This window comes from Oncorhynchus mykiss, chromosome 7 (genome assembly GCF_013265735.2).
Source record: "Oncorhynchus mykiss isolate Arlee chromosome 7, USDA_OmykA_1.1, whole genome shotgun sequence".
Taxonomy (NCBI): Eukaryota; Metazoa; Chordata; class Actinopteri; order Salmoniformes; family Salmonidae; genus Oncorhynchus; species Oncorhynchus mykiss.
In genome coordinates, this window is record NC_048571.1 from 88,053,002 (window position 1) to 88,169,028 (window position 116,027).

The 116,027-nt window shown below is 41.1% G+C and overlaps 2 protein-coding genes and 1 long non-coding RNA gene across 4 annotated transcripts; 2 read left to right on the forward strand and 1 right to left on the reverse strand.

Moving 5' to 3' along the window:
* The first annotated feature begins 1,109 nt into the window (after positions 1–1,109).
* On the forward strand, positions 1,110–5,817 carry il10 (interleukin 10). Its single transcript, NM_001245099.1, has 5 exons — positions 1,110–1,280; positions 2,721–2,780; positions 3,749–3,913; positions 5,422–5,484; positions 5,722–5,817. The coding sequence occupies exons 1-5, from the start codon at positions 1,110–1,112 to the stop codon at positions 5,815–5,817; spliced, it is 555 nt and encodes a 184-aa protein (NP_001232028.1).
* Positions 5,818–29,816: 23,999 nt separating this feature from the next.
* LOC110528685 (MAP kinase-activated protein kinase 2) lies at positions 29,817–68,629 on the reverse strand. 2 transcript variants are annotated; one of them, XM_036984331.1, is made up of 10 exons: positions 67,680–68,629; positions 43,705–43,844; positions 41,171–41,235; positions 41,025–41,104; positions 40,763–40,889; positions 40,391–40,466; positions 37,308–37,432; positions 36,311–36,396; positions 31,915–31,992; positions 29,817–31,580 (listed from the first exon to the last, which is right to left on the reverse strand). In XM_036984331.1, exons 1-10 carry the CDS (start codon positions 67,923–67,925, stop codon positions 31,419–31,421), a joined length of 1,185 nt encoding a protein of 394 aa, XP_036840226.1. In that variant the 5' UTR covers positions 67,926–68,629; the 3' UTR covers positions 29,817–31,418. The 2 variants fall into 2 exon arrangements, with proteins under 2 accessions (XP_036840226.1, XP_036840225.1); XM_036984330.1 differs by having other exon boundaries at positions 31,915–31,995; positions 67,680–68,626.
* On the forward strand, positions 67,868–74,497 carry LOC110528686. Its single transcript, XR_005052690.1, has 3 exons — positions 67,868–67,998; positions 73,692–74,062; positions 74,141–74,497. It is a non-coding gene; the product is annotated as an uncharacterized LOC110528686 (long non-coding RNA).
* The last annotated feature ends 41,530 nt before the right edge of the window (positions 74,498–116,027 follow it).

The following is a 116,027-nucleotide window of genomic DNA, read 5'->3' on the forward strand; positions in this document are numbered from 1 at the left end:
TTCTTGACACAAACCGGTGCGCCTGGCACCTACTACCATACCCCGTTCAAAGGCACTTAAATCTTTTGTCTTGCCCATTCACCCTCTGAATGACACATATACACAATCCATGTCTCAATTGTCTTAAAAATCCTTCTTTAACCAGGTCTCCTCCTCTTCATCTACACTGATTGAAGTGGATTTAACCAGGTCCCCTCCCCTTCATCTACACTGATTGAAGTGGATTTAACAAGTGACATCAATAAGGGATCATAGCTTTCACCTGGATTCTCCTGGTCAGTCTATGTCATGGAAAGAGCAGGTGTTCCTAATGTTTTGTCCACTCAGTGTAGATACATCCTTGAGAGTAACACTAGGAAAGCAGAACGCTGTCATGACTGGCAGAAAGACGTACAAAGCAAATTTAACAGAAATAATGACATGCATCTTTTCTGATTCATGTAGAATTATCTATTTATATCTACATATTTAATTACCTATACCAGGAATTCCATCTCTCTATTTCTGTCCAAGGTCTTCAAGACATGAGTGAGTGAATATGAAATGAGGAGGAAGGGAGGAGTGAGTTGTCTCTCATTACACACACAGAACTTTCCCTAACGCAATAAACATGTAAATGACTGAATATGTTGCATCATGAAACATCAAGTGTGAGGAGTTAACCCTCGTGCTGCCAGGAACTCCCTCCCCCTAACCCCCATCACATGACCAACTGTTCGCATCACAGAGGAAATAGGTGAGGTGTTTCTCAGGGTATAAATGATGAGGGGTTTAGGCCAGAGTACACATGCTCTCCTGTCTGCTCCTCAAGAGGACCACCAGAGGACAACCAGAACCAGCACACTCCAGTACCAGGAGACACCAGAACCAGAAATAGACTGCAGCACCAGTTGAGTGTGGAACCAATAGACTGCAGCCCCAGTTGAGTGTGGAACCAATAGACTGCAGCACCAGTTGAGTGTGGAACCAATAGACTGCAGCCCCAGTTGAGTGTGGAACCAATAGACTGCAGCACCAGTTGAGTGTGGAACCAATAGACTGCAGCACCAGTTGAGTGTGGAACCAATAGACTGCAGCACCAGTTGAGTGTGGAACCAATAGACTCCAGGATGTCTCCCTGCTCTCTCCTCCTGTCCCTGCTGTTGGCTGCAGCGCTGCAGTGTGAGCATGCCCAGTGCAGACGTGTACCGTGCTCCGACCGCTGCTGCTCCTTCGTAGAGGGCTTCCCCGTCAGACTGAAGGAGCTCCGCACCGCCTTCTCCACCATCAGAGACTACTACGTAAGTACTCTCTCTCTGTACACTATACTACATATATAAGTACTACATATATACTATACTACCACCCTCATATATATGTGAAAATACTACCCTCATATATATGTGAATATACTATACTACTACCCTTATATATATGTGAATATACTACATTACTATGTAAGTCAAGGGCATAACTTTGTGTTGGATATTGGGGGTCACTTGGTTCCAGTGTCAACTCTCTTTAGGGGGGTCCGGGGGCATGCCCCCCATGATAGAAAAATCTCTCTCTCTCTCTCTATATATATATATATATATATATATATATATATATATATATATATATATAGTGGTACAGAGAGGGCTCAGCTCTTTAGTCTCAATTCACTAAAATGCACCAAATACCCATTGAGGCATGTTGTTTGGTAAGCAGCGTGTCCTGGTGGAAATGACGGACAGACAACATGGTTCAATCTGCTTTGTCATCCTTTTTGAGCGCAGCCATGTCTTCAATCTCCATGACAACCAAATGAAATCGGAATGCAGGCAACGACATTTGTTACAGTCAGGCTTCAGGTCAAAGCCAAGACGAGGAGCTGAACTGGTAGTTCCAATCTGTGCGTGATGTAAATTGCCGTGTAATGTGCTTTACCAGACAGCCTGCCTTCTAAACTCTGATGACCTGTTGATCCTCTCCCTGTGCCTCAACATGGACAGTGCTCTGCCTCTCTCTCTCTACTGACTGTCTCTGACCCCTGCCATGACAACCAAATGAAATCAGAATGCAAGCAACATCTGTTTTGTTATAGCACTAGGTAGTGATGGGACGACTGATGATGGGACGACTGATACCTGGTGCTCAGATGCGGTTTTCAAACACTACGGATCCGTCACAATGTAACGCTAGTTTCAAAGTAACATAATCCATTGATCAATGATGTCCGAAGCTTCGTTTGATCACGTGGTTGCAAAAATCCCATTGATTTTGCTGTGTGTTCCAGTGCTTACTGTGATTCCAAGTTCCTTTCAAAACACCGACTTGATACCGTACTTACAATGTAGTTATGATTTGTTCATGGAATGTCACCTGAACAGTAGCTCAACGGGTAGAGAGAAGATCTTGGGGACCAGAACACTCACTGACGACAATGAATTGGGTCAAATCCCAGCAAGATATATTACCTTGAAGAAAAAATTGTGACATCACACTTTCTGCGCATTGTTGTTCAAACCATTTGTTTAGTAAAGTAGAAGCTTCTGTCCAAAATAATGGAGTTATAGTTTCAGTTTTTGAGAGACTTGATGAATATTGTAGAAAGAAACGTAGATATATTAGCCTTCAGTAAGCATTTCACTGTACCATTTACATCCACTATATCCTGTGCACGTGATGAACAAACTTTGATTTGATACAAAACAAGCATCAGGAAACAGAGTCTAAACTGGGCTGTTTGTTTTCTGCAGGAGGCTAATGACGAGCTGGAGACATCCCTGCTGGACGAAGGGATTCTACACCACTTGAAGGTGAGTTCACATTATTCTGTCTATTCTAACAGCAGGATAGAGTTTCCCCCTGATGTAAGAGTTAGAAGTGACATGAATATTAAGAAACTACCCTGATGGCTATACTAGTTAAATTGATGGCTATACTAGTTAAATTGATGGCTATACTAGTTATATTGATGGCTATACTAGTTATATTGATGGCTATACTAGTTATACTGATGGCTATACTAGTTATATTGATGGCTATACTAGTTATATTGATGGCTATACTAGTTATATTGATGGCTATAGTAGTTATATTGATGGCTATACTAGTTATATTGATGGCTATACTAGTTATATTGATGGCTATACTAGTTATATTGATGGCTATACTAGTTATATTGATGGCTATACTAGTTATACTGATGGCTATACTAGTTATACTGATGGCTATACTAGTTATATTGATGGCTATAGTAGTTATACTGATGGCTATACTAGTTATATTGATGGCTATAGTAGTTATATTGATGGCTATACTAGTTATACTGATGGCTATACTAGTTATACTGATGGCTATACTAGTTATATTGATGGCTATACTAGTTATACTGATGGCTATACTAGTTATATTGATGGCTATACTAGTTATATTGATGGCTATACTAGTTATATTGATGGCTATACTAGTTATACTGTAGTAGTTACATGCCAAATAGTCTTGATTTTATTAACAGAGATTTTTGAAATCAACTTCCAATGTCCTCCAAGAGTTGCTGGATTTTTTCCTCAGTATAATTTCCTTATCTCTAGTTACGGTTAGTTATAATTTCCTTATCTCTAGTTACGGTTAGTCATCATTTCCTTATCTCTAGTTACGGTTAGTTATAATTTCCTTATCTCTAGTTACGGTTAGTTATAATTTCCTTATCTCTAGTTACGGTTAGTTAGTTACTGTTCCTGTCTCTGTCAGTGTGATATTAATGATGTTGTTTCCTCATCAGAGCCCCGTGGGGTGTCACGCTATGGACAGCATCCTGAAGTTCTATCTCGACACGGTGCTGCCCACCGCCATGAACAACAGAACACAGAACAACAACGACTTTAAATCTCCCATCGACTCCATCGGAAACATCTTCCACGAGCTGAAGAAAGAGATCGTCCAATGCGTAAGTAGACTGGCTCGATGCGTAGCCTGGCCCTATATAGTCTGGCCCTATATAGTCTGGTCCTATATAGTCTGGCCCTATATAGCCTGGCCCTATATAGTCTGGTCCTATATAGTCTGGTCCTATATAGTCTGGTCCTATATAGTCTGGTCCTATATAGTCTGGCCCTATATAGCCTGGCCCTATATAGTCTGGCCCTATATAGTCTGGTCCTATATAGCCTGGCCCTATATAGTCTGGTCCTATATAGTCCTATATAGTCTGGTCCTATTTAGTCTGGCCCTATATAGTCTGGCCATATATAGTCTGGTCCTATATAGTCCAGTCCTCTTTAGTCCTATATAGTCTGGTCCTATATTGTCCTATATAGTCTGGTCCTATATTGTCCTATATAGTCTGGTCCTATATAGTCCTATATAGTCTGGTCCTATATAGTCCTATATAGTCTGGTCCTATATAGTCCTATATAGTCTGGTCCTATTTAGTCTGGTCCTATTTAGTCTGGTCCTATTTAGTCCTATATAGTCTGGTCCTATTTAGTCTGGTCCTATTTAGTCTGGTCCTATTTAGTCTGATCCTATTTAGTCCTATATAGTCTGGTCCTATATAGTCCTATATAGTCTGGTCCTATATAGTCCTATATAGTCTGGTCCTATATAGTCCTATATAGTCTGGTCCTATTTAGTCTGGTCCTATATAGTCTGGTCCTATTTAGTCTGGTCCTATTTAGTCTGGTCCTATATAGTCTGGTCCTATATAGTCCTATATAGTCTGGTCCTATATAGTCCTATATAGTCTGGTCCTATATAGTCCTATATAGTCTGGTCCTATATAGTCCTATATAGTCTGGTCCTATTTAGTCTGGTCCTATACAGTCTGGTCCTATTTAGTCTGGTCCTATACAGTCTGGTCCTATTTAGTCTGGTCCTATATAGTCCTATATAGTCTGGTCCTATATAGTCCTATATAGTCTGGTCCTATTTAGTCTGGTCCTATACAGTCTGGTCCTATTTAGTCTGGTCCTATATCCTGTGAAAGTGTTCTGAGTGTATGATGTGAAAGTGTCTTGATGTGGTTTGGTTAAGGTCACAGGGATATTGTTGAGATGATATTTCCATGGTTGTGTTTCATGTCATTAAAGCTTTGTCAGGTTGTATGACATAGTAGCATATATAAACCTCGTCAGAAACCTCGGATTTAGGAGCCGGCCGGCGGTCTAACCCCAAAACACACAACACTGACACGGCTACTTCTTAACTTACACAGCATCCAACAAACCTAATGTTCCCACGCTAGAGAGAGAGAGAGAGAGAGAGAGAGAGAGAGAGAGAGAGAGAGCGAGAGAGAGAGAGAGAGAGAGAGCGAGAGAGAGAGAGAGAGAGAGAGAGAGAGAGAGAATGTGTGTTTTGTGTTCCCAGTGTACTTTTGCAGTAGCCAGCACTCTGCGACCAATACTTCTGCATGGTGCAACAGTATACTACTATAACAATCCTAATCTCTCTCTACAGAGGAACTACTTCTCCTGTAAGAAACCGTTTGACATCAACGAGTTCATCTCCTCGTATGAGAAGGTAAGTCTTCTTCAGCCTCAACCTCTCAGTGTGTGTGTGTGTGTGTGTGTGTGTGTGTGTGTGTGTGTGTGTGTGTGTGTGTGTGTGTGTGTGTGTGTGTGTGTGTGTGTGTGTGTGTGTGTGTGTGTGTGTGTGTGTGTGTGTGTGTGTGTGTGTGTGTGCGTGCGTGCATGCGTGCGTGCGTGTGTGTGCGTGTGTGGTTCCTCTAACCTGAGTGTATGTTTTCTGTGTGTCTAGATGCAGGATAAAGGCCTGTATAAGGCAATGGGAGAGCTGGACCTACTCTTCAACTACATCGAGGAGTACCTGGTCTCTAAGAGACGCAAACACTGACCCCTGACCAATCAGAATTTGCCAGAGTTATGTGGCTAACCCTAACCTCTAATAACCTCCAAAGCCCAAACATCTGGGACTGTCTTTTTGTGGAAGACCATGAGACTAAAGTGTATGGGTCCTGAGGACCTTCTCTCTCTACGTTACTAAGCTAGTCTTTATTCCTACTCTTCAGTTCTGAAAGAACACCTTCTGAGGACCTTCTCTCTCTACGTTACTAGGCTAGTCTTTAGTCCTACTCTTCAGTTCTGAAAGAACACCTTCTGAGGACCTTCTCTCTCTACGTTACTAGGCTAGTCTTTAGTCCTACTCTTCAGTTCTGAAAGAAGACCTTGAAGAATAACTTCTGAGGACTTCATCAATATAATATATGGCATTTTGCCTTTTATCCAAAGTGACTGAGAGTACTGCTTTCATACATGTTTGTATGGGTGGTAGCCTCAGTGGGAAGCGAACCCTTGTTCCTGACCTTGGCTGAGCTTGCAAGCGCCACGCTCTACCAACTAAGCCACACAATGACTTTTTCTTTAAAGTCCCTGAACCACATTTAGTCTCAGGTTAATCAAAACGTTTATTACTGAGTCATATTGACTGAAACATACTGCTGTAAAGTATTGCATCAAATTTGTTGCATTTTTTGTAATTTTTTTTTTTTAGGATTGACTTTCTGCACCTCCTTCCTTCCCTATTGTGTAGTCATGATGTTAATCTAGCCACCATGTGGAGTAAGGAATCATGTGTTACTGTACATGTGTAGAAAACCAGTGAGAAGGGAAATCTAGGCTACACATTTACCAGTGTGACAGAGGAATGTACATTCATTCACCTTTGACATGTTTTAATATGTGATCATTGACTGATCTGTAATAATGAGTGTATTTACACATGACCATATTGAAACATTTAGTTATAGCACACAGTATATTTACTACCAATATCAGTATAGATTTAAATTAAAACCGTCCGTGAATCTCAGTGGAATACTGCACCACAATGTTTATTAGTGTGGCTTGTGAAAAAGTGTGGCTCCATTCAAATTATTTCTGACAATATTATTTCGGACCACTACTCCTCCTAGTGGTCGTTTAATTTGGAAACGCCATTCAAGCTTTAAAATGTGGTGGTGACTGGTTTGGAATAGTGTGCTTGCATACAACTTTTTTTAAAACTATTTATACTTTTTTTAAAACTATTTATACTTTTTTAAACTATTGAACTTATTAAACTTCATCCACTTTCATGGGATTTCCTCGAAATTCCAAAGCTTCCTTTGTTGAAAACACCCAACATTCTATTCACAATAAACAAGGTAACTTTTAACACAAATCAGCTACTTCGACCACTTTCCAACAACGTTGAAATAACTTAGAGGGCTACCAAGAGAAAAGCACAGAGTGTGCAAAGCTGTCATCAAGGCAAAGGATGGCTACTTTGAAGAATTTCAAATGTAAAATATATTTGTATTTATTTAACACTTTTTTGGTTACTACATGATTCCATATGTGTTATTTCATAGTTTTGATGTCTTCACTATTATTCTACAATGTAGAAAATAGTACAAATAAAGAAAAACCCTTGAATGAGTAGGTGTGTCCAAACTTTTGACTGGTACTGTTGGTGTGCCTAAATATTTGTGAGGTTGAGTGTATTTTTGTTTAAACTTCATTTAACCAGGTTAGTCTAGTTGAGATAAAAAAAATCTACTTTTCCATATCTCTTTTTCAAGAGATTTTATTTAACCAACTGTTTTTTTTTTAGCTACAATGTTTTTGTATTTATTTATGATTTTTTAAAAACTTTCTCTGCCCTGCAGTTTTAAAATAAAATGTTCTACTTTGGAACCGTTTTTTTTTTTAACCTCAGTTCTTCTTTTAAACTTTAAAATGTTTAAAAGCCTTTTAAGTGTAGATTATCAGTTTCACATTCTGTTGTAATGCTGCAGCGACGACACAATAAAGACCTCTTCTGAATCTGATGTCCCATCCTGTGGTTCTTCTTCTTCTCTTGAAATAGCAGAACAGAACATTTTAATGAGATGTCTTTGGGTGTTGGGATTCCCAAAGGCATACAGTACAAACTCACCACCCTCCAACCCCTCTTTTTACGCTACTGCTACTCTCTGTTCATCATATATGCATAGTCACTTTAACCATATCTACATGTACATACTACCTCAATCAGCCTGACTAACCGGTGTCTGTATGTAGCCTCGATACTTTTACAGCCTCTCTACTGTATATAGCCTGTCTTTTTACTGTTGTTTTATTTCTTTACTTACCTATTGTTCAACTAACACCTTTTTTTTGCACTATTGGTTAGAGCCTGTAAGTAAGCATTTCACTGTTGTATTCAGCGAACGTGACAAATAAACTTTTGATTTGAACTCTGAAACACGTATGATTCTTTAGAAATCTGCTAAATAACATTAAAATGTAAAGATCATTTCAGTCAGTACAGGTTATTTCACTACTTCAGATACACATTTTTTTCTAACACTTACTGACTTGAGGCTTGACACCATGTACTAACCCTAACCATAAGAGCAGATGCGAAGCTGTCCACACTCTAACCTCAAACATGACCCACATAGAAGACTTACCAGCAGGCAGCACACCTTTACCGGAACGACAACCATTCTGGCCTCACCTTGTTTGAATATACAAAATGAGACAATTGAAAGGAAAACGTGTTGAAACGAAACCTTAGTCTGCATATTTCGTCTGACTGATACGCTTCTACCTGTGGTTTTCATTCGAGGGTGATGCTGATGCATTTCTGCAGGGAGAGAGAGAGAGAGAGAGACACGTGTGTGTGTGTGTGTGTGTGTGTGTGTGTGTGTGTGTGTATTCTTGTAGAACACTGAAACTAGTCAGAGATATGTTAAGAGGAAATAGCTGTGCCACTGTGTGACGCTAATCTTTGAACGTGCATCAAGGCAGCAGTGAAACAGACAGTCAGAATGGAACTTAAACCACCAAGTACTCACGCTCTGCTTAAACCACCAAGCAATTCGTGAACGCTATCTAGCTGAGAGCATCACCTGAAGATTAGAAGGCGTTGACTCATCTAGGGTGCAGGGATAGGGTTAGATTAGAAGGTGATGACTCATCTAGTGTACAGGGTTATCTAAGATAGACAAACAGGTGCATTATGAGTGTCTGATTAGGATGTCGTGACCTGTGACAACTCAGAAATGGATTCTGCTTGCATCTCATTTAAATCTCCAACGAGAGTCATTCACAGGGTACAGGGTTAAAAGGTGTTGACTAATACAGGGTACAGGGTTAAAAGGTATTGACTAATCCAGGGTACAGGGTTAAAGGTGTTGACTAATACAGGGTACAGGGTTAAAAGGTATTGACTAATCCAGGGTACAGGGTTAAAAGGTGTTGACTAATCCAGGGTACAGGGTACAGGGTTAAAAGGTGTTGACTAATCCAGGGTACAGGGTACAGGGTTAAAAGGTGTTGACTAATCCAGGGTACAGGGTTAAAAGGTGTTGACTAATCCAGGGTACAGGGTTAAAAGGTTATGACTAATCCAGGGTACAGGGTTAAAAGGTGTTGACTAATCCAGGGTACAGGGTTAAAAGGTGTTGACTAATCCAGGGTACAGGGTTAAAAGATGTTGACTAATCCAGGGTACAGGGTACAGGGTTCAGGGTTACAAGGTGTTGACTAATAGAGGGTACAGGGTACAGGGTTAAAAGGTGACGACTAATCCAGGGTACAGGGTTTAAAGGTATTGACTAATCCAGGGTACAGGGTACAGCGTGAGGGTGAGGGTTTAAAGGTGATAACTAATCCAGGGTACAGGGTTAAAAGGTGATGACTAATCCAGGGTACAGGGTACAGGGTTAAAAGATGATGACCAATCCAGGGTACAGGGTTAAAAGGTGTTGACTAATCCAGGGTACAGGGTACAGGGTTAAAAGGTGTTGACTAATCCAGGGTACAGGGTTAAAAGGTGTTGACTAATCCAGGGTACAGGGTTAAAAGGTGTTGACTAATCCAGGGTACAGGGTTAAAAGGTGTTGACTAATCCAGGGTACAGGGTTAAAAGGTATTGACTAATCCAGGGTACAGGGTTAAAAGGTGTTGACTAATCCAGGGTACAGGGTTAAAAGGTGATGACTAATCCAGGGTACAGGGTTAAAAGGTGTTGACTAATACAGGGTACAGGATACAGGGTTAAAAGGTGTTGACTAATCCAGGGTTAAAAGGTGTTGACTAATCCAGGGTACATGGTTAAAAGGTGTTGACTAATCCAGGGTACAGGGTTAAAAGGTGACGACTAATCCAGGACACAGGGTACAGGGTACAGACCTCTGAGACTATCACAGTGCAGGTGCATTTATACGGAGACTTGATTACACACAGGTGGATTGTATTTATCATCATTAGTCATTTAGGTCAACATTGGATCATTCAGAGATCCTCACTGAACTTCTGGAGAGAGTTTGCTGCACTGAAAGTAAAGGGGCTGAATAATTTTGCACGCCCAATTTTTCAGTTTTTGATTTGTTAAAAAAGTTTGAAATATCCAATAAATGTCGTTCCACTTCATGATTGTGTCCCACTTGTTGTTGATTCTTCACAAAAAAATACAGTTTTATATCTTTATGTTTGAAGCCTGAAATGTGGCAAAAGGTCGCAAAGTTCAAGGGGGCCGAATACTTTCGCAAGGCACTGTAAATAATGCACTATGGATCCTGGTCTAAAGTAGTGTACTATATAGGGAACCCTGGTCTAAAGTAGTGTACTATATAGGGAACCCTGGTCTAAAGTAGTGCACTATATAGGGAACCCTGGTCTAAAGTAGTGTACTATATAGGGAACCCTGGTCTAAAGTAGTGTACTATATAGGGAGCCCTGGTCTAAAGTAGTGCACTATATAGGGAACCCTGGTCTAAAGTAGTGTACTATATAGGGAACCCTGGTCTAAAGTAATGCACTATATAGGGTGTCATTTGGGACATTGCCTGTAAATGACCTTTTCCAAAACGTGGTCCTCACACTACACAGCTGTTTCAAATAATCAACTAATCATCGAGCTTTGATCATTTGAATCAGCTGTGTAGTCTGTGTGTGTGTGTGGGGGGGGGGGGGGTGGGGTATGGTCTTATTTCACTTCATATCGAACTTTACCTTTACCTACAGTATGTCTGTCTGTCTGTCTGTCTGTCTGTCTGTCTGTCTGTCTGTCTGTCTGTCTGTGTCATGTCAATAGGGACATATGACTGTCTGTCTGTCTGTGTCATGTCAATAGGGACATATGACTGACTGTCTGTCTGTCTGTGTCATGTCAATAGGGACATATGACTGTCTGTCCGTCTGTCTGTGTCATGTCAATATGGACATATGACTGACTGTCCGTCTGTCTGTGTCATGTCAATAGGGACATATGACTGTCTGTCTGTCTGTCTGTGTCATGTCAATAGGGACATATGACTGTCTGTCCGTCTGTCTGTGTCATGTCAATAGGGACATATGACTGACTGTCCGTCTGTCTGTGTCATGTCAATAGGGACATATGACTGTCTGTCTGTCTGTCTGTCTGTCTGTCTGTGTCATGTCAATAGGGACATATGACTGTCTGTCCGTCTGTCTGTGTCATGTCAATAGGGACATATGACTGACTGTCTGTCTGTCTGTGTCATGTCAATAGGGACATATGACTGTCTGTCTGTCTGTCTGGGTCATGTCAATAGGGACATATGACTGTCTGTCCGTCTGTCTGGGTCATGTCAATAGGGACATATGACTGTCTGTCCGTCTGTCTGGGTCATGTCAATAGGGACATATGACTGACTGTCTGTCTGTGTCATGTCAATAGGGACATATGACTGACTGTCTGTCTGTGTCATGTCAATAGGGACATATGACTGTCTGTCTGTCTGTGTCATGTCAATAGGGACATATGACTGTCTGTCTGTCTGTCTGGGTCATGTCAATAGGGACATATGACTGACTGTCTGTCTGTCTGTGTCATGTCAATAGGGACATATGACTGTCTGTCCGTCTGTCTGTGTCATGTCAATAGGGACATATGACTGACTGTCCGTCTGTCTGTGTCATGTCAATAGGGACATATGACTGTCTGTCTGTCTGTCTGTCCGTCTGTCTGTGTCATGTCAATAGGGACATATGACTGACTTAGGGTCTGGTCGGGGAAATTATGCAGATATTAAATATAAAGCCAACACACCAAACCCAGGTTAGCGTTTTAACCATTGGGATGCCAATTCAACCTTATTGTTCCTTTCCGGAATTCTATGTTTTAAAAATGCAGATTGTACACAGGAGGCGGTAATACATTAATAATATTAAAGACAAATTACAGGATATTAAACATAACAAATCAAATACAGTACAAATAGAATTGCATATTTTTTTATTCTAAAAATAATAATTAAAACAAATTTGCAGGACATAGAATATCACACAATATGGTAATATAATAATATAATAATATATAATATATATATATATATATATAATGACATAATACACAATTTGATGATGTAGTACACAAAAAACGGGGAAACCGTGTTTGGCTTGTGAGCACTACTTTCAAAAGGCTGGAAGAGCCCCGTGGTGGTGGTGGTGTGGTTATGGTATGGGACAGGCATAAGTTACGGACAAACAAACACAATCGCATTTTATCGATGGCGATTTTAATGCATAGAGATACCGTGACGAGATCCCGAAGCCCATGTTTTTTGAAAGGTATCTGAGACCAACAGAATCTGTATTCCCAGTCATGTTAAAATACATAGATTAGGGACTTAATGAATTTATTTCCTTATATGTAAATTGTAACTCAGTAAAAAAAATCTATGAAATTGTTGCACGTTACAGTTATATTGTCGTTCAGTTTATAAAAGCTCTGGAGAGTCCCTTTAATGTGAAGGTTAAAATAACGAAGACATAGTCGGTATGTTTTCTTGAAGAGTCAACAGAGGCGAGAGAAAAGGTGCCAACCTAGGTGCCAACCTAAAAGATGTCGCTGTAGGCTTTCAGTTTCCATGTTTATGTTTTTTTTTAACATCACTTGACGTCAACAGGGGCGACACTAAAAACCATGGAAAGTGTTGCTACTGCAAAGAGTACTTTCAATGTGTTTTGTTTCAGAATCCGTTTTGAGAAACAAACCACAGGTTGTTCCACTGATATACACCGTACTCTGTTTTCTAGGAATTCAGTTGACGAGGTCCACAATGTGTGTATCAGCTACAGCTGAAGTGTGAACAGTGAACTTCGTGTTTAAAAAAAACCAAACACTCAAATTTGATGATAAACATAAAACGGCGTGATCAGTGTGTTTCTCTGTGTGTGTGTGTGTGTGTGTGTGTTTCTCTGTGTGTGTGTGTGTTTCTCTATGTGTGTGTGTGTTTCTCTATGTGTGTTTCTCTATGTGTGTATGTGTTTCTCTATGTGTGTGTGTGTGTGTGTGTGTGTGTTTCTCTATGTGTGTGTGTGTGTGTGTGTGTTTCTCTATGTGTGTGTTTCTCTATGTGTGTGTGTGTTTCTCTATGTGTGTGTGTGTGTTTCTCTGTGTGTTTCTCTGTGTGTTTCTATGTGTGTGTGTGTGTGTGTTTCTCTGTGTGTGTTTCTCTCTATGTGTGTGTTTCTCAACTTCAACAACTTCAATTAGAACTGACATGTGAAGCGAGAGGTGTCGAAGCCTTTGAGCCCAACAAATGGCAGGCAACCCCACACCCTCCTGCTGTTCAGTCCATCCACTGGCATTGTCTACAAGAAATCTGCCTCCAGAAATAAAGCTTCTCCCAAGTGGGTGTGACACCTACTCCCACTGCCTGCTGCTCTGCTGCTTGGATTCCCCCTGGCGATCTGTTCACCGTCTGCCCTGGTTGTCTTCCTACCTCTCGCCGGCTTTGTATTGATGTTACCCGATGAAATTGCTGTACAATATGATCTTGTTGCCATCTGATGCACATTCAGATGTCATAAATCAGCACTGCAGAGTTAGTTACTTTAACTAGCAGTTCTCTTTCTGTGGGTCTAACCCCAAGAAGTTCTGGAAAACGGTTAAAGACCTGGAGAATAAACCCTCCTCCTCCCAGCTGCCCATGTCCCTTGATGTTGATGATGTGGTTGTTAATGACAAGAAGCACATGGCTGAGCTCTTTAGTCACCACTTCATTAAGTCAGGATTCCTATTTGACTCAGCCATGCCTCCTTGCCCGTCCAACATTTCCTTATCTCCCACCCCTTCTAATGCGACTATCCCTGATCCTCCTCCCACTTTTCCCCCTGTCCCGCTACAAAGTTTCTCCCTGCAGGGAGTCACTGAGTCCGAGGTGCTAAAGGAGCTCCTTAAACTTGACCCCAAAAAAACATCTGTGTCAGATGGTTTAGACCCTTTCTTCTTTAAGGTTGCTGCCTCATCGCCAAGCCTATCTCCAACCTTTTTAATTTGTTTCTCCTTCCTGGGGAGGTTCCCATTGCTTGGAAGGCAGCCACGGTTCGTCCATTACTTAAAGGGGGAGATCAAGCTGATCATAACTGTTATAGGCCTATTTCTATTTTGCCCTGTTTATCAAAAGTGTTGGAAAAACTCAGCAATAATCAACTGACTGGCTTTCTTGATGTCTATAGTATTCTCTCTGGTATGTAATCTGGTTTCCGCTCAGGTAATGGATGTGCCACTGCAACCTTAAAGGTCCTCAATGATGTCACCATTACCCTTGATTCTAAGCAATGTTGTGCTGCTATTTTTATTGACTTGGCCAAAGCATTTGATACGGTAGACAGTTCCATTCTTGTGGGCCGGCTAAGGAGTATTGATGTCTGTGATGGGCCATTGGCCTGGTTTGCTAACTACCTTTCTCAAAGAGTGCAGTGTATGAAGTCAGAACATCTGCTGTCTCAGCCACTGCCTGTTACATGGGAGTACCCCAAGGCTCAATCCTAGGCCCCACACTCTTCTCAATTTACATCAACAACATAGCTCAGGCAGTAGAAAGCTCTCTCATCCATTTATATGTAGATGATACAGTCAGCTGGCCCCTCCCCGGATTTTGTGTTAAACGCTCTACAACAAAGCTTTCTTAGTGTCCAACAAGCTTTCTCTGCCCTTAACTTTGCTGTGAAAACCTCCAAAACAAAGGTCATGTGGTTTGGTAAGAATAATGCCCCTTTCCCCACAGGTGTGATTACTACCTCTGAGGGTTTAGAGCTTGAGGTAGTCACCTCATACGAGTACTTGCTGATGCTTATTTATAAAACCCTCTTTGGTCTCACTCCACCCTATCTGAGATATCTACTGCAGCCCTCATCCTCCACATACAACACCCGTTCTGCCAGTCACAATCTGTTAAAGGTCCCCAAAGCACACACATCTCTGGGTCATTCGTCTTTTCAGTTCGCTGCAGCTAGCGACTGGAATGTGCTGAAACAAACACTCAAACTGGACAGATTTATCTCCATCTCTTCATTCAAAGACTCAATCATGGACACTCTTACTGACAGTTGCGGCTGCTTTATGTGATGTATTGTTGTCTCTACCTTCTTGCCCTTTGTGCCGTTGTCTCTGCCCAATAATGTTAGTACCATGTTTTGTGCTGCTACCATGTTGTTGTCATGCTGTGTTTCTACCATGCTGTGTTGTCATGTGTTGCTGCCATGTTGTGCTGCTTATGTTGTGCTGCTGCCATGTTGTGTTGCTACCATGTTGGTCTCTCTTTATGTAGTGTTGTCTTCGGTCTCTCTTTATTTCGGTCCCTGCAGGAGGCCTTTTGCCTTTTGGTAGGTCGTCATTGTAAATAAGAATTTGTTCTTAACTGACTTGCCTAATAAAAAGTAGTGGATTTGGCTATTTCAGGCACACCCGTTGCTGACAGGTGTATAAAATCGAGCCACAGCCATGCAATCTCTGTAGATAAACATTGGCAGTAGAATGGGCCTTACTGAAGAGCTCAGTGACTTAACGTGGCACCGTCATAGGATGCCACCATTCCAACAAGTCAGTTCGTCAAATTTCTGCCCTGCTAGAGCTGCCCCAGTTAACTGTCAAGTGCTGTTATTGTTTAGTGGAAACGTCTAGGAGCTCGAAGTGGTAGGCCACACAAACTCACAGAATGGGACCGCCGAGTGCTGAAGCGCGTAAAAATGGTCTGTCCTCGGTTGCGACACTCACTACTGAGTTCCAAACTGTATCTGGAAGTAACGTCAACACAATAACTGTTCGTTGGGAGCTTCATGAAATGGGTTTCCATGGACGAGCAGCCACACACAAGCCTAAGATCACCATGTGCAATGCCAAGCGTCGGCTAGAGTGGTGTAAAACTCGCCGCCATTGGACTCTGGAACAGTGGAAACGTGTTCTCTGGAGTGATGAATCACGCTTCACCATCTGGCAGTCTGATGGACGAATCTGGTGATGCCAGGAGACCGCTACCTGCACAAATGCATAGTGCCAACTGTAAAGTTTGGTGGAGGAGGAATAATGGTCTGGGGCTGTTTTTCATGGTTTAGGATACGCCCCTTAGTTCCAGTGGAGGGGAATCTTAATGCTACAGCATACAATGGCTTTCTAGACGATTCTGTGCTTCCAAATTTGGGGCAAAAGTTTGGGGAAGGCTCTTTCCTGTTTCAGCATGACAATGCCTCCGTGCACAAAGCAAGGTCCAGACAGAAATGGTTTGTTGACATCGGTGTGGAAGAACTTGACTGGCCTGCACAGAGCCCTGACCTCATGGAAAACCTTGAATTGGAATGCCTAAACGCCCAACATCAGGGCCCGACCTCATTAATGCTCTTGTGGCTGGATGGTTCCAAGTCCCCGCAACAATGTTCCAACATCTAGTGGAAAGCCTTCCCAGAAGAGTGGGGGCAGTTATAGCAGCAATGTTCCAACATCTAGTGGAAAGCCTTCCCAGAAGAGTGGAGGCTGTTATAGCAGCGATGTTCCAACATCTAGTGGAAAGCCTTCCCAGAAGAGTGGAGGCTGTTATAGCAGCAATGTTCCAACATCTAGTGGAAAGCCTTCCCAGAAGAGTGGAGGCTGTTATAGCAGAAAAGGGGGGGGGGCCCAACTCCATATTAATGTCCATGACTTTGGAATGAGATGTTCAATGAGCAGGGGTCCACATACTTTTGGTCATGTAGTGTATCTTTCATACTGGATCCAGAGACATACACATGGTATACAAGCATCCCTTTAAGGTTTGGATTGGGTGAGGGGAACCAAGATCTGTACCTAGTGGTAACACACCTGTAATACAGTGGAAACTGAAATGGTTCACCCACACAGAAGGTGTACAACCTCAGAAGGCTGAGGAAATTTGGCTTGTCGCCAAAAACACTTTTACAGATGCACAATCGAGAGCATCCTGTCGGGCTGTATCACCGCCTGGTAGGGCAACTTCTCCGCCCACAACCGTAAGGCTCTCCAGAGGGTAGTGAGGTCTGCACAACGCATCACCGGGGGCAAACTACCTGCCCTCCAGGACACCTACACCACCTGATGTCACAGGAAGGACATAAAGATCATCAAGGACAACAACCACCCGAGCCACTGCCTGTTCACCCCGCTATCGTCCAGAAGGCGAGGTCAGTACAGGTGCATCAAAGCAGGGACCGAGAGACTGAAAAACAGCTTCTATCTCAAGGCCATCAGACTGTTAAACAGCCACCACTAACATTGAGTGGCTGCTGCCAACACACTGACTCAACTCCAGCCACTTTAATAATGGGTATTGATTGGAATTGATGTCAAATATATCACTAGCCACTTTAAACTATGCTACTTAATATAATGGTAACATACATTTACACACCCTACATTACTCATCTCATATGTATATACTGTATTCTATACCATCTACTGCGTCTTGCCTATGCCGTTCGGCCATCACTCTTCCATATATTTATAAGTACATATTCTCATTCACCCCTTTAGATTTGTGTGTATTAGGTAGTTGTTGTGGAATGCACGTTCGGAACTAAAATCACAAGCCGTTCGCTACACTCGCATTAACATCTGCTAACCATGTGTATGTGACAAATAACATCTGCTAACCATGTGTATGTGACCAATAACATCTGCTAACCATGTGTATGTGACCAATAAAATGTGATTTGATTTGATCTTTACCCCAGAGTTAACACACCTGTAATAAGTGGAAACTTTACCCCAGAGCTAACACACCTGTAATAAGTGGAAACTTTACCCCAGAGCTAACACACCTGTAATACAGTGGAAACTTAACCCCAGAGTTAACACACCTGTAATAAGTGGAAACTTTACCCCAGAGCTAACACACCTGTAATAAGTGGAAACTTTACCCCAGAGCTAACACACCTGTAATAAGTGGAAACTTTACCCCAGAGCTAACACACCTGTAATAAGTGGAAACTTTACCCCAGAGCTAACACACCTGTAATACAGTGGAAACTTTACCAGAGCTAACACACCTGTAATACAGTGGAAACTTTACCCCAGAGCTAACACACCTGTAATAAGTGGAAACTTTACCCCAGAGCTAACACACCTGTAATAAGTGGAAACTTTACCCCAGAGCTAACACACCTGTAATAAGTGGAAACTTTACCCCAGAGCTAACACACCTGTAATACAGTGGAAACTTTACCTCAGAGCTAACACACCTGTAATAAGTGGAAACTTTACCCCAGAGCTAACACACCTGTAATACAGTGGAAGACAACAGAGAACGAGAGAAATGACATCACATCTTACAGTAACAAACATACTTTAACACCTAGACAGTAAGCAACACCCTAGACGGTAAGCAACACCCTAGTCAGTAAGCAACACCCTAGACAGTAAGCAACACCCTATACGGTAAGCAACACCCTAGACGGTAAGCAACACCCTAGAAGGTAAGTAACACCCTAGACATTAAGCAACACCCTAGACAGTAAGCAACACCCTAGACAGTAAGCAACACCCTAGTCAGTAAGCAACACCCTAGACAGTAAGCAACACCATAGTCAGTAAGCAATACCCTAGTCAGTAAGCAACACCCTAGACAGTAAGCAAAACCCTAGTCAGTAAGCAACACCCTAGACAGTAAGCAACACCCTAGTCAGTAAGCAACACCCTAGACAGTAAGCAACACCCTAGACAGTAAGCAACACCCTAGTCAGTAAGCAACACCCTAGACAGTAAGCAATACCCTCGTCAGTAAGCAATACCCTCGTCAGTAAGCAACAACCTAGTCAGTAAGCAACACCCTAGTCAGTAAGCAACACCCTAGAACGTAAGCAACACCCTAGACAGTAAGCAACACCCTAGTCAGTAAGCAACACCCTAGACAGTAAGCAACACCCTAGTCAGTAAGCAACACCCTAGACAGTAAGCAACACCCTAGATGGTAAGCAACACCATAGTCAGTAAGCAACACCCTAGACAGTAAGCAACACCCTAGACAGTAAGCAACACCCTAGACAGTAAGCAACACCCTAGTCAGTAAGCAACACCCTAGACAGTAAGCAACACCATAGTCAGTAAGCAATACCCTAGTCAGTAAGCAACACCCTAGACAGTAAGCAAAACCCTAGTCAGTAAGCAACACCCTAGACAGTAAGCAACACCCTAGTCAGTAAGCAACACCCTAGACAGTAAGCAACACCCTAGACAGTAAGCAACACCCTAGTCAGTAAGCAACACCCTAGACAGTAAGCAATACCCTCGTCAGTAAGCAATACCCTCGTCAGTAAGCAACAACCTAGTCAGTAAGCAACACCCTAGTCAGTAAGCAACACCCTAGAACGTAAGCAACACCCTAGACAGTAAGCAACACCCTAGTCAGTAAGCAACACCCTAGACAGTAAGCAACACCCTAGTCAGTAAGCAACACCCTAGACAGTAAGCAACACCCTAGATGGTAAGCAACACCATAGTCAGTAAGCAACACCCTAGACAGTAAGCAACACCCTAGTCAGTAAGCAACACCCTAGTCAGTAAGCAACACCATAGTCAGTAAGCAATACCCTCGTCAGTAAGCAACACCCTAGTCAGTAAGCAACACCCTAGTCAGTAAGCAACACCCTAGTCAGTAAGCAACACCCTAGACCTTAAGCAACACCCTAGACAGTAAGCAACACCCTAGTCAGTAAGCAACACCCTAGACAGTAAGCAACACCCTAGTCAGTAAGCAACACCCTAGACAGTAAGCAACACCCTTAATGGTAAGCAACACCCTAGTCAGTAAGCAACATCCTAGACAGTAAGCAACACCCTAGTCAGTAAGCAACACCCTAGACAGTAAGCAACACCATAGTCAGTAAGCAGCACCCTAGACAGTAAGCAACACCCTAGATGGTAAGGAACACCCTAGATGGTAAGCAACACCCTAGTCAGTAAGCAACACCCTAGTCAGTAAGCAACACCATAGTCAGTAAGCAACACCCTAGTCAGTAAGCAACACCATAGTCAGTAAGCAATACCCTAGTCAGTAAGCAACACCCTAGACAGTAAGCAACACCCAAGACAGTAAGCAACACCCTAGTCAGTAAGCAACACCCTAGACCGTAAGCAACACCCTAGACAGTAAGCAACACCCTAGTCAGTAAGCAACACCCTAGACAGTAAGCAACACCCTAGTCAGTAAGCAACACCCTAGACAGTAAGCAACACCCTAGTCAGTAAGCAACACCCTAGACAGTAAGCAACACCCTAGATGGTAAGCAACACCATAGTCAGTAAGCAACACCCTAGACAGTAAGCAACACCCTAGTCAGTAAGCAACACCCTAGTCAGTAAGCAACACCATAGTCAGTAAGCAATACCCTCGTCAGTAAGCAACACCCTAGTCAGTAAGCAACACCCTAGTCAGTAAGCAACACCCTAGTCAGTAAGCAACACCCTAGACCTTAAGCAACACCCTAGACAGTAAGCAACACCCTAGTCAGTAAGCAACACCCTAGACAGTAAGCAACACCCTAGTCAGTAAGCAACACCCTAGACAGTAAGCAACACCCTTAATGGTAAGCAACACCCTAGTCAGTAAGCAACATCCTAGACAGTAAGCAACACCCTAGTCAGTAAGCAACACCCTAGACAGTAAGCAACACCATAGTCAGTAAGCAGCACCCTAGACAGTAAGCAACACCCTAGATGGTAAGGAACACCCTAGATGGTAAGCAACACCCTAGTCAGTAAGCAGCACCCTAGATGGTAAGGAACACCCTAGATGGTAAGCAACACCCTAGTCAGTAAGCAACACCCTAGTCAGTAAGCAACACCATAGTCAGTAAGCAACACCCTAGTCAGTAAGCAACACCATAGTCAGTAAGCAATACCCTAGTCAGTAAGCAACACCCTAGACAGTAAGCAACACCCAAGACAGTAAGCAACACCCTAGTCAGTAAGCAACACCCTAGACCGTAAGCAACACCCTAGACAGTAAGCAACACCCTAGACAGTAAGCAACACCCTAGTCAGTAAGCAACACCCTAGACAGTAAGCAACACCCTAGTCAGTAAGCAACACCCTAGACAGTAAGCAACACCCTAGTCAGTAAGCAACACCCTAGACAGTAAGCAACACCCTAGATGGTAAGCAACACCATAGTCAGTAAGCAACACCCTAGACAGTAAGCAACACCCTAGTCAGTAAGCAACACCCTAGTCAGTAAGCAACACCATAGTCAGTAAGCAATACCCTCGTCAGTAAGCAACACCCTAGTCAGTAAGCAACACCCTAGTCAGTAAGCAACACCCTAGTCAGTAAGCAACACCCTAGACCTTAAGCAACACCCTAGACAGTAAGCAACACCCTAGTCAGTAAGCAACACCCTAGACAGTAAGCAACACCCTAGTCAGTAAGCAACACCCTAGACAGTAAGCAACACCCTTAATGGTAAGCAACACCCTAGTCAGTAAGCAACATCCTAGACAGTAAGCAACACCCTAGTCAGTAAGCAACACCCTAGACAGTAAGCAACACCATAGTCAGTAAGCAGCACCCTAGACAGTAAGCAACACCCTAGATGGTAAGGAACACCCTAGATGGTAAGCAACACCCTAGTCAGTAAGCAGCACCCTAGTCAGTAAGCAACACCATAGTCAGTAAGCAATACCCTAGTCAGTAAGCAACACCCTAGACAGTAAGCAACACCCAAGACAGTAAGCAACACCCTAGTCAGTAAGCAACACCCTAGACCGTAAGCAACACCCTAGACAGTAAGCAACACCCTAGACAGTAAGCAACACCCTAGTCAGTAAGCAACACCCTAGACAGTAAGCAACACCCAGACAGTAAGCAACACCCTAGATGGTAAGCAACGCCCTAGTCAGTAAGCAACACCCTAGATGGTAAGCAACACCCTAGTCAGTAAGCAACACCCTGGAGAGTAAGCAACACCCTGGACAGTAAGCAACACCCTAGACCGTAAGCAACACCCTAGACAGTAAGCAACACCCTAGACAGTAAGCAACAACCTAGTCAGTAAGCAACACACTGTGAGGTGAAGATCGGGAGGATTTTCTCTCAGTGGCTGTCAGAGAGAGAGAGACAGAAATACCCTCAGTAACATTGGTTAGGGTCAGGGGGAAGGGTCAGGGGTCAGGACGGGATCTTTGTTTCTCACTGTCTGGTTCTAGGTTCTACTATACCCACACCTCCAACATGCTACATTATACACATGCTACATTAGATGTGCAGTATGTCAATGTGCTAAACACACAGAGGTGATTAGCTAGCTGTCGCCACATCAAAGCTAGATGACACGCTCCCACCCCACCTACACTCTCAGGTTGGGCGTGTGTGAGAACGCCCCCAAAACATTTGCCCCATTCCATTACAATCTTTTCAGCTGCAGTGACTAGGAACAGGGTTCGGGCCTGCGTTTCATTGTCTGGTTCAAGGGCTCTCCTCTGACCCCATTCTCACACCTCCAACATGGTTCACACACACACACACACACACACACACACACACACACACACACACACACACACACACACACACACACACACACACACACACACACACACACACACACACACACACACACACACACACACACACACACACACGCCCGTTAGACATTGGATAAAACAGAGCACCGTGTGTATTCAGCGCATTGGGCGGCAGGGTAGCCTAGTGGTTAGAGTGTTAGACTAGTAACCGAAAGGTTGCAAGTTCATATCCCCGAGCTGACAAGATTTGTCGTTCTGCCCCTGGACAGGCAGTTAACCCACTGTTCCTGGGCCGTCATTGAAAATAAGAATTTGTTCTTAACTGACTTGCCTAGTTAAATAAAGGTAAAATTAGTAAAGTATTCAGGCCTCCTGAGTTTATCCCCATTTTGCCTTCTTCATAAAATGTATTAAATATTTTCATCAATTTACACACAATTATGACAAAGCGAAATAAGTTAAGAAATGTTTGCAAATGTATTTAAAATAAAAAACAGAAATACCTTATTTACATACGTATTCAGACCCTTTGCAATGAGACTCAACATTTAGCTCAGGTGCATCCTGTTTCCATTGATCATACTTGAGATGTTTCTACAGCTTGATTGGACTCCACCTGTGGTCAATTAAATTGATTGGACATTATTTGGAAAGACGCACAGCTGTCTGTATAAGGTCCCACAGTTCACAGTGCATGTCAGAGCAAAAACCAAGCCAATGAGGTTGAAGGAATTGTCCGTTGAGCTCCGAGAAGGGATTGTGTTGAGGCACAGATCTGGGGAAAGGTACCCCAAAAATATCTGCAGCATTGAAGGTCCCCAAGAACACAGTGGCCTCCATCATTCTTAAATGGAAGAAGTTTGGAACCAACAAGACTCTTCCTAGAGCTGGCCTGAGCAATCAGGGGAGAAGGGTCTTGGACAGGGGAGTGACCAAGAACCCGATGATGACCAGAGTTCCTCTGTGGAGATGGGAGAACCTTCCAGAAGGACAACCATCTCTACAGAACTCCACCAATCAGGCCTTTATGGTAGTGGCGAGAGGGAAGCCACTCCTCAGTAAAAGGCACATGACAGTCCGCTTGGAGTTTGCCAAAAGCCACCTAAAGACTCTCAGACCATGACAAACAAGATTATCTGGTCTGATGAAACCAAGATTGAACTCTTTGGCCTGAATGCCAAGCGTCACATCTGGAAGAAACCTGGCACCATCCCTACGGTGAAGCATGGTGGTGGCAGCATCATGCTGTCGGGATGTTTTTCAGCTGCAGGGACTGGGAGAATAGTCAGGATCGAGGGAAAGATGAACAGAGCAAAGTAGAGAGATCCTTGATGAAAACCTGCTCCAGAGCACTCAGGACCGCAGACTGTGGCAAAAGTTCACCTTCCAACAGGACAACGACCCTAAGTACACAGCCAAGACAACACAGGAGTGGCTTCGGGACAAGTCTCAATTGTCCTTGAGGTGCCCAGCCAGAGTCCGGATTTGAACCCGATCGAACATCTCTGTAGAGCAAAGGGTCTGAATATTTATGTAAATGTGTTATTTAAATTCTATTTCAGTATTTTATTTTAGCAAAAATTCTTAAAACCTGTTTTTGCTTTGTCATTATGGGGTGTTGTGTGTAGATTGATGAAGGGCAAAAAACTATTATCCATTTTAGAATAAGGCTGTAACGTAACAAAATTTGGAAAAAGTCAAGGGGTCTGAATACTTTCCAAAGGCACTGTATATATGAAATATAAATGTGATGAAATGTTGTACACCTTTAGTACTTATAGTTAACTGATTTTATATATTCTGTTGTTATTAGTGTACCATAGTTCATGGCTCTCCCTCTTGCACATTCATTGTACTGTGACGTGTGTTAGTGTTAGGATTAAGGCGAGATTAAGGCAGGAGGTTGGGCCCTGGGTGGGAGGAGTCCTAACTAGACGCGGTACGGTATAGTGTTTTGATCACACACACACAGACCATATTATGTCTTTTCATTGCCAGTTATCTATGATTTAAGTTGATCAGATCATAATTTTGTTTGTTAAAAAAAGGAAAATAAATCCTGTTTTGTTGCATCATATCAGATTTTTGTGAAATATGTTTTGTCATTTGGGAACTTTGAATGTGGACTGTAAGCATCCAAAACAACCCTTTAAATGGTAAGGAAGGAAATATCTCTCTCACACACACACTCCCTGTCCTGAGGGGCTGTACACATGAATAACATATCATATATCCCACAAGGCACTCTATTCACTATTTAGTACACTACTACCCATAGGGCCCTGGTCAAAAGTAGTGCACTACATAGGGATTAGGGTGCCATTTGGGACAGGTAAAGAAACATAATCATCTCTCCCGTGAGACAACCGTAAACACAGTAAACAAACAAGGTGTTGGCTTGACAAAGTAATTTCAAACTACAACCCGTAACAACCAACCAGAGGAGTTCCCTCTCCCCCAGTGTGACCAAACAGAGGAGTTTCCTGTCCCCCAGTGTGACCAACCAACCAGAGGAGTTTCCTGTCCCCCAGTGTGACCAACCAACCAACCAGAGGAGTTTCCTGTCCTCCAGTGTGACCAACCAACCAACCAACCAGATGAGTTTCCTGTCCCCCAGTGTGACCAACCAACCAACCAGAGGAGTTTCCTGTCCTCCAGTGTGACCAACCAACCAACCAGAGGAGTTTCCTGTCCCCCAGTGTGACCAACCAACCAACCAGAGGAGTTTCCAGTCCCCCAGTGTGAACAACCAACCAGAGGAGTTTCCAGTCCCCCAGTGTGACCAACCAACCAGAGGAGTTTCCTGTCCTCCAGTGTGACCAACCAACCAGAGGAGTTTCCTGTCCTCCAGTGTGACCAACCAACCAGAGGAGTTTCCTGTCCTCCAGTGTGACCAACCAACCAACCAGAGGAGTTTCCTGTCCCCCAGTGTGACCAACCAACCAACCAACCAGAGGGGTTTCCTGTCCTCCAGTGTGACCAACCAACCAGAGGAGTTTCCTGTCCCCCAGTGTGACGAACCAACCAACCAGAGGAGTTTCCTGTCCCCCAGTGTGACCAACCAACCAACCAGAGGAGTTTCCTGTCCTCCAGTGTGACCAACCAACCAACCAACCAGAGGAGTTTCCAGTCCCCCAGTGTGACCAACCAACCAGAGGAGTTTCCTGTCCCCCAGTGTGACCAACCAACCAGAGGAGTTTCCTGTCCTCCAGTGTGACCAACCAACCAACCAGAGGAGTTTCCTGTCCCCCAGTGTGACCAACCAACCAACCAGAGGAGATTCCTGTCCCCCAGTGTGACCAACCAACCAGAGGAGTTTCCTGTCCCCCATTGTGACCAACCAGAGGAGTTTCCTGTCCCCCAGTGTGACCAACCAACCAACCAGAGGAGATTCCTGTCCCCCAGTGTGACCAACCAACCAACCAGAGGAGTTTCCAGTCCCCCAGTGTGACCAACCAACCAGAGGAGTTTCCTGTCCTCCAGTGTGACCAACCAACCAGAGGAATTTCTTGTCCTCCAGTGTGACCAACCAACCAACCAGAGGAGTTTCCTGTCCTCCAGTGTGACCAACCAACCAGAGGGGTTTCCTGTCCTCCAGTGTGACCAACCAGAGGAGTTTCCTGTCCCCCAGTGTGAGTAACCAGAGGAGTTTCCTGTCCCCCAGTGTGACCAACCAGAGGAGTTTCCTGTCCCCTAGTGTGACCAACCAGAGGAGTTTCCTGTCCTCCAGTGTGACCAACCAGAGGAGTTTCCTGTCCCCCATTGTGACCAACCAAAGGAGTTTCCTGTCCCCCAGTGTGACCAACCAGAGGAGGATCGGTCTTCTTCAGTCATCTCGTTCCTGTGTTTGATGTAAAAATCCACTTGTCACCTAAATTTCACTGGATTGTCTGTTTTCATTTTACTCCTGCGACTCTTTCATACTCTTGCTTGTGCCTGTCGTTTTTCCCCCCCCGTTAACGTTACGACAGCAGAACTGTTTGTAATGACCTGTCTAACACCTCCGCTGCATCTATAAGAACGTTAAAGCTTTGTCCGGGATTCAACGCCTCGACGTTTACATCACAAGGAAGATAACTTTATTTTGATGGATGTTATTTTTTTGGGGTGGAATTGAAAAAAAAAAAAAAAAGTTATAATTTAATACAATTGAAATGTTTACAAATTAAAAGCTCTGAAATGAAAGCAACTTCCTGAAAATAAACACTGATTATATTTATGTTATGTCTGATCTCACAATGTAAAGTATTTTTAGATAGGTGTAATCTAGAACCTGTTGATTTTTAAACCTAGGGTGTCCTGCTATCGAACTGTGCAACAGAATGTGACAACAGTAATTAATGAGGTCTAGACACCGCAGGTGAGTGCAGGTAGGCCGAGACAAAGCACGTTTTTTTTTGTGGTTGCAGCCTTGTCCCAATAATTTATGTTAATGTATTCATATATGCAAATACACCCAGTGTATTTATGCAAATGCGGTACTTAGAAATGTTATTTATTTTCACACAAAATATAGAAAGATACCTGATACCATTAGAACATGTAAATATGAGAGCATTAAAATACACTGCTCAAAAAAATAACATCCTAGATCTGAATGAATACAATATTCTTATTAAATACTTTTTTCTTCTTTACATAGTTGAATGTGCTGACAACAAAATCACACACAAATTATCAATGGAAATCAAATTTATCAACCCATGGAGGTCTGGATTTGGAGTCACACTCAAGATTAAAGTGGAAAACCACAATAAAGGCTGATCCAACTTTGATGTAAATGTCCTTAAAACAAGTCAAAATGAGGCTCAGTAGTGTGTGTGTGGCCTCCACGTGCCTGTATGACCTCCCTACAACGCCTGGGCATGCTCCTGATGAGGTGGCGGATGGTCTCCTGAGGGATCTCCTCCCAGACCTGGACTAAAGCATCCGCCAACTCCTGGACAGTCTGTGGTGCAACGCCACGGTGGATGGAGCGAGACATGATGTCCCAGATGTGCTCAATTGGATTCAGGTCTGGGGAACGGGCGGGCCAGTCCATAGCATCAATGCCTTCCTCTTGCAGGAACTGCTGACACACTCAAGCCACATGAGGTCTAGCATTGTCTTGCATTAGGAGGAACCCAGGGCCAACCGCACCAGCATATGGTCTCACAAGGGGTCTGAGGATCTCATCTCGGTACCTAATGGCAGTCAGGCTACCTCTGGCGAGCACATGGAGGGCTGTGAGGCCCCCCAAAGAAATGCCACCCCACACCATGACTGACCCACCGCCAAACCGGTCATGCTGGAGAATGTTGCAGGCAGTAGAACGTTCTCCACGGCGTCTCCAGACTCTGTCACGTTTGTCATGTGCTCAGTGTGAACCTGCTTTCATCTGTGAAGAGCACAGGGCGCCAGTGGCGAATTTGCCAATCTTGGTGTTCTCTGGCAAATGCCAAACGTCCTGCACGGTGTTGGGCTGTAAGCACAACCCCCACCTGTGGACGTCGGGCCCTCATACCACCCTCATGGAGTCTGTTTCTGACCGTTTGAGCAGACACATGCACATTTTTGGCCTGCTGGAGGTAATTTTGCAGGGCTCTGGCAGTGCTCCTCCTTGCACAAAGGTGGAGGTAGCGGTCCTGCTGCTGGGTTGTTGCCCTCCTACGGCCTCCTCCACGTCTCCTGATGTACTGGCCTGTCTCCTGGTAGCGCCTTCATGCTCTGGATACTACGCTGACACACAGCAAACCTTCTTGCCACATCTCGCATTGATGTGCCATCCTGGATGAGCTGCACTACCTGAGCCACTTGTGTGGGTTGTAGACTCCGTCTCATGCTACCACTAGAGTGAAAGCACCGCCAGCATTCAAAGTGACCAAAACATCAGCCAGGAAGCATAGGAACTGAGAAGTGGTCTGTGGTCACCACCTGCCGAACCACTCCTTTATTGGGGGTGTCTTGCTAATTGCCTATAATTTCCACCTGCATGTGAAATGTATTGTCAATCACTGCTTCCTAAGTGGACAGTTTGATTTCACAGAAGTGTGATTGACTTGGAGTGACATTGTGTTGTTTAAGTGTTTAAGAGCAGTGTATATTTAAAACCCAAATTCCCATCAAAATACCAGAACCATTATTCGTCTGCACCCAGCAACATGTTTTATGTGCTATAATTCAGTTAATACCTGATGGATTTTTTTTACTCAAAATATTTGAGTATCTTCATCTATTGTTCAAATTGTTGCATTTATTATATATAAAAAAAATAAAAAAAAATTGTTCTTAAATTTTCATTTAAATTCAGGTCAATGATGCCATAATTCATTCAGATCTAGGATGTGTTATTATTTTTTTGAGCAGTGTATTTGAATGCTCACAGGTGTCACTCTACACTCCATGACCAAAAGTATGTGGACACCTGCTCATCAAATATATTCCCCAAACATTTTATAACTCGGTGTATAACTCGCTCTGTGAACTTGTGTGGCCTACCACTTCCCGAATGAGCCGTTGTTGCTCCTAGACGTTTCCACTTGACAATAACAGCACTTACAGTTGACCCGGGGCAGCTCTAACAGGACAGAAATTTGGCAAACTGACTTGTTGGCAATGTGGCATCCTACGACGGTGCCACGTTGAAAGTCACTGAGCTCGTAGGGGTGGAGTCAGGGAGACCAGGCCAGGAAGACCAGAATGTCACCACACCACTCAGTGAGATATAGGGAGGCTTGCTGTTTCTGTGTCCCAAATTCCCAATAAAAAGTTCCCAAATAATTTGTACCCTTTTTCTCCCCAATTTCATTGTTTCCAATTGGTAGTTACAGTCTTGTCTCATCACTGCAACTCCCGTATGGACTTTGGAGAGGTGAAGCTTGAGAGCCGTGCTCTCGCCGAAACCCTGCCAAGCCACACTGCTTCTTAACACAAACCCTCCCCTAACCCGGACGACGCTGGGCCAATTGTGCGACACCTCATAGATCTAACGGTCACAGCCGGCTGTCACACAGCCTGGGATCGAACCCGGGTCTGTAATGACGCAGCTAGCAGGACTACTTGTGACCCACAGTGAGAGGATGCAGGAACACACACACACGAGACACAAAGTGACAATAAGATTCTGCAACACTATATTTATACACAAAATCAAAGCAGTATCAAAATGATGTAGAAGGTAGTTTTGGGGTGAAGCCCTCTGCATAGCATTCACACAGTACAAAGTCTGAGCAGAAAGGGATTCTGAACATTGTAACAGCCAGGATAAGAACAGGCTGAGATGGCCTCTGGCTGCATTCCATTATGAAACATGGCTGCCTTGTCTCTGCCCTTAAACACTTGTACCCTGGGCGTATCAGCTCTCCACAAGTACATAGGGGGTAGAGGGAAGTGGTTAAGGACTTTGGATGAAAGCCAGAGAGCTGGGTGGAGGCCAAGTGAACTGTACTCAACTATTCATCTTGTACTGTGGGAAAGTGGTTCATGAATGGGGCGTGACTTCATATGTCTCTGAATGGGACGTAACCAGGAAGTGACTTCATATGTCTCTGAATGGGACGTGGCAGGGGGGTGCTACACAGGTCTCTGAATGAGACGTGGCCGGGGGACGACGACACACTTCATAGGTCTCTGAATGGGACGTGTCCGGGGGGGGTGACTTCATAGGTCTCTGAATGGGACGTGTCCGGGGGACACACACACTTCATAGGTCTCTGAATGAGACGTGGCCGGGGGGGGGGGTGACTTCATAGGTCTCTGAATGAGACGTGGCCGGGGGGGGGGTGACTTCATAGGTCTCTGAATGAGACATGGCCGGGGGGGGGGGTGACTTCATAGGTCTCTGAATGGGACGTGTCCGGGGGGGGTGACTTCATAGGTCTCTGAATGGGACGTGTCCGGGGTGGGGGTGACTTCATAGGTCTCTGAATGAGACGTGTCCGGGGTGGGGGTGACTTCATAGGTCTCTGAATGAGCCGTGGCCGGACGACACACTTCATAGGTCTCTGAATGGGACGTGGCCGGGGGGGGGGGGTGACTTCATAGGTCTCTGAATGGGACATGTCCGAGGGGGGGGGGGGGTGACTTCATAGGTCTCTGAATGGGACGTGGCCGGGGGTGGGGGGGGTGACTTCATAGGTCTCTGAATGGGATGTGGCCGGGGGGTGACTTCATAGGTCTCTGAATGGGATGTGGCCGGGGGGTGACTTCATAGGTCTCTGAATGGGACGTGTCCGGGGGGGGGGGGGTGACTTCATAGGTCTCTGAATGGGACGTGGCCGGGGGGGGGTGACTTCATAGGTCTCTGAATGGGACGTGTCCGGGCCGTGACGTCCCAGACCTCAATGTGTAAGTGTGTGTTTACATTCCCACAAGCCATTTCAATAACACACATGGTTTGTTAATCTATCACTAACGGATACAGGGAAGTCTGTTTGGATTTAGTCAAAACCATGGACTCAGACCCTCTTCTCATAATCTCTTGGTTGGTTTAAAAGGTGAACATAGCAGAGTGGTTGATTAGGTAAAAACATTGATTAATCAAAATAAATGCTTTTTAAAAACATTAAAACTGGTCATGAAAAATAAACTTCTATGCTTTAAGAAAATCCATGCACTCCCCAGAGAGTCGATAACCCTTATTGCTTCTGTTTACCAACACGTGTATGAGTGGGTGTATCCCTGTGTGTATATATATATATATATATATATGTCTCATAGGGCAGGTCTCTGTGTGTCTGGGACCGTGTGATTGGCTGAGGGCTGTATTTTCTTCCTCCTCTTCACCAGAAGGGGATTGGAGGACTCCTCAATGGTCTTGATTTTGACTTGCTCATAGTCCACTCTCATGGTCGCTAAGGCGCTATTCATCTCCTCCTGAGAGACACACAGACAGGAAGTTCATCAGACAACGTTCTGTAACAACATCCCACTGACGTCTAGGTAGGAAGACATATTTAATTAAACATTTTCTTTACCAAGACACCGGCGGCCCCAAAAAGAGCATCCCACTGGGCTTGGCTTGGAAGCCTCTCACTGGGCTACATAGGGACTAGTGTGCACTACATAGGGACTAGTGTGCACTACATAGGGACTAGTGTGCACTACATAGGGACTAGTGTGCACTACATAGGGACTAGTGTGCACTACATAGGGACTAGTGTGCACTACATAGGGGAAAGTGTTCCATTTAGGATGCATTCAGTCTCACCCTGAGGTCCTCCCAAGCATCTCTCTCCTCGATCAGAACTCGCCTGGTGTGGAGAGGAATCTGGGGAACCTCCATCGACTGCTACAGAGAAAGAGACACACACACACTAGGGATGAGACACACACACACACACACACACACACTAGGGATGAGACACACACACACACGGGATGAGACACACACACACACACACACACTAGGGATGAGACACACACACACACACTAGGGATGAGACACACACACACACACACACACACACACACTAGGGATGAGACACACACACGATGAGACACACACACACACACACACAGGATGAGACACACACACACACACAGGATGAGACACACACACACACACAGGATGAGACACACACACACACAGGATGAGACACACACACACACACAGGATGAGACACACACACACACACACACACACACACACACTAGGGATGAGACACACACATACGCGATGTGACACACACTCACACACAAGCGATGTGACACACACGCTAGGGATGTGACAAATGGAAAATGTTAATTGTTTTCCGTTAAATTAATAACATATATGTACACACACACTAGGGATGTACCAGTCAAAAGATTGGACACACCTACTCATTCAAGGGTTTTTCTTTATTTGAGCTATTTTCTACATTGTAGAATAATAGTGAAGACATCAAAACTATGAAATAACACATACGGAATCATGTAGTAACCAAAAAAGTGTTAAACAAATATTCATTTATTTTATATATGAGATTCTTTAAAGTAGCCACCATTTGCCTTGACAGCTTTGCACACTCTTGGCATTCTCTCAACCTGCTTCACCTGGAATGCTTTTCCAACAGTCTTGAACGAGTTCCCACATATGCTGAGCACTTGTTGGCTACTTTCCTTCACTCGGAGGTTCAACTCATCCCAAAACATCTCAATTGGGTTGAGGTCGGGTGATTGTGGAGGCCAGGTCATCTGATGCAGCACTCCATCACTCTCCTTCTTGGTCAAATAGCCCTTAGACAGTCTGGAGGTGTGTTGGGTCATTGTCCTGTTGAAAAACAAATGATAGTCCCACTAAGCGCAAACCAGATGTGATGGTGTATCACTGCAGAATGCAAAAAAATGTCTCTCAAATTTGGACTCACTTTCCACCGGTCTAATGTCCATTGCTTGTGTTTCTTGGCCCAAGAAAGTCTCTTCTTCTTATTGGTGCACTTTAGTAGTGGTTTCTTTGCAGAAATTCGACCACGAAGGCAAGATTCATGCAGTCTCAACTGAACAGTTGATGTTGAGATGTGTCTGTTACTTGAACACTGAAGCATTTATTTGGGCTGCAATTTCAGAGGCTGGTAACTGTAATGAACTTATCCTCTGCAGCAGAGGTAGCTCTGGGTCATCCTTTCCTGTGGTGGTCCTCATGAGAGACAGCTTCATCATAGTACTTGATAGTTTTTGCGACTACACTTGAAGAAACTTTCAAAGTTCTTGAAATTTTCCGTATTGACTGACCTTCATGTCTTAAAGTGATGATTGACTGACCTTCATGTCTTAAAGTGATGATTGACTGACCTTCATGTCTTAAAGTGATGATGGACTGACCTTCATGTCTTAAAGTGATGATGGACTGACCTTCATGTCTTAAAGTGATGATTGACTGACCTTCATGTCTTAAAGTGATGATGGACTGACCTTCATGTCTTAAAGTAATGATGGACTGACCTTCATGTCTTAAAGTAATGATGGACTGACCTTCATGTCTTAAAGTGATGATTGACTGACCTTCATGTCTTAAAGTAATGATGGACTGACCTTCATGTCTTAAAGTAATGATGGACTGACCTTCATGTCTTAAAGTAATGATGGACTGACCTTCATGTCTTAAAGTAATGATGGACTGACCTTCATGTCTTAAAGTAATGATGGACTGACCTTCATGTCTTAAAGTAATGATGGACTGACCTTCATGTCTTAAAGTAATGATGGACTGACCTTCATGTCTTAAAGTAATGATGGACTGACCTTCATGTCTTAAAGTAATGATGGACTGACCTTCATGTCTTAAAGTAGTTTCTCTTTGTAATTTTTTTGGAGAGGTATTTTTCTTTTAACTAGACAGTCTGGAGACGCCGTGGAGAACGTTCTGCTGCCTGCAACATCCTCCAGCATGACCGGTTTGGCGGTGGGTCAGTCATGGTGTGGGGTGGCATTTCTTTGGGGGGCCGCACAGCCCTCCAAGTGCTCGCCAGAGGTAGCTTGACTGCCATTAGGTACCGAGATGAGATCCTCAGACCCCTTGTAAGACCATATGCTGGTGCGGTTGGCCCTGGGTTCCTCCTGGGTTCCTCCTAATGCAAGGCAATGCTAGACCTCATGTGGCTGGAGAGTGTCAGCAGTTCCTGCAAGAGGAAGGCATTGATGCTATGGACTGGCCCGTCCGTTCCCCAGACTTGAATCCAATTGAGCACATCTGGGACCTCATGTCTCGCTCCATCCATTTATATATATATATATATATTTAAATATATATATTTAAATATATCTATATATATATATATATTTAAATATATAGATATTTAAATATCTATATTTAAATATCTATATTTAAATATCTATATTTATATTTATATATCTATATTTAAATATCTATATTTATATTTATATATCTATATATTTATATTTATATTTATATATCTATATATTTATATTTATATATATATTTATATTTATATATATATATATATATATATATATATATATATATATATATATATATATATATATATATATATATATATATATATATATACACACACACACACACAGTGCCTTGCGAAAGTATTCGGCCCCCTTGAACTTTGCGACCTTTTGCCACATTTCAGGCTTCAAACATAGAGATATAAAACTGTATTTTTTTGTGAAGAATCAACAACAAGTGGGACACAATCATGAAGTGGAACGACATTTATTGGATATTTCAAACTTTTTTAACAAATCAAAAACTGAAAAATTTGGCGTGCAAAATTATTCAGCCCCCTTAAGTTAATCCTTTGTAGCGCCACCTTTTGCTGCGATTACAGCTGTAAGTCGCTTGGGGTATGTCTCTATCAGTTTTGCACATCGAGAGACTGAATTTTTTTCCCATTCCTCCTTGCAAAACAGCTCGAGCTCAGTGAGGTTGGATGGAGAGCATTTGTGAACAGCAGTTTTCAGTTTGTTCCACAGATTCTCGATTGGATTCAGGTCTGGACTTTGACTTGGCCATTCTAACACCTGGATATGTTAATTTTGGAACCATTCCATTGTAGATTTTGCTTTATGTTTTGGATCATTGTCTTGTTGGAAGACAAATCTCCGTCCCAGTCTCAGGTCTTTTGCAGACTCCATCAGGTTTTCTTCCAGAATGGTCCTGTATTTGGCTCCATCCATCTTCCCATCAATTTTAACAATCTTCCCTGTCCCTGCTGAAGAAAAGCAGGCCCAAATCATGATGCTGCCACCACCATGTTTGACAGTGGGAATGGTGTGTTCAGCTGTGTTGGTTTTACGCCAAACATAACGTTTTCCATTGAAACCAAAATTGAACTTTTTGGCAACATCTGACCAGAGCACCTTCTTCCACATGTTTGGTGTGTCTCCCAGGTGGCTTGTGGCAAACTTTAACCGACACTTTTTGTGGATATCTTTAAGAAATGGCTTTCTTCTTGCCACTCTTCCATAAAGGCCAGATTTGTGCAATATACTGGATATATATATATATATATATACTATATGCAATATAGTTGTCCTATGGACAGAGTCTCCCACCTCAGCTGTAGATCTCTGCAGTTCATCCAGAGTGATCATGGGCCTCTTGGCTGCATCTCTGATCAGTCTTCTCCTTGTATGAGCTGAAAGTTTAGAGGGACGGCCAGGTCTTGGTAGATTTGCAGTGGTCTGATACTCCTTCCATTTCAATATTATCGCTTGCACAGTGCTCCTTGGGATGTTTAAAGCTTGGGAAATCTTTTTGTATCCAAATCCGGCTTTAAACTTCTTCACAACAGTATCTCGGACCTGCCTGGTGTGTTCCTTGTTCTTCATGATGCTCTCTCTATTATATATATATAATAATATATATAATATATATATATATAATATATACACACATACACATATATATATAAATGTATATTATATATGTATGTGTGTGTGTGTGTGTGTGTGTGTATATATATGACATTTGTAATGTCTTTATTATTTTGAAACTTCTGTGAGAGTAATGTTTACTGTTCATTTTTATTGTTTATTTCACTTTTGTATATTATCAACCTCACTTGCTTTGGTAATGTTAACACATGTTCCCCATGCCAATAAAGCCCCTTGAATTGAATTGACAGGGGAGAGGAGAGAGAGAAACTCACGTTGATCCATGGATTGTTCATGAACTCGGTGATGGTCAACCTCTGCGTGGGCTCGGTCTTCAACAGGGTTCTGATGAGCTGCTTGGCTACACACACACACACACACTAGAATTAAGTAACTATTAAGGTACATTTTTATTGTGGAAATCCAGGATGGCGAAGTACACTCTATATGTGAATTTCCACGTACTGGAGCGCCAAGTGTGGACCAAAATATTCCTGAACAGCTTCTACCCCCAAGCCACCAGACTGCTGAACAGCTTCTACCCCCAAGCCATCAGAAAGCTGAACAGCTTCTACCCCCCAAGCCACCAGAACGCTGAACAGCTTCTACCCCCAAGCCATCAGAAAGCTGAACAGCTTCTATCCCCCAAGCCATCAGAAAGCTGAACAGCTTCTACCCCCAAGCCATCAGAAAGCTGAACAGCTTCTACCCCCCAAGCCACCAGAAAGCTGAACAGCTTCTACCCCCAAGCCATCAGAAAGCTGAACAGCTTCTACCCCCAAGCCATCAGACTGCTAAACAGCTTCTACCAGCAGGCCATCAGACTGCTAAACAGCTTCTACCAGCAGGCCATCAGACTGCTAAAAAGCTTCTACCAGCAGGCCATCAGACTGCTAAACAGCTTCTACCAGCAGGCCATCAGACTGCTAAACAGCTTCTACCCCCAAGCCATCAGACTGGTGAACAGCTTCTACCCCCCAAAGCCATCAGACTGCTAAACAGCTTCTACCCCCCAAGCCATCAGACTGCTGAACAGCTTCTACACCCAGCCATCAGACTGCTGAACAGCTTCTACACCAAGCCATCAGACTGCTGAACAGCTTCTACACCCAGCCATCAGACTGCTGAACAGCTTCTACACCCAGCCATCAGACTGCTGAACAGCTTCTACACCCAGCCATCAGACTGCTGAACAGCTTCTACACCCAGCCATCAGACTGCTGAACAATTATTTATTATACAAGCCCACTATACAAGCCAAGCCACACTTACCCTCCTCTGATACATCGGACCACTCTGGGTTAGGAAACTCATACTGTCCCATCCTGATTCTCTTCTTCATCCCAGGAGAGATGGCCAGACCATGGTTAGAGTAGAACGGTGGATAACCACATAACCTGGGGGGGGGGGGACAGGGGACAGGGGACAGAAGAGAGAGATGGACAGACCCTTAGAGTAGAACCAAGGTTAGAAGGAAGGAGAGATGAGACTAGAATCATTCAATATTCAGTTTAGAAACACACAACCCGTTTAGGAAACACAACCCGCTGAGAAACACATAGGACAGGTAGGAGTGTAAAGGGTTAACCCTATAATAATGATACAGATATAGAGGTAGGAGTGTAAAGGGTTAAAACCCTATAATAATGATACAGATAGAGAGGTAGGAGTGTAAAGGGTTAAAACCCTATAATAATGATACAGATAGAGGTAGGAGTGTAAAGGGTTAAAACCCTATAATAATGATACAGATAGAGGTAGGAGTGTAAAGGGTTAAAACCCTATAATAATGATACAGATATAGAGGTAGGAGTGTAAAGGGTTAACCCTATAATAATGATACAGATATAGAGGTAGGAGTGTAAAGGGTTAAAACCCTATAATAATGATACAGATAGAGAGGTAGGAGTGTAAAGGGTTAAAACCCTATAATAATGATACAGATAGAGGTAGGAGTGTAAAGGGTTAAAACCCTATAATAATGATACAGATAGAGGTAGGAGTGTAAAGGGTTAAAACCCTATAATAATGATACAGATAGAGGTAGGAGTGTAAAGGGTTAACCCTATAATAATGATACAGATAGAGGTAGGAGTGTAAAGGGTTAACCCTATAATAATGATACAGATAGAGGTAGGAGTGTAAAAGGTTAAAACCCTATAATAATGATACAGATAGAGGTAGGAGTGTAAAGGGTTAACCCTATAATAATGATACAGATAGAGGTAGGAGTGTAAAGGGTTAACCCTATAATAATGATACAGATAGAGGTAGGAGTGTAAAGGGTTAAAACCCTATAATAATGATACAGATAGAGGTAGGAGTGTAAAGGGTTAAAACCCTATAATAATGATACAGATAGAGGTAGGAGTGTAAAGGGTTAAAACCCTATAATAATGATACAGATAGAGGTAGGAGTGTAAAGGGTTAAAACCCTATAATAATGATACAGATATAGAGGTAGGAGTGTAAAGGGTTAAAACCCTATAATAATGATACAGATAGAGGTAGGAGTGTAAAGGGTTAAAACCCTATAATAATGATACAGATATAGAGGTAGGAGTGTAAAGGGTTAAAACCCTATAATAATGATACAGATAGAGGTAGGAGTGTAAAGGGTTAAAACCCTATAATAATGATACAGATATAGAGGTAGGAGTGTAAAGGGTTAAAACCCTATAATAATGATACAGATATAGAGGTAGGAGTGTAAAGGGTTAAAACCCTATAATAATGATACAGATATAGAGGTAGGAGTGTAAAGGGTTAACCCTATAATAATGATACAGATAGAGGTAGGAGTGTAAAGGGTTAAAACCCTATAATAATGATACAGATATAGAGGTAGGAGTGTAAAGGGTTAAAACCCTATAATAATGATACAGATATAGAGGTAGGAGTGTAAAGGGTTAACCCTATAATAATGATACAGATAGAGGTAGGAGTGTAAAGGGTTGAAACCCTATAATAATGATACAGATATAGAGGTAGGAGTGTAAAGGGTTAAAACCCTATAATAATGATACAGATATAGAGGTAGGAGTGTAAAGGGTTAACCCTATAATAATGATAAATAAAAAAATTACTTGTGCATATGTATTCACCCCCTTTGCTATGAAGACCCTAAATAAGATCTGGTGCAAAAAATTACCTTCAGAAGTCACATAATTAGTTAAATAAAGTACACCTGTGTGCAATCTAAGAGTCACATGATCTCAGTATATATACACCTGTTCTGAAAGGCCCCAGAGTCTGCAACACCACTCAGCAAGCGGCACCATGAAGACCAAGGAGCTCTCCAAACAGGTCAGAGACAAAGTTGTTGAGAAGTACAGATCAGGGTTGGGTTAGAAAAAAATATCAGAAACTTTGAACATCCCACGGAGCGCCATTAAATCCATCCACCAGTCGTACTCTCCACAGAGCTGGGCTTTACGGAAGAGTGCCCAGAAAAAAAGCCATTGCTTAAAGAAAAAAAAAGAAGCAAACACGTTTGGTGTTTGCCAAGAAGCATGTTGGAGACTCCCCAAACATATGGAAGAAAGTACTCTGGTCAGATGAAACCAAAATTGAGCTTTTTGGCCATCAAGGAAAACGCTATGTCTGGCGCAAACCCAACACCTCTCATCACCCCGAGAACACCATCCCCCCAATGAAGCATGGTGGTGGCATATGTTTTTCATTGGCAGGGTCTGGGAAACTGGTCAGAATTGAAGGAGTGATGGATGGAGCTAATTACAGGGAAATTCTTGAGGGAAACCTGTTTCAGTCTTCCAGAGATTTGAGACTGGGACGGAGGTTCACCTTCCAGCAGGACAATGACCCTAAGCATACTGCTAAAGCAACACTCTAGTGGTTTAAGGGGAAGCATTTAAATGTCTTGGAATGGCCTAGTCAAAGCCCAGACCTCAATCCAATTGAGAATCTGTGGTATGACTTAAAGATCGCTGTACACAAGCGGAATCCATCCAACTTGAAGGAGCAGTTTTGCCTTGAAGAATGGGCAAATATCCCAGTGGCTAGATGTGCCAAACTTTAGAGACATACCCCAAGAGACTTTCAGCTGTAATGTGCTGCAGAAGGTGGCAGTGCAAATTATTGACTTTGGGGGGGGGTTAATAGTTATGCACGCTCAAGTTTTCAGTTTTTCACAATAAAACATATTTTGCATCTTCAAAGTGGTAGGCATGTTGTGTAAATGAAATTATACAACCCCCCCCCCCCCCCCCCAAAAACAAAATATATATATATATATATATTTTAATTCCAGGTTATAAGGCAACAAAATAAGAAAAATGCCAAGGGGGGTGGATACCACTGTATGGGGGTAGGAGTGTAAAGTTAACAGGACTTACAGGATGTACATGATGACACCTAGCGACCACATGTCACATGACTTATCATACTTCTCTGGTCCCAACACCTCTGGAGCTGAGAGAGAGAGAGAGAGAGAGCGAGATACATATCACCAATATTGATCTTCCCCTCACTATTAGTAATACAACTATCTATATTGTTAAAACACTGGACGCAGCTGATCATACAAACACTTTGCAATGTTCACTGTTAATTTCTGTTTTTTTTTGTTGTTCTGTTTATTTCATTTGTAAACATAAAGCCCTTTGAAGAGACAGAGAAAATTCAAGACCGTAAACTATCCTAATGGTACATTCTGTATAGTTCACGCAAGATGAGTGTGAGGTGCGTGGGTCTGTGCGTGTCCTTACCAACGTAGTATGGTGTGTAGCAGGGGGTGACCAGTGAGTTGTGTGTGGTGGTCTCTTTAGCAAAACCAAAGTCTGTCAGTTTCAGCAGAGCATTAGGCCTCTTAGATAAATACAGTAGGTTCTCTGGCTGCAGAAGGGACGAGAGAACGAGCGAGTCAGTCACTATGGTTATATAATCATATTATAGAGTCAGCGATATAAGAAGGGGAAGCTTACAAGTCAGCGGTAAGGGGTTAGAGGTCGAGGGGCAGGGGTTAGGTACCTTGACATCTCTGTGAGCGATGTTGATGGCATGAAGGAACTGAATGGCCTCTCCTATACTCTTCATGATATCAGAGGCCTCTGAAATACACACACAAAGTTAGCAAACAGATAAAGTTTTTGCCTCTGTGTCTGTGTGTGTTCTACCTCTCTCTGTGAAGGCCTGGTCTCCTCTGTCCTGGATACGACTGAACAGCTCTCCCCCATCCATGCTGTAACACACACACACACACACACACACACACACAGTTAGGGCCGAATTATAGTAAATCTAATCTGGATTCTCACGATGAGGTAGACCACACACACCACTCTGCATGCTACAGGCGGAAGGGTCTGAAACAAAACCAAGTGTTTGTCAGAACGTGTCATCTCTGGCAGCTTTCCAGTAAACTAACCCCAACACCCCCCTCCCATCTTTCTGGGGTTAGTTTACTGGAAAGCTGCCAGAGAGGGCAAGGGGTCTCAGTCATTCAGAAAGGGAAACAGAAGAAAAAACAAAGACCTTAGAAGAGATGAAAAAAAGAGAAACAGAGAGAGAGAGAGAGAGAGAGAAAAAAACCCTGACAGACAGACAGAGAGACCATCTTAATTATCTGCACCAGTCATGTGAACAGGCTCAACCAACCAACAGCCTCAAAACACAATTAAGAAAAACGCATTGGAAATGTTGCCTTTTCTTCTAACATCAAACGCTGTGACAGTCATGAAAAGCTATTGAAAACTGCTGCTACTGCTGTAAATGCTGTGACCACAAAAAACACCATCCCCAAGTGACAGCGATTACCACACCATGAGAATGTGCACCCCGGTGTGTGTGTGTGTGTGTGTGTGTGTGTGTGTGTGTGTGTGTGTGTGTGTGTGTGTGTGTGTGTGTGTGAGAGAGAGAAGAAGTTCAGTGGTTTGATATCTCTCACGCCTCGTTAGTGGAAATAGAACAGTAAGTCAACGGAACTAACCTGGTTTAGGAGAAACGAATCAGCTTCATTTAACTCAACATGCTACTCTGCCGGCTCAGACGGCATCCCAAGCCGTGTCCTCAGAGCACGCGCAGACCAGCCGGCTGGTGTGTTTACGGACATATTAAAGTCGAAGTTGACCCCAAACTTCTGAACGGTCGTGTTTGTCTCGTGTCTGAGCCGTTGAATTGGCGACTTCACTTTTAGACAAAACATCCTGATTATTATAAATATGAAAATATTTTAAAAAATGAATGATTTGTTTGTGTTTCTGTTCCAAAGTAATGCGGGCAACAACATGAAACTGGTTGTAACCCGTGTATTTAAAGCGATGCCACATACACATTGAAGGAGTAGAGAAATAATGTTTTCAGACCTTTTATGCATTTTTATGGGCTAATAGCAGTATGGGCTAATAGCAGTATGGGCTAATAGCAGTATGGGCTAATAGCAGTATGGGCTAATAGCAGTATGGGCTAATAGCAGTATGGGCTAATAGCAGTATGGGCTAATAGCAGTATGGGCTAGTAGCAGTATGGGCTAGTAGCAGTATGGGCTAGTAGCAGTATGGGCTAGTAGCAGTATGGGCTAATAGCAGTATGGGCTAATAGCAGTATGGGCTAATAGCAGTATGGGCTAATAGCAGTAAGGGCTAGTAGCAGTATGGGCTAGTAGCAGTATGGGCTAGTAGCAGTATGGGCTAGTAGCAGTATGGGCTAATAGCAGTATGGGCTAATAGCAGTAAGGGCTAATAGCAGTAAGGGCTAATAGCAGTATGGGCTAATAGCAGTAAGGGCTAATAGCAGTATGGGCTAATAGCAGTATGGGCTAGTAGCAGTATGGGCTAGTAGCAGTATGGGCTAGTAGCAGTATGGGCTAGTAGCAGTATGGGCTAGTAGCAGTATGGGCTAATAGCAGTATGGGCTAATAGCAGTATGGGCTAATAGCAGTATGGGATAATAGCAGTAAGGGATAATAGCAGTATGGGCTAATAGCAGTAAGGATAATAGCAGTATGGGCTAATAGCAGTATGGGCTAATAGCAGTAAGGGCTAATAGCAGTAAGGGATAATAGCAGTATGGGCTAGTAGCAGTATGGGCTAGTAGCAGTATGGGCTAATAGCAGTAAGGGCTAATAACAGTATGGGCTAATAGCAGTAAGGCCAAATACACCTTTTCATCAAATAATTATTTTTTCTATACAGGACCAGTCAAAAGTTTGGACACACCTACTCTTTCAAGGGGTTTTCTTTATTTGTACTATTTTCTACATTGTAGAAACATAGTGAAGACATCAAAACGATGAAATAACATATGGAATCATGTAGAGTGTACAAAGCTGTCATCAAGGCAAAGGGTGGCTGCTTTGAATGATCTAAAATCGATGTATATTGTTTAACACTTTTTTGGTTACTACATGATTCCATATACGCCATTTCATAGGTTTTGATGACTTCACTATTATTCTACAATGCTCCCTCCTATGGCTCTCTCACAACGTCACAGCATAATAGAGAAAATAAAAACATGTTTGAGAAAACATTTAAATTGGGAATATATTTCGTAGAACAGACATGATTCTGTCTGTATTAGGCTACGTCATGTGTTAGGCTACGTCCAAAGCATATAACCACTGCCTCCCGAATTTCTAGCACAATCCTCTTTTTTTTTTGTCCCAAGTGTGTGTATTTTTTAAATGTGGGCAGTGTCGTGTAGCACCCACCATTCCATGACTATGAGCAGACACTTCCTGCCCTGGTAGAGGTTTTCAAAGACGTCCACGATGCGTACGATGGTGGAACAGGGCGACGCCCTACAGTGAAGATCCACCTCCCTCCGAGCCTTCGCACAGTCCTGCAGCATCTACACACACACACACACGAACACACACGAACACACACACACACGTTAAAGAAGTTTGTGAAAGCCAGAAAGGCTCAAAAGGAGCCCACCTCCTGTTTCTGTAGTGAAGCAGCTTGATGTACCAGTACACCCCCTAGTTTATAGCAGGGTCACATTATCAACAGTACTCTCATTTTATCACAGTTAACCCAAACCTCTAGGATACATCCACATTGCCCTTATAACCAAGGTCTCTAGTAATGTAGTGGCAGAGAGAAAGGAATATCTGTGTTCGTGGTGCGGTGTAGTGGCGCCCTCTATGGGTGGCAGTCAGTAATTACAGCTAGGTTAACAGAGTCGTTCCACATCAAAAAACACCAGAAACCATCTCAGATTGTTCTGAAATTGTGTCTGTAGTTAGAAACAGATAAGATTTACATTCCTGAAACATCATTTAAAAAATATTATTTGATCTCAGAGAAATTATTCTAATTAACTAAACTCAAAATTGTCCATTATGTCCAGCTCAGGATAACCAAAACATTTCTTTATTAAAAGACCATCAGAAAGAACGTATTCAGTCAACATATATATATATATATATATATATATATTTTAAGAATATCATGGAACATAATTGAACATTTTAGTTACTCCATGCTTGTCTCAGAGCAGTGCGAAACGGTGCTGAAATAGTTGACCACAGCAGGTAGGCTATATTATATCACGATATTTAAGATAATTTAGTTTTCAAAAAAACGAAAGTGAGCGATTGTAATCTGAATAAAGGCCAAAATATTTACTGTAGTTTTTAGAGGGAGAGAAACCATAAGTCTAACTTGCCTATTTTTTTTTAGACAAGGACATCCCGGCCAGCCGAACCCTCCCTATGGGACTCCCAATGTGATACAGCCTGGATTCGAACCAGGGACTGTAGAGATGCCTCTCGTTAATAACAATAACACTTTTTTTACACTTCCATGTTATTAAAAGGTTCCAATTGATAAAGTTTTTTTATAATTTTTTTACATCAATTAGTATATTTGAATTTAACCACAATATTTATTTATTTGTTTTACTCCATGTGTAACTCTGTGTTGTTGTATGTGTCGAACTGCTTTGCTTTATCTTGGCCAGGTCGCAATTGTAAATGAGAACTTGTTCTCAACTTGCCTACCTGGTTAAATAAAGGTAAAATAAAATAAATAAAATAAAAATGTGTTGTATTATTTGTTCTGTCTTTAATAATAATAATAAATCGTTTTGTTAAAAAAATACATATATATATATTTTGGAGATTATTTTGTTTTCAAATAAGGGCTATTCTTGAACGTGGGGTGAGACATTGTTACTAATTTGTAAATTAAGTTGGTTTGTTATTTAGAGTCGCGGCCGGCACGGGTATTGAACCAGCATCAGGGCAGTTTGCACTGCGATGCAGTGTCTTAGACCGCTGCGCCACTCGGGTGCTGTACAATGTGACCGGTCGGGAGTAGGCTACAGTACAGTAAGAGCAAAATAATCCTAACATTTCCACACCCTAATTGTAGTCTACGTTTCTCTTAGAATATACACCTTAGTGTAACAACAGTATTAGTAAGTAATACTGAAGTTGTGCACAATTATCAGTTTCTATTTAGGTTTATGTCGCCCATTCATTGTCAGTTAGAGACACAGTAGCGCCTTGGGATCCAAAAGCATAATCAGTGCTCTAACTCCCCCTTGTGGTGGTCTGGAGCAATGAACCAGTGACGCAGGGTGCAGTACTAAACCACAAATTACCTCTAAGTCCCGCAGCATAATCTCAAAACCTTTAGTTGAGCAACCGCAGTGCATTCGGAAAGTATTCAGACCCCTTGACTTTTTCCACCTTTTGTTAGGTTACAGCTAGGGCTGTGGCGGTCACGAAATTTCGTCAGATGGTGATTGTGATGCATATAACTGTCAGTCTCACGGTAATTGACCGTTAATTAACATAACACATTTTACATCTCCTGGCTTCCACACGCAGACTACAAGCTACTGATGCAGACCTTTGGAACATCTACACTTAAAAAAAGTCTAATAAATCCATATAGTCTACACCATCACAATACATCCATGTAATATAGTCTACACCATCACAATAAATCCATGTAATATAGTCTACCTACACCATCACAATAAATCCATGTAATATAGCCTACACCATCACAATAAATCCATGTAATATAGTCTACCTACACCATCACAATAAATCCATGTAATATAGTCTACCTACACCATCACAATAAATCCATGTAATATAGTCTACCTACACCATCACAATAAATCCATGTAATATAGTCTACACCATCACAATAAATCCATGTAATATAGTCTACACCATCACAATAAATCCATGTAATATAGTCTACCTACACCATCACAATAAATCCATGTAATTTAGTCTACACCATCACAATAAATCCATTATTTATTTTAGACAGGTCTAAAGAAACATGATATGAAGAAAATATGAAAATATGATAATATGATATGAAGAAAATTTAGTTTATTTCAGAAGAACAGATTAACATACTCTGAGTTGTCCTCATGTTAGGTCCTGATGTGGCTATGCCAAATGGCTGTGGGCTACACTAGTTCATTTAGCACACTAGATTTGCTTAGAATTCCGTGGCATTATTTTATAGTATGAAGAATACAATTGAAAAAAGCTGAATAAAATAGAAAGTTGTTCTACAAACGTTGGGCTATACGTTTAAACATTTATTTTTTAGGCTGCATGATGCGACTAATGATGATTTTGAAAGACGTTGCTTTAAAAAAGGCTCTGCTTAGTTTGTTTGCGCACTTCATCAACCTCGGGTTCACAATTTGACACGTGATACAGCCTCGAATTTCACGGCGGCATCACCACCTCTCTGTGGCCGTAATGCGCGGTAAAAAAAAAAAGAAATCCATGCCTTTTGTGGCCAGTGGCCGTTGTGCGCTTCTCCCGGAGTGCTGTGCGCTTCTCCCGGAGTGCTGTGTGCTCCATCACCTGATCTCACAAGTGAAGACAGACACATCGGAGACGCAACTGCTGAATTATCCAATTCCGAGGAGCATATTGAAAGAACTGTCCACGTTTACTTTTCGTCAGCCAACAAGATGAGTAGGTCTAATGAACAGAAAAAAGCACTAGCCTATGTCAATCTACTATCCCCCATAGTACAAAATTCATCCTATTCTATTCTGTGCGAGAAATAAATATTCCAAACCGTCTGGGACAGTTGTGGGATGGGCTAGATCCCAAATTAATACAAAAACATTTTTTTACGCAATGTGGCAGACGCAACAGATCAGAACGTTAAGCTTAAAATGTTGATAAACTATTAGTAATGATAGTAAAGCACATGGTAGCGTGAATGTTCCATTAGCGGAAAACACCATTATCAAAAGTGATCGCAAATGTGATTGTGCAGGTCATGCTTTTATAATAAAAGTGCATTTTTTTTAATGGTGAAAATGAACTTCCCCCACACTTGAAACTCACACTCTGCTTATGTATCCCAGTTAGGCTCTTGTAAAATGGATTAATGTGCTTAATTCAAATGAACCTTTATTGGTCGCATGTTTAGCAGATGTTATTGTGGGTGTAGTGAAATACTTGTGTATTCCAACTAGAGGTCGGCCAATTAATTAGGGCCGATTTCAAGTTCTCATAACAAATCGGAAATCGGTATTTTTGGACACCGATTTTACACCTTTATTTAATCTTTATTTAGCCAGGCAAGTCAGTTAAGAACACATTCTTATTTACAATGACGGCCTAGGAACGGTGGGTTAACTGCCTCGTTCAGGGGCAGAACGATAGATTTTCATCTTGTCAGCTCGGGGGATCCAATCTTGCAACCTTACAGTTAACTAGTCCAACGCAATAAAGACCGTTGCACTCCACGAGGAGACTCCCTGCCTGTTACGCGAATGCAGCAAGCCAAGGTAAGTTGCTAGCTAGCATTAAACGTATCTTATAAAAAACAATCAATCATAATCACTAGTTAACGACACATGGTTGATGATATTACTAGATATTATCTAGCGTGTCCTGCGTTGCGTATAATCTGACTGAGCATACAAGCATACAAGTATCTCAGTATCTGACTGAGCGGTGGTAGGCAGAAGCAGAACATTCATTCAAACAGCACTGTCGTTCGTTTTGCCAGCAGCTCTTCGTTGTGCGTCAAGCATTGCGCGGTTTATGACTTCAAGTCTATCAACTCCCGAGATTAGGCTGGTGTAACCAAAGTGAAATGGCTGGCAAGTTAGCGCGCGCTAATAGCGTTTCAAACGTCACTCACTCTGAGCCTTGGGGTGGTTGTTTCCCTTGCTCTGCATGGGTAATGCTGCTTCGAGGGTGGCTGTTGTCGTTGTGTTCTTGGTTCGAGCCCAGGGAGGAGCGTGACGGAAGCTATACTGTTACACTGGCAATACTAAAGTGCCTATAAGGGGTGGCAGGGTAGCCTAGTGGTTAGAGCGTTGGACTAGTAACCGAAAGGTTGCAAGTTCGAATCCCCGAGCTGTTGTTCTGCCCTTGAACAAGGCAGTTAACCCACTGTTCCTAGGCCGTCATTGAAAATAAGAATTTGTTCTTCACTTGCCTGGTTAAATAAAATAAAAAAATAAGAACATCCAATAGTCAAAGGTATATGAAATACAAATGGTATAGAGGGAAATATTCCTATAATAACTACAACCTAAAACACCTGGGAATATTGAAGACTCGTGTTAAAAGGAACCACCAGCTTTCATTTGTTCTCACGTTCTGAACAAGGAACTGAAACGTTAGCTTTTTCACATGGCACATAGTGCACTTTTACTTTATTCTCCAACACTTTGTTTTTGCATTATTTAAACCAAATTGAACATGTTTAATTATTTACTTGAGGCTAAATTGATTTTATTGATGTATTATATTAAGTGAAAATAAGTGTTAATTCAGTATTATTATTACAAATAACATTTTTAATTTTTTTAGTAATTATTACTATTTTTTAAATTGGCCGATTAAATCGGTATTGGCTTTTTTGGTCCTCCAAAAATCGCTATCGGCGTTAAAATCATAATCAGTCGACCTCTAATTCAAACAGTGCAGTAATATCTTTCAGGTTATGTTGATATAGGATTTTACTGTGGATATAGATACTTTTGTACCCGTTTCCTCCAGAATCTTCACAAGGTCCTTTGCTGTTGTTCCGGCATTGATTTGCACTTTTTGCACCAAAGTACATTCATCTCTAGGAGATGCTCTCCTTCCTGAGCGGTATGACAGCTGCGTGGTCCCATGGTGGTTATACTGGCGTACTATTGTTTGTACAGATAAACGTGGTACCTTCAGGTGTTTGGAAATTGCTCCCAAGGATGAACCAGACTTGGAGGTCTACAATTTATTTTCTGGGGTGAGGTCTTGGATGATTTTTGATTTTCCCATGATGTCAAGCAAAGAGGCACCGAGTTTGAAGGTAGGCCTTGAACTACATCCACAGGTACACCTACAATTGACTCAAATGATGTCAATTAGCCTTTCAGAAGCTTCTAAAGCCAAGACATCATTTTCTGGAATTTTCCAAGCTGTTTAAAAGGCACAGTCATCTTAGTGAATGTAAATGTCTGACCCACTGGAATTGTGATACACTGAATTATAAATTAAATAATCTGCCTGTAAACAATTGTTGGAAAAATGAAATAAATAAATACTACATGACCAAAAGTATGTGGACACCAGCTCATCGAACACCTCATTCCAAAAGCATGGTCATTAATATGGAGTTGGTCCCCCCTTTGATGCTATAACAGCCTCCACTCTACTGGGAAGGCTTTCCACTAGATGTAGGAACATTGCCGCGGGGACTTGCTTCCATTCAGCCACAAGAGCATTAGTGCGGTCGGGCACCGATGTTGGGCGATTAGACCTGGCTCGCAGACGGTGTTCCAATTCATCCCAAAGGTGTTCGATGGGGTCGAGGTCAGGGCTCTGTGCAGGCCAGTCAAGTTCTTTCACACCGATCTCGACAAACAATTTCTGTATGGACCTCGATTTGTGCATGGGGGAATTGTCATGCTGAAACAGGAAAGGGCCTTCCCCAAACTGTTGCCACAAAGTTGGAAGCACAGAATCGTCTAGAATATCATTGTATGCTGTAGCGTTAAGATTTCCCTTCACTGGAACTAAGGGGCCCGAACCATGAAAAACAGCCCCAGACCTTCCACCAAACTTTACAGTTGGCACTATGCATTTGTGCAGGTAGCGTTCTCCTGGCATCACCAGATTCGTCCATCAGACTGCCAGATGGTGAAGCGTGATTCATCACTCCAGTGAACGGGTATCACTGCTCCAGAGTCCCATGGCGGTGTGTTTTACACCACTCCAGCAGACGCTTGGCATTGCGCATGGTGATCTTAGGCTTGTGTGCGGCTGCTCGGCCATGGAAACCCATTTCATGAATCTCCCGACGAACAGTTCTTGTGCTGACGTCGCTTCCAGAGGCAGTTGAACTCGTTAGTGAGTTTTGCAACCGAGGACAGGGGATATTGACGTTCTATGCGTATCAGCACTTGGCGGTCCCGTTCTGTGAGCTTGTGCGGCCTACCAATTCGCGGTTGAGCCATTGTTGCTCCTTTGAAGGGGTGTCCACATACTTTTGTGTATATATAATTTTCAACAAAAATCCAAAGATCTGTAGCTCTGTGTCCTACAGCTCTGCACACACACACACACAATCAGTCATCATCATGGCTCAGTTAAACTGTAGTGTGTGTGTGTGTGTGTGTGTGTGTGTGTGTGTGTGTGTGTGTGTGTGTGTGTGTGTGTTAGTGCCACATTTTTTCCTAAATCAACCCATTCAATGTCGGGAAAAAACAGACGTGTTTAGCTTAGATTGTTGACAACATGTAAACTATATTTAGTGTCCAAAATGTTTGAAAACATAAACACAGCCATTTTTGTCGCTCAAATATCATTGTTACATTGTTAACATGACGACAGTCAAAACACCTCACAACAAGACATGGTAACAATAACAAGACACAACGAACTGAAGCCAGCCACCTACCAGTCCCCACAAGGCAGCTTCGTGTCATTGTTGCTAGCTATCTGACCGTTCAGAATCACAACAATGCACACCTTCCAGCCATAGGTCCACCCACTTGGGAGCCAGGCCCAGCCAATCAGAATGAGTTTTTCCCCACAAAAAGGCTTAATTACAGACAGAAATACTTCAAAGTTCCATCAGCTGTCCAGGTGGCTGAGCCGGTAGGTGAAGAAGCCGGATGTGGAGGTCCTGAGCTAGCGTGGTTACATGTGGTCTGCGGTTGTGAGGTTGGTTGGACATACTGCGATATTCTCCCAAAAAAACATTGAAGACGTCTTATGATAGAGAAATGAACAGAGATAACACTGCTCTGTCTAGGATGCTCCAATCAGGACGCGGAGGTCTGGAGTACCACGATGAGGATGATCCAATCAGGACCCAGAGGTCTGGAGTACCACGATGAGGATGATCCAATCAGGACCCAGAGGTCTGGAGTACCACGATGAGGATGATCCAATCAGGACCCAGAGGTCTGGAGTACCACGATGAGGATGATCCAATCAGGACCCAGAGGTCTGGAGTACCACGATGAGGATGATCCAATCAGGACCCAGAGGTCTGGAGTACCACGATGAGGATGATCCAATCAGGACCCAGAGGTCTGGAGTACCACAATGAGGATGATCCAATCAGGACCCAGAGGTCTGGAGTACCACGATGAGGATGATCCAATCAGGACCCAGAGGTCTGGAGTACCACGATGAGGATGATCCAATCAGGACCAGATAGAGTCAACAGACTCAAGACGATCTGATACAGGGCTCTCCTGGAGTTACCATCTAGTGCACCTGATTCTAATCACTAGCTGGTTGATAAGCTACAGGAGGGTAAACTCTCCAGGAGATCTGAACCTCCAGCTAGTCCCCCCCCCCCCACCATTTTCTCCTGTAACCTCTCTCCCTATACTGTAGCAGTCTTTGACGATTGGACTGAGATGGATGTGAACACAAGACGGCTTGCAGCTACCACATTTAATTAACAAACGTGTGATACATTCACCATTACCTCATCGTTTCAATTAAGTGGAATATTCTTTGTTTGTTCAAAAGTCTCGTTCAGGTGGGTTAATATGGAATAGTAATGCTGACTGTATTACAATCATATTGTCACGGTTGTTATTGTTATGTTTTTATTTTTTAATTGTCATATATTCTGTAACTGGTCTCATCAGGTGCTGCTTGCATTTTCAATAGCTCACATCAGTCAACAGACATTTTAGTGCAGAACAACGTTGCCCGGACACATATGTTTTATTTGTAGTGAGACGAAAGAGACATATGGTCAAAGAGTAGCTGACGATACTTGAATACTTGAATACTTGAGTAGCTGACGATACTTGAATACTGACGATCAAGGTAAGAACAGACATAGCGTTCTACTACCTTTTGATGACTCTGTCGCAGTATTATGAGCATTGGTTTGAGTAGCTAACTAGCTAGTTACGGTGGCTAACTAGCTAGTTAAAAACAAAATATTGTTTATTTTTTACCTAAAAATCAACAACATCTTTCTCGAATATTCAAATGAAAGGAAGTGGTCATAACTAAATCGTTCTCTGAGATTTGAGTGTCACTGTTGACTGTGGCGCTATCTGGCTACCATTTAGGGAATGGGGTTCTCAGAGGAGGTCCCATTTAGGGAATGGGGTTCTCAGAGGAGGTCCCATTTAGGGAATGGGGTTCTCAGAGGAGGTCCCATTTAGGGAATGGGGTTCTCAGAGGAGGTCCCATTTAGGGAATGGGGTTCTCAGAGGAGATCCCATTTAGGGAATGGGGTTCTCAGAGGAGATCCCGTTTAGGGAATGGGGTTCTCAGAGGAGATCCCGTTTAGGGAATGGGGATCTCAAAGGAGATCCCGTTTAAGAAATGGGGTTCTCAGAGGAGGTCCCATTTAGGGAATGGGGTTCTCAGAGGAGGTCCCATTTAGGGAATGGGGTTCTCAGAGGAGGTCCCATTTAGGGAATGGGGTTCTCAGAGGAGGTCCCATTTAGGGAATGGGGTTGTCAGAGGAGATCCCGTTTAGGGAATGGGGTACTCAGAGGAGATCCCATTTAGGGAATGGGGTACTCAGAGGAGGTCCCATTTAGGGAATGGGGTTCTCAGAGGAGGTCCCAAATGACCTTCAGGAATTTGGAGTATTGACCACGGAGGTAAAACAAGAACTGGAGACTGCGTCCAAGATGTCCGACCGTTGTTTTCAAGGTATTCTACTCACATTTGCGTACCTCGATTCATGGACCGTCTTTGTCGGGCTTGCATCTGGTTTAAACGGACCAAAATCACATGCGCTCAGGGAGCAGCGACGACGTCATCATGTTATCCAAAAACATGACAGACATTGGATGAATGTAAAATGTTAATATCTTTGGCTGTGAGAGATGTAAAATTATTATTATTATAATCTTTTTTATATTATTTTTATTATTATTTTTAAAAATCGGCCTCAGCGACCGGCTTGATTTGGTTCTATGTAGCAACATCTGTACGTGTTTTTTTTTTTTTTTTAAACGTAGAGACTCAGATCTAGAAAAATCTAGATCTAGAAAAATGGTATTTCATACACTACAGTTGAGGAATAATGGGAAAGTAATTATGTTTTTAAAGTTGATAAACTTGTAACCCCACTTTTGAGAAAATGGCCCTTGAATGTACTTTGTCTACACCCATTTGTTCACACCCTCTTAAGCCTTAGCCTCACCCATTTCTTTAAGGATTCACATGTGAGGCCATGTACTAAACAGAGTGGGTAAGGTAGCATAGTAAACAATCAAAGACTAATAGTGGTGAAAGTAGAAGCAAAAATACACTATCTAGTTCTTGGCCTATATCCTAATCTGACTTTGGTGCAGGTCATGTTGATCTTTACATTACCATCTCTGGTAAACACACACTGTCTCACATGCTTAGCATACAGAAGGTGCAAACGGTAGGGTGAAATGGTTACTTGCATAGTAGCAATATCAAACATTTAAAAAATAATATTTTATAATTATTAGATGATTCTTAACCAGACGCACTTGTCTAAATTGATGGGTTGTGTGAAAGAAACGCTATATCCACATCTAGTTAAGTGGATGGGCCACTATTGTCTAGATGTGTACACCTGTTCATGAAATAATCACCCCCAGTCACATCTAGCTAAGTGGATGGGTCACTATTGTCTAGACGTGTTCAAGAACTACAATATATGGCTGTAATCACCCCCAGACTCACCTGGCTAACTTGATGGGTCACGTAGCTAGCTAGCTAGCTGAACAATGAGCCTGATGCTGCTTTCAAGACAACTGGGAATTTGGAAAAATACGAGGTCAAATCATGACGTCAGTGATCTTCCGGTCGGAAGAGTTCTCGAGTTGGAGTTTCGAGTTGGATGAGCTGGAGTTGCCAGTTGTCTTGAACGTACTGAAGTCAAAGATTACCGAGTTCCCAATTCAGAGTTCTCAGTTATTTTGAACGCAGAAATGATCCCAACCCATACTACTAGCAATACAAACTGATTGTCATAGCTTGCCACCATGCATGAAACTGCAGGTAGCTAAAGCTAACCAACTACAGTAGGTTCAATGTTAGCTAGCTAGCTAACATTAGGCTACAACTAATAATGCAAATGTATTTCTGAGATACACGGATCATACACGTAATTTTAGCTAGTGAGCCAGCAGGCTAAAGTTAGCTAGCTAGCTAACTAACAGTACCCTTTAACTTGCAATGAAAATGACATTGACAAAATTTGAAACTTATAATATCTGAAAATGTATTTTACCCATATACATGGATGAACGCTTCTCCCTCTCTGTAACGGATGCTGTGACCTTAGTTTCAAGATTTAATCCGGAGACAGGTGTTTTAAACAGCCTTCTGTGCTCTCTTTCAACTCCCTCCCCATATTTGCAATCAAACGTCAGAATTTTTGCCCCAAAAGCATATTTTACATTCAAATGCCAAATGTTCCTGAAATGAGTCACAATTATTTGAATAATTCAATGGATGTTTTTTGCACAATGGTGATGACTAAAGTGTCTTATTAGGAATTTTAAAATCTGACATCTCTATGTGGCAGTCTATGGTAATTGTCTTTCTGGGCCGAGCATCAGTTAAACTGAAGTACCAAAACAAAACTGTAGGAGCAGTCAAAACTGTGTTTCTAGACCGAAACCCCGCCCCCTTGGTATTGACGGAGAAAAGGTGGGGACTCACTTAAACATGTACTGGCCAATCAAAACCTAATATAGACGCAGCCATTGTCACGTTTACAATACACCCTCCTGTCCTCCGACTGTTTGAACAACTTAGCCTGTTAACTTTGTTCAAATCAGAGGTTTGTTCTCAACGTGCCTACCTGGTTAAATAAAGGTGTTCTCAACGTGCCTACCTGGTTAAATAAAGGTGTTCTCAACGTGCCTACCTGGTTAAATAAAGGTGTTCTCAACGTGCCTACCTGGTTAAATAAAGGTGTTCTCAACGTGCCTACCTGGTTAAATAAAGGTGTTCTCAACGTGCCTACCTGGTTAAATAAAGGTGAAATAAAAAGGTCACCATGCTTTTCAGAGTTAAGATCACGAGGTTTGTACAGTAGTAGGCTATAGACCCAATACATTATCGCTGCATATTGGCTATACTCAGTAGGCTATAGACCCAATACATTATCTCTGCATATTGGCTATACTCAGTAGGCTATAGACCCAATACATTATCCCTGCATATTGGCTATACTCAGTAGGCTATAGACCCAATACATTATCTCTGCATATTGGCTATACTCAGTAGGCTATAGACCCAATACATTATCCCTGCATATTGGCTATGCTCAGTAGGCTATAGACCCAGTACATTATCCCTGCATATTGGCTATACTCAGTAGGCTATAGACCCAATACATTATCTCTGCATATTGGCTATGCTCAGTAGGCTATAGACCCAATACATTATCACTGCATATTGGCTATACTCAGTAGGCTATAGACCCAATACATGATCTCTGCATATTGGCTATGCTCAGTAGGCTATAGACCCAATACATTATCCCTGCATATTGGCTATACTCAGTAGGCTATAGACCCAGTACATGATCTCTGCATATTGGCTATGCTCAGTAGGCTATAGACCCAATACATTATCACTGCATATTGGCTATACTCAGTAGGCTATAGATCCAATACATTATCTCTGCATATTGGCTATACTCAGTAGGCTATAGACCCAATACATTATCCCTGCATATTGGCTATGCTCAGTAGGCTATAGACCTGCATATTGGCTATGCTCAGTAGGCTATAGACCCAGTACATTATCCCTGCATATTGGCTATACTCAGTAGGCTATAGACCCAATACATTATCCCTGCATATTGGCTATACTCAGTAGGCTATAGACCCAATACATTATCACTGCATTTTGGCTATTCTCAGTAGGCTATAGACCCAATACATTATCACTGCATATTGGCTATAGACCCAATACATGATCTCTGCATATTGGCTATGCTCAGTAGGCTATAGATCCAATACATTATCACTGCATATTGGCTATACTCAGTAGGCTATAGATCCAATACATTATCTCTGCATATTGGCTATACTCAGTAGGCTATAGACCCAATACATTATCCCTGCATATTGGCTATGCTCAGTAGGCTATAGACCTGCATATTGGCTATGCTCAGTAGGCTATAGACCCAATACATTATCCCTGCATATTGGCTATACTCAGTAGGCTATAGACCCAGTACATTATCCCTGCATATTGGCTATACTCAGTAGGCTATAGACCCAATACATTATCCCTGCATATTGGCTATACTCAGTAGGCTATAGACCCAGTACATTATCCCTGCATATTGGCTATACTCAGTAGGCTATAGACCCAATACATTACTCCTGCATATTGGCAATGCTCAGGTAAATTATCACACTGGTAATATATAATTTGTCGTTTTACTTGTGAGGCACATCCGAGTGACTGATGGCCTGCATCTGATGGTCAGTCTGAGGGGAGGGAGAGAGCTGTGGTGAGGCTCCCTCCCTCCAAGGACACCGAATCAATCACCTATTGCCGGCAGCACAAAACAGACAATAGGAACGCAAGGCCTAATCTTAAAAAAAAAAAAAATTACAGACATGTTTGGTGATCGACTCGGAATGCCTTGGACATCAGCCAGTCAATGGCGATTGGCCGGTTGGTGACCACTGGTTTAGAGGTTCAAATCAAGGGCCCTACCTGGATAAGAGGATTATTTCTCAGAAAGAATTGCCAATTCCTGATATTCATATTTCTATGGTCCTTGCACACAACCATCCCTACCTAGGCCTGTACAACTTCCATTGCTCTTTCACACTGAGGATTGGTGATTATTATTGATTTTTTTTCTTCAAATAGCTTGTGAGTTACTATAGTTTTAATATATTATCATTCACAATGAATGTTAAAAAAACCCACAAAAAAACAACACTTTCCTACATTTCCGAGCAGCAGGTCGAGGTTTCTCAGGTACGCGCTTCTCCCTCAACGTTATCAGGACAGAGAAACCAGACGCATGCTCACATGGAACACACAGAACACATGGAACACACGGAACACATGGAACACATGGAACACACGGAACACATGGAACACACCAAAAACAAAAAGACCATGAAGAAACTGACAAATCACGTACATGATGGTTATGAAATACACACAAAAAACTTCTCACTAGTGTAGCAGGTTGTGAACTGCTGTAAACAACGCTTTCCACTGAGAATGACAACGGTAAATGACTGTAATGAATATATACATTAACCGAAATGAATATAACCAAACCACTGGGATTAATGGTACATTTACTACTGGGGACATATGTCAATGGGAAATTGCTTAAAATAAAAAATAAAAATAAATAAAAATAAAATAAAAATGAAGGGCAAACAATTCAGTCAACGAAAACGAATGCGCACGAATTGGCGGGAGACAGCGGAGCCATTTTGGAGAGAGACTTCACCACATACCCCTCCCATTCTTCTTGTCTCAACATTTTAAATTATACTCGAGTCATCTTATCTTCACACATATTTGAGATGTTTTACAGTCACAGCCGCAACTCAATAATCAGCCTATTGCCAATCGTGCTGTTTAAATTACGGGCTTCCTAAATAGGCCTATGAGCATGTGATATGAAACAATCTAAAGCCATTTTAAAAGCTAATGATCCTCGATTCCTCTGTGACTAAGTTATGCTTTCTGGTAAAGTATTTAGAATGATTTCAACGTATTTCTGTACAGACCGGTGTAATTATATAACTTCGGCAAATGTATTTCCATTTACTTCCCTATTGGATCCACCACTATGTCATTTCTCTTCCTGTTTGGCCCTGTCCGGGGGTGTCCTCGGATGGGGCCAGTGTCTCCTGACCCCTCCTGTCTCAGCCTCCAGTATTTATGCTGCAGTAGTTTATGTGTCGGGGGGCTAGGGTCAGTTTGTTATATCTGGAGTACTTCTCCTGTCCTATTCGGTGTCCTGTGTGAATTTAAGTGTGCTCTCTCTAATTCTATCTTTCTCTCTCTCGGAGGACCTGAGCCCTAGGACCTTGCCTCAGGACTACCTGACATGATGACTCCTTGCTGTCCCCAGTCCACCTGGCCGTGCCGCTGCTCCAGTTTCGACCATGCTGGTCATTTATGAACATTTGAACATCTTGGCCATGTTCTGTTATAATCTCCACCCGGCACAGCCAGAAGAGGACTGGCCACCCCACATAGCCTGGTTCCTCTCTAGGTTTCTTCCTAGGTTTTGGCCTTTCTAGGGAGTTTTTCCTAGCCACCGTGCTTCTACACCTGCATTGGAACAGTAGTGGAGAGGGTAGCAAGTTTTAAGTTCCACAGACAAACTGAATTGGTCCACTCACACAGACAGCATCGTGAAGAAGGCGCAGCAGCGCCTCTTCAACCTCAGGAGGCTGAAGAAATTCGGCTTGTCACCAAAAGCACTCACAAACTTCTACAGATGCACAATCGAGAGCATCCTGGCGGGCTGTATCACCGCCTGGTATGGCAACTGCACCGCCCTCAACCGTAAGGCTCTCCAGAGGGTAGTGAGGTCTGCACAACGCATCACCGGGGGCAAACTACCTGCCCTCCAGGACACCTACACCACCCGATGTCACAGGAAGGCCATAAAGATCATCAAGGACATCAACCACCCGAGCCACTGCCTGTTCACCCCGCTATCATCCAGAAGGCGAGGTCAGTACAGGTGCATCAAAGCTGGGACCGAGAGACTGAAAAACAGCTTCTATCTCAAGGCCATCAGACTGTTAAACAGCCACCACTAACATTGAGTGGCTGCTGCCAACACACTGACACTGACTCAACTCCAGCCACTTTAATAATGGGAATTGATGGGAAATGATGTAAATATATCACTAGCCACTTTAAACAATGCTACCTTATATAAATGTTACTTACCCTACATTATTCATCTCATATGCATACGTATATACTGTACTCTATATCATCGATGGTATCCTTATGTAATACATGTATCACTAGCCACTTTATACTATACTATGCCACTTTGTTTACATACTCATCTCATTTGTACATACTGTACCCGATACCATCTACTGTATCTTGCCTATGCTGCTCTGTACCATCACTCATTCATATATCCTTATGTACATATTCTTTATCCCCTTACACTGTGTACAAGACAGTAGTTTTGGAATTGTTAGTTAGATTACTTGTTATTACTGCATTGTCGGAACTAGAAGCACAAGCATTTCGCTACACTCGCATTAACATCTGCTAACCATGTGTATGTGACAAATAAAATTTGATTTGATTTGATTTGATTTGCATTGCTTGCTGTTTGGGGTTTTAGGCTGGTTTTCTGTACAGCACTTTGAGATATCAGCTGATGAACGAAGGGCTATATAAATACATTTGATTTGATTCTATTGGATCCACCACATATAATTTCATTTCAGTAAAATATGGAACCGCTATCAGGTGCTCTGTCTAGAATGGTGTTCTCCCAGGTGCTCTGTCTAGAATGGTGTTCTCCCAGGTGCTCTGTCTAGAATGGTGTTCTCCCAGGTGATCTGTCTAGAATGGTGTTCTCCCCAGGTGCTCTGTCTAGAATGGTGTTCTCCCCAGGTGCTCTGTCTAGAATGGTGTTCTCCCAGGTGCTCTGTCTAGAATGGTGTTCTCCCCAGGTGCTCTGTCTAGAATGGTGTTCTCCCAGGTGTTCTGTCTAGAATGGTGTTCTCCCCAGGTGCTCTGTCTAGAATGGTGTTTTCCCGCAAATTGCATTTTGGCAAATGTTTGAAAATGCCGTTTTATTAGTCGTTTCATTAATAAATGCATGACCATAATCTACATGTGACTTCTGTCCTGAGCACAGTGTGTGGACACCCTCATGGGTTATGGACCCACAACACATAGGAGTTGGGTCAATTTAAATCTTACAGGTCACGTTGTTCGACACCACATTTCCCAAACAGAAACCCTGCCCCCCGTGCGCGCACACACACACACACACACACACACACACACACACACACGAGGAAGTGAGAGCAGAGTGTTTAGTAAAGAGGGGTGGAGGTGTCAGAGAAACACTTCCTCCCTCTCGTATTCCCCCCTCAAAAGAAAATAGACCAACACTCATTAGAAGATGGTGGCTGACCACCGAACATCGGCCACCATTTCCTGTTCCGGGTTATTCAACACGTTGTAGCTGTCTGCTGTAATATGCTACCTGAAGCATCTCTAATGTAGAGAGGTTGGTTCTCAGTCCAGGCCTTTGATTTCTCCTCTGTCCATGCCGTATCACATAAACACCTATCCCTCTCTTTCCTTTCTCAGTCTCAGTCTCTCTCTCTCTCCGATGGATACTAATCTGCAGTGTAATATCCTGGTGTGTAGCTGATATCTGTGTCACTGCTTTGACAGATATCCCATCAGGTATCAGGAGAGCTTACCGGGCAGAGGAGTGTTACCAGCACCCCTCCAGGCAGTCTCTGACACTCTCTGGCATAAGAGCTGTAGTCCCCATCCATCAACACACATATTCGGTCTACCGAAACTTCTGTACTTTTTAGATACTAGTATATGTTCGTTTCGGTACTTCTGATATATGTCAAACCTGTTTATATCAGACCCCTTATCATAGTGCACTCTGCCTGCTCCACTAACTAACTGCTATCCTGGGAGTCTGGGCTGAATCATGTTAGCTCCACTAACTCACTAATAGTCTGGGAGTATGGACTGCATTATGTTAGCTCCACTAACTCACTAATAGTCTGGGAGTATGGACTGCATTATGTTAGCTCCACTAACTCACTGCTAGCCTGGGAGTCTGGGCTGCATCATGTTAGCTCCACTAATGTCTAGAGTGGTGTTCTCCCCGGGTGCTCTGTCTAGAATGGTGCTCTGTCTAGAATGGTGTTCTCCCAGGTGCTCTGTCTAGAATGGTGTTCTCCCAGGTGCTCTGTCTAGAATGGTGTTCTCCCAGGTGATCTGTCTAGAATGGTGTTCTCCCCAGGTGATCTGTCTAGAATGGTGTTCTCCCCAGGTGCTCTGTCTAGAATGGTGTTCTCCCAGGTGATATGTCTAGAATGGTGTTCTCCCAGGTGCTCTGTCTAGAATGGTGTTCTCCCCAGGTGCTCTGTCTAGAATGGTGTTCTCCCAGGTGTTCTGTCTAGAATGGTGTTCTCCCCAGGTGCTCTGTCTAGAATGGTGTTCTCCCAGGTGTTCTGTCTAGAATGGTGTTCTCCCCAGGTGCTCTGTCTAGAATGGTGTTTTCCCGCAAATTGCATTTTGGCAAATGTTTGAAAATGCAGTTTTATTAGTCGTTTCATTAATAAATGCATGACCATAATCTACATGTGACTTCTGTCCTGAGCACAGTGTGTGGACACCCTCATGGGTTATGGACCCACAACACATAGGAGTTGGGTCAATTTAAATCTTACAGGTCACGTTGTTCGACACCACATTTCCCAAACAGAAACCCTGCCCCCCGTGCGCGCACACACACACACACACACACACACACACACACACACACACACACACGAGGAAGTGAGAGCAGAGTGTTTAGTAAAGAGGGGTGGAGGTGTCAGAGAAACACTTCCTCCCTCTCGTATTCCCCCCTCAAAAGAAAATAGACCAACACTCATTAGAAGATGGTGGCTGACCACCGAACATCGGCCACCATTTCCTGTTCCGGGTTATTCAACACGTTGTAGCTGTCTGCTGTAATATGCTACCTGAAGCATCTCTAATGTAGAGAGGTTGGTTCTCAGTCCAGGCCTTTGATTTCTCCTCTGTCCATGCCCTATCACATAAACACCTATCCCTCTCTTTCCTTTCTCAGTCTCAGTCTCTCTCTCTCTCCGATGGATACTAATCTGCAGTGTAATATCCTGGTGTGTAGCTGATATGTGTCACTGCTTTGACAGATATCCCATCAGGTATCAGGAGAGCTTACCGGGCAGAGGAGTGTTACCAGCACCCCTCCAGGCAGTCTCTGACACTCTCTGGCATAAGAGCTGTAGTCCCCATCCATCAACACACATATTCGGTCTACCGAAACTTCTGTACTTTTTAGATACTAGTATATGTTCGTTTCGGTACTTCTGATATATGTCAAACCTGTTTATATCAGACCCCTTATCATAGTGCACTCTGCCTGCTCCACTAACTAACTGCTATCCTGGGAGTCTGGGCTGAATCATGTTAGCTCCACTAACTCACTAATAGTCTGGGAGTATGGACTGCATTATGTTAGCTCCACTAACTCACGAATAGCCTGGGAGTCTGGGCTGTATTATGTTAGCTCCACTAACTCACTGCTAGCCTGGGAGTCTGGGCTGCATCATGTTAGCTCCACTAATGTCTAGAGTGGTGTTCTCCCCGGGTGCTCTGTCTAGAATGGTGCTCTGTCTAGAATGGTGTTCTCCCAGGTGCTCTGTCTAGAATGGTGTTCTCCCAGGTGCTCTGTCTAGAATGGTGTTCTCCCAGGTGATCTGTCTAGAATGGTGTTCTCCCCAGGTGCTCTGTCTAGAATGGTGTTCTCCCCAGGTGCTCTGTCTAGAATGGTGTTCTCCCCAGGTGCTCTGTCTAGAATGGTGTTCTCCCCAGGTGCTCTGTCTAGAATGGTGTTCTCCCAGGTGCTCTGTCTAGAATGGTGTTCTCCCAGGTGCTCTGTCTAGAATGGTGTTCTCCCCAGGTGCTCTGTCTAGAATGGTGTTCTCCCAGGTGTTCTGTCTAGAATGGTGTTCTCCCCAGGTGCTCTGTCTAGAATGGTGTTTTCCCGCAAATTGCATTTTGGCAAATGTTTGAAAATGCCGTTTTATTAGTCGTTTCATTAATAAATGCATGACCATAATCTACATGTGACTTCTGTCCTGAGCACAGTGTGTGGACACCCTCATGGGTTATGGACCCACAACACATAGGAGTTGGGTCAATTTAAATCTTACAGGTCACGTTGTTCGACACCACATTTCCCAAACAGAAACCCTGCCCCCCGTGCGCGCACACACACACACACACACACACACACACACACACACACACACACACACACACACACACACACACACACACACGAGGAAGTGAGAGCAGAGTGTTTAGTAAAGAGGGGTGGAGGTGTCAGAGAAACACTTCCTCCCTCTCGTATTCCCCCCTCAAAAGAAAATAGACCAACACTCATTAGAAGATGGTGGCTGACCACCGAACATCGGCCACCATTTCCTGTTCCGGGTTATTCAACACGTTGTAGCTGTCTGCTGTAATATGCTACCTGAAGCATCTCTAATGTAGAGAGGTTGGTTCTCAGTCCAGGCCTTTGATTTCTCCTCTGTCCATGCCGTATCACATAAACACCTATCCCTCTCTTTCCTTTCTCAGTCTCAGTCTCTCTCTCTCTCCGATGGATACTAATCTGCAGTGTAATATCCTGGTGTGTAGCTGATATCTGTGTCACTGCTTTGACAGATATCCCATCAGGTATCAGGAGAGCTTACCGGGCAGAGGAGTGTTACCAGCACCCCTCCAGGCAGTCTCTGACACTCTCTGGCATAAGAGCTGTAGTCCCCATCCATCAACACACATATTCGGTCTACCGAAACTTCTGTACTTTTTAGATACTAGTATATGTTCGTTTCGGTACTTCTGATATATGTCAAACCTGTTTATATCAGACCCCTTATCATAGTGCACTCTGCCTGCTCCACTAACTAACTGCTATCCTGGGAGTCTGGGCTGAATCATGTTAGCTCCACTAACTCACTAATAGTCTGGGAGTATGGACTGCATTATGTTAGCTCCACTAACTCACAAATAGCCTGGGAGTCTGGGCTGTATTATGTTAGCTCCACTAACTCACTGCTAGCCTGGGAGTCTGGGCTGCATCATGTTAGCTCCACTAATGTCTAGAATGGTGTTCTCCCCGGGTGCTCTGTCTAGAATGGTGTTCTGTCTAGAATGGTGTTCTCCCCAGGTGCTCTGTCTAGAATGGTGTTCTCCCAGGTGCTCTGTCTAGAATGGTGTTCTCCCAGGTGCTCTGTCTAGAATGGTGTTCTCCCCAGGTGCTCTGTCTAGAATGGTGTTCTGTCTGGAATGGTGTTCTCCCAGGTGCTCTGTCTAGAATGGTGCTCTCGCCAGGTGCTCTGTCTAGAATGGTGTTCTCCCCAGGTGCTCTGTCTAGAATGGTGTTCTCCCAGGTGCTCTGTCTAGAATGTTGTTCTGTCTAGAATGGTGTTCTCCCAGGTGCTCTGTCTAGAATGGTGTTCTGTCTAGAATGGTGTTCTCCCCAGGTGTTTTGTCTAGAATGGTGTTCTCCCCGGGTGCTCTGTCTAGAATGGTGTTCTCCCCAGGTGCTCTGTCTAGAATGGTGTTCTCCCCGGGTGCTCTGTCTAGCATCGTGTCTCCCAGGTGCTCTGTCTAGCATTGTGTCTCCCAGGTGCTCTGTCTAGAATCGTGTCTCCCAGGTGCTCTGTCTAGCATCGTGTCTCCCAGGTGCTCTGTCTAGCATCGTGTCTCCCAGGTGCTCTGTCCAGCATCGTGTCTCCCAGGTGCTCTGTCTAGAATCGTGTCTCCCAGGTGCTCTGTCTAGCATCGTGTCTCCCAGGTGCTCTGTCTAGAATCGTGTCTCCCAGGTGCTCTGTCTAGCATCGTTTCTCCCAGGTGCTCTGTCTAGAATCGTGTCTCCCAGGTGCTCTGTCTAGAATGGTGTTCTCCCCGGGTGCTCTGTCTAGAATCGTGTCTCCCAGGTGCACCATTCTAGACAGATACATCTTTACCTACCAATTAGCTTATTTTACCATTTTGACGTTTTGATTCTTTGTTGTAATTTTTAAACTATTCAAAATGAACTAGTGTCAATGTTGAATAATCACATATCACAATCCTACAATAAAAATGGGGAAGAGGTTCCATTTCCTCGATGTCTAGTTGTAACAGCTCCAACACTCCGTCCAGAGTGTAGTTTGAGAGAGAGATACAGTACATGGCTGCTCTAGTTTGGCCTATCACTGACCTGGAAAAGCTAGACCAGGATGGGCAACTTCAGTCTTCAGGGAACTTATTGGTCATGCTACTACCCCAGCTAACACATGAATAATCAATAATCAACCAATCATGATCTTCAGTTTAGAATGGAATTAGTTTAATCAGCTGTGTTCGCTAGGGATGGGGTAAAGGGTTACACCACTCTGGCCCCATGAGGACTGGAGTTACCCATCCCGGAGCTAGATACTGGCCTCACGTTTAGGTCAATGTAAGGCTGTTTTTATACAAACGCTGTTGGCTTTATAATCGTGAGAGGAATTGAACTAGCTAGTAGCTATCGGTAGCTAGTTATACCTAGGTAGGTTAGCATACTTTTCTCAAAACAAACCAAATTGTGGCTAGCTTCTGGTCCCTCATGCAAAGCCTTTACAGTCAAATATCATTCCAGAAATGTTAAAATTAAAAATATGACTATATGGCCAGCATTATAAACAATTCCTCCTGTTGCTCCAGGGGATAATAACAGAGAAATGCTGTGAAAACCAGCGCACTGCAAACATTCCAAAATGTTTAGTCAGCAGTGCTCGTTTTGTTGACATTTAGTCGTCACTGTAGCTCCTACAGCACTACCCTGGTGAGCCGTACGTAGCAGCAAGGTATTTGATTGGTTTGACGTACTTTGAGGAGTCATTGATTTTACACCGGGTATAACCCCTCTTTAGCCGATTTCTGTCAGGGAACTTCCCCAGGCTTCCCGTTTTAGGGAAACCGGTTTCATGACGAGCCTATGACCAGACAGTGTCTCTCGCATACACACACACCTCTACCCCGGTCAGTCTGCTCTGCATGCCTGGGGACGTTGCCAGACAGTGACTCAGTGTAATGTTGACGTCAGCTACTGTCGGGAGACAAGCTGGCATGGCAGGACTTGTTCTAACCGTGTAAAGAAATAATTCATAGCTAGAACCTACTACTTCGGTCTTTCTACTGTCAGGGCTATATCGACTGATCTTTAGTCTGGACAACCATTAGTTGGATCAGATAACCATGAATGACTGACTATGACTTCATAACAGCGTTTAATGGTCTGGTTAGAAACAACATTAGCCTAACCTACGTCAGCCTTCTTCAACTGGTCCTGGACAACCACTAGATGTGCAGGTATTTCCTCCAGCCCGTCACTAAAACACCGGATTCAACTAGGCCTAATTGTTGTCTAACCTCACCCCCCCCCCCCCCCCCCAGGCTAAATGCACATAAACCTGCAGCGACTCAAATCTGGTCTACAGGGGTGTGAGGTAAAGCCTAGTCAATAGTCAAAGGGATGGCCCGGGACGTTTTCTCAATCTTTCTGTTGTGTTAACGAAGGCCACTTTTGACTTGTTGATTAACCAGACCTTCTGAGGATTTGTCAGAAGTGTCAAAGTGAGATTAGAGGATTTGTCAGAAGTGTCAAGGTGAGATTAGAGGATTTGTCAGAAGTGTCAAGGTGAGATTAGAGGATTTGTCAGAAGTGTCTGGTGAGATTAGAGAGCTTGACCAGGGTGACGCTCATGGAGTCAGCTAATGACATCACGCCACTGGTGCGTTCAGTTGGATTAAATGTTTGCGTGACGTTTCCTTAAAATGTTCTGCAACATTCTCGAACAGACTTACATTTGCACTGTTTGTTGGGTATGGCGTTGTGTGGCTTGAAGCCATGAGTGATGTATTTAAAAAGGTCAGTGGCCATGGTGACAGCGATACCCAACCCCTCCCCAATTTTCAACTTGTCGATCAGAACACCATTGTATTCATTTAAATTTGAACTTTGTACACCATTGTTTCGTACTGAAAGCAGCCCAGCGTATAGTACAGTGATGACATCACAGCAGTATAGAGAGAGCGGAGTGATCAAGAAGGCCTATCAGATCTGCTGCCCATCATTCTGTCTGCTGATCAATCATTAGAATTTGTTCTTAACTGACTTGCCTAGTTAAATAAACGGTTAACAGACAGGAGAGAATAATGAGAGGGAACGCAGCCTTTGTTCTCAACACACCTATTTTTAAAATGTTGATTGTTACCAACACTGTTTATTCTTAGTTACAGCAAACATGTCAGTTAGTTACTCTGTCAAAAAAATAAATACATGACCAAGTCGCACTGTTTCAACAAAACTATAGCGGGACATTGAAAGTGTAGCTAAAATAACTTCTTATCCAACAGACTACTAGATATGTATAACAAACTTCCCCGTTAATCTATGATATTACCTTGAGGGCGTATTTGTCTCCGCTTTTCTTGTGGAAGATCTCCAGCACCCTTCCATTGATGCCGTGTCCCAGTACCTGACTGGTCACTTTGTACTCGTCCGTTATTGCGTTCTTCTTGATCTGTAGGGTCGGTTTCACATGGAACTGTGAGAGGTGACCCGAAGGGGGCGGGTTAGGTTGGCCCGCCGGGTTAGCTGGGCCCTGGGTCGGGGGGAACAGAGGCTGGGTCCCGGTGTTGGACAGCATATTGGGTCAGCTCAACCAGACAATGACAGCACTTTCCTTCTCTCTCTGTCGATCTCTCCTTCCTGGGTTACAGGTAGGTAGTTGGCTTCTGAAAGTGAAGTTGGATCTTCAACAACAACACAAAAAAAAAGGACAGCGAGTTTGAAAATAAGTTCGCTAAAAACGAAGTGTTCACGATAACGTTATAGTCCAGGTTGAAGTGGCTAAATAAATTAGCCCGGTTAGTTAGCTGCTTTAGGCTAAGCTAACGTTAGCTGAAATCCATCTCGGTGGTCCGTCCGCCTATTCCAGGTAGATTCAAACAGATTTCAAGCCGTTTCAAATTGTGTAGGTTAATGAACAACTATGGCACTAACTGCGAAAGTATATTTCAACACGTTACGGCGTAAGGTTAAAAAAACAAACTGACTTAAATTAAGAAAACTCAAAAACTCAAGACACCAGAGTGCACACACACTCACAATCCCCGACTTTCCGATAATAGTTATGGTGCGTTCAAGACTACTGCGTTCTCGAAAAAAACGAGGTAATTTCGTGACTTCAGTGATCTTTAGGTAGGAAAGTTGGAGCTCAAGGAATACCAGAGTTTCCGAGTTGGATGACTGTTAAAAAACTACTTTTCCCAGTCGTAACTCGTTTTTTTTCCCGAGTTTCCAGTTGCCATGAAATTCGTATGTTGGGGATTTCCGAGTTCAAAGTTCCCAAGTTGTCATGAATGCGACATCACACAAGGAGGGGCTCCTCTGATGACGTCATGGCACGAGATATGACGCCTGCTGAAATTTTCTGCGTTCAAAACAACTGGGAACTCGGGAAAAATAAGGTCAAATCATGACGCCAGTGATCTTTAGGACGGAGCTCAGGAAGATGCCCGAGTTTCCGACTTGAAATCCCAATTTGGATGACCTTTCAAACTATTTTTCCAAGTTGGAGCTCATTTTTTCCCCGAGTATCCAGTTGTTTTGAACGCTCTGAAATCGGAAGTGAGATTTCCGAGTTCCCAGGGGTTGTGAACGCGGCAATTCTCCTTCAAATTTGGTTAGCTGCAGGCCAATATGGCGACCGGAGTATGGGCGAGTGGGTGTGTCGAAAGGGTGGGTGTATGGAAAGCGAATCAGCTGATTGGGCAGATTTGTTGCCACTCAAGACCGTTTTGCGTGCCTGATTGGGGTGTTCCTTCCTTTTGAAGCGCTTCATACTGTGTATCATCAAATCAAATTGTATTGGTCATATACACATGGTTAGCAGATGTTATTGCAGGTGTAGCGAAATGCTTGTGTTTCTAGTTCTGACAGTGCAGTAATATCTAATATGTAATCTAAAAATTCCCTAACAACTACCTAATACACATCAATCTAAGTAAAGGAATGGAATAAGAATATGTACATATAAATATATGGATGAGAAATGTCAGAGCGGCATAGGAAAGATGCAATAGATGGTATAAAATACAGTATATACATATGAAATGAGTAATGCAAGATATGTAAACATTATTAAAGTGGCCAATGATTTCAAGTCTGTATGTAGGCAGCAGCCTCTCTGTTAGTGATGGCTGTTTAAAGATAGAAGCTGTTTTTCAGTCTCTCGGTCTCAGCTTTGAGGCACCTGTACTGACCTCGCCTTCTGGATGGTAGCGGCGTGAACAGGCAGTGGCTCGGGTGGTTGTTGTCCTTGAAAATCTTTTTGGCCTTCCTGTGACATCGGGTGCTGTAGGTGTCCTGGAGGGCAGGTAGTTTGCCCCCGGCAATGCGTTGTGCAGACCGCACCACCCTCTGAATAGCCATGCGGTTGTGGGCGGTGCAGTTGCCGAACCAGTTGGTGATGCAGCCCGACAGGATACTCTCAATTATGCATCTTTAAAAGTTTGTGAGGGTTTTAGGTGACAAGCCACATTTCTTCAGCCTCCTGAGGCGCCGTTGCACCTTCTTCACCACACTGTCTGTGTGGGTGGACCATTTCAGTTTGTCCGTGATGTGTACGCCGAGGAACTTAAAACTTTTCACCTCCTTCACCTACTGTCCCGTCGATGTGGATAGGGGGATGCTCCCTCCGCTGTTTCCTGAAGTCCACGATCATCTCTTTTGTTTTGTTGACATTGAGTGAGAGGTTGTTTTGCTGACACCACACTCTGAATGACCTCACCTCCTCCCTGTGGGCTGTCTCGTTGTTGTTGGTAATCAAGCCTACGACTGTTGTGTCATCTGCATACTTGATGACTGAGTTGAAGGCGTGCATGGCCACACAGTCATGGGTGAACAGGGAGTACAGGAGGGGGCTGAACACGCACCCCTGTGGGGCCCCAGTGTTGAGGATCAGCGAAGTGGAGATGTTGTTTCCTGCCTTCACCACCTGGGAGCGGCTCGTCAAGAAGTCCAGGATCCAATTTCACAGGGCGGGGTTGAGACCCAGGGCCTCTAGCTTAATGATGAGCTTGGAGGGTACTATGGTGTTGAATTTTGAGCTGAAGTCAATGAACATTATTCTTACATAGGTATTCCTCTTGTCCAGATAGGATAGGGCAGTGTGCAGTGTTATGGCAATTGCATCGTCTGTGGACCTATTGGGGCGGTAATAAAATTGATGTGGGTCTAGGGTGACAGGTGAGGTGAGGTGATATGATCCTTGACTAGCCCCTCAAAGCACTTCATGATAACAGAATTGACTGCCACGGGGCGATAGTAATTTAGTTTAGTTACCTTTTCCTTGGGTACAGGAACAATGGTGGCCATCTTGAAGCATGTGGGGACAGCAGACTGGGATCGAGAGAGATTGAATATGTCCGTAAACACACCAGCCAGCTGGTCTTCGAATGCTCTGGGCCGTCTTGGCCGGCAGCCTTGCGAGGGTCAACATGTTTAAATGTCTTACTCACATTGGCCATGGAGAAGGAGATCCCACAGTCCTTCGTACTGGCCGCGTCGGTGGCACTGTATTATCCTCAAAGCGGGCGAAGAAGGTGTTTAGTTTGCAAGACGTTGGTGTTCGTGACGTGGATGGTTTTTTATTTTTTTAGTCAATGATTTTCTGTAGACCCTGCCACATACTGTACGTCTCGTGTCTGAGCCGTTGAATTGCGACTCCACTTTGTCTCTATACTGACATTTCGCTTGTTTGTGCCTTTGGAGGGAAAAACTACAATGTTTGTATTCGGCCATAATCCCAGTCACTTTTCCATGGTTAAATGCAGTTTTGCGCGAATGCCACCATCTATCCACGGTTTCTGGTTAGGGTAGGTTTTAATAGTCACAGTGGGTACAACATCTCCTCCTATGCACTTTCTTATAAACTCACTCACGAATCAGCGTATATGTCGATATTATTCTCTGAGGTTACCCGGAACATGTCCCAGTCCACGTGATCAAAACAATCTTGAAGCATGGATTCCGATTGGTCAGACCAGCGTTGAATAGACCTTAACACGGGTACATCCTGTTTGAGTTACTGCCTATAGGAAGGGAGGAGCAAAATGGAGTCATGGTCATATTTTCCAAAGGGAGTGTGGGGGAGGGCCTTGTATGCATCGCAGAAGTTAGAGTAGCTGTGATCCAGATTTTTGCCAGCACAAGTACTACAGTCAATATGCTGATAGAATTTAGGAAGCCTTGTTCTCAAAGTTGCTTATTTAAAATCCCCAGCTATAATAAATGTAGCCTCAGGATATTTGGTTTCCAGTTTGCATTGTCCAGTGAAATTCCTTGAGGGCCATCGTGGTATCGGCTTGAGGGGGATATACACGGCTGTGACAATAACTAAGGATCATTATTTTGGGAGATAATATGATCGGCATTTGATTGTGAGAAATTCTAAGTCAGGTGAACAAAAGGACTTGAGTTCCTGTATGTTGTTACAATTACACCATGAGTCATTAATCATGAAACATACACCCCCTTCTTCTTCCCAGAGAGATGTTTATTCCTGTCGGCGCAATGTATAAAGAATCCAGGTGTCTGTACCGTCTCCGACATCATACTATGAATCATACTACCAATAAAACCTAGCAGTAAATCCCGGAAATGGTTCCAATCGTTCTTTTACCATTAATTTTTCCTTAGGGGATTTTATAACTACTTCATATAAGGTCTGTGTTTCGCGTAGCCTTACCCCGGCGTGGCGTTTTGATAACCGCGCAAATCTCTATCGGACAAAGTAACTTTATATATTCGTCTGTAATTAGCCCCTAAAAACAAGACTAATTAGCCGCTAATGTGGCTAACACAGAACTACACATCTTGTCACAAGCTTTGATGTCATCCCTCAAGGCAAATTTCTCCATGCAAACTCATCGATAAGTATCAAATACCCTAGCAAGTAGTATAGATATTATAGCCTTTTTAGTTTCTCCTGTAAATAATTGATATTGTGTTTCTTGTGTGGTGTTGTTTTAGCATTTTTCAAATTACTTAGCTATCTTAACATGTTTAAACAATTTTTTATTTTTATTTATTTCCCTCTGCCTTTGTAGCGAACTTGTTAACCTTAGGTCTCTCCGTCGATCAGAAGCAAGGATCGTACTGTGCTATCTACTCTGATTTGATTGTTTTCCAGCCTTTGTAAGTGAGAGGCATCGCTGTGATAAAATAAGCCCTGTTTGCTAGTTACTAACAAGGCATTTTGGTTAAGTCAAATATCTGTGGTTAACATGGTGCTTATGATAATTAGCTAGATAACCACCAACTGTAGTTACATGTACAACATACATTACCTTCTTTACAAGTAAAAAGAAAACCAGCATAGGCTAGAAGCATGACTGTTGTGACATTTTATATTGACAAGTCTTCAGTGAGCTAGCCTGCTACTTTTTCACATGGTGACATGCTAGCTACCGTTAGCCCACCAGAGAAGGGATATTTAACTCACTAGTTAATGTTAACTCACCGTTCATGTAGTCAGACTTGCTAACTAACGTTAGGCGGGCACCATGGCAAGGTTAGTTGGTTAGCTAGTATGTCACCACTTAGAAAAGTCTGACTACACGAATGGTGAGCTAATGTTAACTAGCTAGCTAAATATTGCCTTGTGGGCTAGCTAGTTTAGGCACCTTGGTTGGCTAGTTAGCTACAATAGCTAAAGTTGGCTAGCTAGCTCACAAAGGACTTGTGGGCTCAATGTTTTCCCCATACAAAACACAAAAACTGTTTTGTTCCACGGCCGCATCTGTTGTACATGACTAATCAAATTACCTGTGCAGTCAGATCGAAATGTCAGCAGGGATGGAAATGAATGTAGCCCGAGGCTAGTAATTTTCAGACTGGATAGACAATGTGCCAAACTAGCCTGACACAGCTGTGAAATTTTGCCTTTACAAACATCGCATGTCACAGATTTATGACCTGAATGTAGAAATCGTTGTCGGCTGGCCAGTGTCCTTATGTTCCATTCCTGCATGCCAGTCCCTTTCAGACGATCCCCCTTATCACTGTTGGTCCTCCTCAGTGACCTCATGGCTGAGGGTTTTACCTTTCCTCTTGAGAATTAGAATTAGAAGTACAGTCACATAGCTCAATAGCAATACTTCACCTTTTTGGGGTAAATAGTAACATAGACTGATCATCTAGTTGAGCATTCCAGATTATTCCTCCATCTCAGCAGAAATGTCCCCAATCCACATAGTAAAAGTTTAGATGTGCAGATAGTAAAATAGACTGGGTTTTGGTCTGTCACTAAAGTCAAGTCTGTGGATAAATGGTATTTTAATATAGATGTTACCATTTTAGTAATCAACTTAGCTAGCTAGTCAAAGTAAATAACAAATGTGTCTTTCAGATGGGTGTACCGGAAACCTAGTTACAACACTCTGCAGCTGCCAGTTTCCGGGTGGGAAAGAGAAATGTCCCTGTATTTACCAGAAAAGGCACCAGAAGGCAGAAGAGGAAGATCCGGACTGTTGATTGGGAAACAGGAACTAAACAATGAGGCATGAGGATTGGATGTTGAGTGACCAGTTGTCACATTGTCCAATGCTTTTTCCGTCCAGATAAAGATGGTGATACAGCATTGGAAAAATACCTACCACTGACAAAATGTGTCTTTCTTTTCCAGTCCAACAACAGTGCATCCCTCAGGACATCCGGTGAAGAGTGTGATCCAGTTGTAGAGGTTCAAGCCGAGGGACGGACAGATCAATAATTCATAGAGTATGATACAACAGCGTAAAACATTGGATTAGTAGATGCATCGAAAGTTGACATTGTCTCCTTTTCCCCATGTTTTAGAGACATGAGGCGTAACACGCGGAACATCAGGCTCACCCCAGGAGAAGCAGTGCATGATCAACGCCACTCTCAGCAAGGAGATCTGCTGGAAATGATCGTTCTCTAAGACATTTAAACATCACAGATAGAAATTCGCACACGATAAAATGCAACGTGGATTGTATTGTACTACTGAATGAAACTGAGGAGATGCACTCAGATCTTGGTGATTGAACTTACGTTAACTTAGACATAGTAACCAGGAGTGGTATGGTGTTGATATCGTGTAGGCATAGTAACCAGGACTGGTATGGTGTTGATATCGTGTAGTCATAGTAACCAGGAGTGGTATGGTGTTGATATCGTGTTGATATCGTGTAGGCATAGTAACCAGGAGTGGTATGGTGTTGATATCGTGTTGATATCGTGTAGGCATAGTAACCAGGAGTGGTATGGTGTTGATATCATGTAGGCATAGTAACCAGGAGTGGTATGGTGTTGATATCGTGTAGGCATAGTAACCAGGAGTGGTATGGTGTTGATATCGTGTAGGCATAGTAACCAGGAGTGGTATGGTATTGATATCGTGTAGACATAGTAACCAGGAGTGGTATGGTGTTGATATCGTGTAGGCATAGTAACCAGGACTGGTATGGTGTTGATATTGTGTAGTCATAGTAACCAGGAGTGGTACGGTGTTGATATCGTGTAGGCATAGTAACCAGGACTGGTATGGTGTTGATATCGTGTAGTCATAGTAACCAGGAGTGGTATGGTGTTGATATCGTGTTGATATCGTGTAGGCATAGTAACCAGGAGTGGTATGGTGTTGATATCGTGTTGATATCGTGTAGGCATAGTAACCAGGAGTGGTATGGTGTTGATATCGTGTTGATATCGTGTAGGCATAGTAACCAGGAGTGGTATGGTGTTGATATCATGTAGGCATAGTAACCAGGAGTGGTATGGTGTTAATATCGTGTAGTCATAGTAACCAGGAGTGGTATGGTGTTGATATCGTCCGTATCTAAAGAACAAAAGCCAGTCCCTCCAGGATTTCACTAAAAAATTTCTGCAGCCAAAAATGCTTGATTTTGCGGCAGCTTTTCTGAAATTCTGCGATACATTTCACAATGTTTTTTTGTTGCTGCGATAATTTCATATAAACCAGTAAAAGTCATATGTGCTCAGTTTTAGGAGAAAACATCATACAAAAACAATTAAACATATAAAGTGCTCAATTGTGTTTATTTTCCTGAACAAACAACTCATAATAACTCAACGTCATAATCCACTCACACCTCTCCTCTCCATCAGGCTTGGGGCTTGCTGTCAACTCAAGATGCACCTCCCATTCCTTCTCTCTCTCTCCCTCTCTCCCTCTCTCTTAAAAAAACAAATAGATTCAAAGCTGATCAATCACCTTTCAATTTGAGGATCGATATTTATTTCTAATAAATTGTCTTCAAAATTCTTGAGATTTTTTCTGAAAAGGGTCGTAAAGGGAGATAAAGAACAGGACATGTAAGAATAGAGTTGTGGTTGATTATTATTCCGTTTCTAATAAATCCTGAAAGATTGTGTAAAACTTCATACGGATCACAAAAAACAGAGTTTAAAACGGCAAAGCTGACAAATTGCCCTCAGTGCTTTGAGCAGCGCTCTCCATAGACAGACTGGGGAGAACAGAGTGCCCTCAGTGCTTTGAGCAGCGCTCTCCATAGACAGACTGGGGAGAGCAGAGTGCCCTCAGTGCTTTGAGCAGTGCTCTCCATAGACAGACTGGGGAGAGCAGAGAGCCAACCATCCTGCTGAAGCAGAGGTTAGGCTGGGGAGAGCAGAGTGCCCTCAGTGCTTTGAGCAGTGCTCTCCTTAGACAGACTGGGGAGAACAGAGTGCCCTCAGTGCTTTGAGCAGCGCTCTCCATAGACAGACTGGGGAGAACAGAGTGCCCTCAGTGCTTTGAGCAGCGCTCTCCATAGACAGACTGGGGAGAACAGAGTGCCCTCAGTGCTTTGAGCAGCGCTCTCCATAGACAGACTGGGGAGAACAGAGTGCCCTCAGTGCTTTGAGCAGCGCTCTCCATAGACAGACTGGGGAGAACAGAGTGCCCTCAGTGCTTTGAGCAGCGCTCTCCATAGGCAGACTGGGGAGAGCAGAGTGCCCTCAGTGCTTTGAGCAGCGCTCTCCTTAGACAGACTGGGGAGAACAGAGTGCCCCCAGTGCTTTGAGCAGCGCTCTCCTTAGACAGACTGGGGAGAACAGAGTGCCCTCAGTGCTTTGAGCAGCGCTCTCCATAGACAGACTGGGGAGAACAGAGTGCCCTCAGTGCTTTGAGCAGCGCTCTCCATAGACAGACTGGGGAGAGCAGAGTGCCGACCACCCTACTAAAGCAAAGGTTAGACTGGGGAGAGCAGAGTGCCGATCACCCTACTAAAGCCAAGGTTAGACTGGGGAGAGCAGAGTGCCGACCACCCTACTAAAGCAGAGGTTAGACTGGGGAGAGCAGAGTGCCGACCACCCTACTAAAGCAGAGGTTAGACTGGGGAGAGCAGAGTGCCGATCACCCTACTAAAGCAGAGGTTAGACTGGGGAGAGCAGAGTGCCGACCACCCTACTAAAGCCAAGGTTAGACTGGGGAGAGCAGAGTGCCGACCACCCTACTAAAGCCGAGGTTAGACTGGGGAGAGCAGAGTGCCGATCACCCTACTAAAGCAGAGGTTAGACTGGGGAGAGCAGAGTGCCGACCACCCTACTAAAGCCGAGGTTAGACTGGGGAGAGCAGAGTGCCGATCACCCTACTAAAGCCAAGGTTAGACTGGGGAGAGCAGAGTGCCGACCACCCTACTAAAGCAGAGGTTAGACTGGGGAGAACAGAGTGCCGACCACCCTACTAAAGCAGAGGTTAGACTGGGGAGAGCAGCGAGCCGACCACCCTACTAAAGCCAAGGTTAGACTGGGGAGAGCAGAGTGCCGACCACCCTACTAAAGCCAAGGTTAGCGGAGTAAACGTTTGAGTAAAACGCCACTCACGTTGATTCGTTCAGCGCTTGTCACAGTCTTCCCTGCTACCACTTCAGTCATGGTGATCTGCTGTGGGAACTGTTCTGACATTCGCATATGCTTCGCTGATTCCAAGTGACTGTCGACTTTCTCTAGTTTCCAAAAACAAAAGTAAGTGTCCAAGAAGTCCAAGAAGCTGGACATCATTATATCTGCAGCCGAGAAGTTTTTGGGCCTCCAAGACTTAACAGGGTTAGACCCAAATGCAGACTGTGTTGAAGTATCACTATTATGGCAACAGGGACAGAAAAAGAGAGACTGGGGAAAAGCAGGAGCTGAGACTTGACAAACGCTGTTTGACTTGACAAACAAGACGAACTGGCAACAGACAAACTGAAAACACAGGTATAAATACACAGGGGATAATGGGGAAGATGGGCGACACCTGGAGGGAGTGGAGACAATCACAAGGTCAGAAAAAACAGATCAGGGTGTGACACCTTTGAAGCAGCATGTGTAACCTCATGTCCTTGTAGATTTCCCCAATATGTCTAGATGTCGTCTTCTTTACTTTAACGGCATCTCTCCCAGCTCTACCTGCATCACTGTCAAATGTTTTGAGTAGCCTTCCACAAGCTCCCACAATAAGTTGGATGAATTTTGGCCCATTCCTCCTGACAGAGCTGGTGTAACTGAGTCAGGTTTGTAGGCCTCCTTGCTCGCACACACTTTTTAATTTTTCTGCCCCAAATGTTCTATATGATTGAGGTCAGGGCTTTGTGATGGCCACTCCAATACCTTGACTTTGTTGTCCTTAAACCATTTTGCCACACCGTTGGAAGTATGCTTGGGGTCATTGTCCATTTGGAAGACCCGTTTGCGACCAAGCTTTAACTTCCTGACGGATGTCTTCAATATATTCACATAATTTTCCTACCTCATGACGCCATCTATTTTGTGAAGTGCACCAGTCCCTCCTGCAGCAAAACACCCACACAACATGATGCTGCAACCCCCGTGCTTCACGGTTGGGATGGTGTTCTTTGGCATGCAAGCCTCCCCTTTCCTCCAAACGTAACGATGGTCATGATGCAGCCAAACAGTTCTATTTTGTTTCGTCAGACCACAGGACATTTCTCCAAAAAGTACAATGTTTGCCCCTATATGCAGTTGCAAACCCTAGTCTGGCTTTTTTATGGAGGTTTTGGAGCAGTGGCTTCTTCCTTGCTGATCGGCCTTTCAGGTTATGTCGATATAGGACTCGTTTTACTGTGGATGTAGATACCTCTGTACCTGTTTCCTCCATTATCTTCACAAGGTCCTTTGCTGTTGTTCTGGGATTGATTTGCACTTTTCGCACCAAAGTACGTTCATCTCTAGGAGACAGAACGTGTCTCCTTCCTGAGGGGCATTTATTTATTTTTCTTTATTTCACCTTTATTTTAGTTAGTTAGTTGAGACCAAGTGCTCATTTGCAACTGCTACCTGGCCAAGATAAAGCATAGCAATTTGACACATACAACAACACAGAGTTACACATGAAATAAACAAAACATACAGTCAATAATACAATAGGAAAAAAGAAAACAAAAAAGTCTATATACAGTGAGTGCAAATGAGGTAAGTTAAGGGAGTTAAGGCAATAAATAGGCCATTGGGGCGAAGTAATTACAATATAGCAATTAAACACTGGAATGGTAGATACTGGGGTGCACAGGAGCATGGGGATGAGGTAGATACAGTGCCTTGCGAAAGTATTCGGCCCCCTTGAACTTTGCGACCTTTTGCCACATTTCAGGCTTCAAACATAAAGATATAAAACTGTATTTTTTTTGTGAAGAATCAACAACAAGTGGGACACAATCATGAAGTGGAACGACATTTATTGGATATTTCTAACTTTTTTAACAAATCATAAACTGAAAAATTGGGCGTGCAAAATTATTCAGCCCCTTTACTTTCAGTGCAGCAAACTCTCTCCAGAAGTTCAGTGAGGATCTCTGAATGATCCAATGTTGACCTAAATGACTGATGATGATAAATACAATCCACCTGTGTGTAATCAAGTCTCCGTATAAATGCACCTGCACTGTGATAGTCTCAGAGGTCCGTTAAAAGCGCAGAGAGCATCATGAAGAACAAGAAACACACCAGGCAGGTCCGAGATACTGTTGTGAAGAAGTTTAAAGCCGGATTTGGATACAAAAAGATTTCCCAAGCTTTAAACATCCCAAGGAGCACTGTGCAAGCGATAATATTGAAATGGAAGGAGTATCAGACCACTGCAAATCTACCAAGACCTGGCCGTCCCTCTAAACTTTCAGCTCATACAAGGAGAAGACTGATCAGAGATGCAGCCAAGAGGCCCATGATCACTCTGGATGAACTGCAGAGATCTACAGCTGAGGTGGGAGACTCTGTCCATAGGACAACAATCAGTCGTATATTGCACAAATCTGGCCTTTATGGAAGAGTGGCAAGAAGAAAGCCATTTCTTAAAGATATCCATAAAAAGTGTCGTTTAATGTTTGCCACAAGCCACCTGGGAGACACACCAAACATGTGGAAGAAGGTGCTCTGGTCAGATGAAACCAAAATTGAACTTTTTGGCAACAATGCAAAACGTTATGTTTGGCGTAAAAGCAACACAGCTCATCACCCTGAACACACCATCTCCACTGTCAAACATGGTGGTGGCAGCATCATGGTTTGGGCCTGCTTTTCTTCAGCAGGGACAGGGAAGATGGTTAAAATTGATGGGAAGATGGATGGAGCCAAATACAGGACCATTCTGGAAGAAAACCTGATGGAGTCTGCAAAAGACCTGAGACTGGGACGGAGATTTGTCTTCCAACAAGACAATGATCCAAAACATAAAGCAAAATCTACAATGGAATGGTTCAAAAATAAACATATCCAGGTGTTAGAATGGCCAAGTCAAAGTCCAGACCTGAATCCAATCGAGAATCTGTGGAAAGAACTGAAAACTGCTGTTCACAAATGCTCTCCATCCAACCTCACTGAGCTCGAGCTGTTTTGCAAGGAGGAATGGGAAAAAATTTCAGTCTCTCGATGTGCAAAACTGATAGAGACATACCCCAAGCGACTTACAGCTGTAATCGCAGCAAAAGGTGGCGCTACAAAGTATTAACTTAAGGGGGCTGAATAATTTTGCACGCCCAATTTTTCAGTTTTTGATTTGTTAAAAAAGTTTGAAATATCCAATAAACGTCGTTCCACTTCATGATTGTGTCCCACTTGTTGTTGATTCTTCACAAAAAAATACAGTTTTATATCTTTATGTTTGAAGCCTGAAATGTGGCAAAAGGTCGCAAAGTTCAAGGGGGCCGAATACTTTCGCAAGGCACTGTAGATGGGCTGTTTACAGATGGGCTGTGTACAGGTGCAGTGATCTGTGAGCTGCTCAGACAGCTTGTGCTTAAAGTTAGTGAGGGAGATATGAGTCTCCAGCTTCAGTGATTTTTGCAGTTCATTCCAGTCATTGGCAGCAGAGAACTAGAAGGAAAGGTGGCCAAAGGGGGAATTGGCTTTGGGGGTGATCAGTGAGATATATCTGCTGGAACGCGTGCTACGGGTGGGTGTTGTTATGGTGTGTGACGAGTATGACGGCTGCGTGGTCCCATGGTGTTTATACTTGCGTACTATTGTTTGTACAGATGAACGTGATTCCTTCAGGCGTTTGGAAATTGCTCCCAAGGATGAACCAGACTTGTGGAGGTCTACTGTCACGAATACCACCGAAGGTGGCTCCCCTTCCTGCTCGGGTGGCGCTCGGCGGTCGTCGTCGCAGGTCTATTAGCTGCCACCAATCCCTTTTTCCTTTTCGTTTGTTTTTGTCTAATTGTTTTCACCTGTTCCTTGTCTGGGTTTTGGGATGGGTGTTATTTAAGTTCATTTTGCCCGCTGGTGTTTGTGCGGGCTTGTTGTTTTTGTTACGTTTGTAGTGTATCGTCGGTTTTGGGTTTGTTTTGCACCTGTGTTTTAGGGCATTCACCCACGTTTGGACCTGTTACTTTGGACATTAACTTCTTCGATATAGGGGGCGCTCTTTTAAAGCGTTTTTTTTCCCGTTTACTTTGTTTTCTGCGTTTGACTCCTCACCCATCACTCACCCACCGTTACATCTACAATCCACCTCGGGGGTGGTAATGGAGGGTGACCGCGTCAAGGCTGTGTGTAATTGGCCGACTCCCACCACGGTAAAGGAGGTGCAGCGGTTCTTAGGGTTTGCCAATTACTACCGGAGGTTTTTCCGGGGCTTTGGCCAGGTGGCGGCCACTATTACCTCACTGCTGAAGGGGGGGGGGGGGGGGGGGGCGGTGCGTTTGCAGTGGTCAGCAGAGGAGGACGGAGCGTTCCGTCATTTGAAGGCGCTGTTCACCGACACGCCAGTGTTGGCGCATCCGGACCCTTCTTTGGCACTCATAGTTGAGGTGGACCAATCCGAGGCTGGGGTTGGAGCTGTGCTCTCCCAGCGCTCGGGTACCCCACCGAAGCTCCGCCCATGTGCTTTTTTTTCGAAGAATCTCGGGCCAGCGGAGCGGAATTATGATGTGGGGGATAGGGAGTTGAAACCAGCCCCTCCGCCTGCCCTGCCGGAAGCTGGGTCTGCAGTGTGTAGGGCCATTTAAAGTCCTGAGGTGAATAAACGAGGTGTGTTATCGATTGTTACTCCCTTCATATTATCGTATTAACCCCTCGTTTCATGTGTCTCTCCTCAGGCCGGTGGTAGCTCGTCCCATGTAGGAAAGTGAGGTTCCGGAGGTCCCTCCGCCACCTCTGGACATCGAGGGGTCCCTGGCGTACACGATACGGTCCATTCTGGACTCCAGACGCCGGGTGAGGGGCCTGCAGTACCTCGTGGACTGGGAGGGTTACGGGCCGGAGGAGAGGTGCTGGGTCCCGGTGGGGGATATATTGGATCCCACTATACTAAGGGAGTTCCATCGCCTCCATCCGGATCGCCCTGGGCCTCGCCCCCCGGGTCGTCCCCGAGGCCGGTGTCGGCGCGCGTGTCAGGGGGGTGGTACTGTCACGAAAACCACTGAAGGTGGCTCCCCTTCCTGCTCAGGTGGCGCTCGGCGGTCGTCGTCGCCGGTCTAGTAGCTGCCACCTAGTAGCTGCCACCAATCCCTTTTTCCTTTTCGTTTGTTTTTGTCTAATTGTTTTCACCTGTTCCTTGTTGGGGTTGTGGGATGGGTGTTATTTAAGTTTGTTTTGCCCGCTGGTGTTTGTGCGGGCTTGTTGTGTTTGTTACGTTTGTGGTGTATCGTCGGTTTTGGGTTTTCGCTGTCCGGGTTTGTGTTACTAGGTTTTGGGTTTTAGGGCATTCGCCCATGTTTGGACCTGTTACTTTGTTAAGAAACATTAAAGCGTTTTTTCCCATTTACTTTGCACTCTGCATTTGACTCCTCACCCATCACTCACCCACCGTTACATCTACAATATTGAGGTCTTGGCTGATTTCCTCTGATTTACCCATGATGTCAAGCAAAGAGGCAAGGTTCGAAGGTAGGTCTTGAAATACATCCACAGGTACACCTCCAATTGACTCAAATTATGTCAATTAGCCTATCAGAAGCTTCTAAAGCCATGACATCATTTCCTGGTATTTTCCAAGCTGTTTGAAGGCACAGTCAACTTAGTGTATGTAAACTTCTGACCCACTGGAATGGTGGTACAGCGAATTATAACTGAAACAATCTGTCTGTAAACAATTGTTGGATAAAATGACTTGTGTCATCCAGACCGACTTGCCAACCTGTTTATTAACAAGAAATTTGTGGAGTGGTTGAAAAACGAGTTTTAATGACTCCAACCTAAGTGTATGTAAACTTCCGACTTCCACTGTAACTGATACCTAGTCAGGTGTACCACTGAAATGTGTCTTTCACATTTAACCCCAATGAAATACAGTTAGGAAAATGTATTTATATTTGTGCTATGTTAATAGCTATGTTACCTAATACATTAAAAAAGGATAAATACATTACTGTAGCATTCAAAACATATAATGTATCTTTATAAAACAACTTATTACACCTGAACAGGATTTACCATCTACCATCTCTGGATGAAAGACAGATGGAAAACCTCAACGTATGAATAAACATGGATGGGTGATTACACAGGCCTTCTGGAAGATCTGATGAAGGACGAGACGATGGACAAGATAAAAAAAGGAGCGACATGGAAAATGTTTTGAGTGAATATGGTATGGAGGACCGCACTGAACCTTTGGAAGAGCTTGAGGAGGAAATGGGACAGGACGAGAGTGAGAGTGAATTAAACGTGGTGGCAGGTGGGACAGGATGAGAGTGAGGGTGAATTAAACGTGGTGGCAGGTGGGACAGGATGAGAGTGAGGAGGAATTAAACATGGTGGCAGGTGGGACAGGATGAGAGTGAGGGTGAATTAAACGTGGTGGCAGGTGGGACAGGGTGAGAGTGAGGGTGAATTAAACGTGGTGGCAGGTGGGACAGGATGAGAGTGAGGGTGAATTAAACGTGGTGGCAGGTGGGACAGGATGAGAGTGAGGGTGAATTAAACGTGGTGGCAGGTGGGACAGGATGAATTAAACATGGTGGCAGGTGGGACAGGATGAGAGTGAGGATGAATTATACGTGGTGGCAGGTGGGACAGGATGAGAGTGAGGATGAATTAAACGTGGTGGCAGTTGGGATGAGAGTGAGGGTGAATTAAACGTGGTGGCAGGTGGGACAGGATGAATTAAACTGGTGGCAGGTGGGACAGGATGAATTAAACGTGGTGGCAGGTGGGACAGGACGAGAGTGAGGGTGAATTATACGTGGTGGCAGGTGGGACAGGATGAATTAAACTGGTGGCAGGTGGGACAGGATGAATTAAACTGGTGGCAGGTGGGACAGGACGAGAGTGAGGGTGAATTATACGTGGTGGCAGGTGGGACAGGATGAATTAAACTGGTGGCAGGTGGGACAGGATGAATTAAACTGGTGGCAGGTGGGACAGGATGAATTAAACGTGGTGGCAGGTGGGACAGGATGAGAGTGAGGATGAATTAAACATGGTGGCAGGTGGGACAGGACGAGAGTGAGGATGAATTAAACATGGTGGCAGGTGGGACAGGACGAGAGTGAGGATGAATTAAACGTGGTGGCAGGTGGGACAGGATGAGATTGAGGATGAAGTAAACGTGGTGGCAGGTGGGACAGGATGAGAGTGAGGATGAATTAAACGTGGTGGCAGGTGGGACAGGATGAATTAAACGTGTTGGCAGGTGGGACAGGATGAGAGTGAGGATGAATTAAAAGTGGTGGCAGGTGGGACAGGATGAGAGTGAGGATGAATTAAACGTGGTGGCAGGTGGGACAGGATGAGAGTGAGGATGAATTAAACATGGTGGCAGGTGGGATGAGAGTGAGGATGAATTAAACGTGGTGGCAGGTGGGACAGGGTGAATTAAACGTGGTGGCAGGTGCAGTGATGACTGCTGAGAAGAAGTTGAATGTAGAGGGAAGTAGTGAGGTGAAGAAGGTGGATAGAGACTGTAGATCCAGCTGGTCTGTCATAATATAATAGAGACAGTAGATCTAGCTGGTCTGTCACAATATAAAAGAGACAGTAGATCTAGCTGGTCTGTCATAATGTAATAGAGACAGTAGATCTAGCTGGTCTGTCATAATATAATAGAGACAGTTGATCTAGCTGGTCTGTCATATTATAGTAGAGACAGTAGATCTAGCTGGTATGTCATAATATAATAGAGACAGTAGATCTAGCTGGTCTGTCAATATAGAGACAGTAGATCTAGCTGGTCTGTCATATTGAAATGGAGACATTAGATCTAGCTGGTCTTTCATAATATAATAGAGACAGTAGATCTAGCTGGTCTTCATTTTATAATAGAGACAGTAGATCTAGCTGGTCTGTCATAATATAATAGTCACAGTAGATCTATATGGTCTGTCATATTATAATAGAGACAGTAGGTCTAGCTGGTCTGTCATAATATAATAGAGACTGTATATCTAGCTGGTCTGTCATAATATAATAGAGACAGTAGATCTGGCTAGTCTGTAATAATACAGCAGGGGAAGTAAATCTAGCTGGTCTGTCATAATATAATAGAGACCGTAGATCTAGCTTGTCTGTCATAAAATAATAGAGACATAGAGACAGTAGATCTAGCTGGTCTGTCATATTATAATAGAGAGAGCAGATCTAGCTGGTCTGTCATAATATAATAGAGACAGTAGATCTAGCTGGTCTGTCATATTATAATAGAGACAGTAGATCTAGCTGGTCTGTCATAATATAATAGAGACAGTTGATCTAGCTGGTCTGTCATATTATAATAGAGACAGCAGATCTAGCTGGTCTGTCATAATATAATAGAGACAGTAGATCTAGCTGGTCTGTCATAATATAATAGAGACAGTAGATCTAGCTGGACTGTCATAATATAATATATATTGTAGATCTAGCTGGTCTTTCATAATATAATAGAGACTGTATATCTAGCTGGTCTGTCATAATATAATAGATACAGTAGATCTAGCTTGTCTGTCATAATATAATAGAGACATAGATACATTAGATCTAGCTGAATTGTAATATTATAATAGAGTCAGTAGATCTAGCTGGTCTGTCATAATATAATAGAGACAGTAGATCTAGCTGGTCTGTCATAATATAATAGAGACAGTAGATCTAGCTGTCTGTCATAATATAATAGAGACAGTTGATCTAGCTGGTCTGTCATATTATAATAGAGACAGCAGATCTAGCTGGTCTGTCATAATATAATAGAGACAGTAGATCTAGCTGGTCTGTCAAAATAATAGAGACTGTAGATCTAGCTGGTCTGTCATAATATAATAGAGACAGTAGATCTAGCTGGTCTTTCATATTAAAATAGAGACAGTAGATCTAGCTGGTCTGTCATAATATAATAGACACTGTATATCTAGATGGTCTGTCATAATATAATAGAGATAGTAGATCTAGCTGGACTGTCATAATATAATATATATTGTAGATCTAGCTGGTCTTTCATAATATAATAGAGACTGTATATCTAGCTGGTCTGTCATAATATAATAGAGACAGTAGATCTTGCTGGTCTGTCATAATATAGAGACAGTAGATCTGGCTGGTCTATCCTAATACAATAGAGACAGTAGATCTAGCTGGTCTGTCATAATATAATAGAGACAGTAGATCTAGCTTGTCTGTCATAATATAATAGAGACAGTAGATCTAGCTGGTCTGTCATAATTTAATAGCGACAGTAGATCTAGCTGGTCTGTCATAATATAGTAGAGACTGTAGATCTAGCTGGTCTGTCATAATTTAATAGAGACAGTAGATCTGGCTGGTTTGTCATATTACAATAGAGGCAGTAGATCTAGCTGGTCTGTCATAATATAATAGAGACAGTAGATATAGCTGTAAGAATATAATAGAGACAGTAGATCTAGCTGGTCTGTCATAATATAATAGAGACTGTATATCTAGCTGGTCTGTCATAATTTAATAGAGACAGTAGATCTAGCTGGTCTGTCATAATATAGTAGAGACAGTAGATCTAGCTGGTCTGTCATAATATAATAGAGACAGTAGATCTAGCTGGTCTGTCATAATATAATAGAGACAGTAGATCTAGCTGATCTGTCATAATATAATAGAGACAGTAGATCTGGCTGGATTGTCATAATATAATAGAGACAGTAGATCTAGCTGGTCTGTCATATTATAATAGAGACAGTAGATCTAGCTGGTCTGTCATAATCTAATAGAGACAGTTGATCTAGCTGGTCTGTCATATTGTAGTAGAGACAGTAGATCTAGCTGGTATGTCATAATATAATAGAGACAGTAGATCTAGCTGGTCTGTCAATATAGAGACAGTAGATCTAGCTGGTCTGTCATATTGAAATGGAGACAGTAGATCTAGCTGGTCTTTCATAATATAATAGAGACAGTAGATCTAGCTGGTCTTTCATATTATAATAGAGACAGTAGATCTAGCTGGCCTGTCATAATATAATGGACACTGTATATCTAGCTGGTCTGTCATAATATAATAGACACAGTAGATCTATATGGTCTGTCATATTATAATAGAGACAGTAGGTCTAGCTGGTCTGTCATAATATAATAGAGACTGTATATCTAGCTGGTCTGTCATAATATAATAGAGACAGTAGATCTGGCTAGTCTGTAATAATACAGCAGGGGAAGTAAATCTAGCTGGTCTGTCATAATATAATAGAGACCGTAGATCTAGCTTGTCTGTCATAAAATAATAGAGACATAGAGACAGTAGATCTAGCTGGTCTGTCATATTATAATAGAGACAGCAGATCTAGCTGGTCTGTCATAATATAATATAGACAGTAGATCTAGCTGGTCTGTCATATTATAATAGAGACAGTAGATCTAGCTGGTCTGTCATAATATAATAGAGACAGTTGATCTAGCTGGTCTGTCATATTATAATAGAGACAGCAGATCTCGCTGGTCTGTCATAATATAATAGAGACAGTAGATCTAGCTGGTCTGTCAAAATATAATAGAGACAGTAGATCTAGCTGGACTGTCATAATATAATATATATTGTAGATCTAGCTGGTCTTTCATAATATAATAGAGACTGTAGATCTAGCTGGTCTGTCATAATATAATAGAGACAGTAGGTCTAGCTGGTCTATTATAATATAATAGATACAGTAGATCTAGCTTGTCTGTCATAATATAATAGAGACATAGATACATTAGATCTAGCTGATCTGTCATATTATAATAGAGTCAGTAGATCTAGCTGGTCTGTCATAATATAATAGAGACAGTAGATCTAGCTGGTCTGTCATACTATAATAGAGACAGTAGGTCTAGCTGGTCTATCATAATATAATAGATACAGTAGATCTAGCTTGTCTGTCATAATATAATAGAGACATAGATACATTAGATCTAGCTGATCTGTCATATTATAATAGAGTCAGTAGATCTAGCTGGTCTGTCATAATATAATAGAGACAGTAGATCTAGCTGGTCTGTCATAATATAATAGAGACAGTAGATCTAGCTGGTCTGTCATATTATAATAGAGACAGTAGATCTAGCTGTCTGTCATAATATAATAGAGACAGTTGATCTAGCTGGTCTGTCATATTATAATAGAGACAGCAGATCTAGCTGGTCTGTCATAATATAATAGAGACAGTAGATCTAGCTGGTTTGTCAAAATAATAGAGACTGTAGATCTAGCTGGTCTGTCATAATATAATAGAGACAGTAGATCTAGCTGGTCTTTCATATTAAAATAGAGACAGTAGATCTAGCTGGTCTGTCATAATATAATAGACACTGTATATCTAGATGGTCTGTCATAATATAATAGAGATAGTAGGTCTAGCTGGTCTGTCATAATATAATAGAGACTGTATATCTAGCTGGTCTGTCATAATATAATAGAGACAGTAGATCTGGCTAGTCTGTAATAATACAGCAGGGGAAGTAAATCTAGCTGGTCTGTCATAATATAATAGAGACCGTAGATCTAGCTTGTCTGTCATAAAATAATAGAGACATAGAGACAGTAGATCTAGCTGGTCTGTCATATTATAATAGAGACAGCAGATCTAGCTGGTCTGTCATAATATAATATAGACAGTAGATCTAGCTGGTCTGTCATATTATAATAGAGACAGTAGATCTAGCTGGTCTGTCATAATATAATAGAGACAGTTGATCTAGCTGGTCTGTCATATTATAATAGAGACAGCAGATCTCGCTGGTCTGTCATAATATAATAGAGACAGTAGATCTAGCTGGTCTGTCAAAATATAATAGAGACAGTAGATCTAGCTGGACTGTCATAATATAATATATATTGTAGATCTAGCTGGTCTTTCATAATATAATAGAGACTGTAGATCTAGCTGGTCTGTCATAATATAATAGAGACAGTAGGTCTAGCTGGTCTATTATAATATAATAGATACAGTAGATCTAGCTTGTCTGTCATAATATAATAGAGACATAGATACATTAGATCTAGCTGATCTGTCATATTATAATAGAGTCAGTAGATCTAGCTGGTCTGTCATAATATAATAGAGACAGTAGATCTAGCTGGTCTGTCATACTATAATAGAGACAGTAGGTCTAGCTGGTCTATCATAATATAATAGATACAGTAGATCTAGCTTGTCTGTCATAATATAATAGAGACATAGATACATTAGATCTAGCTGATCTGTCATATTATAATAGAGTCAGTAGATCTAGCTGGTCTGTCATAATATAATAGAGACAGTAGATCTAGCTGGTCTGTCATAATATAATAGAGACAGTAGATCTAGCTGGTCTGTCATATTATAATAGAGACAGTAGATCTAGCTGTCTGTCATAATATAATAGAGACAGTTGATCTAGCTGGTCTGTCATATTATAATAGAGACAGCAGATCTAGCTGGTCTGTCATAATATAATAGAGACAGTAGATCTAGCTGGTCTGTCAAAATAATAGAGACCGTAGATCTAGCTTGTCTGTCATAAAATAATAGAGACATAGAGACAGTAGATCTAGCTGGTCTGTCATATTATAATAGAGACAGCAGATCTAGCTGGTCTGTCATAATATAATATAGACAGTAGATCTAGCTGGTCTGTCATATTATAATAGAGACAGTAGATCTAGCTGGTCTGTCATAATATAATAGAGACAGTTGATCTAGCTGGTCTGTCATATTATAATAGAGACAGCAGATCTCGCTGGTCTGTCATAATATAATAGAGACAGTAGATCTAGCTGGTCTGTCAAAATATAATAGAGACAGTAGATCTAGCTGGACTGTCATAATATAATATATATTGTAGATCTAGCTGGTCTTTCATAATATAATAGAGACTGTAGATCTAGCTGGTCTGTCATAATATAATAGAGACAGTAGGTCTAGCTGGTCTATTATAATATAATAGATACAGTAGATCTAGCTTGTCTGTCATAATATAATAGAGACATAGATACATTAGATCTAGCTGATCTGTCATATTATAATAGAGTCAGTAGATCTAGCTGGTCTGTCATAATATAATAGAGACAGTAGATCTAGCTGGTCTGTCATACTATAATAGAGACAGTAGGTCTAGCTGGTCTATCATAATATAATAGATACAGTAGATCTAGCTTGTCTGTCATAATATAATAGAGACATAGATACATTAGATCTAGCTGATCTGTCATATTATAATAGAGTCAGTAGATCTAGCTGGTCTGTCATAATATAATAGAGACAGTAGATCTAGCTGGTCTGTCATAATATAATAGAGACAGTAGATCTAGCTGGTCTGTCATATTATAATAGAGACAGTAGATCTAGCTGTCTGTCATAATATAATAGAGACAGTTGATCTAGCTGGTCTGTCATATTATAATAGAGACAGCAGATCTAGCTGGTCTGTCATAATATAATAGAGACAGTAGATCTAGCTGGTCTGTCAAAATAATAGAGACTGTAGATCTAGCTGGTCTGTCATAATATAATAGAGACAGTAGATCTAGCTGGTCTTTCATATTAAAATAGAGACAGTAGATCTAGCTGGTCTGTCATAATATAATAGACACTGTATATCTAGATGGTCTGTCATAATATAATAGAGATAGTAGATCTAGCTGGACTGTCATAATATAATATATATTGTAGATCTAGCTGGTCTTTCATAATATAATAGAGACTGTATATCTAGCTGGTCTGTCATAATATAATAGAGACAGTAGATCTTGCTGGTCTGTCATAATATAGAGACAGTAGATCTGGCTGGTCTATCCTAATACAATAGAGACAGTAGATCTAGCTGGTCTGTCATAATATAATAGAGACAGTAGATCTAGCTTGTCTGTCATAATATAATAGAGACAGTAGATCTGGCTGGATTGTCATAATATAATAGAGACAGTAGATCTAGCTGGTCTGTCATATTATAATAGAGACAGTAGATCTAGCTGGTCTGTCAAAATAATAGAGACTGTAGATCTAGCTGGTCTGTCATAATATAATAGAGACAGTAGATCTAGCTGGTCTTTCATATTAAAATAGAGACAGTAGATCTAGCTGGTCTGTCATAATATAATAGACACTGTATATCTAGATGGTCTGTCATAATATAATAGAGATAGTAGATCTAGCTGGACTGTCATAATATAATATATATTGTAGATCTAGCTGGTCTTTCATAATATAATAGAGACTGTATATCTAGCTGGTCTGTCATAATATAATAGAGACAGTAGATCTTGCTGGTCTGTCATAATATAGAGACAGTAGATCTGGCTGGTCTATCCTAATACAATAGAGACAGTAGATCTAGCTGGTCTGTCATAATATAATAGAGACAGTAGATCTAGCTTGTCTGTCATAATATAATAGAGACAGTAGATCTAGCTGGTCTGTCATAATTTAATAGCGACAGTAGATCTAGCTGGTCTGTCATAATATAGTAGAGACTGTAGATCTAGCTGGTCTGTCATAATTTAATAGAGACAGTAGATCTGGCTGGTTTGTCATATTACAATAGAGGCAGTAGATCTAGCTGGTCTGTCATAATATAATAGAGACAGTAGATATAGCTGTAAGAATATAATAGAGACAGTAGATCTAGCTGGTCTGTCATAATATAATAGAGACTGTATATCTAGCTGGTCTGTCATAATTTAATAGAGACAGTAGATCTAGCTGGTCTGTCATAATATAGTAGAGACAGTAGATCTAGCTGGTCTGTCATAATATAATAGAGACAGTAGATCTAGCTGGTCTGTCATAATATAATAGAGACAGTAGATCTAGCTGATCTGTCATAATATAATAGAGACAGTAGATCTGGCTGGATTGTCATAATATAATAGAGACAGTAGATCTAGCTGGTCTGTCATAATCTAATAGAGACAGTTGATCTAGCTGGTCTGTCATATTGTAGTAGAGACAGTAGATCTAGCTGGTATGTCATAATATAATAGAGACAGTAGATCTAGCTGGTCTGTCAATATAGAGACAGTAGATCTAGCTGGTCTGTCATATTGAAATGGAGACAGTAGATCTAGCTGGTCTTTCATAATATAATAGAGACAGTAGATCTAGCTGGTCTTTCATATTATAATAGAGACAGTAGATCTAGCTGGCCTGTCATAATATAATGGACACTGTATATCTAGCTGGTCTGTCATAATATAATAGACACAGTAGATCTATATGGTCTGTCATATTATAATAGAGACAGTAGGTCTAGCTGGTCTGTCATAATATAATAGAGACTGTATATCTAGCTGGTCTGTCATAATATAATAGAGACAGTAGATCTGGCTAGTCTGTAATAATACAGCAGGGGAAGTAAATCTAGCTGGTCTGTCATAATATAATAGAGACCGTAGATCTAGCTTGTCTGTCATAAAATAATAGAGACATAGAGACAGTAGATCTAGCTGGTCTGTCATATTATAATAGAGACAGCAGATCTAGCTGGTCTGTCATAATATAATATAGACAGTAGATCTAGCTGGTCTGTCATATTATAATAGAGACAGTAGATCTAGCTGGTCTGTCATAATATAATAGAGACAGTTGATCTAGCTGGTCTGTCATATTATAATAGAGACAGCAGATCTCGCTGGTCTGTCATAATATAATAGAGACAGTAGATCTAGCTGGTCTGTCAAAATATAATAGAGACAGTAGATCTAGCTGGACTGTCATAATATAATATATATTGTAGATCTAGCTGGTCTTTCATAATATAATAGAGACTGTAGATCTAGCTGGTCTGTCATAATATAATAGAGACAGTAGGTCTAGCTGGTCTATTATAATATAATAGATACAGTAGATCTAGCTTGTCTGTCATAATATAATAGAGACATAGATACATTAGATCTAGCTGATCTGTCATATTATAATAGAGTCAGTAGATCTAGCTGGTCTGTCATAATATAATAGAGACAGTAGATCTAGCTGGTCTGTCATACTATAATAGAGACAGTAGGTCTAGCTGGTCTATCATAATATAATAGATACAGTAGATCTAGCTTGTCTGTCATAATATAATAGAGACATAGATACATTAGATCTAGCTGATCTGTCATATTATAATAGAGTCAGTAGATCTAGCTGGTCTGTCATAATATAATAGAGACAGTAGATCTAGCTGGTCTGTCATAATATAATAGAGACAGTAGATCTAGCTGGTCTGTCATATTATAATAGAGACAGTAGATCTAGCTGTCTGTCATAATATAATAGAGACAGTTGATCTAGCTGGTCTGTCATATTATAATAGAGACAGCAGATCTAGCTGGTCTGTCATAATATAATAGAGACAGTAGATCTAGCTGGTCTGTCAAAATAATAGAGACTGTAGATCTAGCTGGTCTGTCATAATATAATAGAGACAGTAGATCTAGCTGGTCTTTCATATTAAAATAGAGACAGTAGATCTAGCTGGTCTGTCATAATATAATAGACACTGTATATCTAGATGGTCTGTCATAATATAATAGAGATAGTAGATCTAGCTGGACTGTCATAATATAATATATATTGTAGATCTAGCTGGTCTTTCATAATATAATAGAGACTGTATATCTAGCTGGTCTGTCATAATATAATAGAGACAGTAGATCTTGCTGGTCTGTCATAATATAGAGACAGTAGATCTGGCTGGTCTATCCTAATACAATAGAGACAGTAGATCTAGCTGGTCTGTCATAATATAATAGAGACAGTAGATCTAGCTTGTCTGTCATAATATAATAGAGACAGTAGATCTAGCTGGTCTGTCATAATTTAATAGCGACAGTAGATCTAGCTGGTCTGTCATAATATAGTAGAGACTGTAGATCTAGCTGGTCTGTCATAATTTAATAGAGACAGTAGATCTGGCTGGTTTGTCATATTACAATAGAGGCAGTAGATCTAGCTGGTCTGTCATAATATAATAGAGACAGTAGATATAGCTGTAAGAATATAATAGAGACAGTAGATCTAGCTGGTCTGTCATAATATAATAGAGACTGTATATCTAGCTGGTCTGTCATAATTTAATAGAGACAGTAGATCTAGCTGGTCTGTCATAATATAGTAGAGACAGTAGATCTAGCTGGTCTGTCATAATATAATAGAGACAGTAGATCTAGCTGGTCTGTCATAATATAATAGAGACAGTAGATCTAGCTGATCTGTCATAATATAATAGAGACAGTAGATCTGGCTGGATTGTCATAATATAATAGAGACAGTAGATCTAGCTGGTCTGTCATATTATAATAGAGACAGTAGATCTAGCTGGTCTGTCATAATCTAATAGAGACAGTTGATCTAGCTGGTCTGTCATATTGTAGTAGAGACAGTAGATCTAGCTGGTATGTCATAATATAATAGAGACAGTAGATCTAGCTGGTCTGTCAATATAGAGACAGTAGATCTAGCTGGTCTGTCATATTGAAATGGAGACAGTAGATCTAGCTGGTCTTTCATAATATAATAGAGACAGTAGATCTAGCTGGTCTTTCATATTATAATAGAGACAGTAGATCTAGCTGGCCTGTCATAATATAATGGACACTGTATATCTAGCTGGTCTGTCATAATATAATAGACACAGTAGATCTATATGGTCTGTCATATTATAATAGAGACAGTAGGTCTAGCTGGTCTGTCATAATATAATAGAGACTGTATATCTAGCTGGTCTGTCATAATATAATAGAGACAGTAGATCTGGCTAGTCTGTAATAATACAGCAGGGGAAGTAAATCTAGCTGGTCTGTCATAATATAATAGAGACCGTAGATCTAGCTTGTCTGTCATAAAATAATAGAGACATAGAGACAGTAGATCTAGCTGGTCTGTCATATTATAATAGAGACAGCAGATCTAGCTGGTCTGTCATAATATAATAGAGACAGTAGATCTAGCTGGTCTGTCATATTATAATAGAGACAGTAGATCTAGCTGGTCTGTCATAATATAATAGAGACAGTTGATCTAGCTTGTCTGTCATATTATAATAGAGACAGCAGATCTAGCTGGTCTGTCATAATATAATAGAGACAGTAGATCTAGCTGGTCTGTCATAATATAATAGAGACAGTAGATCTAGCTGGACTGTTTAATATAATATATATTGTAGATCTAGCTGGTCTTTCATAATATAATAGAGACTGTAGATCTAGCTGGTCTGTCATAATATAATAGAGAAAGTAGGTCTAGCTGGTCTATTATAATATAATAGATACAGTAGATCTAGCTTGTCTGTCATAATATAATAGAGACATAGATACATTAGATCTAGCTGATCTGTCATATTATAATAGAGTCAGTAGATCTAGCTGGTCTGTCATAATATAATAGAGACAGTAGATCTAGCTGGTCTGTCATATTATAATAGAGACAGTAGATCTAGCTGGTCTGTCATATTATAATAGAGACAGTAGATCTAGCTGGTCTGTCATAATGTAATAGAGACAGTTGATCTAGCTGGTCTGTCATATTATAATAGAGACAGCAGATCTAGCTTGTCTGTCATAATATAATAAAGACAGTAGATCTAGCTGGTCTGTCAATATAATAGAGACAGTAGATCTAGCTGGTCTGTCATAATATAATAGAGACAGTAGATCTAGCTGGTCTTTCATATTAAAATAGAGAAAGTAGATCTAGCTGGTCTGTCATAATATAATAGACACTGTATATCTAGCTGGTCTGTCATAATATAATAGAGATAGTAGATCTAGCTGGTCTGTCATAATATAATAGACACTGTATATCTAGCTGGTCTGTCATAATATAATATATATTGTAGATCTAGCTGGTCTTTCATAATATAATAGAGACTGTATATCTAGCTGGTCTGTCATAATATAATAGAGACAGTAGATCTTGCTGGTCTGTCATAATATAGAGACAGTAGATCTGTCTGGTCTATCCTAATACAATAGAGTCAGTAGATCTAGCTGGTCTGTCATAATATAATAGAGACAGTAGATCTAGCTGGTCTGTCATAATATAATAGAGACAGTAGATCTAGCTGGTCTGTCATATTATAATAGAGACAGTAGATCTAGCTGTCTGTCATAATATAATAGAGACAGTTGATCTAGCTGGTCTGTCATATTATAATAGAGACAGCAGATCTAGCTGGTCTGTCATAATATAATAGAGACAGTAGATCTAGCTGGTCTGTCAAAATAATAGACACTGTAGATCTAGCTGGTCTGTCATAATATAATAGAGACAGTAGATCTAGCTGGTCTTTCATATTAAAATAGAGACAGTAGATCTAGCTTGTCTGTCATAAAATAATAGAGACATAGAGACAGTAGATCTAGCTGGTCTGTCATATTATAATAGAGACAGCAGATCTAGCTGGTCTGTCATAATATAATAGAGACAGTAGATCTAGCTGGTCTGTCATATTATAATAGAGACAGTAGATCTAGCTGGTCTGTCATAATATAATAGAGACAGTTGATCTAGCTTGTCTGTCATATTATAATAGAGACAGCAGATCTAGCTGGTCTGTCATAATATAATAGAGACAGTAGATCTAGCTGGTCTGTCATAATATAATAGAGACAGTAGATCTAGCTGGTCTTTCATATTAAAATAGAGAAAGTAGATCTAGCTGGTCTGTCATAATATAATAGACACTGTATATCTAGCTGGTCTGTCATAATATAATAGAGATAGTAGATCTAGCTGGTCTGTCATAATATAATAGACACTGTATATCTAGCTGGTCTGTCATAATATAATATATATTGTAGATCTAGCTGGTCTTTCATAATATAATAGAGACTGTATATCTAGCTGGTCTGTCATAATATAATAGAGACAGTAGATCTTGCTGGTCTGTCATAATATAGAGACAGTAGATCTGTCTGGTCTATCCTAATACAATAGAGTCAGTAGATCTAGCTGGTCTGTCATAATATAATAGAGACAGTAGATCTAGCTGGTCTGTCATAATATAATAGAGACAGTAGATCTAGCTGGTCTGTCATATTATAATAGAGACAGTAGATCTAGCTGTCTGTCATAATATAATAGAGACAGTTGATCTAGCTGGTCTGTCATATTATAATAGAGACAGCAGATCTAGCTGGTCTGTCATAATATAATAGAGACAGTAGATCTAGCTGGTCTGTCAAAATAATAGAGACTGTAGATCTAGCTGGTCTGTCATAATATAATAGAGACAGTAGATCTAGCTGGTCTTTCATATTAAAATAGAGACAGTAGATCTAGCTTGTCTGTCATAAAATAATAGAGACATAGAGACAGTAGATCTAGCTGGTCTGTCATATTATAATAGAGACAGCAGATCTAGCTGGTCTGTCATAATATAATAGAGACAGTAGATCTAGCTGGTCTGTCATATTATAATAGAGACAGTAGATCTAGCTGGTCTGTCATAATATAATAGAGACAGTTGATCTAGCTTGTCTGTCATATTATAATAGAGACAGCAGATCTAGCTGGTCTGTCATAATATAATAGAGACAGTAGATCTAGCTGGTCTGTCATAATATAATAGAGACAGTAGATCTAGCTGGACTGTCATAATATAATATATATTGTAGATCTAGCTGGTCTTTCATAATATAATAGAGACTGTAGATCTAGCTGGTCTGTCATAATATAATAGAGAAAGTAGGTCTAGCTGGTCTATTATAATATAATAGATACAGTAGATCTAGCTTGTCTGTCATAATATAATAGAGACATAGATACATTAGATCTAGCTGATCTGTCATATTATAATAGAGTCAGTAGATCTAGCTGGTCTGTCATAATATAATAGAGACAGTAGATCTAGCTGGTCTGTCATATTATAATAGAGACAGTAGATCTAGCTGGTCTGTCATATTATAATAGAGACAGTAGATCTAGCTGGTCTGTCATAATGTAATAGAGACAGTTGATCTAGCTGGTCTGTCATATTATAATAGAGACAGCAGATCTAGCTTGTCTGTCATAATATAATAAAGACAGTAGATCTAGCTGGTCTGTCAATATAATAGAGACAGTAGATCTAGCTGGTCTGTCATAATATAATAGAGACAGTAGATCTAGCTGGTCTTTCATATTAAAATAGAGAAAGTAGATCTAGCTGGTCTGTCATAATATAATAGACACTGTATATCTAGCTGGTCTGTCATAATATAATAGAGATAGTAGATCTAGCTGGTCTGTCATAATATAATAGACACTGTATATCTAGCTGGTCTGTCATAATATAATATATATTGTAGATCTAGCTGGTCTTTCATAATATAATAGAGACTGTATATCTAGCTGGTCTGTCATAATATAATAGAGACAGTAGATCTTGCTGGTCTGTCATAATATAGAGACAGTAGATCTGTCTGGTCTATCCTAATACAATAGAGTCAGTAGATCTAGCTGGTCTGTCATAATATAATAGAGACAGTAGATCTAGCTGGTCTGTCATAATATAATAGAGACAGTAGATCTAGCTGGTCTGTCATATTATAATAGAGACAGTAGATCTAGCTGTCTGTCATAATATAATAGAGACAGTTGATCTAGCTGGTCTGTCATATTATAATAGAGACAGCAGATCTAGCTGGTCTGTCATAATATAATAGAGACAGTAGATCTAGCTGGTCTGTCAAAATAATAGAGACTGTAGATCTAGCTGGTCTGTCATAATATAATAGAGACAGTAGATCTAGCTGGTCTTTCATATTAAAATAGAGACAGTAGATCTAGCTGGTCTGTCATAATATAATAGACACTGTATATCTAGATGGTCTGTCATAATATAATAGAGATAGTAGATCTAGCTGGACTGTCATAATATAATATATATTGTAGATCTAGCTGGTCTTTCATAATATAATAGAGACTGTATATCTAGCTGGTCTGTCATAATATAATAGAGACAGTAGATCTTGCTGGTCTGTCATAATATAGAGACAGTAGATCTGGCTGGTCTATCCTAATACAATAGAGACAGTAGATCTAGCTGGTCTGTCATAATATAATAGAGACAGTAGATCTAGCTTGTCTGTCATAATATAATAGAGACAGTAGATCTAGCTGGTCTGTCATAATTTAATAGCGACAGTAGATCTAGCTGGTCTGTCATAATATAGTAGAGACTGTAGATCTAGCTGGTCTGTCATAATTTAATAGAGACAGTAGATCTGGCTGGTTTGTCATATTACAATAGAGGCAGTAGATCTAGCTGGTCTGTCATAATATAATAGAGACAGTAGATATAGCTGTAAGAATATAATAGAGACAGTAGATCTAGCTGGTCTGTCATAATATAATAGAGACTGTATATCTAGCTGGTCTGTCATAATTTAATAGAGACAGTAGATCTAGCTGGTCTGTCATAATATAGTAGAGACAGTAGATCTAGCTGGTCTGTCATAATATAATAGAGACAGTAGATCTAGCTGGTCTGTCATAATATAATAGAGACAGTAGATCTAGCTGATCTGTCATAATATAATAGAGACAGTAGATCTGGCTGGATTGTCATAATATAATAGAGACAGTAGATCTAGCTGGTCTGTCATATTATAATAGAGACAGTAGATCTAGCTGGTCTGTCATAATCTAATAGAGACAGTTGATCTAGCTGGTCTGTCATATTGTAGTAGAGACAGTAGATCTAGCTGGTATGTCATAATATAATAGAGACAGTAGATCTAGCTGGTCTGTCAATATAGAGACAGTAGATCTAGCTGGTCTGTCATATTGAAATGGAGACAGTAGATCTAGCTGGTCTTTCATAATATAATAGAGACAGTAGATCTAGCTGGTCTTTCATATTATAATAGAGACAGTAGATCTAGCTGGCCTGTCATAATATAATGGACACTGTATATCTAGCTGGTCTGTCATAATATAATAGACACAGTAGATCTATATGGTCTGTCATATTATAATAGAGACAGTAGGTCTAGCTGGTCTGTCATAATATAATAGAGACTGTATATCTAGCTGGTCTGTCATAATATAATAGAGACAGTAGATCTGGCTAGTCTGTAATAATACAGCAGGGGAAGTAAATCTAGCTGGTCTGTCATAATATAATAGAGACAGTAGATCTAGCTGGTCTGTCATATTATAATAGAGACAGTAGATCTAGCTGGTCTGTCATAATATAATAGAGACAGTTGATCTAGCTTGTCTGTCATATTATAATAGAGACAGCAGATCTAGCTGGTCTGTCATAATATAATAGAGACAGTAGATCTAGCTGGTCTGTCATAATATAATAGAGACAGTAGATCTAGCTGGACTGTCATAATATAATATATATTGTAGATCTAGCTGGTCTTTCATAATATAATAGAGACTGTAGATCTAGCTGGTCTGTCATAATATAATAGAGACAGTAGGTCTAGCTGGTCTATTATAATATAATAGATACAGTAGATCTAGCTTGTCTGTCATAATATAATAGAGACATAGATACATTAGATCTAGCTGATCTGTCATATTATAATAGAGTCAGTAGATCTAGCTGGTCTGTCATAATATAATAGAGACAGTAGATCTAGCTGGTCTGTCATACTATAATAGAGACAGTAGATCTAGCTGGTCTGTCATATTATAATAGAGACAGTAGATCTAGCTGGTCTGTCATAATGTAATAGAGACAGTTGATCTAGCTGGTCTGTCATATTATAATAGAGACAGCAGATCTAGCTTGTCTGTCATAATATAATAAAGACAGTAGATCTAGCTGGTCTGTCAATATAATAGAGACAGTAGATCTAGCTGGTCTGTCATAATATAATAGAGACAGTAGATCTAGCTGGTCTTTCATATTAAAATAGAGAAAGTAGATCTAGCTGGTCTGTCATAATATAATAGACACTGTATATCTAGCTGGTCTGTCATAATATAATAGAGATAGTAGATCTAGCTGGACTGTCATAATATAATATATATTGTAGATCTAGCTGGTCTGTCATAATATAATAGAGACAGTAGATCTTGCTGGTCTGTCATAATATAGAGACAGTAGATCTGTCTGGTCTATCCTAATACAATAGAGACAGTAGATCTAGCTGGTCTGTCATAATATAATAGAGACAGTAGATCTAGCTTGTCTGTCATAATATAATAGAGAGAGTAGATCTAGCTGGTCTGTCATAATTTAATAGCGACAGTAGATCTAGCTGGTCTGTCATAATATAGTAGAGACTGTAGATCTAGCTGGTCTGTCATAATTTAATAGAGACAGTAGATCTAGCTGGTTTGTCATATTACAATAGAGGCAGTAGATCTAGCTGGTCTGTCATAATATAATAGAGACAGTAGATATAGCTGTAATAATATAATAGAGACAGTAGATCTAGCTGGTCTGTCATAATATAATAGAGACTGTATATCTAGCTGGTCTGTCATAATTTAATAGAGACAGTAAATCTAGCTGGTCTGTCATAATATAGTAGAGACAGTAGATCTAGCTGGTCTGTCATAATATAATAGAGACAGTAGATCTAGCTGGTCTGTCATAATATAATAGAGACAGTAGATCTAGCTGATCTGTCATAATATAATAGAGACAGTAGATCTGGCTGGATTGTCATAATATAATAGAGACAGTAGATCTAGCTGGTCTGTCATATTATAATAGAGACAGTAGATCTAGCTGGTCTGTCATAATCTAATAGAGACAGTTGATCTAGCTGGTCTGTCATATTGTAGTAGAGACAGTAGATCTAGCTGGTATGTCATAATATAATAGAGACAGTAGATCTAGCTGGTCTGTCAATATAGAGACAGTAGATCTAGCTGGTCTGTCATATTGAAATGGAGACAGTAGATCTAGCTGGTCTTTCATAATATAATAGAGACAGTAGATCTAGCTGGTCTTTCATATTATAATAGAGACAGTAGATCTAGCTGGCCTGTCATAATATAATGGACACTGTATATCTAGCTGGTCTGTCATAATATAATAGACACAGTAGATCTATATGGTCTGTCATATTATAATAGAGACAGTAGGTCTAGCTGGTCTGTCATAATATAATAGAGACTGTATATCTAGCTGGTCTGTCATAATATAATAGAGACAGTAGATCTGGCTAGTCTGTAATAATACAGCAGGGGAAGTAAATCTAGCTGGTCTGTCATAATATAATAGAGACCGTAGATCTAGCTTGTCTGTCATAAAATAATAGAGACATAGAGACAGTAGATCTAGCTGGTCTGTCATATTATAATAGAGACAGCAGATCTAGCTGGTCTGTCATAATATAATTGAGACAGTAGATCTAGCTGGTCTGTCATATTATAATAGAGACAGTAGATCTAGCTGGTCTGTCATAATATAATAGAGACAGTTGATCTAGCTGGTCTGTCATATTATAATAGAGACAGCAGATCTCGCTGGTCTGTCATAATATAATAGAGACAGTAGATCTATATGGTCTGTCATATTATAATAGAGACAGTAGGTCTAGCTGGTCTGTCATAATATAATAGAGACTGTATATCTAGCTGGTCTGTCATAATATAATAGAGACAGTAGATCTAGCTGGACTGTCATAATATAATATATATTGTAGATCTAGCTGGTCTGTCATAATATAATAGAGACAGTAGATCTATATGGTCTGTCATAATATAATTGAGACAGTAGATCTAGCTGGTCTGTCATATTATAATAGAGACAGTAGATCTAGCTGGACTGTCATAATATAATATATATTGTAGATCTAGCTGGTCTTTCATAATATAATAGAGACTGTAGATCTAGCTGGTCTGTCATAATATAATAGAGACAGTAGGTCTAGCTGGTCTATTATAATATAATAGATACAGTAGATCTAGCTTGTCTGTCATAATATAATAGAGACATAGATACATTAGATCTAGCTGATCTGTCATATTATAATAGAGTCAGTAGATCTAGCTGGTCTGTCATAATATAATAGAGACAGTAGATCTAGCTGGTCTGTCATACTATAATAGAGACAGTAGATCTAGCTGGTCTGTCATATTATAATAGAGACAGTAGATCTAGCTGGTCTGTCATAATGTAATAGAGACAGTTGATCTAGCTGGTCTGTCATATTATAATAGAGACAGCAGATCTAGCTTGTCTGTCATAATATAATAAAGACAGTAGATCTAGCTGGTCTGTCAATATAATAGAGACAGTAGATCTAGCTGGTCTGTCATAATATAATAGAGACAGTAGATCTAGCTGGTCTTCATATTAAATAGAGAAAGTAGATCTAGCTGGTCTGTCATAATATAATAGACACTGTATATCTAGCTGGTCTGTCATAATATAATAGAGATAGTAGATCTAGCTGGACTGTCATAATATAATATATATTGTAGATCTAGCTGGTCTGTCATAATATATAGAGACAGTAGATCTTGCTGGTCTGTCATAATATAGAGACAGTAGATCTGTCTGGTCTATCCTAATACAATAGAGACAGTAGATCTAGCTGGTCTGTCATAATATAATAGAGACAGTAGATCTAGCTTGTCTGTCATAATATAATAGAGAGAGTAGATCTAGCTGGTCTGTCATATTTAATAGCGACAGTAGATCTAGCTGGTCTGTCATAATATAGTAGAGACCGTAGATCTAGCTTGTCTGTCATAAATAATAGAGACATAGAGACAGTAGATCTAGCTGGTCTGTCTTCATATTATAATAGAGACAGCAGATCTAGCTGGTCTGTCATAATATATTGAGACAGTAGATCTAGCTGGTCTGTCATATTATAATAGAGACAGTAGATCTAGCTGGTCTGTCATATATAATAGAGACAGTTGATCTAGCTGGTCTGTCATATTATAATAGAGACAGCGAGATCTCGCTGGTCTGTCATAATATAATAGAGCACAGTAGATCTATATGGTCTGTCATATTATAATAGAGACAGTAGGTCTAGCTGGTCTGTCATAATATAATAGAGACTGTAGATCTAGCTAGTCTGTAATAATAGCATAGAGAAGTAGATCTAGCTGGTACTGTCATAATATAATAGAGACCGTAGATCTAGCTTGTCTGTCATAAAATATAGACATAGAGACAGTAGATCTATCTGGTCTGTCATAATATAATAGAGACAGCAGATCTAGCTGGTCTGTCATAATATAATAGAGACAGTAGATCTAGCTGGACTGTCATAATATAATATATATTGTAGATCTAGCTGGTCTTTCATAATATAATAGAGACTGTAGATCTAGCTGGTCTGTCATAATATAATAGAGACAGTAGGTCTAGCTGGTCTATCATAATATAATAGATACAGTAGATCTAGCTTGTCTGTCATAATATAATAGAGACATAGATACATTAGATCTAGCTGATCTGTCATATTATAATAGAGTCAGTAGATCTAGTTGGTCTGTCATAATATAATAGAGACAGTAGATCTAGCTGGTCTTTCATATTATAATAGAGAAAGTAGATCTAGAATGGTCTGTCATAATATAATAGACACTGTATATCTAGCTGGTCTGTCATAATATAATAGAGATAGTTAGATCTAGCTGGTCTGTCATAATATAATAGAGACAGTAGATCTAGCTGTCTGTAATAATATAATAGAGACAGTAGATCTAGCTGGTCTGTCAATATAATAGAGACAGTAGATCTAGCTGGTCTGTCATAATTATAATAGAGAAAGTAGATCTAGAAGGTCTTGTCATATATAAATAGAGACACTGTATATCTAGCTGGTCTGTCATAATATAATAGAGACTAGTAGATCTAGCTGGACTGTCATAATATAATAGATATTGTAGATCTAGCTGGTACTTTCATAATATAATAGAGACTGTATATCTAGCTGGTCTGTCATAATATAATAGAGACAGTAGATCTTGCTGGTCTGTCATAATATAGAGACAGTAGATCTGTCTGGTCTATCCTAATACAATAGAGACAGTAGATCTAGCTGGTCTGTCATAATATAATAGAGACAGTAGATCTAGCTTGTCTGTCATAATATAATAGAGAGAGTAGATCTAGCTGGTTGTCATAATTTAATAGCGACAGTAGATCTAGCTGGTCTGTATAATATAGTAGAGACTGTAGATCTAGCTGGTCTGTTCATAATTTAATAGAGACAGTAGATCTAGCTGGTTTGTCATATTACAATAGAGGCAGTAGATCTAGCTGGTCTGTCATAATATAATAGAGACAGTAGATATAGCTGTAATAATATAATAGGACAGTAGATCTAGCTGGTCTGTCATAATATAATAGAGACTGTATATCTAGCTGGTCTGTCATAATTTAATAGAGACAGTAAATCATAGCTGGTCTGTCATAATATAGTAGAGACAGTAGATCTAGCTGGTCTGTCATAATATAATAGAGACAGTAGATCTAGCTGGTCTGTCATAATATAATAGAGACAGTAGATCTAGCTGATCTGTCATAATATAATAGAGACAGTAGATCTGGCTGGATTGGCATAATATAATAGAGACAGTAGATCTAGCTGGTCTGTCATATTATAATAGAGACAGTAGATCTAGCTGGTCTGTCATAATCTAATAGAGACAGTTGATCTAGCTGGTCTGTCATATTGTAGTAGAGACAGTAGATCTAGCTGGTATGTCATAATATAATAGAGACAGTAGATCTAGCTGGTCTGTCAATATAGAGACAGTAGATCTAGCTGGTCTGTCATATTGAAATGGAGACAGTAGATCTAGCTGGTCTTTCATAATATAATAGAGACAGTAGATCTAGCTGGTCTTTCATATTATAATAGAGACAGTAGATCTAGCTGGCCTGTCATAATATAATGGACACTGTATATCTAGCTGGTCTGTCATAATATAATAGACACAGTAGATCTATATGGTCTGTCATATTATAATAGAGACAGTAGGTCTAGCTGGTCTGTCATAATAATAGAGACTGTATATCTAGCTGGTCTGTCATAATATAATAGAGACAGTAGATCTGGCTAGTCTGTAATAATACAGCAGGGGAAGTAAATCTAGCTGGTTCTGTCATAATATAATAGAGACCGAGATCTAGCTTGTCTGTCATAAAATAAAGAGACATAGAGACAGTAGATCTAGCTGGTCTGTCATATTATAATAGAGACAGCAGATCTAGCTGGTCTGTCATAATATAATTGAGACAGTAGATCTAGCTGGTCTGTCATATATAATAGAGACAGTAGATCTAGCTGGTCTGTATAATATAATAGAGACAGTGATCTAGCTGGTCTGTACATATTATAATAGACGACAGCAAGATCTCGCTGGTCTGTCATATATAATAGAGACAGTAGATCTATATGTCTGTCATATATATAATAGGAGACAGTAGTCTAGCTGGTCTGTCATATATATAATAGAGACGTATATCTAGCTGGTCTGTCATAATATAATAGAGACAGTAGATCTAGCTGGTCTGTCATAATATAATAGAGACAGTAGATCTAGCTGTCTGTCATATTATAAATAGAGACAGTAGATCTAGCTCGTCTGTCATAATGTAATAGAGACAGTTGATCTAGCTGGTCTGTCATATTATAATAGAGACAGCAGATCTAGCTTGTCTGTCATAAATATAATAAAGACAGTAGATCTAGCTAGTCTGTCAATATATAGAGACTGTAGATCTAGCTGGTCTGTCATAATATAATAGAGACAGTAGATCTAGCTGGTCTTTCATATTAAAATAGAGAAAGTAGATCTAGCTGGTCTGTCATAATATAATAGACACTGTATATCTAGCTGGTCTGTCATAATATAATAGATATAGTAGATCTAGCTGGACTGTCATAATATATATATATTGTAGATCTAGCTGGTCTTTCATAATATAATAGAGACTGTATATCTAGCTGGTCTGTCATAATATAATAAAGACAGTAGATCTGCTGGTCTGTCATAATATAGAGACAGTAGATCTGGCTGGTCTATCCTAATACAATAGAGACAGTAGATCTAGCTGGTCTGTCATAATATAATAGAGACAGTAGATCTAGCTGGTCTGTCATAATATAATAGAGACAGTAGATCTAGCTGGTCTGTCATATTATAATAGAGACAGTAGATCTAGCTCGTCTGTCATAATGTAATAGAGACAGTTGATCTAGCTGGTCTGTCATATTATAATAGAGACAGCAGATCTAGCTTGTCTGTCATAATATAATAAAGACAGTAGATCTAGCTAGTCTGTCAATATAATAGAGACTGTAGATCTAGCTGGTCTGTCATAATATAATAGAGACAGTAGATCTAGCTGGTCTTTCATATTAAAATAGAGAAAGTAGATCTAGCTGGTCTGTCATAATATAATAGACACTGTATATCTAGCTGGTCTGTCATAATATAATAGATATAGTAGATCTAGCTGGACTGTCATAATATAATATATATTGTAGATCTAGCTGGTCTTTCATAATATAATAGAGACTGTATATCTAGCTGGTCTGTCATAATATAATAGAGACAGTAGATCTTGCTGGTCTGTCATAATATAGAGACAGTAGATCTGGCTGGTCTATCCTAATACAATAGAGACAGTAGATCTAGCTGGTCTGTCATAATATAATAGAGACAGTAGATCTAGCTTGTCTGTCATAATATAATAGAGACAGTAGATCTAGCTGGTCTGTCATAATTTAATAGCGACAGTAGATCTAGCTGGTCTGTCATAATATAGTAGAGACTGTAGATCTAGCTGGTCTGTCATAATATAATAGAGACAGTAGATCTAGCTGGTCTGTCATAATATAATAGAGACAGTAGATATAGCTGTAATAATATAATAGAGACTGTAGATCTAGCTGGTCTGTCATAATATAATAGAGACTGCATATCTAGCTGGTCTGTCATAATTTAATAGAGACAGTAGATCTAGCTGGTCTGTCATAATATAGTAGAGACAGTAGATCTAGCTGGTCTGTCATAATATAATAGAGACAGTTGATCTAGCTGGTCTGTCATATTATAATAGAGACTGTATATCTAGATGGTCTTTCATAATATAATAAAGACAGTAGATCTAGCTGGTCTTTCATATTATAATAGAGAAAGTAGATCTAGCTGGTCTGTCATAATATAATGGACACTGTATATCTAGCTGGTCTGTCATAATATAATAGAACCAGTAGATCTATCTGGTCTGTCATAATATAATATAGACAGTAGGTCTACCTGGTCTGTCATAATATAATAGAGACTGTATATCTAGCTGGTCTGTCATAATATAATAGAGACAGTAGATCTAGCTGGTCTGTCATAATATAATAGAGACAGTTGATCTAGCTGGTCTGTCATAATATAATAGACACAGTAGATCTATCTGGTCTGTCATAATATAATAGAGACAGTAGGTCTAGCTGGTCTGTCATAATATAATAGAGACTGTGTATCTAGCTGGTCTGTCATAATATAATAGAGACAGTAGATCTAGCTGGTCTGTCATAATATAATGGACACTGTATATCTAGCTGGTCTGTCATAATATAATAGACACAGTAGATCTATCTGGTCTGTCATAATATAATAGAGACAGTAGGTCTAGCTGGTCTGTCATAATATAATAGAGACTGTATATCTAGCTGGTCTGTCATAATATAATAGAGACAGTAGATCTGGCTAGTCTGTAATAATACAGTAGGGGAAGTAGATCTAGCTGGTCTATCATAATATAATAGAGACAGAAGATCTAGCTTGTCTGTCATAATATAATAGAGACATAGAGACAGTAGATCTAGCTGATCTGTCATATTATAATAGAGTCAGTAGATCTAGATTGTCTGTCATAATATAATAGAGACATTAGATCTTGCTGGTCTGTCATATTTTAAAAGAGACAGTATATCAAGCTGTTCTGTAAAAATATAATAGAGACAGTTGATCTAGCTGATCTGTCATAATATAATAGAGACAGTAGATCTAGCTGGTCTGTCATAATATAATAGAGACAGTAGATCTAGCTGATCTGTCATAATATAATAGAGACAGTAGATCTGGCTGGTCTGTCATAATATAATAGAGACAGTAGATCTAGCTGGTCTGTCATATTATAATAGAGACAGTAGATCTAGCTGGTCTGTCATAATATAATAGAGACATTTGATCTAGCTGGTCTTTCATATTATAGTAGAGACAGTAGATCTAGCTGGTATGTCATAATATAATAGAGACAGTAGATCTAGCTGGTCTGTCAATATAGAGACAGTAGATCTAGCTGGTCTGTCATATTGAAATGGAGACAGTACATCTAGCTGGTCTTTCATAATATAATAGAAACAGTAGATCTAGCTGGTCTTTCATATTATAATAGAGACAGTAGATCTAGCTGGTCTGTCATAATATAATGGACAATGTATATCTAGCTGGTCTGTCATAATATAATAGACACAGTAGATCTATATGGTCTTTCATATTATAATAGAGACAGTAGGTCTAGCTGGTCTGTCATAATATAATAGAGACTGTATATCTAGCTGGTCTGTCATAATATAACAGAGACAGTAGATCTGGCTAGTCTGTAATAATACAGCAGGGGAAGTAAATCTAGCTGGTCTGTCATAATATAAAAGAGACCGTAGATCTAGCTTGTCTGTCATAAAATAATAGAGACATAGAGACAGTAGATCTAGCTGGTCTGTCATATTATAATAGAGACAGCAGATCTAGCTGGTCTGTCATAATATAATAGAGACAGTAGATATAGCTGGTCTGTCATATTATAATAGAGACAGTAGATCTAGCTGGTCTGTCATAATATAATAGAGACAGTTGATCTAGCTGGTCTGTCATATTATAATAGAGACAGTAGATCTAGCTGGTCTGTCACAATATAATATATATTGTAGATCTAGCTGGTCTGTCATAATATAATAGAGACTGTATATCTAGCTGGTCTGTCATAATATAATAGAGACAGTAGATCTGGCTAGTCTGTAATAATACAGCAGGGGAAGTAAAACTAGCTGGTCTGTCATAATATAATAGAGACCGTAGATCTAGCTTGTCTGTCATAATATAATAGAGACTGTATATCTAGCTGGTCTGTCATAATTTAATAGCGACAGTAGATCTAGCAGGTCTGTCATAATATAGTAGAGACAGTAGATCTAGCTGGTCTGTCATAATATAATAGAGACAGTTTTTCTAGCTGGTCTGTCATATTATAATAGAGACTGTAGATCTAGATGGTCTGTCATAATATAATAGACACAGTAGATCTATCTGGTCTGTCATAATATAATAGAGACAGTAGATCTAGCTGGTCTGTCATAATATAATAGAGACAGTTGATCTAGCTGGTCTTTCATATTATAGTAGAGACAGTAGATCTAGCTGGTATGTCATAATATAATAGAGACAGTAGATCTAGCTGGTCTGTCAATATAGAGACAGTAGATCTAGCTGGTCTGTCATATTGAAATGGAGACAGTACATCTAGCTGGTCTTTCATAATATAATAGAAACAGTAGATCTAGCTGGTCTTTCATATTATAATAGAGACAGTAGATCTAGCTGGTCTGTCATAATATAATGGACAATGTATATCTAGCTGGTCTGTCATAATATAATAGACACAGTAGATCTATATGGTCTTTCATATTATAATAGAGACAGTAGGTCTAGCTGGTCTGTCATAATATAATAGAGACTGTATATCTAGCTGGTCTGTCATAATATAATAGAGACAGTAGATCTGGCTAGTGTGCAATAATACAGCAGGGGAAGTAAATCTAGCTGGTCTGTCATAATATAAAAGAGACCGTAGATCTAGCTTGTCTGTCATAAAATAATAGAGACATAGAGACAGTAAATCTAGCTGGTCTGTCATATTGTAATAGAGACAGCAGATCTAGCTGGTCTGTCATAATATAATAGAGACAGTAGATATAGCTGGTCTGTCATATTATAATAGAGACAGTAGATCTAGCTGGTCTGTAAGTTGATCTAGCTGGTCTGTCATATTATAATAGAGACAGTAGATCTAGCTGGTCTGTCATAATATAATATATATTGTAGATCTAGCTGGTCTGTCATAATATAATAGAGACTGTATATCTAGCTGGTCTGTCATAATATAATAGAGACAGTAGATCTGGCTAGTCTGTAATAATACAGCAGGGGAAGTAAATCTAGCTGGTCTGTCATAATATAATAGAGACCGTAGATCTAGCTTGTCTGTCATAAAATAATAGAGACATAGAGACAGTAGATCTAGCTGGTCTGTCATATTATAATAGAGACAGCAGATCTAGCTGGTCTGTCATAATATAATAGAGACAGTAGATCTAGCTGGTCTGTCATATTATAATAGAGACAGTAGATCTAGCTGGTCTGTCATATTATAATAGAGACAGCAGATCTAGCTGGTCTGTCATATTATTATAGAGACAGCAGATCTAGCTGGTCTGTCATAATATAATAGAGACAGTAGATCTAGCTGGTCTGTCATAATATAATAGACACTGTATATCTAGCTGGTCTGTCATAATATAATAGAGATAGTAGATCTAGCTGGACTGTCATAATATAATATATATTGTAGATCTAGCTGGTCTTTCATAATATAATAGAGACAGTAGATCTAGCTGGTCTGTCATATTTTAATAGCGACAGTAGATCTAGCTGGTCTGTCATAATGTAATAGAGACAGTAGATATAGCTGTAATAATATAATAGAGACAGTAGATCTAGCTGGTATGTCATAATATAAAAGAGACTGTATATCTAGCTGGTCTGTCATAATTTAATAGAGACAGTAGATCTAGCTGGTCTGTCATAATATAGTAGAGACAGTAGATCTAGCTGGTCTGTCATAATATAATAGAGACAGTTTTTCTAGCTGGTCTGTCATATTATAATAGAGACTGTAGCTCTAGATGGTCTGTCATAATATAATAGACACAGTAGATCTATCTGGTCTGTCATAATATAATAGAGACAGTAGATCTAGCTGGTCTGTCATAATATAATAGAGACAGTTGATCTAGCTGGTCTTTCATTTTATAGTAGAGACAGTAGATCTAGCTGGTATGTCATAATATAATAGAGACAGTAGATCTAGCTGGTCTGTCAATATAGAGACAGTAGATCTAGCTGGTCTGTCATATTATAATAGAGACTGTAGATCTAGATGGTCTTTCATAATATAATAGAGACAGTAGATCTAGCTGGTCTGTCATAATATAATGGACACTGTATATCTAGCTGGTCTGTCATAATATAATAGAACCAGTAGATCTATCTGGTCTGTCATAATATAATATAGACAGTAGGTCTACCTGGTCTGTCATAATATAATAGAGACTGTATATCTAGCTGGTCTGTCATAATATAATAGAGACAGTAGATCTAGCTGGTCTGTCATAATATAATGGACACTGTATATCTAGCTGGTCTGTCATAATATAATAGACACAGTAGATCTATCTGGTCTGTCATAAGATAATAGAGACAGTAGGTCTAGCTGGTCTGTCATAATATAATAGAGACTGTAGATCTGGCTAGTCTGTAATAATACAGTAGGGGAAGTAGATCTAGCTGGTCTATCATAATATAATAGAGACAGTAGATCTAGCTTGTCTGTCATAATATAATAGAGACATAGAGACAGTAGATCTAGCTGATCTGTCATATTATAATAGAGTCAGTAGATCTAGCTGGTTTGTCATAATATAATAGAGACATTAGATCTGGCTGGTTTGTCATATTACAATAGAGGCAGTAGATCTAGCTGGTCTGTCATAATGTAATAGAGACAGTAGATATAGCTGTAGTAATATAATAGAGACAGTAGATCTAGCTGGTCTGTCATAATATAATAGAGACTGTATATCTAGCTGGTCTGTCATAATTTAATAGAGACAGTTGATCTAGCTGGTCTGTAATATTATAATAGAGACTGTAGATCTAGATGGTCTGTCATAATATAATAGACACAGTAGATCTATCTGGTCTGTCATAATATAATAGAGACAGTAGGTCTAGCTGGTCTGTCATAATATAATAGAGACTGTGTATCTAGCTGGTCTGTCATAATATAATAGAGACAGTAGATCTAGCTGGTCTGTCATAATAATATGGACACTGTATATCTAGCTGGTCTGTCATAATATAATAGACACAGTAGATCTATCTGGTCTGTCATAATATAATAGAGACAGTAGGTCTAGCTGGTCTGTCATAATATAATAGAGACTGTATATCTAGCTAGTCTGTCATAATATAATAGAGACAGTAGATCTGGCTAGTCTGTAATAATACAGTAGGGGAAGTAGATCTAGCTGGTCTATCATAATATAATAGAGACAGTAGATCTAGCTTGTCTGTCATAATATAATAGAGACATAGAGACAGTAGATCTAGCTGATCTGTCATATTATAATAGAGTCAGTAGATCTAGATTGTCTGTCATAATATAATAAAGACAGTAGATCTTGCTGGTCTGTCATATTTTAATAGAGACAGTAGATCAAGCTGTTCTGTAAAAATATAATAGAGACAGTTAATCTAGCTGATCTGTCATAATATTATAGAGACAGTAGATCTAGCTGGTCTGTCATAATATAATAGAGACAGTAGATCTAGCTGATCTGTCATAATATAATAGAGACAGTAGATCTGGCTGGTCTGTCATAATATAATAGAGACTGTATATCTAGCTGGTCTGTCATATTATAATAGAGACAGTAGATCTAGCTGGTCTGTCATAATATAATAGAGACAGTTGATCTAGCTGGTCTTTCATATTATAGTAGAGACAGTAGATCTAGCTGGTATGTCATAATATAATAGAGACAGTAGATCTAGCTGGTCTGTCAATATAGAGACAGTAGATCTAGCTGGTCTGTCATAATGAAATGGAGACAGTACATCTAGCTGGTCTTTCATAATATAATAGAAACAGTAGATCTAGCTGGTCTTTCATATTATAATAGAGACAGTAGATCTAGCTGGTCTGTCATAATATAATGGACAATGTATATCTAGCTGGTCTGTCATAATATAATAGACACAGTAGATCTATATGGTATTTCATATTATAATAGAGACAGTAGGTCTAGCTGGTCTGTCATAATATAATAGAGACTGTATATCTAGCTGGTCTGTCATAATATAATAGAGACAGTAGATCTGGCTAGTCTGTAATAATACAGCAGGGGAAGTATATCTAGCTGGTCTGTCATAATATAAAAGAGACCGTAGATCTAGCTTGTCTGTCATAAAATAATAGAGACATAGAGACAGTTGATCTAGCTGGTCTGTCATATTATAATAGAGACAGTAGATCTAGCTGGTCTGTCATAATATAATATATATTGTAGATCTAGCTGGTCTGTCATAATATAATAGAGACTGTATATCTAGCTGGTCTGTCATAATATAATAGAGACAGTAGATCTAGCTAGTCTGTAATAATACTAGCAGGGGAAGTAGATCTAGCTGGTCTGTCATAATATAATAGAGACCGTAGATCTAGCTTGTCTGTCATAAATAATAGAGACATAGAGACAGTAGATCTAGCTGGTCTGTCATAATTATAATAGAGACAGCAGATCTAGCTGGTCTGTCATAATATAATAGAGACAGTAGATCTAGCTGGTCTGTCATATTATAATAGAGACAGTAGATCTAGCTGGTCTGTCATATTATAATAGAGACAGCAGATCTAGCTGGTCTGTCATATTATTATAGAGACAGCAGATCTAGCTGGTCTGTCATAATATAATAGAGACAGTAGATCTAGCTGGTCTGTCATATTATAATAGAGACCGTAGATCTAGCTGGTCTGTCATAATATTAATAGAGACAGTAGATCTAGCTGGTCTGTCATAATTATATAGAGAACAGTAGATCTAGCTGGTCTGTCATAATATAATAGAGACAGTTGATCTAGCTGGTCTGTCATATTATAATAGAGGACTAGCTAGATCTAGCTGGTCTGTCATAATATAATAGAGACAGTAGATCTAGCTGGTCTGTCATATATAATAGAGACTGTAGATCTAGCTGGTCTGTCATAATATAATAGAGACAGTAGATCTAGCTGGTCTTTCATATTATAATAGAACTGTAGATCTAGCTGGTCTGTCATAATATAATAGAGACTATGTATATCTAGCTGGATCTCTTCATAATATAATAGATACAGTAGATCTAGCTGGTCTGTCATAATATAATAGAGACAGTAGATCTAGCTGGTCTGTCATAATATAATAGAGAACAGTTAGATCTAGCTGGTCTGTCATATTATAATAGAGACAGTAGATCTAGCTGGTCAATGCCTAATATAATAGAGACAGTAGATCTAGCTGGTCTGTCATATTATATAGAGACAGTAGATCTAGCTTGTCTGTCATAATATAATAGAGACAGTAGATCTAGCTGGTCTGTCATATATAATAGAGACCTGTAGATCTAGCTGTCTGTCATAATATAATAGAGACAGTTAGATCTAGCTGGTCTTTCATATTATAATAGAGAACGTAGATCTAGATGGTCTGTCATAATATAATAGACACTGTATATCTAGCTGCGTCTGTCATAATATAATGAGACAGTAGATCTATCTGGCTGTCATAATATAATAGAGACATTGTAGATCTAGCTGGTCTTTCATAATTAATTAGAGACAGTAGATCTAGCTGGTCTGTTCATAATATAATAGAGACAGTAATCTAGCTGTCCTGTCAGAATATAGAAGACAGTAGATCTAGCTGGTCTGTCATAATATCAATAGAGACAGTAGATCTAGCTGGTCTGTCATAATATAATAGAGACAGTATGATATAGCTGGTCTTCATAATATAATAGAGACAGTAGATCTAGCTGGTCTGTCATAATTAATGGACACTGTATATCTAGCT

What these genes read in the sequence shown, in the direction of transcription:
- LOC110528685 (XM_036984330.1), bottom strand. Translation starts at nt 67,925, where the DNA reads ATGCTGTCCAACACCGGGACCCAGCCTCTGTTCCCCCCGACCCAGGGC. An exon ending in GAGACAAATACGCCCTCAAG is followed by an intron (nt 43,845 to 67,679) that starts GTAATATCATAG and finishes GTGTGTGTGTAG; the next exon opens with ATGCTGCAGGACTGTGCGAA. An exon ending in GTCCGATGTATCAGAGGAGG is followed by an intron (nt 36,397 to 37,307) that starts GTAAGTGTGGCT and finishes GTGTGTGTGTAG; the next exon opens with CCAAGCAGCTCATCAGAACC.
- il10 (NM_001245099.1), top strand. Translation starts at nt 1,110, where the DNA reads ATGTCTCCCTGCTCTCTCCTCCTGTCCCTGCTGTTGGCTGCAGCGCTG. An exon ending in GGATTCTACACCACTTGAAG is followed by an intron (nt 2,781 to 3,748) that starts GTGAGTTCACAT and finishes TTTCCTCATCAG; the next exon opens with AGCCCCGTGGGGTGTCACGC. An exon ending in AGAAAGAGATCGTCCAATGC is followed by an intron (nt 3,914 to 5,421) that starts GTAAGTAGACTG and finishes CTCTCTCTACAG; the next exon opens with AGGAACTACTTCTCCTGTAA.